The sequence below is a fragment of the Cryptomeria japonica genome, chromosome 4, assembly GCF_030272615.1.
Source record: "Cryptomeria japonica chromosome 4, Sugi_1.0, whole genome shotgun sequence".
Classification (NCBI taxonomy): Eukaryota; Viridiplantae; Streptophyta; class Pinopsida; order Cupressales; family Cupressaceae; genus Cryptomeria; species Cryptomeria japonica.
The window spans coordinates 694,221,196-694,365,374 of record NC_081408.1 but is presented as its reverse complement, the minus strand read 5'-3'; the positions used below and the strand labels follow the sequence as shown (position 1 = coordinate 694,365,374).

Sequence of the window (144,179 nt, the reverse complement as noted above, 5' to 3'; positions counted from 1 at the left end):
TGGGTGAGTTGAGTTTAACCATTAATGTCTATGTAAGAGCCATAAATGGTCATGTAAGAACCATTAATGGTTTGGAAGACTTTAGGGGTTAGCTTGTTGGAGACATAAAACATTTAATGCTTTTCAAAGACTTTGGAGGCTTTGAGAAGTGACTTCAAGTTGCTTAGGAATGTGACAATAATAAGGGGATGATTAGGATAATTAGGAATGGTTTAGAAGAATCTAGAATGGGTTTAGGATACAAGTGGGTTTGGTGGGTGAGGGAAAATGGGATTTTTAATTAAAATAAAATTACTTTATTTCAACAAAATAGGTGCAACTTGCATTTGTAGGAGAATGCAAGTGGGGGGGTAGTTTAGGGATTTAAATAAATGTTTTATTATTTACTTAAAAGAGGAAAAGGGGTTAAATTAAATAAATGTGCTTTATTCATTTGATTGATTTTTTAGTGTGGCTTAATGAATTAATTTAAATAAATTGAATAATTTATTTAATTAATAGGAGAAGAGGTTGAGGATGAATTAATTAAATATTAATTTAATTAACTAATGACTGATGGTTAAATAATCAAATAAATAGTAGATATTCATTTAATTAAATGGACAGATTTATGTGACTACAGATACGATGCAGAAAGATTTGAAATGCATCGATATACAGCTCCTGAAAGATGATGGACAGACGATCGAACTAGCAACAGATATGATCAAAACCTTTAAGGAGAGGGTGTAGCTCGTTAAAGAAACAAAGTCTCTAACTACAAATGACTTCTCCAAGGTGGCTAGGATAGAATCAATGTTAGCGGTTTGCTTTGATCATCTGGAAGTGCATGAAATTAAAGTCATGCATGTGAACATGGATAAAGAAGTTTGGAAACAACGCATTCTGCATATTGGACTCCTGCACTATCAGGTCATCCTCAATTTCTCAACGACACACTTGGAGTGGCGGAATGCATGTGGTACTGTGACAAAGCAGGACAAATCAGTAGCTTCCTCTACCACGTTGGAGTCTTGATCGATTTATGGATGAGCTGTCATTCTGTCCATGGCTCTTGGTCATTTAAGTTTTATCCAGTTTTAAACAAATAGTTTCTTTTAACTCTAGGATAGAGTTTAAGAACTTGGGTTATTTTCAAAAAACTATTAGCCTCGAGGCTATATATGTAATTAAGCAAGCTTTATTGATGGTCCAAAAAAATTTGATTTGAATTGGCAGACTTAGTTTTCTTTTGAATTCTCAATGAAGATATTTTATATATTAATGAAATGATATATTTTGCACGGCCTTCAAATCTGTGTGTTTGAATGATAGAGCAAATCTCTATTGGGATATATGTTTGTATGCAAAATATTTTACTTCATTGATTATCAACTTATTATAAGTTTGTGAATTCATTGATTAAGAAAATTAGTTGTATGTTGTCATTTAAATGATTTTGATCCCCCTTGTCCTTTGAGGCATGAGTGAGTATCAATCAACATTTATGCTACATTGAGTATACTTGGTGAAATAAGTTTTACATAAAAGTGAAATGTTCAAAGTTTAATTATGTGAGCTTTACATTTATGAATAATTATTTTGTAGCATTCATATTGTGTTGACAAATGGATGTGAAGGCCTTTCTCGCTTTCTAGTAAAAAGTGTGTTTATTTGTGATTAATTTGCATAAAAATTCATTGGATATCATACGGGGAGCTGCACTCTTATGCAGAGGGTAAACCAATACTCGATTCACCCAACTGTTGGTTTCTTTTGCTTTTTATCAGGGGTATGCATGAGTCAGCATTAGAAATATTAAAGGAAGGTAAATTTGTTAACCAACATGTATATTGACTGGTAAGTACAAATTCTATAACCTTTTGGTTACAATCTTGGTTGTTATATGATAGATTGCATTCAAATTAAGGTTAAAACTCAAGGATAAAGATTATTATTTCATATAGAAATTTATCTAAGATGCTACCATACTCTATCAACATGATATTTCACAATTATGAATGAAGGAGTGAATTTTAATGATGGTCACGAGACAAAGCAATCTAAGCCTCACCAAGAGACACAATATCAACATATATTGATGTTTTTTTTGATATCAAATCTTCTTGTTTTGTGAAGCCTTAGCTCCTCAAATAGCTCATTCAATCTTCTCACTTGCAATATGATTTCAAACTGTAAAACTTAAATATCCTCATACACTTCACACTCTATGATGAAGTGCCATTTAGTTTCAACTACCCCTTTGCTACAAAAATGTAAGTTTTCTCTTCCCTAATATTCCTTGTGGACAATCCATCTACATGAATGATAAGAACTAATCCTCAGCTACATAAATAAAATTTTAGCATTTCCCTTAATTGCAACCCTCAAATAACAGTTTTCATTATGTTCCCACATAGGGTTGAACTCTTTGAAATAGTGCATTTTTTCAATCAATTTTTTTTGTCCACACGGTAATCCTAATTTTTTCTAACACAATTTCTTTTATGTCTGCATTAGGACATTCTTACAAATTAATTTTCCATTTTCTCATAAACTTCTTATTCTACTTTAACCTTATCTTTATTCTATGGTCTAATTTCTCATAAACAACCATTTAGAGCCTATGATGCTTATCCACATTTTCAACCTTTTTTGAAGTATGACTTAGTAAACAAGTTGTCATTGACGTTTCCATTCGAAACATTCATACTGCAACCAAAAGGATCTCATAAGGATCATTTGTTTGACTTTAAGACTAATAGAGATAAGATGTTTTTGGATTTCTTTTAATTTCCCCCACTTGAGGTTTGACATGCCACTCTCTCAAACCTCGCAACTATTGAGGACTAGCCTGACCAACATATCAAAAAGAGTTTTCTAGTTTGTTGAATCTCATAAATCTTCTTTGTTATACATATTCTAAGAATTGTACGGAGCTCTCCATCCTCCTTGTATCACTTTTGTTCTATACATCTCTTAGCTAAGCCTGTTGCGAAAATCATTTCCTATCTACTTGTATCCTTCCATTATTTCCAATTAGTTTCCCTCAAAAATAATGTTAACTTATTGCTTCTTCCTTTTCCAAGTAAAAATCATCTTTTGTTTTGTTGGTGTTTATTTACTTGCATTCATTTTTTTTTGAAAAAGATTTCTAAGGCCTTCAAATGTTCTAGCAAACCATAAGCAGATTTTCCAATCATAATAGGATCCTCTATATACCAAAGTAACCTCACCACAAAACCTGCTATATGCATACCCTCTCTAATGGTTTTGATTAGCCATTCTTGTGGTTTATCAATATATAAACTGAACAACATGGGCGATGAAAGGCACCCTTTTTTACTCCAATGTCATTGTCAAAGCATTCAAACATGCCCTCTTTATTTACGATTCTAGCTCCAACCTCCTTATAAAGCTTGTGAATCTCAAATTCATCTATTCTACTTCAAAGCTTCTCCATAAGAACAATGTCAAAAGATTTTTTGAAATTGACAAAACAACATAAAGATTCTCCATCTTTTTTTTTTTTATTGGAATAAGCAACTAAAAAAAATTACAGAATAGAAGATTACAAAATACAACTCAGCTGACTTGAAGACAATAAATAACAGAGAATTTGCAACACGAGCATTGAAGTAGCAGCAAAATCAGACAAAGGCAGTGCTGGAAAAACTACAGTAGACGATGACAAATGCAGAAGACATGAAGCAGCACTGCAATATCAACCACAATACATAACCCATGTTGATCACATGATCTGAGAATGCAGCCAAAGAGACATTCTCCATCTTGGGAGTGTTCCAAACCTTTTCAATTAAATACCCAACAATGGTACAATGTTTTGACCTAAAAGTAACCTCTATAGTTATTGCTAAAAACCATAGTAGAGTTCTTCTCACGATCATTATTGACCACCCATTATTGACCGTTATACTACAAGTTTTTGATGTTGAAATATATCTTTAGTTTAATGACGTACGTTTGTGGTGTCAAGCCCGATGACGACCGATTTCATTTTCAACAGTTCTGATCCATTAAATGGAAGTAGCTGGTAGTATTATTTGGAGGTTGTCGGTAATCGTAAATCTCATTTTGTATGTTTTATAGGTTGGATTGTCATCTAACAATACCAAGTCCATCCAATCGCAAATATACTAGCTGCCATTAAATGTATACATTCAAATCTTTACAGATAATAGTTGTCATAAAGGTGCGAATAATAACTGGTAAGGTTTTCGACTGTCATGACCAATACAGATACAGCTCTATTTTTACTAATACAGACATGTAGAATTCAATGGTACAAATAATAACTGCCATCAAATAAGATTTTTCATGGTATTTTCTCATGCGGTTGAACTTCTTGACATATGTATTTTTTTAATCAATCTTCTTTGTCTACATGGTAGTCTTAAATTATTCTAACACAATTTTTTTGTCTTTACATCAGTGTTAAGAAATTATTACAAATTAATGTTCCATTTTCTCATAAACTTTTTGTTCTACTTTATCCTTCAAATTTTGTTGTGGTCTAATTCCTCATAAACAACCATTTTGAAATAGTGATGCATCTAAGTTTTCAACCTTTTTTGAAGTATGGCTTAGTAAATAAATTATCATTGATGTTTTGTCAGAAACATTCATGCTTCAACCAAAAGGATCTCATAGGAGATCACTGATTTGACTTTAAGATCACTAGTGATAAGATGTTCTTGAATTTATTTTAATTGTCTCCACTTGATGTTTGACATGCTACTACCTCAAACCTCATATCAAAAAGAGTTTTCTTGGTTTTTGAATCTCATAAATCTGCTTTCTCATACACATTCTAAAGACTGTAAGAAGCTCTCAATCCTAATTGTATCCTTTTTGTTCTATAAGTCTCTCAACAAAGCCTATTGTGAAAATCAATTCCTAAGTAAGTTTGTATTACTCCATTATCTCAAATGAATTTCCCTCAAAAATATAGTTAACTTACTAGTTCTTCATTTTCGAAGAAAAACTCATGACTTTTATTTTATTAGTATTCATTTACTTGCATCCCAGAATTTTGGAAAATGAGTTCCAAGGCCTTCAAATGTTTTATTAAACCACTAGAAGATTTTGCAATTATAATAACATCATATATATACAAAAGTAACTTCACCATGAAACCTACTATATGGATACCCTCTCCAATGGTTTGATTAACAATTCTTCTAGTTTATCAATATATAAGTTGAACAACATAGGGGAAGGACACCCTTTTTTGACTTCAATGTCACTGCCAAAGCATTCAAACCTACCCTCCTTAGTTATGATTTTAGCTCCAACCTTGTCATAATGCTTGTGAATCCCATATTCCTCTCTTCTCCTTCAAAGGTTCCCCCTAAGAACAATATCAAAGACTTTTTTGAAATTAACAAAACAACAAAAAGCTTCTCCATCTTGGATGTTCTAAACCTTTTCAATGAAGTGCCTAAAAGTGACACAATGATCAATGGGATAGTGTCTTGGCCTAAAGTCAACCTTTCTTTTTTGCTTTTCTCCCCCTTTTTCTACCCACCTATTGATTTTGTGTTCTATCATGCTACTAAAACATTTTCCAAGAAGAGGATTGATCATAATGGTAGATCTAGTTAGAAGGATTATTGATATCTCCACTTTTGTCGATTAGGATAATGACATTAGTTATCTACTTAGTTGGAAAGTCCCTTTTCCTACACATGGTAAGAGAGAAAAGGGTTATGGATAGGGGTTTATCATGGGTCAAACCGTGGTTTAGAAACCAACCTTGAATTGATTTGAAATAGGAAATGTAAATATCGAATTAAATGCTAGAAGACAAACCTTAGATCTGCAATGGTTGATAAAAAGATTGACAATGAAATACTCTTTAGATGTGATCACAAATGTTGAATGCAATAATATGACAAACATAAGAATGACCTAATCAAACATACATGCTTGGATGAAGATTGATGTGACTTTTCTCCATGATGCTTGAAGGATATGGTGGGATGAAATGTTGCCTTGAGTGCATGAGAATGCTTGATGGTGAATGCTTGACAGATGCACGAATGGTGGGGTATGAGTCTGCTATTAAAATGAATTGGTAGGATGTCCTTACATAGCGTTTTCAAGGTAAAAGTACTAATTAGGCCGACCTCCAATGGTCAAGTGGAGTCATGGGGACCAAAATCTATTGGAGAGGGAAAATACCCACCCATATTTGAAATGGGTCTTGTCCTATTTAAGGAGGACCAAGGCGATGGGGTTCCCTAGTCCAAATAGGGTTGCCCCAATACCCTTGTTCTCCAAAAATAGGACAAACAAACCAACAAATAAGGAGGCATAGCCTTGAGATGGGGTCCACTCAGCTATGTAATAAGGTGATATCAAATTTGGAGTAAAAAGGGGCCAAATGGGCTTAGGGAGGATGAAGATAGTGTATGCTAAAGTAGAAGCATAAATATGAGGTGTGAATTGTACAAGGTTATAATTTATAACACTAAATACAATAATAACAAATTAGAACCAGATGGATAGAAGAAAATATATTCTATGGCATATCAATCACACTATTTAAATGTAAGCTAAATATGACAAGGAAGAAGATAGTGATAATGAAACAAACACAACATATACAATAGTAATGATTGAATTGGAATTGTTTTTCATAAATAGCACTTGCTAAAAACGTTAATCTAGATGAACTCCAAATACTTGATAGGCGTGATTTTAATAACAACAACAAATGGGATAAAGGAGATGAGGAGGATGGAGTGGACGTTGTTGTTCCTTTCTCTTTGCCGCTACCTCTGCTTCATGGCATGGATCTTGATATTTTTTGGTGCAACAGTGCTGGTTTGCTTCAAGCTTTTGTGTTGCCCAGGTTTTGGGGAGTTTGCAGAATGTCCTTGGCCCTCGACCTAGGACTTTCTACCCCTCTCCCTCCCAAAGCGGGACTGGTGGTTGTTTCTCTGCACTTCTTGAGGCAGAGGGTTGCTTTGTCTCTTGTTGTTGGGCTTGCATGTTTGCCAGACGCCTGCCTCCTGTGAGGTAGGGTATTTGGGTTTTTGGTGTTTTTCTTGTTGATGGCGTTGACATTATCTTTTGGGCTATTTTTGAGGGGGTTCTTTGTCATTTTTTCTGGGCTAGGGTTTTCAGAGTTATGGATCCTGATTTGTGTGGTTTACTCCCTGCTTGGCTTTGTGTGGGGAGTTTTCCTCGTGATATTTTCTTGTGGCTTATGTTGCTGCAAGGGAGGTTGTTTGTGGCCTTGGCTACCCTTTCTTTCCTTATCTTTGTGTTTCACCTGCATCTTCTATTTCCTTTGTCTTTGTAGGATGTGATGTTTTTGGGTGCCTCCCTTTGGTGGTATTCATTGCATTTTGGTGGAATGTGGGTTGTGACTCCTTTGTTCTCCGCCTCTCTTGTGAGGGTTGTTAAGGGCCTTTTTGGCTTTTTTTTTTACAAGTTTGATGTTGCTAGGGATTTGCTTATCTGTCTTTGCTTCAAATAGGTTGTTCTTGGTTGGGCCCCTTCCAATAAGGCTTCTTTCAAGGTGAAGACTTCCCTTATTGAGGTGGGGTTTTTTATGGTTGTTGTGTTGGGATTTTGGCATATTTGGTTTGTGTTGATCTCTTTCCTATTCCTTATTGAGGGAGGAACATCTCCTATTGAGGTGGGGACTTGCAAATGGAGGAAGGATGGCGGTTGCTCTATATGGTTTTCTCTCAATGGGTGTTGCTCAGATGTTGGATTGTGGCTCATTTGGTTTTTCCTTCAGCATGTCTTCTTCCCTACTACTCCTATTGAGGTGGGCTCCTTTTCTATGGAGGTGGAGAGGAGATTTGTAGGTGTGGAGTTGATTTGTTGCTAGTCTGTCAAAGCTAGATATTGTTGGTTGTCTTAGGGCTCCATCTATGAACCTTGTTCGAAGGTTTGGGGAACCTCAGAAAAATCCCTCCCCTTCTATACCTAGTGTTCCGAGTGGCATGTTGAATGGTTTGGCTACCATTCTTTTCTGTCTTTTCAGATAGTTAGGCTTTGGAGTTGTAGGTTTTGGGTGCCTTTTGAAATCCCAAGAAGGTTTGGGGTCCTTTGAAAACCCTTTTAGGCCTGGGGAGCTTTGTTCTCTCCAATTACTAGAGTAAAGGTTTGTGGTCCTCTTGAAAACCGTTGAAGGTTTATGAGTCATTTGAAAACCATTTCTTGTTTTTTGTTTGTTGTTTTCCCTTGGAAGGTTGTTGCCTTCCTCTTTGTTCCAAGGGTCTAGGACCTCTCAAAACCCTCGGGTCAGGGCCCTCTCCCTGCTTATCTAATGAAAAAAAACAACAAATGGGATAAACGTAGTGTAATCCTAGATTTATAGGACACTACAATTCAATACATAAACATCAAGAAAATGTGCAACCAAGATGAACACGTAACCATTAGCTTTGATATCTCAAAATTTAAACTATCAACAAAATGCAAACAATAATTGTAAACTACAACAAAGATCATTCCAAAAATAAACCCTTGCATATGATCATTCAATGAACTACAAGAACCAAAAAAATCTACCTTATTAATTTATAAGAAATTCCCTTGAAAGTAAGCTATAACAAAAAAATAACGAAATATCAGATCTAGCTCCTATAGGAATAGATGCATTTAACACACGTGCATCAAATATACATTCAATGCTTAGGATTCCAATCAAAAAAATGAAATTTGATGTATTATACCCACTTTATAGTACATATGTCTTCAAAAATATCTTTCTCAATGAACTTATTCAATACTTTTTATTGCATAATCAAATTTATACTTGACAAAAATCAATACTTAAAATGTCAATGACCATGACATTAAAAATCAGTACAATGATGAGAATAATATAGAAACTCACAAACTACCATTGTATCAATACAAATAAATTATGAATAATGATTACTACTTACTTACAATGTTGTTTAAGTTTGTTAATTGGTACCTATAAATTCAAAATAGACCTCCACTCCCACACATATATACCATTATACCTCTCAATAGAAATTTATTGCAATTTAGAGGTGTTGGATGCTCCCCAAATAATGAATTGATGGGCACCGGTTAGAATTGAAGGCCTGGACGTCGATAATTTTTGGATTTTTCTCCCTGCTGTCTCCAATGATTGAATACCGAATATAATTGATATCAAAGCTTAACAACAATTACTTACGTGACTTTCGGTTCATTACACATTAATACCATTCTGTGCGCTCTCTTTACTAAGATCGTTTTCACCGAAAACAATCGGGTGGGCTAAATGCACATGGATGTAATGGGCGATGTCTAACCTGATATAGAATCCACCTTTGATCGTATTTAATAATTGATTGAAAATAGAAATATGTTACATTTTTTATTATTTAATCAATTATGAATCTGCTATCTAGTCAATTTTGGGTCTCTATCTAAGATAATATTTTACTTTCCAAAGAATAATTTTTTAAATATCTCATAAATAAATCAAGGTTAATAAAGTGCATTATAAAAATTTATATATAGGTTCTAATATATCTATCTAGTATGCATGGTATTTAGCATCAACAAATAATTTTTTGCATTGCTTAGTGGAATGGTGTGATTGAGAAGAAGAATATGTATTAATAAAAAAAATCAATTATATGATTCAATGTAGGTCCATTATTCCAACATTTTGGTCTAAAGTAGTCATTGATGTAAACTACATTCATAATCATATGCCTCACAAGATAGTGTGGAATATGAATCTTGAGGAGGCTCATGTAAAACTTAATATTTCCTTCTTTAGTGTATTTCTAGTAGTAAGACTTGAGAACTCATTTTAAATTGCTAATGTATGGTAATGAGGAAGAAGAGTCAAATTTTAATTTTTGTTGGTTATTGTGAGGGCGTGAAGGCTTATATGTTGTTAGATCCTATTCCTTGGGATGTCTTCTTTTATTGATATGTTTGTTTAACGAGTTGTTCACACCGAATACTACATTGCCTACTTCTCCATTGTTAACTACTCCACCTTCTTCATCCCTAGAGAATGTTTTTCTTCTTGAGGGTGATTCAAATGATTGACTTAATCCACCTCCTCATTAGTAGTAGCTAATGAGGAAGTGGATTATTTATGTGTACTGGTAACACTTACTCCACCCTAGCTACTACAGATAAAGTTACTGCAGGGACAACAACAATAGATGTTGCAAGAACAGATTCGATAATGTGGCACCATAGGCTTGGGCACATGAGTGAGAAAGGGATGAAAACCCTTCACTCCAAAAATCTATTGTCAGGACTAAAGAAGATTGATTTAGAGTCATGTGAAAACTATGTTTATGGTAAACAGAAAAGAGTCAGATTTCTCAAGGTTGGGAAAGAGAAGAAGAGTGAGAAGTTAGAGCTTGTACATTCAGATGTATGGGGACCGGCTCAGGTATCATCTCTTGGTGGCTCTTATTATTATGTTATTTTTCTTAATGACTCAACCAGAAAAACATGGGTATATTTCCTAAAACAAAAATCAGATGTTTTTGAAACTTTTAAGAAATGGAAAGCTTTGGTTGAGAATGAGACAGGAAAAAAGTTGAAGTGTCTCAGATCGGATAATGGAGGTGAGTATTGCAACAAAACATTTGAAGATTACTACTCCTTAAATGGGATTTGAAAGCAAAAGATAGTTCCAAGAAATCCACAGGAAAATGGTGTGTCAGAGAGAATGAATAGGACTATCATGGAACGTATGAGGAGCATGAGATTGCATGCTGGATTGCCCTTACATTTTTGGGCAAATGTTGTACATACTGCTGTCTATTTGATAAATAGAGGACCTTCAACCCCTTTGGATGGTGGTATTCCAGAGGAGGCATGGACTGGTAAAAAGGTAAATTATTCTTTTCTGAAAACCTTTGGTTGTGAAGCTTTTGTCCATGTTGATAAAGAAAACAGAACCAAGCTTGATGCTAAATCTCATAAATGTACCTTCATTAGATATGGGATAGATGAATATGGCTATCGGTTATGGGATTTTGAAAATAAGAAAATAATTAGAAGTAGAGATGTTATATTCAATGAGAAGGTTATGTATAAAGAACAGATGCAAGAAAAGAAGCATGAATAGGAGAAACACGAATATGTGGTGTTGGATGAGATTCCTAAAAATGAAATGCCACAGGTACCTGATGCTCAGCAACAATAGATTGTCCCACAAACTCCTGCAAGTGTTAGACATTCTACAAGGTCAAGTAGACCCCCTGAAAGGTTTTCTCCTTCTTTGTATTATATTTTATTAACTGATTATGGTGAACCAGAAGAATATGAAGAAGCAATGCAGGTGGATGCCAAACAACAATGGGATGTAGGCATGAAAGAGGAGATGGACTCCTTGATGAAAAATAAGACTTGGGACTTAGTCCCTTTACTTGCAGAAAAAGAGTTTTGCCTAACAAATAGGTTTATAGGCTGGAGGAGGAGGAAGGAAGTCAGAAAAGATATAAGGCCAAACTTGTGGTAAAAGGTTTTGCACAGAAAAAGGGTATAGATTATGATGAAATATTTTCTCCAGTTGTAAAATGACTTCAATTAGAACTGTACTTAGTCTTGTGGCTACAGATGATTTACATCTTGAACAATTAGATGTCAAAACAACTTTTCTCCATGGAGATTTGGAGGAGGAAATTTACATGTTGCAACCACAGGGATATGAAGTCAAAGGTAAGGAGAACTTGGTGTGCAGGTTGAAGAAAAGTTTGTATGGCCTAAAACAAGCACCCCGACAACGGTATTTAAAATTTGATAGTTTCATGGCCGAACACGGTTATCATAGATATCATTCTGATCATTGTGTACATTTTAAGAGATTGGATAATGGCAGTTATATTATCCTGTTGCTTTATGTTGATGACATGCTTGTTGTTGGGTCTAACATGCAACATATAAATGATCTTAAATAGAAATTAGCTAGGTCATTTGCTATGAAGGATTTGGGTGCAACAAAGCAAATTCTCGGTATGAGGATTACATAGGACAGGAAAAATAGAACCTTGAATTTGTCCCAAAGCGATTATATAAAGAAGGTGTTGAAAATATTTAACATGCATGATGCAAAAGTAGTCAGTACACCTTTGGCAAGTAATTTCAAATTGACTAAGGAGATGTGCCCAAAGGCACAGGAAGAGGCAAATAAAATGTCTAACATCCCGTATTCATCAGCTGTTGGCAGTCTGATGTATGCAGTGGTATGCACAAGGCTAGATATTGCACATGTAGTGGGAGTTGTGAGCAGGTTTAGGAATAATTCGGGTATGGAACATTGGAATGTTGTGAAATGGATTCTTCGGTATTTGAAAGGAACTACTATGAAGGCATTATGTTTCAAAGGATCTAATGTTGCTTTAAGCGGATTTGTTGACTCTGATCTAGCAAGTGATATTGATTCACGAAGGAGTACTATAGGGTATGTTTTTACTATAAGGGGAACTGCAGTTAGTTGGATTTCTAGGCTGCAAAAGGTAGTTGCACTTTCAACCACCAAAGCTGAGTATGTTGCTACTATAGAAGTCAGCAAGGAGATGATTTGGTTACAATGTTTTCTAGAGGAATTGGGTCAGACACAGGAGGATAGCCCATTGTATACTGATAGCCAGAGTGTCATTCATCTTGCGAAGAACTCTGCTTTTCATTCAAGGACAAAGCACATTCAGCTGAGGTACCACTTCATCCGAACTGTTTTGGAGGAGGGTCAGTTACGGCTTGAGAAGATTCACACAAGTGAGAATCCTATCGATATGTTCACGAAGGCAGTTCCACAGGGGAAGCTGATTTCTTCATCAGTTTCTGTTGGTCTTCTTGATTAATAATTGTGGAATTTATACCAGTCAAGTCCGAGGGTTTTATCCAGTGGATGTTGCAAGTATAGTGGTGTCATCTAGTATCAGTCTCCAAGTGGGAGATTGTTTGGTGTGGAGCCTGATCAGTCTCCAAGTGGGAGATTGTTGATATGTGGCGACTGATCAGCAAAGTACTGTACACTCAGCACGTATCCTTGTCGGGGTCCAGGGTTAGGCCGGGCCCCGACTAAGCGGGCGAAGCCCACTGCAGGGGTTCGGGGGAGGCAACCCCCAAGAAATTTTATTTTTTTGGACGTTTTTTGTTGATGAAAACCAACATTGTAATAAAACCCTAAAAAGGCTGACTTTGTTTATTGCCCCAAAAATGCACATTATAAGTGGCTGGGATGCTTAAGGCACTGTAAGGTTGATGTATTGTTTTTGTTGGATAATAAGAAAGATTGGACGGTTGTGTATGGTGGACATAACCCATTCTGGGTGAACCACGTTAAATCTTTGTGTTATCTATGTCCGGTTTTTTTCTTTATCTTTTGTATTTAGATTTGCATATAAATGTTAGTTCATATTTGCTTCGGATCTGCTTGAAACCCTAACAAATGTCATCACAGAGGAGACACTCTTCGTGAATGGATGGCATAGGTCAGTCTATGATGAGTGTCGCACTACCTTACTGACCCACCATGGATTCTCTATCAGCCCATTAGGCAGCATCACCTCGACGGTCATGGTAGGTCCCAAGGTGGTATCCTCAGTTTTTACTATCATCCCTGAGTTTGATCTCTTTTGCGTTAGACTCGGGATCCCATGGTTGATCACCATGGAGGTGGTTCCTTTCATGGTTCACAAGTTCTTAAAGTTTCCTCACAAGGGCACAGTACATGTCATCCAGGATACTGGCTATCGATCATTGATTGCCCGTGGGGGATTATCTTTGGATCACTTCTGACCTACCTCTATTGGGCCAATGCTTCTTCATGGTGACCTTTTATACCATGCATATTATAAATACAATATGGGGGAGTCGGCTTCTATGTTGATGTAACCTATTATACCTTTGTCTCCTCCCGCATCAACTTTTGCACCCGAGATCCTGATCTTGGAATAAGTTGTGCCACATTTCCCTCCATTAGAGGGGGGCATGGTTAAACCCGCTCCCGCACCGAGACCTCCTTGTCTACCTAGGACCATGCAAACCCCAGTAGTGTCCTCTTCTCAGGTACGACTACACCTAGTGTAGCCAAAGGAAAGGCACCTTCACTACCAAAGTCCATGACCCACCCACCCTTCGAACTTCCCATCATGGTCGATATCCCTAGGCCATCTCGCTATGCAAAGGGGAAGTGCTTGTCTTGAGTTCCTTCCTATCCACTTGCATCTACATCACAGACCACATTGGTGCCTCCTATCCCTCCACTCGCTTCTCAAGAAAAGCAAGGTCAGGTGCTCATCATTGTGAATGTGGTACCCATTCGGGATGTTCCTCATGTTTCATCGGTTAGGCCTTCTCCTATCCTTGATCTGATCCCGGAGGCCTCTCCTATTGAGCATGATGCTCCTAATTCATCTTAGATTGTAGTTGGTGGTCCCCACCTCTATCGAAACTAATGTGTGTGTGAGTGTAAACGCTTCCAATGGGCCCAAGCTTGAGTGCGTGATGTTTCTTTACAGTCGGTTGATGCATCCTCCAACACTACTATTTTGGAGCATGTTCCTTTGGTGGCTCTCGCTTCTGCATTAGTTTCAGTTTCACTTTCCGCTACTCTAGGGACCTTTGATGACCCTCCCCCTAAGCGGGTATAGGTCTTCGTCGCTCCTTCCTTGGAGCCTCATCTTATCACTTCTTTGTCAGGCATGTCTCCCTTGTCCCGACCCCTTAACATGTCACATACATAGGTGGTGCCTAGTGTAGCTTTGTCTACCACTTTTGCTTCACCATCACTCCAACATCCTTTTCCTAGGGTCCTTCAGCCTGTTACGGTTGATAGGAGGCCTGACACTCCTATCTCATGTAAACACAAGTTTGAGCAGGGCCCTGTTTCGGAGTTTAAACAACACAAGTCTTTAGAGGTATGTTATTCATCCCTTCCTTTTTCTGTCTCAGTGCCTACTGGTTTGCCTTTTTCTATTTGCATGATCGAGAAGGCCCCATCTTCTCCTGAGTTCATCACTGCCCCTCTTCTAGAGGTCGACAGTCCTGTTCTTGTTCCATCTTCTCCAAGTGACTCATCTACTTCCTCCATGGAGGCCTACATGTTCGGCTCCTTGGAGGACATTCCAGCCTTGTGTGAAATCTTCACATGATCGTTGACCCTCGCCCCCTCTAAGCTTGTAGATGAAGACGTTATTGTTGCTCCATCTCTTGCTCTCTCTGTTGGTGAGGCACCCAGTGTGGCCCTTGAAACAATCCCTCTCTGAGCTCGCTCCTTCTCTCCTTATGACCCAGATTGGGAGGATGAGGCTCTTCTTGAGGATGATGATCTCCTGCAGTATGATCCCCTCCTAAGGGTTGATTGTTAGGACTTTTATTTTTCATCTCCATTTGCTTGCATGTGTGTGTGGTTGTGTTCCCCCATGCTTTCTTTATCTATTTGTTCCCTCTCGAAGGACCCAGGTCACTCCATAGGCAGTTGGATATGGGAGGTTGATTGTTTTTATCCATTGAGCTCTCTTGAAGGACCCAAGTTACTCTATAGGTTCTCAAATACAGGGGATTTTCCTCCTTCTTCTATTTGTCGTATCTTGTTTTTTGACATTCAGGGACGATGCAAAGCATTTGGGGAATTCTTTGCTTTCTTCCATGTTGATCGAAATTTTTATTTTATCTTTGTTTTCTTATGTTCTAAACTTCTGTGTGGGAGAAAAAGTGACACTAAACAAACATGCCCTAATCTCACTTTCAACCACACACTTGTGGAATACGAAAGAGCCTAGAGGTATCACACAATTGGCTACTTCTTCTTGTGGAAGAGAGAGCCACGGGCTACCTATTAGGATTTCTATTCCTTTGTTGCAATTGAAAGATGAAATGATGCAAGTTCAATCCCTAACCCCAAAGTGCAAGTATGAACTAATAACAAGATTACAGAATTGAACTTAAATGATGGAAAGCTGTAAACACAAGGACAAGACAAGAATGCAAATGCGTACCCGGAGTTAAAATCTGACTGAAAATGTTCGGGACGGGGGCGCGGGCGCCACTGTCCTGATTCTGCCCCTGAAACTGCTCCGGAAACTGTTGTTTTGCACTCTAGAAAAGCTGTCAAAAATGCTGAAAATGCTGTCTGTCGGGAGGACCAGGGCACCCAGCGCCCCTGTCCCAGGGACCAGGGCGCCCAGCACCCCTGTCCTGGTAGGACCAGGGCGCCCCACGCCCCTGTCCTGGTCTTTTGCTTTGAGATTTGGGGTGTTGTTTGGTCTCCGTCTGCTTCTTCCGGATCTGTAACTTGCAGCGTCGTCCGAGTCCCGAAACCTGCGCTTATATCTGAAAAGGTGTTGTGGGCAGCTATATAGGGTTTTTCCTTAGTCAAACCCCCGCTTCGATGATTTCCACCTCCACGAATAGCCAAGTTGTATTGTAAAATGTATTGTGTGTGCAGACCTAGTGTGTGTGCAAGGTCCTTAAATGCAAGAAAGCAAACTAGAGCAACCTAGAAAGTAAACCCTAATTTCTTGTAAATGATAATGTAAATGCTCTAAATCAAGATGCAAAGTGATCTAAAGCATGAATAAAGGATATATTGAAGCTTATGCAAAGACATGAAAACAACATGAAATCATACCCAACCCTCAAGGGAGGAGTATAAGCCAATCTTCAGTCGGTAATCTCCTATTGTTCTTCAATGTCTTCCAAGCCCTAAATGGATGAATGAAATTGATAAATGCTTGATAGAAGGATGTTGAATGTTGTTGAAGTCTTCAAAGATCTGCTCTTTCACTGCATATGAGGTTCCTGAAAACAAAAATTGGATCCTTTCAAATGAAGAAAGAGAGCTCTTATATATGAAACCCTAGGTCTTAATTTCAACTTTAGGCCGACTTAGAGATTGAATCTCCCGCCAATTTCTTGGGATTAAGCTTTATTTTATGATTGGATCGCGCTCCTAAAATTTCGGGAAAAATGTCCGGGACCATGTTGCACTCCGGGCGCCATGGTCCCGACAACTTTTCACCAAATTTTCAGGACTGTCGGATATGATGATTTTAGAGAGAATCCTGAAGTTACAGGTGATTTTGAGATGTTTTGACCCCCGAAATCAAGCCCCCAAGTTCAAAGTAGGACCTAATTAGGGTTTTTGATTAAATGATGTATAGGAGGAATAAAATAAAAAGGGCACACTTTAATGAAAGGGCCCAATTTTATGATATGGGAGATGATAAAATAGAACCTTAGACCTAATTAATTTAATTAATTAAGTTCTAAAGGGGAAATGTAATGCAAAATGCAAAATGCGCCAAGGCGGGTACTAAACTAGGTGTGAAATTGTACCACCCTAGCAAGTGCGTACAATTTACGATGCTACATTTAGCCCCCACTTTAGCGGTCATATGAACACTACGTGCATATGCAAGCTAAAGTACAGAAAAGTAAACATTATTTGAAAAAGGATATATCCATAAGTCTGTCGAACGAAGCCCCCAGCAGCATCTGCAGTACACAGTTAGGAACCGCACCCTACAAAACCACATGTTAGATCACAAAATCACCTAATGCTTACTAAGGAAGGTGATGAAAATTCGAGGGTAGCTATATGCCCCCCCTGTTTTGGCTTGCTAATTTTAGTGAGTTGAAACAGGGTATCATGTTTACCACTTCGAATTGTTAAAGAAAATTGATGACAAATGCTCACAAGAAGATTTGATATGAGATCAAAAACTAATGGAGAATCATTTGGTAAGAAAGAGGACTAAATCTCAATTCCAACACAACAAAGAGTGTGAGGATTTGAGAGTTCTCTAACACAAGATGAAGGATGTAAATGGAAACAAAATGCAAAGAGAAGAAAATAAAGGAGAAAAGCATGAATACACACATTGGTGATCCATGAGAAGAATAGTGAGAGAGAAAACATGGACTTCTCACCCCTAGATCTTGTCTAGGTGATCCATGGGAAAAGGACATGGAAAACTAGCCCCTAGAGTCTGTCTAGGTGATCCATGTAAGGGAGGAGAGTGAGAAAGTCTAGCCTTATGCCGCTAGTTCCACTCAACCTCGTGCATGTGTGTGTAAGTGAGGTTGGAAGCACCTCATAGGAGTCTATGCCTGAGTATGCTACAACCTGTATATGTATAGTACAAAAGCGTGACATCTCGGTCTAAGAGTCTGTGCTCTAGTTCCGAGAATGACCCATTGCTCAAAAAGTGTAATGTTTATGTCATAAGTAAAGTAGAACAAGGATACCTACCTTTATTACAAAAGAAGATACCCAAAAAATGCAACAATGTCATAGATCCAAGCAAGAGAGTTTTGCACTCTTTAAGCAAGGATAAGATAGTTGAAAAGGGATATCTTGTAATATGTGTAAAGGAGATCCTTAGAGGAGAAGAGATCTTTGTACAAAAAGACACCTATCCCCGAGAGGACAAATATAACATCTTCTAGAATAAGATAAAGAAGAGAATAAGAATGCAATACTTCCTTCTTTTGCGAGTGAAAGTGATTCTTAATGAAGGATGACGCTCTTTTTAACCCAATCGGGAGAGTGAATGCATTATGGATGTATTTTACCAAGTGCAAAAGAGGTTGTAGTCAAGGACTTACACCTCTTGTAAGAGAGAATCCTTGAACAAACAACAACAAATGCGTACAAGGCATAACATCAAGTAATAAAGTCCACACCATCCACAAAATAGGAAAAAGTGGATCCTTAGATAAAAATAAGGAAAGATCATTGCCTCCCAAGGATAAGGACAATGAGAAGGACTTACACAATCTTCTAGGGAGAGATTTGGACATAAGCAAAAGAAGAGATGTATGAAATCACTCTTGTCCCCATAGGAACAAGAAAATTAGGCTATTATGTTGCTTCAAAAAAAAAAATATGATTGCACTTGAAATTGTACCATCATGAATGACAATGGGCCCCCAGTAAATGAGCTACCAATGTCACATAATGATGAGCAACATAATAGCCATTAATGTTATTTAAAGACATGATAGATTGAATAAGGTATTTGAATATGACATGTTAAATGCTCAACTATAAGTGAGATCAAAAACATGTATAAAATGATAAAAATTGAAGAAGAAAAGTCACATGAAATCTTAGAAGAGGAATGAGTGTAATTTATTAGAGCCTTATCCCTAGAGGAAAGGACTTTATGATGAATAGGAGATAAAGATTCATAAGTGGATTTAGAAATTTGAGGGGAGTCATACAGAGACTTGTTCATCGCCAAGATTTCCTTATGAGGGGAATGAGAGTTGATAGAAGTAGAAGATGATTTAGTTGAAGTGAGATCATCATCACTACTAAATATAGCATTCACATTGAGAGATGGTCTTTTAGATGCTTTAGTGCGTTTGCAGGGATTGTAGCCAAGTCCAAAGGCATAATTGTGAAAATTAGTCTCTAGAGGAACCTTCATCACTTGTTCATGAGCGCCACAACCATTTCCATGATACCCATGCTTAGCAAAAATGCGAAAACCATGACCATAACGATCAGCCATTTCAGGAAGAGAAGGTGGTTTTTCATAAGACAAAGAATCAAACTCTTCATAATTAGAGGTGTGAGGAGAAGAAGTTTGAGAAGCGGCCACAAAATTATTGCTCATAGGTTCAAGTAAGATTGATTGATTTTTAGTTTCTTCCTTATTTTTAACTTTAAACTCTCTAGGAGGAACCCTATACTCACCTACAAAGGTGGGAGTGAAATCAAGAGATCCCCAATTGTCTTCTGTGAGAACCTTCTCAGGATCAAAAGCCTCTTCATGTGTAGATTCAAGTTGAGAAGAATCTTCATCCAAAGAATTTTGATTATCAGAGGATGATGATTTGTCCATAGGTAAAGAGTCATCACTAGAAGAGGAAGATTTAGAAGAACTCCCTTTGGAAGTAGATGTTTGCAAACAAGCTTGAAAATTAGTATCACCTATCAAGGTATATGTCTTATTGTTATAAATGAATTTAACTTGTCTATGCAATGTAGAGGGGATAGCTTGCATACCGTGAATCCAAGGTCTCCCTAATAACAAGTTGTATGTTAGATTTCTCGACATAACATGGATAGGAGTAGGCAAAGTAACAGGTCCCACTGTGATGGGTAAGGTGATAATACCTAATGAAGACTTAGCCACATTATCAAAGCCTCGAATGGGATGAGAGTCAGGCTCAATAAGGGATGTATCCACATTCATCTTATGCAATAGATTAATGCTACACACATTAAGGCCAGAGCCATTATCTACCAGTGTTCGTCTTATAGCAGTGTCATTTATGATAACCACAATCATCAAGGGATCATATTGATGTTGAATTTCACTAGTAGGCAACTCATCTTGAGTAAACACAATTTGAGCTTTAGGATTCATCATAGAGTTAACCAAAGACACTATATTACTAGATGTATTAGGTGGAGGAACATTCAAATATTTCAAGGCATCTTGTAACATTCCATGATGAGTGGAAGAAGTTTGGATCAAATCCCAAAGGGATATCTTAGCAGGGGTATCTTTAAGTTGTTCCATGAGATCATATTCCTTACCAAGAACTTGTGAAATACGTGGAGCTTGAGGAAGAATAGGTTGGGAAGGAGGAAGTGAAGTTGGGATAAGTAGAGGAGGATTAGGTTGCCTATTGTTTCTAGTATTATAAGTATGGGAAACCGCATGATAACTCTCTCTAGTCAATTGCTTAGCATACTCATAAGGACTCTTAGAGGAATAACCTCCTTGCACAGTAATAATAGGTTTCTTAGGAGTGCAAAAAGAATCATTAGCATAACCACCTTGAACCACTAAGATAGGCTTATTTAAAGGTTGAGAATTTTGAGAAGGACAAGCACCTTGGACAGTGAAGAGAGGTTTGTTAGGTGTTTCATTCACATGTATCAAATTGATTGAGGATGGTTTAGAGGAATGAACAAAAGTGTTGGAAGAATTATTGATAGTCTTCTCTTGCACTAAAACCTTATCACAGATTAGATCAATTTTAGGAGAGAGACAAGGGATAGGCATTGATGTTCTAGTAGGAAGAGTAATACTAGGAAAGGTCATATCATCCTCTATCATCAAAGGATCTACATGGGGAATAAACTTTCTAGGAGAAGGATCAACATTACTCTCTAAAGTCTCACTTTTGAGAGAGAGATCTTTGAAAGAGATGTTAACCATCTTGCTTTGAACTAGGGTTTCCTTATGAGTAGAACCAAGTTGAGGAAAGGGAGAATAATTGAGATTCAAGGAAGGGGAGAAACTATCAAGGGAGTTTCCAATCTTGATTTCATCCCCTTTGGCTAGGGGTAGAGAATAATCTATACCTTCTTCTAATGGTTCATCCCAAATAGTGAGGTTGTTGAAAGGAATGTTTGAAGTATTGTCAATTTCGGGAGAGGAGATAACATTGTTTATTAATTCCGCATCCTTAGGAGGGAGAGCATCAATAGATGTGTTAAACTCATCCTCTTTCCTCAAAATATGTTCCATAGGGGAGAGAGAATTAAGGGAATTGCTTATTATTTCATCTTCTTTCTCTAAGGGATGCTTATGGGTAAGACAAACTTTAGGAGAAGGGTAAGCATTTATCATTAATTCATCATCTCTAGTGGGAATTTTGTTGGAAAAGGAAATGCCACCACTAGGAAATGTAGGGATAATGTCATCTTCTTGCACAAAAGGATCCTCATGAAGGGAGCATTTTTTAGGAGCCACAAAGTCATCAAGGGCATCATCCAACAAAGCCTGATCATATCCATTAAAAGGTTTATCTTTTGATTCAAAAGGAGATATCTCTTCATAGAGGGGATCATTGAACACAACCATGTTACTAGATTTAGTGGAAGAGCTGATAGGAATGTACCCTTGAAAGGAATCATTCGACTTATCTTTCTCATCACAACGAAATGGCATAGTAACAATGTTTATGAGTTTTTGGTAAAATGAAGGTTTGGTATATTTAGGTTTCAAAAATTCATCTAAAGCTTCATCTAACTCATAATCATCACAAATATGAACATCTTGCAAATAAAAATCTGACATTTTGAAATTGCATAAAATTTTAAACACACAATGCAAAGAAAAACACTTTTTTTTTTTTTTTTCTTTTTAATGAAAATGAAATGAAAACACACTAAATCTAGATCTAGATCTAACAAATGCAATGCAAGAGGAAGCAATGATAGATTCACGTCGGGTTCACCAAAATGTGTGGGAGAAAAAGTGACACTAAACAAACATGCCCTAATCTCACTTTCAACCACACACTTGTGGAATACGAAAGAGCCTAGAGGTATCACACAATTGGCTACTTCTTCTTGTGGAAGAGAGAGCCACGGGCTACCTATTAGGATTTCTATTCCTTTGTTGCAATTGAAAGATGAAATGATGCAAGTTCAATCCCTAACCCCAAAGTGCAAGTATGAACTAATAACAAGATTACAAAATTGAACTTAAATGATGGAAAGTTGTAAACACAAGGACAAGAAAAGAATGCAAATGCGTACCCGGAGTTAAAATCTGATTGAAAATGTTCGGGACGGGGGCGCGGGCGCCACTGTCCTGATTCTGCCCCTGAAACTGCTCCGGAAACTGTTGTTTTGCACTCTGGAAAAGCTGTCAAAAATGTTGAAAATGTTGTCTGTCAGGAGGACCAGGGCGCCCAGCGCCCCTGTCCTGGCAGGACCAGGGCGCCCCACGCCCCTGTCCTGGTCTTTTGCTTTGAGATTTGGGGTGTTGTTTGGTCTCCGTCTGCTTCTTCCGGATCTGTAACTTGCAGCATCGTCCGAGTCCCGAAACCTGCACTTATATCTGAAAAGGTGTTGTGGGCGGCTATATAGGGTTTTGCCTTAGTCAAACCCCCGCTTCGGTGATTTCCACCTCCATGAATAGCCAAGTTGTATTGTAAAATGTATTGTGTGTGCAGACCTAGTGTGTGTGCAAGGTCCTTAAATGCAAGAAAGCAAACTAGAGCAACCTAGAAAGTAAACCCTAATTTCTTGTAAATGATAATGTAAATGTTCTAAATCAAGATGCAAAGTGATCTAAAGCATGAATAAAGGATATATTGAAGCTTATGCAAAGACATGAAAACAACATGAAATCATACCCAACCCTCAAGGGAGGAGTACAAGCCAATCTTCAGTCAGTAATCTCCTATTGTTCTTCAATGTCTTCCAAGCCCTAAATGGATGAATGAAATTGATAAATGCTTGATAGAAGGATGTTGAATGTTGTTGAAGTCTTCAAAGATCTGCTCTTTCACTGCATATGAGGTTCCTGAAAACAAAAATTGGATCCTTTCAAATGAAGAAAGAGAGCTCTTATATATGAAACCCTAGGTCTTAATTTCAACTTTAGGCCGACTTAGAGATTGAATCTCCTGCCAATTTCTTGGGGTTAAGCTTTATTTTATGATTGGATCGCGCTCCTAAAATTTCGGGAAAAATGTCCGGGACCATGTTGCACTCCGGGCGCCATGGTCCCGACAACTTTTCACCAAATTTTCAGGACTGTCAGATATGATGATTTTAGAGAGAATCCTGAAGTTACAGGTGATTTTGAGATGTTTTGACCCCCGAAATCAAGCCCCCAAGTTCAAAGTAGGACCTAATTAGGGTTTTTGATTAAATGATGTATAGGAGGAATAAAATGAAAGGGCACACTTTAATGAAAGGGCCCAACTTTATGATATGGGAGATGATAAAATAGAACCTTAGACCTAATTAATTTAATTAATTAAGTGCTAAAGGGGAAATGTAATGCAAAATGCAAAATGCGCCAAGGCGGGTGCTAAACTAGGTGTGAAATTGTACCACCCTAGCAAGTGCGTACAATTTACGACGCTACAACTTCATATCTGAGAAATTTGGCACTATGATGATACACCCATCTCGTAGTGATACTATATGTCTTTTTGAAACTGCTATGGGTTCTGATATCAAACTATCAGATCCCCATGTCCTCTTGCATTGCATATTTTGATGTTGTGGATATTTATGTGTCACTATCTCTTGGTGGCATTCCAGGGAAACATCTTGTTATGTTGACGTGCCACAACTCTTATTCTCCTTAGAATTACATGCCTTCCATGCATATCATTCTAAGGGGGGGCCATCATATCATCATTTCTACATTTGTACCTTTATTTTTATGCTTTTTCATTCATTTTCTTTATCATGTGCGCCTAGGTGGGGGCCAAACCACTTGATCTTTTCTTTCCAAGATCACCTAGGTGGGGGAAAAACCACTTGGTCTATTCCAAAGATTGCCTACATGGGGGCTAAACCATCTTTCCAATATGCATCATCTTTCTTTCCTTGGTAGAGGCCAATCTACTATGTTCCAATTCCAATTTCCATATCGCATGGAAATCTAGCATGTCGCTACCCATGTCGGCAAACTTATCTACCCTATCGCATGGTGATCCAGTGCCTTGCTACCCATATCGGTATATCATTTTGCCCTATCATATGGTTATCCATATCAGTGTTCTAATTTTCCCTATCATACGGTTATCCATATCGACATTCTAATTTTCCCTATCATATGGTTATCCATATCGGCATTCCAATTTTTCCAATCATATGGTTATCCATATGGACATTCCAATTTTCCCTATAATATGGTTATCCATATCGGCGTTCCAATTTGCCCTATCATATGGTTATCCATATCAGCGTTCCAATTTTCCCTATCATATGGTTATCCATATCGGCGTTCCAATTTGCCCTATCATATGGTTATCCATATCGGCGTTCCAATTTGCCCTATCATATGGTTATCCATATCGGCATTCCAATTTTCCCTATCATTTGGTCATCCATACTGGCTTATCACGCCCTATCATATGGCGTTTGGAATGGAGCATCACGCTAACCATATCGGCATATATTGTACCAATGGCGGTCACCCTATCATGTATATTTTCATCATCAGGGACTTTCCTCCATGGCGGGGCTTGGTCTTGTTGTGCTTTACTCCAACTTCTTTATCATATCTTATCATCCACCAGGCTAGACTATAGCTAGCGTGTTGTTGATGTTCCAAGTACCGATTTCTATTCCAAAATTCCAACATCATATCATCAGGGGCAACTTCGTTTGATCATCGAGCATTTGCTTCCCTATCACGATATTTTCTCTTCTTCACCTTTTCTACCTTTCCTACTTTAGCTTTGCATCTCTTAACGAAGACATGCTTGCTAAAGTGGGGGAAAATATGGAGTCAAAAATATCATCCTCATCACCCTTAGTGGCAATTGTGACATGTGGTGCCTCCCCCATGCTGCTTGGAGGATAGGTTTGCCAACTTGTCCTTTTGTCCACCAAAGAAGTCCATGTCAGCTTCCCTGTAGGTGTCACCAACTCTGTCAATCTGATAGATTTGTGGATGCAGATGCGACGCGGATACATCTGCACAGGACGCTACAGTCCCACCAACCCGCTAGCCAGCAAGTGGCCATTGGAATGTTAAAACCTGCACTAGGAAGGAATTGTAATGCCTCCCTGCATGGCCACCAACATTCAAACTCATCCCTTAGCCTATGTCCTTGGTTTTGGGACACTTCTAGGGGATCTTTTGGCAAATTGGAGACTTGCTCTTGGAAATTGAAGCTCTTGGAGACACCACCACCATTGTTGCAGCATAGTTGAGCTGCCAATTTTACCAAGCATACCAACACTTGCCAAGTACTAGGGGAGTAATCTAACTCTATCTTGCATTTCCAATATCTTGTTTATTTTCCAATTACCAAATAGAATAGCATTGTCTTTGTATTTGTCTTTGCATTCTTCTTTATTAGCTTCTTCCTTCCCCGTGGCTTTTTGGGTTGTTCGTGTAGGTGGAAACACCAAACGGGAGTCTTACTTAGGCAGACTCCAAAACATAACCCCCCACATTTTCTCTCTTGCATGTTTGTAGGGATTACATTGTAGGATTGAGAGTCATATTGCGGAAGTAAACATTACAACAAGCATCTTGGTGAGTTTGTTACTAACTTCCTCTTTTGTTTAGTTATCCTTTTTCATAGTTAACATTTTGCACGTTGCATTCTACCTATTTAGTTAGCATCCATCAAGATATACATTTTTTCTATATGAACTAGACGTCTTTGTCTAGCTCTATACTCTTTCTAACTTAGACACTAGCGAGTCACGTTATAGTCCACTAACTGTGTTACAGTTTCAGACACGTGCTATCCTCTTGGCCATAGAGCCTTGCGAAGTTCACCGAAGATCTGTCTTGATTCCTCGACAGGTCCAAAACATTTTTTTATCCCCTAGCCCAGCCTTGCAACAGTTCACAGAGGTATCAGAAGGACCATTCGCTCTTCGAGGACTCATCACTCTTGGGGTGTCAAATTCTGTTAGTTACAACCCTGTCATAGGCTTTAGAGATATCCAATTTAAAAGCTATAGATGTTTTTTTTGTTTTCCATAGATTGAATAAGTTCATGAGCAACAATAAAAACATCTAGTATATGTCTCCCTTTAACAAACCCTTTTTGGTTTCCTAATATCATCTTATCCAATAGGAATTTTATCTATTAACCAACACTTTGGAGAGAACTTTATAAACAATATTACATAGACTAATAGGCTTGAAGTCTTTCATAGAGACATCATTCTCATTTTTAGGAATAAGGGCAATGAAAGTAGCATTAAATTGCTTGAGTATTTTACCTGATCTGAAGAAATCCTTCACTGCCTTGTAGATGTCCTCGCCCACAATTTCCCAACGGTCTTGGAAGAAGGCAGGGGGGAAGCCATCTAGACCCGGGGTTTTGCATGGGGAAAAGGAGAACATAGAGTCCTTAACTTCTTTCAATCAACTTTATTTTTCTGTTATATTTGAGAAAGAAGAATCATTAATTGAAACCTTAAAGTTGATCTTCACTTACAATCTATTTCATCTTCAAATGATTTATTTAATATTTGATTTTCCTAACTACTTAAAGATAAAAGAATATATTCCAAGATAAAGTTAATTGACTAATATGAATACAATAATAGTGTTATAGGCATGCAAGATATTTAATAATAACTAGTTGATTAGAGAATGGAAATTATTTGTACACCTTAAAAAATATTATCCTCTTTCAACATCTTTAGGTATCTTATGGTCTAAGACCCATTTTGTGCTTGATACTTATTCACGAGTTGAACAATAAATTAAGCGATTCGAAACTAATTTTATCATTTTCATGAGAACAACATGATGTAGGCATGAATCAAATAAATATGACATAGCTAAAACATTAAAAAAAAAAGAGAATTACAATACTACATTAGATAGATAAATAAGAACTATAAAAGATTAAAAACTCTTGTTAACTTATATTTGTTCATATTTAATAAACTTCATTTCAATTGTATCTCATTAGTGTTAAGAGGCATTCTACAATGACAACAAAAGAAGAGTGTAATGACACAAGGATGTACAAATAATTCTTACTTTTTACCTCAAATTTTATAGCCTTTTACACAAACTATTATTTTTTAATTTTTTCCAAAATAATTAACATACAACATTTATGTCTACTTAGATTAAATAAAATGATTCCAAAGTTGTAGGGATTTAATGTAGTTCTACAATTTTGTTAGGTGAAACAAAATTTCAAGAAATGTCAAGAAAAGTCAAAAGTGTCAAGGTTTTGGGTTTTTAATGAAACTTAACCATCATAAAAATTAAGCTCAGAAATCTAACAAGGTTAGGTATGATGGTGTTTCAAAATTTAAGGGAAGCATTACAATCTTGTAGTAGGCTGAGAAAATCTTATGGTAAATTGAAATTTAAGGGAAGCATTACAATCTCTAGTAGGGTGAGAAAATCTTGGGAGAAATTTATCAACATTTTTGAATTAAATTTTATTTTTGTATAATTCAAACTTGGATACAAATCCTACCATACCAAGTTTTGAAGAATTTTTATAGGGTTAAATCAATATCTAATCTTGTTACTTGTAATAGAAACACAACCCTTTATATTTTTGCTATGTTTGAGAAAGAAGAATCATTAATTGAAGCCTTAAAATTGATCTTCACTTACAATGTCATTTCTTCTTCAAATTATTTATTTTATATTTGATTTTCCTAACTACTTAGAGAGGAAATTATATATTTGAAAATAAAGTTAAATTGACTAATATGAATACAATAATAGGGAAGTGGGTATTGAAGATATTTAATAATAACTAATTGATTAGAGAATGAAAATTAATTACATGTTCAACATCTTTAGTTTAGTAGCTTATGGTCTACACCTATTTTGTGCTCGATACTTAAAAATTTTAAACTTATTTTATCATTCATGGGAACAAAATGATGTAGGTATGAATCAAATAAATATGAGAGTGAAAACATAAAAATTTGAGACTTACAATAATACATTAAAACATACTATAAATAAACAACTTCAAAGAGTCCGATTTAAACCTTAAGCAGCCCTCAAAATACAGGAATTCATCAAAAGCACCATAATACCGTAGAGTTCACCATGGTGATTTCTGCCGAATTTCATTCCAATTTACATTTCATTAATGTTGAGAGGCATTCTACAATGACAACAAAAGAGAGTATAATGACATGAACATGTTAACAAAAACTCTTACTTTTTATGCCCTGAACATGTTAAAAAAACTCTTACTTTTTACATAAATTATTATTATTTAATATTTTCCAAAATAATAAACATACAATGAAAAGATTTTGTTTGAATTACAGTTTTTTTTTCTAAATTTAGATGTTCACTGATATATTTTATCTTCCGGCATCAAATATATGCTCGCGTAGTCATTAAAGGCGCAGCACGATATAGCCGTTATCAATAACAACTCCTGATTTATTGGCCCTAATTATGTTACTATAAAACGGCGAGATTAATATATGTTCTTTTGTGGCAAGAAGTAGCTGGGAATCGAATAGTACATGCAAATTTTGCACAGATTGTTTCAAAGAAAGTTAAATTGAAGAAAATTGCATAAAAAGATTTCGTTGCATGCAGATTTTGCATAGATTGTTTCAAAGATAGTTAAATTGAAGAAAATTGGATAAAAAGATTTCCTTGCATGCAGATTTTGCACAGATTGTTTCAAAGAAAGTTAAATTGAAGAAAATTGGAAAAAAAGCTTTCCTTACAGGTAAATCAATTTATTCAGTTCAGTGCACAGGCAATTGGGGAATTCAGGAGCAGGCGATAAATAAAATACACTGCGTCCTCCAATTTGGATTTATCATCGCAAATATATTCATCAACAATTAATTATTATTACTTTCTGTTCTGGGAACATCTCAGCTGGTACTCATCTTCTTTGGCTTTATACCTTTCATTCTCTTTCTTTGGTACTGTTTGATGTTTTTTTTACGTCTTCTTTCTATTTTATTTTATCATTTATTTATTTTTATTTTTTTGTTTTTTTAGTACAGGACTTGATATTTGGTGGCTGTAGCTATTTTGGTTTCAAAACGGCATGCCATGACATGATGTGTGGTTCTAAAATTGTATGCCCTCGCATGATATCATGAGGCCCATGTTTGGGACCCACCATCGGGCTTCTGATGACATGGAGGCATATTGTCATTTTGCGATTGAATGACGGAAAGCATTTGTACGTGGCTAACATTTTCCCCTGCTCTTGCGTTTCAATAATATTTAAAATTCCTAAAAATGAATCTTCTACAGTCGGAGCCATGAAAGCAGGTGCCAAGTCTAGATTGCTAGAGTCAAGCCATGAACGCAGGTATGCTATTGACATTCGATGAAATATGATTTTTGTCAGGTTGAATTCCTTCTACGCTACAGGGATATTGTTTTAGCAAAAAGGATAATTTCTTCATCATGAAAGTGAATGGTAAAATTCACTTTTTTTTGGCATGCATTTTTTGTGGGTTTAAAAAAAAATGGTGTACAATTCAAAAATATTTGTTTTAAATTCCTCTTCTCCTACTACAACATAGTATTTTCATTTTATTGTGCTTTTCAAAAACAAATTTGCAAGATGTGGCTGAACATTTCAAAGACAATGAGTGGAGGGCAACTCGAGAGGCGATGGGCGGCCCAGGAGAAAAGAGCTACTACCATCCGCTATGGCTATTTTCACTACAAAAAGGCATGACTATTGATCCCAAGAAATCTGAAATTATAGTTTAGCTTTCCTTAATCTGTTGTTTGGTTCTAGGCTTTTGTATAATCAGCAATTTTCTTTTGGGTTTCTCTAATCTACAGTTTTCCTGGAATTTTGTTTTGATCTATGATTTGTATTTAACATTTTCCTTTGCATTAGGCTAGAAGTATGGTGACAAAGGCAAGTTGATCAAGTTGGGCATCTCTTTTTTGCAGTTTGTGAAATAGTGACAATGCCTCATGAGGAAATCCATGCCTTCAGTAAGCTGTAATGATGGCATTCCATGATAATCCATTTGTTCTTCAATGTCGTCAAAAATTTTATGAGCATCCACCAAATTCCCGCACTTGACATACATGTTGACAAGGTTATTTTGTAAAATGTGCATTTAGGAAATACAAAATGCCCTATGTTTAATTAGAGACTAGATTTGATTATCTTGTGAAAGGGCAGTGATGCAAATGTGGATGTGTAATATTTGAAGATATAATAGTGGACAGGGAAGTTGCGTGTAGTAACCAGAGTTGGTGCTTGTAGCAACAAACTCTCTCTACACAATATTAAGAAAATGAGATTCTCAATGAATGGCATTGGCATTGTATGATTTTAGTCACAGAACTGTAAATGAGCATAACAATAAAGCAAGAGAGCCACCGCCATTGTTGATCTGAATTGAGGTAGGGGTTCAAACAATATCAAAATCAAAATATCAATGTAGGAAACCTGCTATATTATTCTCAGTACAAGAAAGATGTAAACTAGAAAAGGGAGTTGTATGCAATCCAAAAAGTAACTTCTCATTTCCAAAATTCAGAATATAAACAAGTACAAGAATATCAAGAGTCAGAACAGCCATCAGAATTTGAAATGATAAGCTGGCTGTTAGTAAATATTCAAATATTTTAATATGAAATTTTTAATTTGAATTTTGAACTAATTCTGCATCTCTAGAACCTCGAGATCAATTGTTGTCTATAAAGTTTTCTTTGGTTATTATGATTTTTGTCTTGAAGGCTTTGACAACTTCATGGAAACATATTACAGAACTTTTGAGACTGTGGCATCTGTTGAACATGTTATTTTTTCATATAAGTTTTAAGGTCAATGCAAAATGTATTTATCATGAGTTGAATCATTTATGTGGATGACAATGTTTATAGGATAAAATTAGCTTACTATTCATATATCTTTGAATTTTTTATTTTTTTAATGTTGTGTAAATGCTATTGTAAATTTCATAATTAACTTATAAGAAGTATAATCAAGTTTAAATTTTTAAAGATGTAAATTTATTTTCATTTTCTTAACTAAGATATATGGAGACAAATTCAACTTATTCACTTTTCACTATTGTAAACTTAAACTTGATATATTAGTATTTTACATTTTTTTTTATTAATATAATATTTAAATATATTAGTACTTAAAATTGACTACAATATTGTCAAAGTTAAAATTTTAATTCATTAAAAAATTCATTGATTTTAATTATGCAGGCTTTGGGTTGTTTGATTTAAAGCATTTATAAAGGAGATTTTAAGCATAAAGGAATTAAGATTGGTTCTTAATTTCTAAATCTAATTATTTGGGTGAATATATCTCATCTCGTGATTTTGATTTTTAAATAAGATGATTGTTGTGAAATTTATATTTTATTAAAACCACACCAAACAATATTTCATTGGTCAGCTCATTCTCAGGCTCGACGAAACTACGATTGTGACTATAATGATGTGTTATGGGCGTTTGTAGTTTCGCCACTTGATTGGTCAGTTCATTCTCTCGCACCGTGAAACTGTGATTGTGACTAAAACGGTGTGTTATGCGCATTCGCTATTTCGACACTTCACAGGTTAGCTCATTCTCGGGCTCCGTGAAACTACGATTGTGACTAACATGATGTGTTATGGGCATTCGCAGTTTCACCACTTGACTAGTCAGTTCATTCTCTCGCACCGTGAAACTGCGATTGCGACTAACACAGTGTGTTATGCATGTTTGTAGTTTCGACACTTTACAGGTCAACTCATTATCGGGCTCCGCGAAACTGCAATTGCGACTAAAGCAATGTGTTATGGGCATTTGCAGTTTCGCCACTTGACTGGTCATTTCATTCTCTCGCACCGCGAAACTACAATTATGACTAGCACAGTGTGTTATGAGCATTCGCAGTTTCGACACTTCATAGTTTAGCTCATTCTTGGGCTCCGCGAAACTACAATGTGTTATGAGTGTTCGCAGTTTTGCCACTTGTTTGGTCAGTTCATTATCTCACACCGCGAAACTGCGATTGAGACTAACACAATGTGTTATGCACGTTCGTTGTTTCGACACTTCACAGGTCAGCTCATTCTCGGGCTCCGCAAAACTACGATTGAGACTAACATGATGTGTTGTGGGTATTTGCAGTTTCGCCACTTGACTGGTCAGTTCATTCTCTTGCATCACGAAACTGCGATTGCGACTAACACGGTGTGTTATGTGCGTTCGCAGTTTCAACACTTCACAAGTCAGCTCATTCTCAGGCTCCGTGAAACTGCGATTGCGACTAACATGATGTGTTATGGGCATTCGCAGTTTCGCCACTTGACTAGTCAGTTCACTCTCTCGCACTATGAAACTGCGATTGCAACTTACACGGTGTGTTATGCGTGTTTGCAATTTCGACACTTCACAGGTCAGCTCATTCTCGAGCTCCGTGAAACTGCGATCAATTATGTTGACAGGCTTAAATTAATTAAATATTGATTTAATTAATTTTAGGTATCTACAATTAGTTTTGTTTCTCATTCTCCTATCTTTGAATATCATTCATGAAACTTAAAATAAATCATAATCTACAAAATCATCCTAAATCATAGTCTTTATTAGTACTAAACTATGAAGTTGGTATTTTTTTAGAGTTAGACTTACAAGAATTTGTTTCTAAAGATTAAATTGACCTTATTAAAATATAACACAGAAGTTATCATACCACTAAACAACATATTATTGATCGTTCATCGAATAACAAGAAAAGTCAATAACATGAAATTTTAAAAAATTACAAATCGTTGATCTTGATCAACAAATATTGCTAAGACTTGGTTCTTTACTCTACTTCAAGGATTTTTAATATATTTGAATATTTTTAAAATTTAATCTTTAGAAACAAATTCTTTTAAGTCCAACTCTTCAAAAATACCAACTTTATAGTTTAGTACTACTAAAGACTATGATTTAGGATAATTTTGTAGATTATAATTTATTTTAAGTTTCATGAATATCCAAATATAGGACAATGACAAACAAAACTAATATCCCTCTGAGCCACATACATCAAAATATTGAGATATCATAAACAATAGAGGCATAACTGGCACACACCCCTTTTGGAGGGACTAGGGTCTTGGGCACCCCAGTCCACTCGGACTAGGGTTTTGGGCACCATAGTCCTCTCAAACATCGACAAGAGAAAGGGGTGGTATAGTATCAAAATCCAGAACATAGGATCTAGTCTCAAAAATTAGTATATGACAATAGAAGGATAGGATATGGCCCAAATATGCTTAAAGTTATCCAAGAGAAGTCATACTAAAGTAGGGGCCCAAATAGAGTTGAATCTTGTAAAGGATTACAATTTACAACACTAAAGAATGATAGTAACATAACATAAAAAAGTCTAATTAAACACCCAAATCAAGAATTCTAATGATAGTAACTTATGGATTAGCTAAGAAAGAAAACACAAACAAGAGGAGGATAATGAGGACCCAAGTCAAACTTTGTTACCACAAAACTAACGCCTTATTTCAACATAATTATGGTCTCTCCCTCCCTCTTTGTCTCCCCCTTCTTTACTGATGGGGAGGTATACTCAAAGAGAGTCAATCCTTTAACAAAAGAAAATCAAGAGTTGTCCTAGTGGGCTCCCTTCATTGTTCTTTGGTCTATCAATCAATTTAGACATATCAACTCTCTAAGATTGCTCCCAATCAGGATGTGCTCACTGGTTGCTCGGGCATGGTTGAGATTCACAAGGGTAAATCCAACCTTACACTCTCAAACTCTTAAAAAATGCTTGCAGAGGTTGTAATAGGTGTTCATGAGGTTTTCCAAGGCCAATCAACTAGTTTTGAGTTTGGGTTTGATCCATTTCCCCATCGCTCCTTCCTTTCCCTATTTTCTAGGCCTAGTAGCCCTAGAGCCTCAATTAGCCCTACTTAACCGGTTTTTGTGGATTTGCTCATAATTTCCCCAAAGACCCACACAAATGCTTTGGTGGTCTGAGTACCCTTTTTAAGTACTTCAATATTTATGGATTGATAAATCTTAGTCTGACTGTATAGGTATAGAACCCGAGAAAGGCTCGTTTTAAGGGGTTTTAGGCTCTTTTTGGTCTTCTTTCAAGGGTTTGGTGTCTTCCCTAATCTTCCACAACTCCAAACTCACACACATTCTCTTCTACACCCCACTTGTTCATGCCAAACACTCTACGACTCCAACCATGCTCATTCCTACAAGCATTTGCATAATTTCATTCATTTCCTAACCGGGCTATGATTGAGCTCGCCTAGGAAATGATCCTCATTGGCCTTTCAATGACCTCCAAATCAAAATAAAGACTATGCACACTGTACAAAGGTTCCATGTCTCGATTCCCAAGGGTTATTGAGAATAACTCAAAGGACTTCAAGCTGAAACCATGTTTGGGCCTCTTAAACCCTTACTCAAGCCGAGAGCTTACAAAATTAAGAACTCAATTCAAACTTGCACCAAAACTAATCAAAATGCTTCATGAGAACTACAAGAACATGTACAAAACAATGATCAAAGAACATAAATGCAATCAATCCATGAAGTATGAACTGTTGCTCTAATTCTTAGAAAACATAAGGTAAAAACTCAAAAATGGTCTCCAAATTGTATTCAAATCTACTCTAGGTGTTCACCAACCTCATTACATTCATGCTCAGGGAATTTATATTCCATTTGTGGCCTAACAAACTTTCCATCAATTTCCTAACAAACCCTTTGCTCAAAAATGCAAAACGTTGCTCAACGTTGCAAAAAGTTGTCAAGCAACTTTGACAAAAAGTGCATTTTTGCATTACATGCTTTTTTTCCTTCTCCAAACCATTTAGGATGATTAAAAACCACTACTTTAACATGTCCTAATTCCAAACCAGGCTATTCAAGACATTTTGCATCAAAATGCAAGATTATGTCATTGTAGGCTTACAAAGGCTTACAAGCCAAAATTGAGCAAATGCATTGTCTTATGGACATCCAACCTACCAAAGCATATCAAAAACATATGAGGACCTATGAGAAGGCTCTTATTCACCATCCAAACCAAACTATTAACAATCACACCAAAATGAAGAAATTGCACTCAAAACTAAGTGCTCCTACACCACTTACCCTCATATATATCTTCCTCCCCTACTCTCTCATACTCTCTCTCTCCCCTCTCTCCATTGTCTAGGTCATCATCTCTTCCTCCTAGCCTCTCTCTCCCTCTCTTGCCTTTCTAGGTACTTTATCATTTATTTCCCCATTCTTTCACTCCCTACTATATCTTTATCTTTATCTAGAGAGAAACCTAGAAAGGCGAGAGGAGGAGAGAGATGCTAGGAGGAAGAGGTGGCGACCTAGACAATGGACAAAGGGGATAGAGAGAGAGAGGGTATGAGAGAGTAGGGGAGGAAGATATATATGAGGGTAAGGAAGGGAGAGACCATGGTTCATGGAGAGAGAGGTGAGAGACAAGAGAGAGAGGGAGAGAGGAAGATGGATAGATAGAGGAAGGAATCAATACGACCACTACCCTCAACCCTATATTCGCTAAACTATGTACCATCAATCTTGTACCTTATATCATAAATATTATATCTTACAACCTATTATCTAAATACTATATCGGGGAGGGAGAGGTGATGACCTGGAGATGGGAGGGAGAGAGAAGAGGAGAGAGGGAAGAATAAAGAGAGATATAAGAAGAGAGGGAGAGGTGGGTAGGGAGTGACTGAGAGACCTAGAGAGAGATGAGGTAGATAGGTGAGGGAGAGAGAGAATAAAATAAGAGAGAAAAATAGGTATGGAGAGAGAGATTGGGAGGGATAGGTAGCGATCAAAAGAACAAAGAGAGAGTGGAGAGAAACAATAGGAGGAGGAGAGAGATGGAGGGAAGGACGTAGTGGTCTATGTATTGACATCAATGCCAAAGGGAGATATTATTGGCATTACGGATTTAACTCTTCCCATGTGATCCAAAGAAGCAAATTGACTAATATTATGTTGGAAACTTGCATTCTACATCTATGATATTGTAGAGCTGAGAAAGATGAACCATTATTACAATATAAAAAGTAGTGCCAATACTACTTACAAAAAATTTAGAACTCCCCCGAGACAAGCATTTATGTTCAAGGAAGAAAAATAATAAAACAGTATGCTCCCCTTGATCCATAGACATCAAAATATTGAGATTCAATCATAAATTTAATAGAGGCATAACTGGCACACATTTGAATTGAGGTTTCTTTTGGAGGGACTAGGGTCTTTGGCACCCTAGTCCACTCAGACTAGGGTTTTGGCCACCACAGTCCTCTCAAACATCGACAAGAGAAAGGGGTGGTATAGTATCAATATCAAGAACGTAGGATCGAGTCTCAAAATTAGTAAATGACAGTAGTAGGATAGGATTGTTGGTAATGAGCCAGCGTCCCTCACGAGATTTGCGACATGGTTTAATCACCTCCAGTGGATTCTACAAGCCTAGTGGTTGTATCAGACATTGAAAGGTCAATCTTTTGGTGCAACAAAAACCACACTTGTAACAAGTGGTATCAGAGCTTGGTCACAGGTTCGAATCCCCTCTATGAGTGACGTTGGGGGGATTGTTGGTAGTGAGCCAGCATCCCTCACGGGATTCATGACATGGTTTAACCGCCCCCTGTAGATTCTACAAGTCTAGTAGTTGTATCGGGCATTGAAAGGTCGACCTTTTGGTGCAATGACAACCACACTTGTAACAAGGATATGGCTCAAATATGCTTAAAATGATCCAAGAGAAGGCATACTAAAGTAGGGACCCAAATAGGTGTGAATCTTGTAAAGGACTACAGTTTACAACACTATAGAATGATAGTAACATAACATAAAAAAATTTAATTAAACACTCAAATAAAGAATTCTAATGATAGTAACTTATGGATTAGCTAAGAAATAAAACACAAACACGAGGAGGATAATGAGTACCCAAGTCAAACTTTGTTACCACAAAACTAATGCCTTATATCAAAATAATTATAAAATTTAGATCTCACAATCTAATTGACTCATCAAGAACCAAGGAAAACTAGAACATTTAAATATAAGATAACATTTGACAATAAATTTGAGTAGAAATAACTTGGGATTCATCATTCTTTTTGGAAATATGGGGTGTGTATGCAAGGAATGTCATGTTTCTAGATAGCTTTGTAAGTTATTAGTGAGGAAAATGAATAGCATAATCCCACATTATTAGGATGGTATATTATCTTTCCAATTAGGTTTAGATGTTTGTTTTGAATAGTATATGGTGAGCTTGAAAAGTGACAAGAATAACATTGTTATCCTATTAATTTTGATAAGGAAAATACTAGCTAGAGCAAGTCCACATAGAAGATTTTAAGAACTTGATGAATTCAATAAAAATTAATACTGATACTTAAAATATGTTCAATCAAGCACTTTAATGAATTATGTACTAGAAAAGCTATAATAGAAATATGGTTTGTGTATAGTGTCCTAAGGGGTCAATGGTCTCCTACAATAGGGTCAATATGGGAGGGAGAGAGGGAAAGAGAAGAGAGAGGATGGAGGGAGAGAGGGAAAGAGAGGGTGAGAGGGGGAGATAATTGAGAGAGAAAGAGAAAGGGAATAGGAGAGAAAGAAAGAGTGTTAGAGGGAAAGAGAGAGACTTGCAAGAGAAAGAGAAAGGGAGAGAGGGAGAGAGGGAAAGAATATGAGAGAGAGACACTTGAGAGAGGGAAAGAATGTGAGAGAGAGACACTTGAGAGAGGGAAAGAATGTGAGAGAGAGACACTTGAGAGAGGGGGAGGGAACTAGTGGGAAGGAGACAGGGAGAGGGAAGAGAGAGGATGGGGGAGGGAGAGAGGGAGAGATGAACATAATAGGAAAGAGAGATACCTAAGAGAGAGGGGGGGAGAGAGAGACCTAGTAGAGAGAGAGAGAGAGAGAGAGAGAAGGGTAGAGAGGGAAATAATGGGAGGGAGAGAGGGAGAGGGAAGATAGAGGATGGGGGAGGGAGAGAGGGAAAGAGGGAAAAAAAGGGAGAGAGAGAGAGAGAGAGAGAGGAAATAATGGGAGAGACACCTAAGAGAGAGGGAGTGAGAGAGGAAAGGGAGGGAGAGAGGAGAGAGAGAGAGAGATGGGGAGGGAATGGAAAGAATGGGAGAGAGACATCTAAGAGAGAGGGAGAGAGAGATAGAGAAAGGGATAGGGAGGGGTAGGGAGAGATGGAGAGAGAGATAGAGAGAGAGAGAGGGAGATAATGAGAGAGAGAGAGAGAGACAGCTAAGGGAGGGGGAGTGAGAGAGATAGAGATAGAGGGTGAGAGGGAGAAGGGGGTTGGGAGGGAGAGAGGTAAAAAGAGTTAGAGGGAAGAGATAGAGACCATATGGTATCCTAATGGGTCATATGGTATTCTATGACACCCGAGGACACCATATGGTGTCGTTATTGGTCGTATTGTGTCCTAAGGGGTCATATGGTGTTATATGATCCCTTAGTACACCATATAACCCTTTAGGTTTTGTTAGGGGTCATATTGCATCCTAAGGGGTTAGATGGTGTCTTATGACCCCTTAGGACACCAAATGGTGTTGTTATGTGTCATATGGTGTCCTAAGGGGTTATATGGGGGTCCTATGACCCCTTATGACACCATGCGATATCTTTAGGGGTTGTGTGGTGTCCTAAAGGGTCATATGGTGTCTTATGAACTCTTAGGGAATCATATAACCCCTTAGGACTCCATATGGTGTCGTTATGGGTTTTATGGTGTCCTAAGAGGTCTTATGGTGTTCTATGACCCCTTAGGACACCATTTGGTGTCATTATATGGTGTCCTTATGGGTCGTATAGTGTCGTAAGGGGTCATATGGTGTTATATGACCTCTTAGGAGACCATATGACCCCTTAGGACACCATATGGTGTTGTTATGGTTTGTATGATGTCTTAAGGGTTCATATGGTGTTCTATGACCCCTTCGGACATCATATGATCCCTTATGTGTCATTACGATCATATGGTCTCCTATGATCCCTTAGGAAAGATCCCTTAGCACACCATTTCGTGTCATTATGGGTCATATGGTGTACTAAGGGTTCATATGGTGTCTTATATCCCCTTAGGTGTTGTTATGGGTCATATGGTGTTCTATGATTCCTTAGGACACCATATGACCCCTTAGGACTCCTATGGTGTCGTTATGGGTCGTATGGTGTCCTAAAGGGTCATATGGTGTTCTATGACCCCTTAGGACACCATATGACCCCTTAAGACACCATATGACCCCTTAAGACACCATACAACCCATAACGATACCATATGGTATCCTAAGGGGTCACAGGATGCCATATGACCCCTCAAGACACCATACGACCCATAACAACACCATATGGTGTCCTAAAGGGTCATTTGGTGTTCTATGACCCCTTAGGAAACTATTTGGTGTTGTTATGGGTCCTATGGTGTTCTAAGGGATCATATAGTGTCATGTGGCCCCTTAGGACACCCTATGATCCCTTAGATGTCGTTAGGGGTCATATTGTGTCCTAAGGGTCATATGGTGTCCTATGACCCCTTAGGACACCATATGGTGTCATTATGTGTCTTATGTTGTCCTATGACCCCTTAGGACACCATATGGTGTCGTTAGGGGTCGTATGGTGTCCTAAGTGAGAGGGAGGAAGGGATGGAAGGAGAGTACAAGAGACTAGAGAGAGAGAGGTGTGAAGAGAGGGAGATAGGGAGAGAGTGAGAAAGAGAGGTAATGACAAAGGAAGAGATGGAGGGGGAGGAGAGAGGGAGAGAATAAGAGAGATACACGTGAGAGAAGGGGAGAGTGAGATAGAGATAGGATGAGAGGGAGAGACTTCAGAGATAAAGAACAGGAGAGAGAGAGAGAGAGAGAGAGAGAGAGAGAGAGAGAGAGAGAGAGAGAGAGAGACTTAAGTGAAAAAGAGAAAGGGAGGGGGGCGGTAGGGAGGTAGGGAGGTAGGGAGAGAGTGGGAAAGAGATACACTTGATAGAGGAGGAGAGTGAGATAGAGAGATAGAGGCAAAGAGGGAGAGACAAGAGAGAGAGAGAGAGAGAGAGAGAGAGAGAGAGAGAATTGTTTAGGCACCTCTCTCTATGCCCCTGTATGTATGTCTCCCCTCTCTCTCGTATCTAGGTATAGGGTATAGGATACAAGATTGATGGAACATTGTTTAGGGTAGATAGGGTTGAGGGTAGCATGATGGTATTTAGTTCAGGTTGGCTATAATTGTCTTTTCAAGTATTGGGTCCTACTCGGCAAACAAAACACTTTTCATGAAGCCTCACCAATCAAGAAAAGCACACCATGATCCTAATATAATTTCTAAATAGTGTCTACATATATTAGGTTGAAGGAGAGACTGTATACTTACTTGCAAGTTTCCACCGAATTTTGTCCCCGAATTCTGTCACTGACCCTGACTCGCAAATTTCCATCCTCGAATGAGAATTTGGAGTTGAAAATAGAGTTATCACTTATGAAATTTAAGTTGCGTTGTTGATCACTTACGAAAGGTTTGTGCTGGCTATAACATGGCGTGTTATGCGCCTTCTCTGATTCACAACCTGCATGGCCGACATTTTATTTAACCTCATGAAACCATGAATGCATCTAACATAGCGTGTTATGCGTCTTTACTGATTCATGGACTACATGTCCGCATTTTTCTTTCACCTCATGAAACGATGAATTAGACTAACATGGCGTGTTATGTGCCTTCGCTGATTCGCAGACGACCTAGCTAACATTTTGTTTCGTCTCGTGAAATGATGAATTAGACTAACATGGCGTATTATGCGCCTTCACTATTTTGCGGACTGGGTGGCCAACATTTTCTTTGGCCTCATGAAACAACGAAAGTGACTAACATGGAGTCTTATGTTTCTTCGCTGATTCACAGGCTGTGTGGCAACCTTTTTCTATGGCCTCGCGAAATGACGAAAGTGACTAACATTGCGTGTTATGTGGCTACACTGATTTGCAGGTTGCGTGGCCGCATTTTTCTTAGGCCTCACAAAACGGCGAAAAGGAACAAACACGCCATGTTAGTCTAATTCATTGATTCGCGGACTGAATGGCCGCCATTTCCTTTTGGCTTGCGAAACAGTGAATTCGACTAACATGGCATGTTAGTCGCTTTCGCTTATTTGCGGATAGCATGGCTGCCATTTCCTTTTGGATCGCGAAATGATGAATTTGACTAACATGGCGTGTTAATCGCTTTCGCTGATTTGTAGAATATGTGGTTGCCATTTACTTTTGCCCCGCGAAATGGCGAATTCAACTAACATGGCATATTAGTCACTTTCGCTGATTCGAGGACTGCATGGCTGCCATTTCTTTTTGCCCCGCGAAACAACCATTTCATTTTTGAAAGGGACACCCTCTTTTTCCTGCTAGTATGCCGTCTGAACGCGGTTTCTTAAATCGTCGGCATTTTATTTCTATTTTATGGCTTTTTTTAAAGCTCGCGCCCTCTTTTTCTCGCCGGTATGTCGTTTGAACGTGGTTTCTTCAGTCGTCGGTGCTTTTTTGTTTTTTTTTGGCTTTTAATGTGCGTGTTATGCACAAAATATCATCACTAACCACTAAGAGAGCCACAGTCATCCTCCGGCATGTCCACGTAATTTTGCATGGGGCCCGACAATTGAAATCGATGAGTCCACGACAACTCCACATCACAGATAGTGGGTCCGGCCGCTACGACAAATTGGTATGGTATGCATGTCTCGAACATGTATGTTGATGCATGTCGTTGGTACGATAGGTCCCTTTTGGATCCAGAATAGATACGTCCATATTTGGTGGGTTCATTAAGAACCTTTCAATTTCATTAGGGCACAAAAGACCTATTGACATTTTGATTTCTTTTAAAAGTGGTTATCTTTTTTGGAATAACATTTATTTTTGGAGTAGTATGAAAAGAGGTTTTGTATAATATTTCTATCATGATTTAGTGTTTGAGTTAAACTCATTAACCCATGTTTCATGTATAGGTTTTGTATCTAGGGTAAATGACCCAAAAGTTGAGCGTGTTCCAATTCTTGTGATAGAAGTTGTTGATTTAATACCCCCATACTTGTTGATTTTATGTTCAACTTTTGTACAATATTGCACCAATAGTTGTATGATAAGTACGAATAATTGAATGAAATATACCATTTGTTGTGAAAAGTAACCAATCATGTGATGCCACATCAGTTGCACAAGTATTGGAGTCCTTTTGCACACCTATTGGTCTCACTTTTTTGGGGCTATTTTGGACACCTTGGCAAAAAGCATGCTGATGTGGCATCATATTTGATGATGTGGCCTTGAAACCTTAGTTATAAGTAAGAGACTTGCCGAGTAAGCTGTTGTAAAACATTGGGAATAATTTGAAAATTCCACATAGGATTTTGAGAAGTGTGAAGTTAGGGTGCACAACTACTGGGTCCTCTCCCCTAGTTATAGATTGATGTTCCAATTGTAGAATTCTATCATAGACAATAATGAGTTTGAGTACATTTTTGTAGTATTGACAGTATTTCAAAATTTAGGCATAATCTTGCATGTATGTAAAGTTGTTGAAAAATATAAAATTTTCAATAAGGCGCTTGGAATGAGCTTCACAATTTCACAAATGCTATATTGTTGACCTACATGTGGGAGAAAAGTTCAATAATATAGGACTTGCTAGATTTTTAGGTTTTATTTGTATCATTGCATATATGTAAGTTACACCAAAAGGTTTGATAACATGAAGTACACCAAAGTTGTAGGGATTGAATATAGCTCTATAGTTTTGTTAGGTGAAACAAAATGTCAAGAAAAGTCAAAAGTTGCAAAATTTAGGTATGGTGGGGTTTCAAAATTTAAGGGAAGCATTACAATCTTGTTGTAGGGCGAGAAAATCTTATGGTAAACATATCAATTTTAGGGTTAAATTGTATCTTTGTATAATTCAAACTTGGATAAAAATCTTACCATAATAAGTTTTGAAGAATTTTTATAGGATTTTTATTTTTTGCTATATTTGAGAAAGAAGAATCATTAATTGCAACCTTAAAGTTGATCTTCACTTACAATGTTATTTCTTCTTCAAATGATTTAGTTTTTATTTGATTTTTCCTAGTTACTTAAAGAGAAAATTATACGTTCGAAAATAAAGTTAAATTGATTAATTTGAATACAATAATAGGCTAGTGTATATGCAAGATATTTAATAATAACTAATTGACTAGAGAATTAAAATTACTTACATGTTAAAAGATATTATCCTCTTTCAGCATCTTTAGTTTAGGTAGCTTATGGTCTAGACCTATTTTGTGCTTGATACTTATTTACATTTGAACAATATCAATTAAGTGAATTCCAACTTATTTTATCATTTTCATGAGAACAACATGATGTAGGTATGAATCAAACAAATATGAGATTGAAAACATAAAAAATTAAGACTTGAAATAATACATTAAACATACTATAAATAAATAACATCAAAGATTAAAAACTCTTGTTAACTTATATTTTTTCACATTTAATAAGCTTCATTCCAATTTACATCTCATTAATTTTGAGAGATATTCTACAATGACAACAATGAACATGTTAAAAAAAACTCTTACTTTTTACACAAAATATTATTATTTAATATTTCTAAAATAATTAATATGTCCACCTATATTATATTTATTCTTCCCACCACATTTTTGGCAGTGCAAAAACAAAAATGGACGAGAAGATTTTATTTGAATTACAGTGTTTTTTCTAGATTTAGGTGTTGAAGCATAATTACTGCATATATTTTATCTTCCGACCACAAATATATGCTCGCATAGTCATTAAAGGCGCAACACAATATAGCCGTTATCAATGACAACTCCTGTTTTATTGGCCCTAATTATGTTCCTATAAAATGGCGAAATTAATATATGTTTTTTTGTGGAAGAAGTAGCTGGGAATCGAATAGTACATGCAGATTTTGCACAGATTATTTCGAAGAAAGTTAAATTGAAGAAAATTGGAGAAAAAGCTTTCCTTGCATGCAGATTTCGCACAAATTGTTTCAAAGAAAGTTAAATAGGAGAAAAAGCTTTCCTTGCATGCAGATTTCGCACAAATTGTTTCAAAGAAAGTTAAATTGAAGAAAATTGGAGAAAAAGCTTTCCTTGCAGATAAATCAAATTATTCAGTTCAATGCACAGGCAATTGGGGATTTCAGCAGCAGGCGATAAATTAGATATAGTGCGTCGCTCCAGTTTGATTTTATCATCGCAAATATATTCATCAACCATTAATCTTGGGCGGACCTTTAATTATTATTCACTTTCTTTTCTGCGAACATCTCAGCTGGTACGCCATCTTCTTTGGCTTTATATCTTTCATGTTTATAATTTGAGTTCTTTTTTTATTTCTTTGGTTCCGTTTAGGTTTTTCTATTTTATTTTTCATTTATTCTTTTTTTATTTTTTAGTTTTTAGTTTTTTTTCTAAGAGTCTTTCACTCAACAAGACTTGATCATGGGTGGGCTTATTAGGAACCTTTCAACTTCACTAGAGCACGAAAAGCCTATTGATATTTTGATTTCTTTTAAAAGTGGTTGTCTTTTTTAGAATAACATTTGTTTTTGGAGTAGTATAAAAAAAGGTTTTGTATAATATTTCTATTACCATTCAAATGTGTAGTTTTTGAATCAAACTCATTGACCCATGTTTCATATGTAGGTTTTGTATAGTTATAGATTGACGCTCAAATCGTAGAATTCTATTATAGACAATTATGAGTTTGATGTGTTAGATAAATGTTTTTATAACAATGTCAAAGAAATAGCAACCATCAACTAGATTATTCTTTCCATTACCTTTCTTTTCATATTCCATTATTATGTTTTGAATTATTTTTTTTAATTTTTTGGGGTCCAATGATAGCTTTAGTAATTACATTCTATGTCATCTTTTACAATAGAGTCAGTGGCGTCTTGTTCTTGGAATATTTATTTTATTTATCCATTATTCCTTTAAAAAGATTAACTATGTTATTCTATTTTAATTATATAAAAAGAAAATTGCAATTATTAAAATCAAATTACATAAATATGAAAATTAGTAACATACCCATATTAAAAAACACTCATAAATATCATTATTAAGGTAATTATTTTATTTGTCTATTGTTTCATTAAAAAATTATTATGTTATTATATTTTAATAAAAATTAAAAGTTGCAATTGTTAAAATCAAATCACATCCAATATGAAAATTAGAGATGTGCCAATATTTTTTGCTTTATATTGTGGAAATAAAAAATAAATCAAATCTAAAACTAAATTAAATTTTCTAATAGAAACATGCTCATTTTGTGTGCTTTGTTTACTATTGGCTTTTTGTTTTTCTTACATCTTAATGTTGTCATTGTAAGTTACACCTAGACATAAAAAATCCAATACAAAATTAAATCTTCTAAACATGCCCATTTTGTTTGCTTTGTTTTCTAATAGAATTGACACTTGATATTCTAGTTGAATGATTGATCTTATCATCATCTTAAATTATAAATATAATCTCTTCTTAGCATCTTGATTCATTCAATTTTTTACTCATACACCACCAAAATCCATTTTATCAAATCTCATTTACTCATCATATTATCAATATTTTATATTTGAAAATTGCATCCACATTTCTAAAACAAGGCACACATCAATCTTTCACTAGGTATGCAATGTATTTTGTAGACTTAAGATTTGAATTTGATTCCATTTTCCCTTTTCAAAAATTTTACATTTCTAATCTTTAATTTCTGTTGTACACAATTTTTTATTTTTATTATTTTTATATTAGATTCAACTTAATGTAGATCGACAATCCACATTGATCCATAGACTTGGGTTTTATTTGCTTCTACTAGGAATTTCCCCTTCAGTATTTTGTGGATAAACACTAGTATAAATCTAAGGAGAGATACGAGACGAAAGAACATATCGTTCTCTGTGATTATCCCGACCTTTCCTGTCTGAGAAAGCAATGAAACTTCTCGTACCCTAAACCTAACATATATATAGAGAGAGACTGTATTATAGTATACCTAAAAATATGAGCTTGTATTGATTCTGTATATTTTAATGAAAGATTGTTATTACAGGGCCCTCAGGACCATAATTGCCGTCTTGGCACTTCACCAGACTAAAATATCGAACCGGGATTTATATTACATTTTACAGCTTCGCCATATTAATCGTCTCTTGGAGAGCAGATTCCTATGGCCTGCACAATTCAAGAGCGTCTACACTAGGGTTATACGGGTCGACATCAATACTGCCTTTGAGAAAACCCTAAGTATCCGCCACCAAGATATGAAACTTGGGGAGAAGGATTGTTTTGGAAACCCTAGTGTAGAGAGTTGTTGGCTAATAAAGCCAATTCATTTGTACATGAAATAATGAACAGTACTATCAAGTAGAGAAAGAATGTGAATACAACATCAGCCTTCAGCCACCACCTTTGAATCCACTGCTAATTATTAGCAAAAACAAAGTGAATACGAAATCAGCCTCCCAGCCAGTACCTTTGAACGCACTTGTGATGTGTGGGTCTCTCCAGAGTCACTACTTTAAAGACTATGAAGATTTGGTTATGTTTCATTGGAGTCTCCAATGGCAAGCTCTTTAACAAACCTGTGAACTGCGATCAAAATAATGAAGATTTGGTTATGTTTCATTGGAGTCTCTAATGGCAAGCTCTTTAATAAATCTGTGAGCTGCAATCAAAATAATCTAGTAGAACAACACCACCATTTAACAATACATTATGAAAGGAGTCTCAATTTGATTTATTCACATGTCTCTCTATCTAAAGGTAATCCATGAATAATTAGGTTGATCTTTTCTTAAGTTAATGTCTTTTTCTTAGGCATAGGATGATGATGGTAAAATCTCTTTTCATCACAATATTGTCAAGATCAATTGGAGAAGCTTCCACTATCTTGTTTGTGTCTAGTTTGAGTTTGTTTAAATCTATTTTGATCAATATGTCTGAAGAATTAGGAATTACACAACATGTCTTATCACAATAAGTGTCATCAAAATTCAATTTCTTAGGTGTCATTTGATAGATGATTTGATTTGATGTTAAAGCTATCATATTGAAGAGAAAGGAGAATTAGAAAGCCCATGAGAAAGTGGAAAGTTGTATTGTTATTAACATACACAACATGTCTTCTCACAAGAAGTGTCATCAATATTCAATTTCTTAGGTGTCATTAGATAGCAGGTTTGATTTGATGTTAAAACTATCATATTGAAGAGAAAGGAGAATTAGAAAGCCCATGAGCAAGAGGAGAGTTGTATTGTTATCAGCATATATTAGTTATCTTAGAGAGACATTTTACAATGATAGCATGTGGTGTATTGGAATGGTGTAAGTGTGTTAACAAAAACTCTTATCTTTTATCTTAAATTGGACAACAATTTACACATCAAAATACTGATATCTAATAATAAACATAATATTTCTAAAATAAACAACACATAAAATTTGTCTCCAAGCATATAGTAAATGATATAGTTCCAAAATACAACAAAATAACTCCTACTTGATATCTCTCAACATTTTTATAGACAGATTCATGTAAGCTATCTATACTAGTTGTATTTAAATTTGATGAATGCCTTGTGTTAATATTATCATATGAACAAACTAAAAATTAACAAATAAATCATTGTTTAGGTTCGATTATATATTTGTAAATAAAATAAAGATCATATAAGTTGTATCATGACAAATTAATTGTATAAATATATAATGTTAGTTTAAAATATAACAACTGATTAATATATAAAACATGTTGGTTTTAGGACTAAGTTAGAGAGAAAGAAAGAAATTATATTAATGTCCACAAATGACTAAAAGTGGGTCAATGGGATTTATGAGAACACCATTATAAAATAGAGATTTAAAGGTCTCACCAAGGGGAAGAACATAAACTAAAAAGATCATATATTTGTAAATAAAATAAAGATCATATAAGTTGTATCATGACAAATTAATTGTATAAATATATAATGTTAGTTTAAAATATAACAACTGATTAATATATAAAACATGTTGGTTTTAGGACTAAGTTAGAGAGAAAGAAAGAAATTATATTAATGTCCACAAATGACTAAAAGTGGGTCAATGGGATTTATGAGAACACCATTATAAAATAGAGATTTAAAGGTCTCACCAAGGGGAAGAACATAAACTAAAAAGATATAGAACAAGAGAGGTCCAACAAAACAAGCGATCAAGAATTAGGTACAAATAGCTAAGAAAAGGGAACAAGACCCCTGAAACCACAAAGGAAAACTACAAAATATCAAGTATTATTGTTTGGACTAGAAATAGTCAAGTTACTATTAACATCATTAGTCATTGTGAAGGGGCCAATACATTGATCTTATAATACTCTTTGGGGCATGTTGAGGTTGAGAGGGGTACTCCCACTAAGACCACACCTACCATCCATGAATGAAGTAACCCTTGTAGTATTGAATTTTTTTATTATATGCATTTGCCCCTATGATTGGAGTGGTCACTGGAGGGGAGTAGATCTATGTCAATGATTGAAAGTTGGGTCGTATGGTGGGGAAGAAATATTACAATGACATCGAGGCCCGGGAACATACTAACTACTAAGGCAAAAGTTGTGAGAACATTGTAAATCTATATTGGAGAAACTTAGCGATTTGCAAAGGATGCTTAGGGCCATCAATCTCTTTGATGTGCTAAAAAGATGTGATCAACTTGGCAATAACCACCTCATATATAGTTGGACCATCACTTGGGTTAGTTTTTTTGGAGAGAGGACACCCTTACATCTGACCCCAATATATTGCTAACAAAGGTAGAGAAAGTATGGGAGGTATGAAAATGCCTAGTGATTGTCTTATAAAGCGTCCAAGTAGCAATAATGAGAGAATTAGGAATGTCATTATCATACACGTAGTGGAAAACTAGATATCTTTGAACTTAGTCAAAGGTGTTCTTGAAGTCTATGAAACAACAAAAGATTGTGGAAGATTAGTGGAAAGCCTTCTTAATAATAGTTTGAAGTTTGAAGATGTGGTCAATGGTTTGATAATTTGAGCCCCTAAAATTGACTTGAAGATGTGCCAAGCTTTGTGGAGAGATATATCCTTCATATTTAATGATTCATAGAAATATGTTTGCCTGATTTGTAAGGGATCAGTGGGCTTTGATAGGTCACTCACTCAAAGATTCAATGCCTTAGCTTGTTGCACCCTTTTTTCATCTTTGATTTGAGTTGAACAATCATCCTAAATATAAGGGGCACCTTTTCCTTTGACGACACCAATGAATTGTATTCTTTAACTTGTTTTAAGATAGATTTTTGTTAGGCCTTTGTTTCTTTTGTAAAATATATCTTCGAATTGAACAATTATATACGCCTTATTTGTAGCATAGTTAGATACCTCAGTCTATATTATTATAAACCATTTATGACCCCCAAAACCTGTTCTCCATTTCCATAATGGGCGACGATCTCTGACTATTTATTCTGAAATTGGAAACTACGTTAAAGTAGTGCAAAATGGAGACTTGCATGTATGGAGCCTCTTCAAGATGGGTGATTCGAACTTGCAAATTGGCAATGATGTCATTTTTTTGCCTATAGCTGCTTCTGAAACAATGATAACAAACTTTCTGAGTTCATCCCAAGGCTTTCGATCCCAAAAAACCTTCTGCTAAGGCTGACATAATTATTGTGTGGGGGCAATGCCTTAGCTACATTCAGAAATCATGCACAGTGCAATGCACCAATAACTTCCTCCCGGAAAATTGCCAATGCACGTGCACTTTGCTGCGATTATGATTTATGACAGGAAATGATGTTCAATTTCGACCCTTGCTGTGAAAATCTTCCTTCCCGTACTAGCTTTCGAAACCGTTATTTCGGGAGCATAAACTTGCGATTTTCTATATTATATAATTGACATGATCTTTTAAAAAATGGCTTCTTGCTGTGTTTGTGATCTATCTCTCTATACTGCTTTTATATTGAATGCAATTTGGGTTCAGGTTTGTATCAGTGAATTGATTGTGCAGTGTTTGCATGACTTTTGCAGCCAATTGTATCAGGCTTGAGAAGGCAATTGAAAACATCAGAAATGTTAATAGGCTTTTGGCTTGACCTTTTGACAAGGCCTTGATTACCTAAGAATGATGTCTGCCAACTCAAAATCTGTCATGTCTTGTAGCATCCAAGATGGGTCAAAAAGACAAGGTCGTTGTTTATATTCTTTTAGGACAGGCAATTGTGAAAGTGGGATTTCAAAACCGACACAAAATTTACAATGGCTTAGCCTAAAATCAAAATTCCAGCGAGAACACTTATATCTATCACAGATTTCATCTTCAGAACAACTGTCCTTGCAGCCTCAAAAAGATGCCTCTCATGCAGAGTTGAGAAAAGTAATGAAGGCTGGTTTTGATGCAGCTACAGAAGTTTCATCTTTTGTGAATGTTCAAGCAAAGTCATCTTCTTCATTAGGGCCTGAGGAGCTCAAGCAAGTCAAGGCAAGTGCCAGTGATGGCTGTGCGAGAGCAAGGTGATGATTTTCTTATTGTAATGTTTTGTAAAAGCCTCTTTATAATAAGTATGTTTGCATGTTTTTGAGATTTATTCAATTGAATAGATGGTTTACTTTATAGATTTATATGTCTGCTAGCGAAACTTAATAACAAGTGGAACAATATTCTAGCCTTCTTATTTCGTAGCAGCATTCAAGCATGTTGAAGCAATTTCAAATCATGCCACAAAAATGTCTAAATTCATGTTGAAACGATTTTGTTGAGCAGGGAACGAGGGAAACTTCTGGATGAAGCTATTGCAAATCTGGATAATTTCATACATAACATAACATCAAGAAAGCAGACTCAATCAGAAACAGTGACAAGCGAGAACAGAAACAGCTCATTTGCCAAGAGAAACAAAAATGCAAAGCTGGAAAATTTCAAACATAACATATCAGGGAAGCGGATTCAATCAGAAACAGCAGCAAATGAGAACAGAAACAGCTCACTGGCCAAGACAAATGAAAATGCGAAGCTGGAAAATTTCAAACATAACATAGCAGGGAAACGGATTCAAATAGAAACAGCAAGTGAAAACAAAAACAGCTCAGTGGTCAAGAGAAACGAAAATGCAAAGCTGGAAAATTTCAGACATAACATATCAGGGAAGCGCATTCGATCAGAAATAGCAACAAGTGAGAACAAAAACAGCTCACTAGCCAAGAGAAAAGAAAATGCAAAGTTAGAAAATTTCAGACATAACATATCAGCAGGGAAGCTGATTCAATTGGAAGTATCAACAAGTGAGAACAAAAAAAGCTCACTGGCCAAGAGAAATAAAAATGTAAAACTGGAAAATTTCAGACATAACATATCAGGGAAGCAGATTCAATCAGAAGTAGCAACAAGTGAGAACAAAAACAGCTCATTGGCCAAGAGAAATGAAAATGCAAAGCTGGAAAACTTCAAACATAATGTATCAGGGAAGCAGATTCAATCAGAAATAGCAACAAGTGAGAACAGAAACAGCTCACTGGCCAAGAGAAATGAAAATGCAAAGCTGGAAAATTTCACACATAACATATCAGGGAAGCTGATTCGATCAGAAATAGCAACAAGTGAGAATAGAAACAGCTCACTGGCCAAGAGAAAAGAAAATGCAAAGGTGGAAAACTTCAGACATAACCTATCAGGGAAGCCGATTCGCTCAAAAATAGCAACAAATGAGAATAGAAACAGCTCACTGGCCAAGAGAAAAGAAAATGCAAAGTTGGAAAATTTCAGACATAACATATCAGGGAAGCGGATTAGATCAGAAATAGCAACAAGTGAGGACAGAAACAGCTCACTAGCCAAGAGAAACAAAAATGCTGGTGGTGCAGTTTTACTAAAGTCACCATATCTTTACTTAGAAAACCAAGCAGATTCAAAATTTGAAGATCTAATTTCTGATAGAGCAAACAAGAGAAGCAAAAATTTGGTTACAGATAAGCAGGTTCGCACATCAGTGGTGAGTGCATGTGTTTATATCAAGCATTTCCTTATGAAAGTTTTATTACTGCTCTTTCTTCTGGTTCTCTGTGTTTATCTCTTTGAATATGTCATTTTTCATCTATCTATCACTGCCTTCCTTTCTTTTTTCTTGTTATATACTTTTAAAACTATCCATTGGTGATCACTAATCACTCTTTTCTGAGATCATTTAATTTTGATTTTTTTCCATTTCTTAGCTATAAACTCATAGCTTATGTTACGTGTAAATGGATTCAGTTGGAAGAACATCTAAATAGTGTGAATGCGCCTAGATTATCTGGTAAGTCAGATCAAGAAATAGATGTTTCAAAGCCCTTAAACTCTCATTTGAGTCAAGTTGAAGAGAATCATTGTGCATTTGCTTTCTTGACAGGAACTTTGGAAAAGAGGAGAATGAAAAGGAAGCATCCTGAATCGAAGACAAACATAAGTTTACCTTCAGTGACTAATGGAGCTTTGGATGCAAAATGTGAGTATACATCAAGTTTTAAAGATAAGCTTGAAGTTAATAGTGACAGCCAACCAAGGCGAAATGAAATCCATCATTTCAGGTATTATATTCTAGTGCATCAAAGATATTTTACAATGAATTCTCCAACAAATTGATAATTTTAGATTGTATATTCCCTTTATGATTATTGCTAGAAGTTCATCTCTTCTTTGAGAAACAAAAAATTGTTTAAATTTTAAAACTTATTGGAAATTAATTATGATAACATGAAAGTTTGGATTTATGTTTAAGATGTTTTCATTTGTATGTCTCAGGTTCATTTAAACGTTTGTCTTCTGAGTTATGTTGTCCTATCTTTGGAGTCTTTCTTTGAAATTTTTTTGTGGATATGCATTGTCTTCAGGTCAACCATCAATGGCAAAAATCAGGCAGCAGAAGTAAGGACTTCATCGCTTCCTGTTACACAGTTGCTTGGTAAGAGGTCAGACAAGAAGGCTTGTATTGCAAAAAGAATAAATTCTGTGGCTCCAACATCAAATCAAGTTCACAATATGACAATTACAGAAGGTTCTGTTTATGTTGCTGGTAAAGGGGGTAAGCCTGATTCATCAGGACATTCATCCAAACACCACTGTGGGCATCAGAGCAAATTACAAAATGAGAAAATTTGCTCAATAAGGCTAGGTGCAACCAACGATCTGGAAAGCAAGAATGAGAATATGGATATCACCAAGAACAATGCAAGGACAGAGGTCAAACATAAGCATACCGGTTCAAGATCTGGAAAATTGATTATACCTACAAAGAAGTCCAAGTTTGCCCCCAAAGAAGGCAGTGGAGATTGCACACATCGGCAAGTTAAGACGAGGAGAGATTTGTTGGCCAGGATGACAAGTGTTTGCAAAGATAGTGATATTATGGATATAACTTCAAACACAAATCACCTAACAAATTTGGGGACTCTTTCTGATAAAGAGAAAAGGTGGAAAAATATTTCTGTTTTTATATTGGACTCCAAATTATATTGAACTGAAAAACATGGTTTACATGCCTAGAAATACAAAATTCGTGACTACAATTTTTTTTCACAATATGAGTATATATCTCAAGAAAATTGAGTCTTATTTTAATTTTTCATTTTACTGAATTACTTATCTATAAATTCTTTGAGAGAGCTAGCATGCAAAGAAACTTGAGAGCTTAAATACTGCAAGAAAGCTCTCTCCCCCCTCCCTGCCTCTCTCCAGCTCCAAATTTGTCATTCGCATTTTTTTGCTGATAATTAAACTCCCCTTGGAAGGTGTCCATCTTAGATAACATGATTGAGCAGCATCTCTTCTGTCAAAGTCATGTATGACTTGCACCCTGACCTTGTCCATTGAAATACAGCATGCCCACAGTTTTCTGTGGTAGTTTACCCAATTCAACATTTAACATGCAATACATCTAAACATGTAACATGCTTCTTGGGAAGTTGAACATGGGTCTTCACTTTGGAAACACTGGTGGTTTACTGCACAACCTCATCCCGTTTGATAATAATTATATTCTCTTTTGAAGTGGGTAAAAATTTGTCATTCTAGCTATGTGTAAACATTAGAAGAGAAAAATAATTGTGGAATTATTCTAAGAGTCCTTTTTGGTGTTTTTTCAGCAAGCCAAGCCAATTTTTGACTGAGAAAAGTTCATCTGATTGTGATCCTCTTACTCAGCCTATGGTCCCAGATAACAGTGGATCTGCAGAGCTTACTGGTAGGTACCCTTTTTCTTATCCCAGGAAATGAGTACTCTATTAGTTAAGGAAACTTGGCTATCAGGCAAAATTATGTGCCATGTTTTGATTTTTATTAGGTATGTCCTACATGATGCTTTGTTTTGTTCTTTGATAGGAAAAATGGATGATGATTATGAAGAACTTATAAGAGCCATTGAGGATGCTAATAATGCAAGAAGTATGATTTGAAACTTTTGAAGTTTATGAGACTTTCTCGATTGATATTAACACTACAATTGAATAAGCTAACTTGCAGAAAATAGTCATATAGCCCTATAAGAGATTTGTCATTATACTGCACATTAGTTCATCATGGTTAAGCAGCTGTAATACCTGATTGTTTGTTTCTTTTATTTTTAATGTTTAACTTTTGGAGTGGGTGCTTCAGGTCTAGCATGCTCAACTCCATTTTGGAAGGAAATGGAGCCTTACTTCAGGATTGTTACACAAGATGATCTTGATGACCTGAAGAAGCAAGTAAAGTATCTTCACATGTAGTAGTTGCTTATATATATTGTGTTCTAGATCATGTGTTAAATGCTTTACATATTTCTATTATCATCCTCATTCACGCAATTATTGTTAATCCATAGAAATTTTGTCATAATAGATCCTTTGGTTGATCTTTATAGGCTTCTTTTAGGATTTATTGAATTGTGGAAAATATCATGAAGATTTAATCATTTCTTCACCTCTTTCACTTTCCCTTTTTTTAAGCCTACTTAGATTGTCTGTGCTGTGTTTTTGACAGTGTTGCTTTTTATTTTCCTTGAATAAATTTATTTATATAAACATGGTACTTTTGTGTGGATGTAGAATGGGCGGCTTATGTACATTTTTCCGAATTTCTCTGCACCATAAATTTATTAAATCTGCTTTGATTTCTTTCATATTCAAGCTGAATGAACTCTTCTTTTGTAAAATATGTCAACCAAATGTGTTGCTAATTCTGGCTAGCTTTTGGTATTGTATTTGATGACCGAGATTCAACTGTGCTTGTCCTGTTTTGAATTGTTGTCATTGCATCTTTTTCATTTGTGTGTATTTACTCATATGATTTTTTGTTAGCCACTTTTCCTGCTTGGTTCTGGCTCCACGATTGTTGTCATTATCCATTTTGAGGTTCATTGTGCATATCCTTTGGGCAACGATATTGTATACATCTCAAATTGAGATTGTACGAGGTGAAGATGAACTTTTCACCTGGGCTTTTTCATTGTTTACACATTGGTTACCCAAGATTATCTTATGATTATTCCACTCATATTGTTTTCCTTTATCCTAGCTTCTATGTTTCTTGAAACAACTCAAGATAGGAGTAAGGTAAATTAAGTGCTTCTTACATGGAGAAGTGTCTGATTTGTTTTGTGGCCCTTGTTAAGATATATAATTCTATATCAGAAAACACTTGCAGTTTGTTATGGAATACCTTTTCTCTTTCCTTTGATGTTCAATATAGAGACAATTCATAGAATACATGAGGAACCAAAATCATTTATAAGGGCTGATTATGCATATTATTTCGATAAATTTATGTATCACAGTATGTTTCCATACAATGGACATCAGAGTTATAAGAGAAGTAAAAAAGATGTGATATCTTACAAGAATTTGGGATAGCTTTAAAAATAGAGAACTATTAGTCTCTAGATTGTTTACTTGCTAAATGAATATACAATTATTTAAAGTACAGTAAACTAATTTTATACATATAAATGATTCATACAGGAATAGCACCTTAATTCAAGAGATTTTTCCTATGATTACTTTCCTTGTTAACTCAATGCTCTTATGCAAAACTGGAATAAGGGAGTAGTTCTAACATATGGCCCCTTTTCTCGACTACAAAAGAACTCTATAAGACTCTCGATAGTTGCCAAGGAATTCCAACCGTTGGTAACTACCAAAACTAATTCAATTAGACAATGGGGCATAACCATGCTTATTGACTTTCCAAAGGTACAATGCAATTAATATGTAATTTATAATTATGCTATCTACATTAGCTGCCCCAAAAGAAAATTCGTCTTCCAAATGACAAAAACTTGAATAAACAATCATTACTAAGGAGCAGAGTTAGGAGACATCCTTGGAGGTAGTGTAGACACTGAAGAAGTTGGAGTTGAATGTTGGGAAATGATGCAGGGGCATCCTAAAATAGGGTATGGACATCCATCGATTAATAAAGAATTTTGTCAGATTGTGAAAGCATAGACTATTGCCGCGTATTTACTGTTTTCCCTTAATCATATCTGGAAGTTGTTGAAAACTGTTATCCCTTGGTAGCGCTTCATAAATGACAAAGATGCTTTACCACAAATAGCTAGCGGCAATTACATTAGCTGGGTGTACTATTTCAACCATGAATATTGTGGAGGCTATTTAATATCTTGAAGAGGGAGGCCCAAAATAGGGGAGAGGGTGGTAACAGCAAAGGAGGGAAGGGTTCAAATTCACATGGACGAACAGATTGGAGGGGTGGATTGGTAGTGTGTGGAATTTCATATGAGAGGGGATTTGCCCCTGAAGAAAAGAGTGGCTGCATGGTGAGTGGTAGCGGTTAGGAGAAAAAAAGTGGGCTTGTCCATCATAAATGTAGAGGCCTTGTGGATGAATGCTGACCCAGCATGTAGAGGAAGGTATTGCAGGTGGAAGCTCAGTGGAGCATCAAGAGAATGCAGAAATGCATGTTGAAAAGCAGAGGAATTGAAGAGATAAGGGAGCTACGAATGAGAGAGAACAGAGAAGGGTTGTTACAAAGTGAAGCATTTAGAGCCGATAGATTGTGTAGAAAGGCATTGTGCAAAGAGGAGGGCCAACGAAAGGCCTAATTGAAGAACATTATGTGCAGATATAATATAAATTTACAGGCTGCAAGTGATTTGTTTAGGTTCTGAATTTGAATGTCAAGTTGAATGTTAGGGTGAGAGGTGTATTCATTCAAATAATGAATAAGTAATAAAAATTGTGTTTGCAAATTTGTTGCAGTTTGAGAGTTTAATTGTAATAGAGAGACTCTGTTTGTGTTTGTGTTTTGAATTTTAAATTTTAAAGCTAGGAGCTTGTTTTTGTCTTACATCAGGAAACTACTTGTAACTTGCACAAACTTATTTTGTTCATTTCTTTAGATGATGATCAGCCAAAAGTTCTTATTCTTTGGATGTTTTGACCATCTGTACAACCTTCCTTAACTAAGTGCTGGTCTTTCATTGGCCATTCGAAATTCTAATATCTCTTGATCTTCCTTGAGCACACTTACATTCTTCTAACTTTTGTAAATTGAGCAAGCCGAACTAATTGGACTTGAAATCTAAGCATCTGATCTTCTAATTCCTCTTTTATTTTTTTAGAAATTCTCATGGATTCATCAATTTTAGTGCCAATTGTATGTTGGGCTGCCATCTCTCTCTGCAACATGAGGTAGAGGTATCTGAATTGATATTCGATAGAGTATAGAGTTTCTAAAACCTTCCCATCTAATCCTCCAAAGGATGGTGAAACTCACACTAGAATCCATTTGTGTTTCATGTAGTTCAGTAGTAGGCCATCACCCATTATAAATCTATATTTGAATGAACTCATTATGGTAGTATCCTTCCACAAATTGCCGAATGCACCTAGCTTCTTGTAAGACCAAGGGAGAATGAATGTTGTGTAACCTTTGGGCAATGTTTGCTACCTCACATATAATGTGTGCAATTGGTTCCAGATCTTGAATACATTGTTGAATAGTATGTAATGGATTAGAAAGATTTGGCTTTGAGAGCTGAATGGAGATTTATTCTTCTTCGTCACTCTACGTTGGCCTATGTGGCTTTGTTGGCCCAAGCAATACATTATCATCATGCAACTATTGAGGACTTCCTTTTGGATGAAGACTAGGGAGTAATTGAGTATTTGTTATGATTGCTGCTTTGTTTCATTCATAGGACCTTTATTATGTTTTGTTAATATGTTTGTATCTGACTATGTAGTAATTTTTTGTTGGCTTTTGGGTAGTTATAGGAGTTGGTTGATAGATGGTTGTGTTCTTGTGGCACCATCTTTAGTCTACTTTTGTAATAAATTCAAGTGTGAATAAAGATATACTTTTACTCCTTTATCTAGTGTGCATTGTTAGCTTTGTCATTCATTCGAATACTAGTTTTACGTGATAGAAGAGTAAACATTTGGCATAGTTATGTTAGTCATATTTAAGAGATTCATGCCCTTAGACCCCAATAAAAGTAGGAAAATACCACAACGTGGTCAAGATCAAGAGATTGTATAGTCCTTAAGGATTGTAGAGAAAAGAGAATAAAGGAGATGAGGATGAGAAGGAACCAAAGAAACCTTAGTCATGCAAATCCAATGTTGGAACCCATCTAAAAAATGAAGTTGAAGTTACGGTCATAGTTTAGAAAAACATTTCCACTACAAAGAAGCATACACGCATAGTGGGAGGAGATAGCATACAAGCATAATGGGAGTTGTTGATATGTTTTTTATGCACATGCGAACATAGAATAAATACCAAAGTATCTTATCCTCTCTTGAACAAAATCTTTTGGATGCTGAAGATTTGCTTAAGCTTCATCCAAGAAAGACTCCAATGTTCATAAATGTAGGGTCTCTACATGTGGATAAGCTCATTGGTTTGATGTGATTATGCTGGAATCACAAGGGGACTTACATTCGAATGCCTGAATGCTTGATTTCCTGGAACTTAAGTCCTATCTACTCAATTGAAAGATAAAAAATAGCAAAAGAGGTAGGGTTTGAGAGAGTCTATTTTAAGACCTAGAATGTAAGAAGATAGATAAATGAATAGGTGGAATCCTACCAAGCTAGGTCTCACCATCAACTTGAACAATTCGACACAAGCTCAGTGCAATCTTCTAAGGACGTTTCAAAGATGTTCGAATCATTACCGCTAAACATTGATCACCATTCAAGTTAATGCATAAACAATGAGTGTAGGATGATTCGAGGTTAAGCTCATGTTATTCCAGTTGACCACACAAGGCATGCTCACAATCAGTAAGAGGCTAGTGGTATGGACTAAGCGGATTCCACATGAATACATTCAACAACTTCTTCCATTCAATCTAATTTATTTATTATCTAATGTGAAGATCCAACAAGAAACCATGCACATTGTAATGAAAGAACACACTTCACCATAACTTCAATGAAAATGGAGTTCATTTACAACTTAGGCAACAATTTCTACCTTCTCTTCCTACTCTACTTTAACTTCTATTCTATTCTCTTAAGACTATCTACTAACTATTAACTCACTACTAGCTATTAACTATTCTCCAACTATTAACCTTTACAAATGAAGAGATTGAGCCTTTTATAGTGCTCTCAATACAATTTAATGACTCAGATCAATTTGAGATCAATGGGTAGGATTTTACAATGAAAACCCTAATTAGGGTTTGTTACAACAAACTCTCTTTAGCCAATGAGAAAATTACATTCAGGGAATGTGGACCAATAGATGTCAGGGGTAGGTACATCGGAGTTTGTGCCATCATGGACGAATCGAATACATTGTATCTAGACATGCTAATGTAGACCTTCCTTGATTGGTGAGTGGTGACTGGGACAATGACTAGGATTCCACCTCAACTTGCACTTGTAGAGTTGACTTGTCACCATGAAGGGATGCTGAGAGATATCTCTTGATACTCAACATTATCTAGCTCGCTCAAAGTAGTGGTGATGGGAAGTATTGATGTAGCTAAGTCTTTCTTCCATCCTTACTTGTGTTTCTTGGAGTGATTGCACGGTCTCTCCTAAGCCATCTTATGATCTCTCCATGCCTCCAGGGTGTGGTAAGAATACTTGAGATTCTTTCTCTTAGGCATGCTCTGGTTGTAAATGAAGCCTTCTCTTTGCGTGCTAGTGTAGATCTTGATCTTGCATTAGTAAATGTTTCTTGTGTAGTCATCTACTTGTGCTCGTTCATGAAGTCTCCTTGAGGATAATTTCCTTGCAACTTGATCTTGATATTGACATTCTCTCCTTGACGTCTTTTCTCCAATCTTCCTCCAACTTGATCCTTTTGATTTCTTTCCTTGTTTCCTGCAAAACAAACAAATGGGCATCAATCATACATGATATATAACCTTTATACACTCCCACTTTGACTTGATTTCTTATTCTACATTTGCAAGTCTTGTTGTGACCTAATCACACATCACCCCATCCTAGATAGGGACCCCCTAACTTGTAGGCCCTTTTGGTCATTTGGTCTTGGTTTTTTGTGGGTTTTGGTGGTAGTCTCGTCAGTCTCTCCACTTTGCAAGTGTTCGAGGGTCATTTTGATTTAGTCTGCTTTTCATTTGAGCGAGTTTGGTGAAGTCTAGGGCTTGTTTTGTCTTTTTTTAGGGTTTCAGCCTTTTGTCCTAGATTTTAGGGGTTTTTGTTAGGGTTTTGAAGAAACTAAACATACGACTAGAATCAGGACCCTTCAAGGAACCTCCCAATAAAATTTGAGCCAAAACGGAGCAACTTTCTATTTTTGGAAAGTTCCTATTTTTTAGGGATTTTATTGAGTCCCAGAATGTTGTCATTTTGCCAAAAATCAAACTTACTATTTTTAGTAATTTCTATTTTTAGTAAGTTTTTATTTATAGTAAGTCATTCCCGTGTCCTGTCTAGGGATCTAACGCTGACACTTTAAAGGTTTCTATTTTTGGAAAGTTTGTTCTAACACGACCATTCAAGCAAGGTGACAAAGATCAGGCATTTACAACTACTTCTAATTCCAGAAAGTCAGAAAGAAGATAGGGGGAGTCAGAAAATGGTTATGTGCTAGAAGCCCATTCCTGAAATGGAGAGCTTGAGAAATTTGTCTGTCTGGGAAATCGCCTCAAGTTTTTATATGGTGGCCTGACCCAGAAGAGGCTCAAAATCCATCCAAGTTCAGAAGAAGCATGAAAAGACGAATTCCTCCTTCAAAGTGAAATTCTGCCCAAACACTCAATAGGGCGCCAAAATGGAGGGGTCATGAAGGATTCACAATTTGATGAAATTCCTCCTCTACAGTGAAATTCCGCCCAAACACTTAGCAAGGCGCCAAAATGGAGGGGTCATGGAGGATTCACAATTTGATAAAATTCCTCCTCCACAGTGATATTCCACCCAAACACTTAGCAGGGCACAAAAATAGAGGGGTCATGGAGGATTCACAATTGGATGAAATTCCTCCTTCATAGTCAAATTCCGCCCAAATCCTGTGGAGGGTGCCAAAATGGAAGTCTCATGGAGGATTCAACATTCAATGAAATTCCTCCTTTAGTGCAAGTTAGCACCCAAGATGAAAAGAAGGCGCCAAATTGAAGAATGCTTGGAAAGATGGACAACGAGTGGAATACCTTCCACAAAGAGAATTAGTGCCCAGGAGGAGGTCATGGCCCCAAACCCAGAGAGTCAAGGAAAAACTCCAAAATGAGAAATTCCTCCATACTCTGCCCTACTCCTTAGAAGGGCACCAAAACAAGGAGGTGATGGAAGATTAAAAAAAGTGTGAATTCCTCCTTCATCAAGTTTAGTGCCCAAGCCATGATCAAAGCTCCAAAAGAGAGGGGTCATGGAGAAATCAAAACTTGATGGATTCCTCTGCACATGGAAATAGCGCCCTAGACTAATGGAAAGCACCAAATTGAGGGGTGCTTGGAGGCATGGAAAATGATCAAATTCCAAGACATGGTGAATTCCATGTTTAAGCTTGAAAATTGAAAATTTGTCTGAGGCATGAAAGTGAAAGGGTCAAGGAGGAATCCAAAGTAAAATCCCCTCGGGAAATTTTTGGAATTTTCTATTTTTAGACACTGAATCTTATTAGAATGTGGAAAATTTTATAGATTCAAAATCGTGGGGAATTTCTCTATCCAATGAACCTGGCTCCTAAATTTTAGGAGGATCCCTAAAAAATAGGAGATGTTGAAAAGGGCGTGAAAATTCCTTCAAAAGCAGAAGGCAACAAGTTAGAATGAAATCAAGCGAATCTTAAAAAATCTTTCAATTTCCCTCCAAAAGATGAAAGAGTGGGAGTTAATGAGTTGGCGAAGGGAATCTTCCAAGTATGACACATAACTTAGTGCATTAAATGAAATTTCTAAATTTGAACTCACTCACAAGAAAAGTTCCTTTGCATGGCATAGTGATTGGGAAAGTATGATGCATCATAAATTCAATTGCTAAAATGATGCCTCCTAACTTAGCAGTACGATTTGAAGGTTTCTATAAGCATGGAGAGGCATTTCATTTCTCACGTGTAGGATTCAAGAAACAAGAATTGGAGAAGTGAAGAGTGGTCATACTTAGTCTTTGTTTTCATGATTTCCAAGGTGCTTTTCAGGATAGTGGAATCAAGCAAGGCAACTACCCTCTCCAGGCAAGCATTGATAAGGGCAGAGATGAAAGGTTTCCTTCCGTGTTCCCAAATGAATTCCAAATGGGAGGAAAGCAGCGATACAAATTTGGGCACATTCAATCTGGTTGCATTCAAGATTAGAATGTTTGGGACAACAGGGCATAGTCCATCACCAACAGCTGTCAAAATTGTCAAGAGCGGAATTGTTGCGGCAGTTGGTTTTCCTCCTACTATTTAGTGTCCAGACTTGATTCTGGAGTGTGCAGAACATTATAATTTGGAGCGAAAGACAATTTCAACATCAAATGGCAAGTTGCTAGCAACATTGACTCCGGAGTCAATTGGTGAGGATTTCAGAATTCCTTCGCACTATTCCATGACATACAGGACCAACTGCAGAGCTAAGGCAGTATATGAAGCAGGTTCTGCCAGGTGTGCTGATTTGATTAATAAACAGTGGTTGTTGAAGCTTAGGATGCATGCCTCCAAGATGCCAAAGACTCACTATCTTTGAGTTCAAGCAGGAGTATGTGGACCTAATAAAGATGTTGAGTAGAGTAATGGGGTGTTCACATTCTGTGAACTTTGAAGCCTGGATGTTCTTCTACATAGGCGAGATCATAAATGCAAATGGGCTAGTTGACTGGGCCAGATTGATTAGTCATTACTTGCACGAACAACTAAAAAACTTAAATGAAAAAAGCTCCCAGTCCTTCTTCATAAGCTCCTACCTAATCTATATGCTTGCATGAAGGGGAGGATTTGATGGTCTGCCAGCAAGTGGAATAATGGGTTGTGGACCAACACAGCTAAAACTACATGAGTGTTATCCCCAGCTACATCTTCACAATGTTAGTTCTTACAGGTTGGTGAATGACACCTTCACTATGTACTTGACACGGCTTATGCAGAAGAAGTTGCACGTAAGGGTGTCGCCGCAAGAAAGTGCCTTGGTCCAGAAGTATGGAGCTACATTCTTGCAATTTCCTAAATTCACCTACATCAAGACGCAAGGATTCTCATTCCAGTCATACAAGTTGCCAACGTATCCATCAGACAAGCTCATATTGCTAGAGCTCATGAGACAGTTAATAGCCTATGATCAATTACAAAAGAAGAAGAAGCAATCAATTGAATTCCCAGTTGTCCTAGGTGACTTCATGGAAATATGCCCAGGCTTGAAGGCCGCTGAAAGTGTAGCAGGGGAATTGGCATTCTATCGCCTGCTATTTTATACATCCAGGGCCTAGTATGATCCTTATCGCCAAATCAAGAAGGTTGCTGGCATCAAATTCATACACAAATTCATACGAAATCAGGTAGGACGACTATTTTTTTAGACACATTGATCTTGGCCATGCTTCTATAGGTCAAGTAATGGCAGACTTTGAAGAATTTTCCTTAGCCGTGAAGGAAAAGATGCTGAAATCAAAGGAGAAATGTAAGTAGCCAAGGGAAGAAAATAGAGCCCTATGCGAGTACATCAAAAGTTTCAAAAGGCCCCTCAGGGAGGCAGGTCCTTCATTCACTCCTCCTTCCCTTCCTAAGGAAGTTGTTGATGATGCAAAAGTTATTAGAGCAATGGCACACCAGGGAATGGATAGAAGATGTTTACACAGAAGCGGGAAAATTCATCGAGGACCTGGCTCAACTTCATTCAAAGTTCATGGCCCTCCTAAGCAGATTGGAGACAGTGGAAGGATTGTGGGAAGATGTACACGTATACTAGGAATTAACCATTCCGCGACTCAGGGCTCTAACAAAGATTCCAAGGCAAATTCTGATTGATGGGAAAGTAATTCAAGAGAATGAAGCTTATGACTTTCCCCGATGGTTCTACATCATTTGCTCAGGAAAGAACACCTTTGATAAATTCAACATAGAGTCGTTAACTTTTAAAGATTCCATCAGAGGGGTGCAGGAGGAAATCATCAATGCAATTGAGGCATTGTTCGTAAGGAAACTCAATGACGGTGGAATAACAGTGAACTCCCTGAAATCGTAGTTGCACGAGTTCTTCGTAGGTTCATTCCCTAAGGAACATTTTGCAAATGTTTCTTCATTTTCTAGTATAATGAAGAAGACACAAGAAATCATGATGGAGTGGGAAAGCTTCTTTTCCAAGAGCGAGGAAGAAATTGCCTTGATGGAATTTGACATTGAAAATGTGCCAAGTGTCTCCATCGGAGAGCTGGAAGCGATTGTCAATAAATGCATTGCATATGCCATAAATGAACGGGATAATGGTCGTCCATTCTTGGACGAGAATATTTTAGTTGAATAGTGGTGGCATATTTACTGCTGGGGGTATTTTGACTAAGTGGTGGTCCAGTCAATGCATGTTGTTATCGCATGAAGAATCTTCTTGCATGCAGCCGCCTTATTTATGATTCTATGACAGATTCTCCATGCATGTCGTCATCGCATGAAGAATGATGGGCATTTATTCCTTGCATGGAGATGTTTATTGTATTTTAAGCATGATCGGTATAGTGGGGTGCATTTAATGCACTAGTGGACGCCATTTTGGTTTCATAAAATAATTGTATATGGGCTTTATGGGGTATTCATTGCTGATTCCCACCTTGGTCCATCTTGAGTGGGGAATCTTCTAGGGTGAAACCCTAATTAGGGTTTGCATGGCCTGAGGCCTATATAAAGGGGTGACCCCCCTCATTTGTAAAGGAGGAGAGATTATTATCTGATTTTGTTGCATCAGGATTGTTGAAGTAGCCAACTTAATACATTGTTCGATTTTGATAGTGTATTCGTGTTCTATTTTAGCAATCTGCATGGTCTTTCTCTCTTCAGTTAGATTAGATTTACTTACATGTTGTTAGGAGAACTGGATTTGATAGGATTACTTGTTGCAGAATCCGAGCTCATACTTTTGGTGTGTAGCTGATTGTTGCATACCGTGCAAAGTTAGCCTGAGTCTTTTGTTATGTGTGTACGCTTAACTTCGATCATTAGTGAAGATTGTTCAATTCGATGGTCCACATTGGTAATCTGAAAAACTTCTACACACCCTTTGAATATTGCACCGCCTTCGCGTAGTTGTGCTCTGTTGGTGAAGTGTGGTTTGATTCTACATGAGTGATCTAGTCTTTTGTTCTTAGGATTAGATTAGCTTTAACATAGTTCTCTCTACCCTACTCTCATTTGCTTTCAGCATATTTCGAAAATCCAAAAAATCTAAAACTAGGGCTTTCATTGCAAATCATCCATATAGAAATCCTTGAGCTTGCATGAGTTTATCATCTTTTGCAATTGAACACACGTAAGGCCCCTTGGGTTAACAACAAACCCATCAAACAACTGAGTCACACCCACGCACTGGAGGAACCTTGGAATTAGTCATTTGAACTTTTGTGCAATCTTAGCATACAGACTAATCTTGATCAAGAGAGGGTAAGGTGATTGTTGGTAACTTTATTCTGTGTTTGACACTGTCAAAAAAACACGTCAACAAAATTGGCGCTAGGAGGGCAGAATTTCATTGAAGGAGAAACTTTATTGCTCAAGGAAGAAGTTATGACTCAAGATGGTGTTGCCTGGCACTAGAAGTTTAGCACCTGTTTTGCAGCCTAGTTTGGGATTTCATGATCATCAGGAGGATATCATTGCTGACATAGCTGATTTTGCTCAGAAAATAAGCACAAGCGAAGAATAGTACAACAAAATTCAACTGGTGTTACGAGAATGAGAGAAGGTTGTTGAGATTGTTGTTGAGATTGAAAGAGATTTGCTCAACCAAAGGTTTCCACTTGCTCCACGTGCCCCGTCCTCTGGTGATCCAAGAAGCTAGAGCGTATTAATTCATTCTCACCAAAAAGACATCAAAGGATTTTACGATCTACTCCAGGAGCAAAGGAATTCCAAGAGCTTATATTCAAGCCAAAACGTGGGAAGAAGGAAACCGCCTCCACAAGTCAAGGTTCGCCAAGTGTTGAAGATCTTACTCGTTTGTTTTAGAGTCCACCGCAGCGGCCGATACCGAGAGTAGCTGGTGCGAGTATTCAGAAAGTACTCATTCAAGCACCAACACCACCAGTTGTTCAGCAACAGCCGACACCTGCGATGGCACACCAGCCACAGCAGCAGCAACAAAAAAAACAACAACAAGAAGCCTCGGGAGTGGCTTGGTATCCCATAAATGCTTCACCGCTCGCATCTTTTACTGCATATCATGACATGCCAACGAATCTAGAGCATTTCTGCACCAAGTTCTACATTAATGATGTCAATCGTACTGCTGAGGAGCATATTAAATTATTTGAGGATACTCTCTAGAATAGAGATATCAAACACGAGGATGTCGCCTGTTGGCTATTTCCATATTCATTGGGTGAAGAGGCATTCTAGTACATTAATCTGCAGTTGGATTCCATTGGAACTTGGCAACAGATGAAAGATGCATTCTTGGCAAAATTTAGGTTGCATGTTTCCCTAGCAAAAGTATATCGGCAATTCATTGAAGTAAGAAGACAAGAGCGGGAGTTGATTGGCGCCTTTAACAACAGATTCCAAAGAGCTTATTCTAGGCTACGCTCGCCATACAATGTGAATGATGAAGCAGCTAGAAATATATACTATGCAGCCTTGGACTTTTTAACCTCTATGTTTGTCCAACAAACTAACCCAAATGATCTGAAGACAGCCTATGATGAAGCTTTCAAGATTAGCCTATGATCACCTGCGACTGTTGCAGGAACAATGCCTTATAATCCACAAGTTGGCATAACGACTTATCTCCCTGTTGTCAATCTAGTTCCTACTCCGGCGAATCAATTAGTGCCTCATCTAGGGACCCCGATGTCACAAGCTCTGCCATCACAACTAGTTTACCTACAGAGCACAACTACTCCATCTAGAACTCAAGAAGAAAGGGACGAGATGAAGGAGCCGATAAAACAAGTGAAAAGGCTGTCTACTAAGGTGACTTACCTTAGAAATCAGAATAACTAGATGTAACGCATGCAGAGAAATTATCAGGCATACCAAGGAGGCAATAGAGGGTATCATAATAACCCTCCAAATCATCATGAAAACCATCAAGGACATGGTACTGGGCATCAAAATAACAATCATGGTTTTCAAAATAACAATAATAACCAAGGGTTCCATAAGAAAGCATGGAACACAACACCAAATAATGGGGACGTGCCTTCACCGCTAGACAATCTACCACCCTCCGACAATAGGCCGACAGACAAAGTATTCCTTGCAGAGGCCGCCCATTCAACTTGGTGTAGGCTTCATAATACAAGTCAGCATTCTGAGCTACAATGTCATGGATTCCAAGTAGCTGCTGATATTTTCAGGCAAGAAATGAAGAATTTTGAGGGTCCTGAAAACTCTCCGGCGACGGGATACGAGATAGTTCTGACACAAAGATATGACCAGGCCTTGATTCTGGAGGATTTTAAATTCCCGCCTAAATTTGAGGAGTATATGCCATCACAGGGATCTTACAAATTCCCACCAACATTAGCGAATGGCCATGTGGAGGCGCCAATATATCAAGAATCATCAAAAGTTTTGCCCAAAAAACCTCTGGTCAAAGATGGATACGTTTTCCCTCCGCTGAATAATAGTGTTCTAGTGGAAGCGGTTGGCGAGGTTCAAGCATTTCAACAATCAAATGGAAATGCCGCTCCAAGGGCATATCAGAGAAATTATCCCAATCCCAATGCCAACAATGTTCCTAGTCCTCTGAGGGATTCACTAGAGTACAGGCAAGCAACTGCTCCTCGGAGTGAATGAGTCCAACCATCCACACAACTTGTAGAAAGGAGACAACAAGATAATCCTCCCAGGGAGGAGTTGAAAAGATTGAGCTCTTATGTTCTAGAAGAATTCAAGAAAATCAAGATAAGCTTGCCTCTGTTTGAACTAATGAAAATTCCTAAAGTAAGAGATTCTTTGTTGGGAAGCCTAAGAGATGCTTCTGTATCGAGAAGTGCCCTGCAAGCCATGGCAAATGTTTGTTGGGAAGCCTAAGAGATGCTCCTGTATCGAGAAGTGCCCTGCAAGCCATGGCAAATGTTCAAAGGAACGCTCCCAGCAATCTGAACCTGGCATCAAACACAAACGTTGTTCAGGATGTGCCACAAGTCTTTTCTGATGCATTCGACGCTCCGCAGCAGCCCTCGAGCTTTATCGGAATGGTGCAGAATTCTCCCTATGCTCCACAAGAATAGAATCCTGCAACAATTCAACTGGCTCTGCAAAGTACCCCTGCAATAAAGAAAGAAGAAACAATTTAGGGGGTTAGTGAACCTGTGAAGCCAGCTTTTACTAAAATCATTCAAGCACTGGCTACAGGTCAAGCTTCACAACAGGAAGTGAGAAGTCGGGAAATTAACAATAATGGTGAACAGAGAAGGAAGCCCACAATTTGTTATCAAGGAAGGGATGAACTTGCTCCTTTCTTGGTCTCTGTTAGGATTTTTGGCAAGCTCTTACACAATGTACGAACCCAACTTGGCTCTCCTCTGCTAACTGTTTCTTTTGAATGCAGATGATTTGAATTTGTTTTGGTTTTTGAATGTTTATGGATTTTTTTGTGTTTTTTGGTAATAATGAGCAATGATACAATACTGAAATAAACTCCTATGCTTAAAATAATTCTGAAACAATAATATTATTGCTGGAATTAATTTATGAGACTATCAAGGGAATGTTTGTTTTGTTCTATGGCCAATATGCCTGAAAAACAAATTCATTACAATGTAAGATAAAAACTTGATTTTTGCTGTCCCAGTAGATGAAAATCTGCAAACTACAAACTTTAATCTTAATTTTTTTACTGTTCACACGGTACTGTAGCAATCCGTATGGCGGCATTGTTCATGCGGCACTGCAGCAGTCCATACGGCAGTACTGTAGCAATCTGTACCGTACTTGTTAATCACCAAAATTTCTTCAATAAATCTGCAATAATTTCCCATGAATTTATTCTTCAATTCTGCACAATTAGATGCAAATAAGACCTCTGAATGAAGTCTTCCTGAAACCAAATATCACTGAATATTTCATCAGCTCAGATGGTGAACATTGAAGCAACTACGTCCTCCAATGGTGGCTGAAAACCCTAGTCTCCAGAGCAAAACCCTTTCAATTTCACAATGTCAAAATAGCAAAATAGCAATCCATCCCCTTCTTTCCAAACTCAATGCTATATATCCTTTTTGCAAATCGTATCCTAATCCTCTTAATTACAATTTTGCTTGTAGTTTCATTTAATTTCACTTTGGGTGTCAAAATGATTTTAATCATTAAATGGGCATTTAATTTTAATAATTCAATAGTCTGGCTCAGATAATTTAATTAAAAACATGGCCCCGTCTAATGATGAGTTGACCCTCAAGTTAAGTAATTATAATATAAAGTCACTTTATAACTTTATTATTAAATCACTTAATAATAAATGCTAAGTTATTCAAACTTGTCTAACTCCATGAATACTTTGAATTTAGCTATGTCGTCTGAAACTGGAGCTCACCAGTTGACCACCGATATGACCATGATGTCTGCTAAAAATAGCAGGGGTCCATCTCCAACTACTAAAAATAACCTGACCAAGCAAAACTCAAAGCAAAACTCATCATAAACAAACTCTAGCAACCCAGAAGTGTGCTCTGCTCTATCCCTGGAAGATCTCCACACCAAGGTGACCCTCTATCCAATCCTACTAGCCTACGAGTGTCTTTGATAGGCTAATCACAAGCTAGAGTGATGTCTCTAGCTAGAAGGGGACATCACACACAATTGCCTGATAGACTCTGGCACTTCAAGCAACGTAATGCCATTTGCGGTGTGTCAGAAACTGGGATTAATGCCTCTACATACAAACAAGAAAGTCACCCAACTTGACAAGATTGAAGTACTCGTTGTCAGAGAACTCAATAACATTCACATGCAATTGGCTGCCGACCCAAGGGTGCAGAGTTGTATTGATATTTCGGTTGTGGGCATTCCAGATATGTATGGCATGTTGCTAAGTAGAGATTGGTCAAGGAAGTTGAATGGATATATCTCTACTGACTTTTCCCACATGTGGCTTCCATGGAAGGGTGTTCCCAATCAGATTAGAATTGATAGAATGCCCAAATTGTGCCTGACAATCACTGAATATGGAGAAGACAATGAGATCCTATTTCTGGAGACTGATTTGGGTACCTATATGCCCAAGGTTGAGGAAGTTTTGATGCTGCATGGCTCAACAGAGATTGAGTAGAAGGAAGAGATGCCTAACTCCACAAAGATTCTTATTGAAGATGATCCTAAGGAACAACTGGGTGGAGGCAAGGATATGTTTGATAGTTTTAGAGATTTCATCTTGAGGAGTGTAGAGCAAGAGACTTAGTTGGGTAGAGGCATTGGCACTCGTGATCTGTTGCTACCCAATTGGTGCAGAATTCACAATGCTTTTCACTCGGAGTTTACCTATGAAATGTGCAAACTTGCTATTGAGCAAGTAATGAAGGTGGTCCCGTCAAACCCAACAATGGCAAGTACTGCAGAAACCAGTAATGCTGGAGCTATTGATGTGTTTTTTTGACAGCATCGAACACAGAATAAAGTTACCAATGGTCACCTTATCCTCTCTTGATCAAGATTAGTCTATATGCTAAGATTGCATAAAGTTCAAATGGCTAATTCCAAGGTTCCTCCAGTGTGTGGACGTGACTCATTTGTTTATGGGTTTGCTGTTAACCCAAGGGGCCTTACGTGTGTTCAATTGAAGAAGATGATAAACTCATGCAAGCTCAAGGATTTCTATATGGATGATTTGCAATGAAAGCCCTAGTTTTGGACTTTTGATTTTTGAATTATGCAAAAAGTAAATGAGAGTAGGGTAGAGAGAACTATGCTAAAGCTAATCTAATCCTAAGAACATGAGACAGGATCACTCATGCAAAATCAAACCACGCTTCACTTTGCCAGGAGAGCACAACTAAGTGAAGGTGGTGCAATCTTCAAAGGGTGTGTAGAGGTTTTTCAGATCACCAATATGGACCATTGGATCGAACAATCTTCACTGATGATCAAAGTTAAGCGTACACACATAACAAAAGGCTTAGGCTAACTTTGCACGGTATACAACAATTAGTTGCACACCAAAAGTATGAGCTCGGATTCTGCAACAAGTACTCCTATCAAATCTGGTTCTCCTAACAACATGTAAGCAAATCTAATCTAACTGAAGAGAGCAAGACCATGTAGATTGCTAAAATAGAACAACAATACACCATCAAAATCGAACAATGTATTAAGTTGGCTACTTCAACAATCCTGAGACAACAATCTCAGATAATAATCTCTCCTCCTTTACAAATTACGGGGGTCACCCTTTTATATAGGCCTCAGGCCATGCAAACCCTAATTAGGGTTTCACCCTAGAAGTTTCCCCACTCAAGATGCAACAAGGTGGGAATCAACAATGAATACCCCTTAAAGCCCATATACAATTATTTCAAGAACCCAAAATGGCATCCACTAGTGCATTAAATGCACCCCACTATACCGATCATGCCCAAAATACAATAATCATCTCCATGCAAGGAATAAATGCCCATCATTCTTCATGTGACGCGACATGCACAAAGAATCTATCATAGAATCATAAATAAGGCAGTTGTATGTAAGAAGACTCCTCATGCGACGATGATATGCATTGACCAGACCACCACTTAGTCAAAATACCCCCAGCAGTAAATATGCCACCACTATTCAACTAAAAGATTATCATCCAAGAATGGACGACCATTATTCTGTTCATTTAAATCTTCTGTATGAATTTGTTGATGACCACTTCCATCTCTCCGATGGAGACACCTGGCACATTTTCAATGTCGAATTCCATCAAGGCAATTTCTTCCTCGCTCTTGGAAAAGAATCTTTCCCACTCCATCATGATTTCCTGTGTCTTCTTCATTATATTGGAAAATGAAGAAACGTTTGCAAAATGTTCCTTAGGGAATGAACCTACGAAGAAGTACTCGTGCAACTGAGATTTAAGGGAGTTCACTATTATTCCGCCGTCATTGAGTTTCCTTACAAATAATGCCTCAATTGCACCGATGATTTCCTCTTGCACCCCTCTGATGGAATCTTTCAAAGTTAAGGACTCTACGCTGAATTTATTGAAGGTGTTCTTCTTGAGCAAATGACATAGAACCATCGGGGAAAGTCATAAGCTTCATTCTCCTGAATTACTTTCCCATCAATCAGAATTTGTCTTGGAATCTTTGTCAGAGCCTTGAGCCGCAGAATGATTAAGTCTTGGTATATGTGCACATCTTCCCACAATCCTTCCGCTATCTCCAATCTACTCAGGAGGGCCACAAACTTTGAATGAAGTTGAGCTAGGTCCTCGATGAATTTTCCTGCTTCAGTGTAAACATCTTCTATCCATTCCCTGAAATTTTGTTGCATTGCTCTAATAACTTCCTTTACAACAACTTCGTTAGGAAGGGAGGAAGGAGGAGTGAATGAATGGCCTGCCTCCCTGAGTGGCCTTTTAAAACTTTTGATGTACTCGCATAGGGCTCTATTTTCTTCCCTCAACCTCTTACACTTTGCCTTTGATTTTAGCATCTTTTCCTTCACGGCTAAGGAAGATTCTTCAAAGTCTCCCATTACTTGACTTGTGGAAGCATGGCCAAGATCAATCTGTTTGATAGCATAATCTTCTTGCCTGATTTCATTCCTGTCTTTATCTACTGTAGGTTCAACAATGTGCAGGGTCCGGGATCCAGACTCCTCCCTTACAATCTTAGAGAGTTTCCAGGGATCCTTCCTTTCTGCTGGTTGATCTATCTTTTTCAACAATTCTTCTAACTCCCAGGCTGGATCAGTTTCTTTTTCTGGTTCCTTTCTCAGCCTTCCTATCAACCAATCTGGAGCGGGGATGGAGTGACTGTGAACTTCTATGTGCTCTTGCTCTTGTGACTCCTCTTCCATTTCGCCAAGGATAACTTCCACGAAGCTATCCTGACGAGCCTCTTCCTGGTGTGAGGGACTTTTTGGTCTTTGACTTCTTGGCTGATTATGTCCTTGTGAAGCGTTAATGTTGAGTATATCTGGTGTCGGAATGTTCTCTGGAGGTGGACCTACTGGATGTGAAAACATCTCTACTTCCTGTACACTCGAGGAACTCGTCAGTGAATGCTCCCTCTCTATCCTTGCTCTCTTTTGTGGAGGTTCTTCTTGTAGGACTTCTTGTTGAACCTCCTCTGGAACTTCCTAAGAGCCTTCGGTCGCCTCACTATGGGAATTTAGACTTCCCATTAGCTGATATGTCAAATGAACATTTCCTTCCGCCAACTTCCTTACATGTCGGTCAATCTAGTGCCTAGCGAATTTCAGCACTGGTCTAGCCAAGACATTCAAATCATCAATTTCCGGGCTCTGACCAGTCTGGCAACTAAATGGGCTAATCTTTTACTTTCTCAAATTCAAGTTGTACCAAATCTGAATCCTCCTTCACCTGATCCGACACTTGATAAATTTCACTTAACCTAATGGTATCAAGGGGCAATCTGGAATGCATTTTCTTTCGGACCTCAAGGTCATCCTCGACACCTACCCAATAATCTTCTAAGTGAAACTTGTGTATGAATTTGACACCAGCAACCTTCCTGATTTGGCAGTAAGGATCATACTGGGCCCTAGATGTATAAAATGGTAGGCGATAGAATGCCAATTCCCCCGCTACACTCTTAGCGGTCTCCAAGCCTGGGCATATTTCCATGAAGTCACCTAAGACAACTGGGAATTCAATTGATTGCTTCTTTTTCTTCTTCTATAATCGATCATACGCAGTTAACTGTCTCATGAGCTCCAACAATATGAGCCTGTCTGATGGATATCTTGGCAACTTGTATGACTGGAATGAGAATCCTTGCGTCCTGATGTAGGTGAATTTAGGAAATTGTAAGAATGTAGCTCCATACTTCTGGACCAGGGCACCTTCTTACGGTGACACCCTTACGTGCAACTTCTTCTGCATAAGCCATGTCAAGTACATAGTGAAGGTGTCATTCGCCAACCTGTAAGAACTAACATTGTGAAGATGAAGTCGGGGATAACACTCATGTACTTTCAGCTGTGCTGGTCCGCAACCCATGGTTCCTCTTGCTGGCAGACCATCAAATCCTCCCCTTCGTGCAAGCATATAGAACAGGTAGGAGCTCATGAAGGAGGACTGGGACCTTTTTTCTTTTAAGCTTTTCAATTGTTTGTGCAAGTAATGACTGATCAATCTAGCCTAGGCAACTAGCCCATTTGCATTCATGATCTCACAGCTCGCCTATGTAGAAGAACATCCAGGTTTAAAGTTCATAGAATGTGAACATCCCATTACTCTGCTCAACATGTTTATCAGATCCACATACTCCTGTGTGAACTCAAAGATAGTGAGAGTCTTTGGCATCTTGGAGGCATGCATCCTAGGCTTCAGCAACCATTGTTTATTAATCAAACTAGCACACCTAGCAGGACCTGCTTCATATACTGCCTTAGCTCCGTTGTTGGTCCTGTATGTCATGGAATAGTGTGAAGGAATTTCGAAAGCCTCACCAATTGACTCTGGAGTCAATGTTGCCAGCGACTTGCCATCTGATGTTGAAATTGTCTTCCGCTCCAAATTATAATGTTCTGCACACTCCAGAATCAAGTCTAGACACTGAATAGCAAGAGGAAACCCAGCTGTCGCAACAATTCCGCTCTTGACAATTTTGACAGCTGTTGGTGATGGACTATGCCCTGCTGTCCCAAACATTTAGATCTTGAATGCAGCCAGATTGAATGTGCCCAAATTTGTATCGCTAATTTCTTCCCATTTGGAATTCATCTAGGAATGAGGAAGAAAACCTTTCATCTTTGCCTTGATCAATGCCTGCCTAGAGAGGGTAGCTGCCTTGCTTGATTCCGCCATCCTGAAAAGCACCTTGGAAATGATGAAAACAAAGACTAAGTACGACCACCCTTCACTTTTCCAATTCTTCTTTCCTGAATCTTGCACGTGAGAAATGAAATGCCTCTCCATGCTTATATAGAAACCTTCAAATTGTCCTACTAAGTTAGGAGGCATCAAATTGGCAATTGAATTTATGATGCGTCATACTTTCCCAATCACTGCGCCATGCAAAAGAAACTTCCCTTGTGAGTGAGTTTGAAATTAGAAGTTTCATTAAATGCACTAAGCCATGCGTCATACTTGGAAGATTCTCTTCGACAACTGATTAACTTCCACTCTTTCAAATTTCGGAGGGAAATTGAAGGATTTTGCAAGATTTGCTTGATTTCATTCTAACTTGTTGCCTTTTGCTTCTAAAGGAATTTTCACATCCTTTTCAACATCCCCTATTTTTTAGGGATCCCCCTAAAATTTAGGAGCCAGGTTCATTGGATAGAGAAATTCACCAAGATTCTGAATCTATAAAATTTTCCACATTCTGATAAGATTCGGTGTCTAAAAATAGAAAATTCAAAAAATTTGCCCGAGGGGATTTTTACTTTTGATTCCTCCTTGACCCTTTGACTTTCATGCCTTAGACAAATTTTCAATCTTCAAGCTTAAGTATGGAATTCACCATGCCTTGTAATTTGATCATTTTCCATGCCTCCAAGCACCCCTCAATTTGGCGCTTTCCATTAGTCTAAGACGCCATTTTGCACTACAGGAGGAATTTTATCAAATTGTGAATCCTCCATGAGACCTCCATTTGGGCGCCCAGCTTAGGATTTGGACAGAATTTTACCGTGGAGGAGGAATTCCATTGAATTGTGAATCCTCCATGAGACCTCCATTTTGGTGCCCAGCTTAGGATTTGGGTGGAATTTTACTGTGGAAGAGGAATTCCATTGAATTGTGAATCCTCCATGAGACCTCCATTTTTGCGCCCAACTTAGGAGTTGGGCGGAATTTTACTGTGGAGCAGGAATTCCATTGAATTGTGAATCCTCCATGAGACCTCCATTTTGGCACCCAGCTTAGGATTTGGGCGGAATTTTACTATGGAGGAGGAATTCCATTGAATTGTGAATCCTCCATGAGACATCCGTTTTGGCGCCCAACTTAGGATTTGGGCAGAATTTTACTGTGGAGGAGGAATTCCATTGAATTGTGAATCCTCCATGAGACCTCCATTTTGGTGCCCAGCTTAGGATTTGGGCGGAATTTTATTGAAGGCAAGGAATCCACCATTTTGTGCTTCTTCCAGACTTGGATGGATCTTGAGCTTCTCTCGGACCAGGCCACCATATAAGAACTTGGGGTGACTTTCCATACAGACAAATTTCTCGAGCTTTCCATTTCAGGAATGGGCTTCCAGCACCTAACCATTTTTTGGCTCTCTCTGTCTGCTTTCTGACTTTTCCAGAATTAGAAGTAGTTGCAAATGCCTGATCTTTGTCACCTTGCCCAAATGGTCTTGTCAGAACAAACTTTCCAAAAATAGACACCTTTAAAGTGTCAGCGTTAGATCCATAGACAAGACACAGGAATGACTTACTATAAATAGACAATTACTAAAAATAGAAATTACTAAAAATAGTAAGTTTTATTTTTGGCAAAATGATGACATTTCGAGACTCAGTAAAATCCCTAAAAAATAGGAACTTTCTAAAAATAGAAAGTGCTTCGTTTTGGCTCAAAATTTATTGGGAGGTTCCTTGAAGGGTCTTGATTCCAGTCATATGTTTAGTTTCTTCAAAACCCTCACACAAACCCCTAAAATCTAGGACAAAAAGCAGAAGCCCTAAAAAAAGACAAAACAGACCCTAGACTTCACCAAACTCGCTCAAACGAAGAGCAGACTAAATCCAAAAGACCTTCGAACACCTACAAAGCAGAGAGACTGGCGAGATTGCCACCAAAACCCACAAAAAACCAAGACCAAATGACCAAAAGGGCCTACAAGTTAGGGGGTCCCTATCTGGGATGAGGTGATGCATGATTCGGTCACAACAAGAGCCTGTTCCAAGGTAGTTTTGGAACTCAAGGATAAAAAAATGAAAATTTCTCAAGAAGAAAAGAAGAAAGAGGTCGTCCAGTCGCTCCAAGTTCAAAATGCTGATCAAATATGGACCTTAAGGTTCGATGGGTCCAAATCCAAGAATGGGAGTGGTGCTGCAATTGATTAGCTCAACTGGAGAGGCTTATCTAGCTGCATACAGACTGCAATTTCCCTGCACTAACAATGTGGCTGAATATGAATCATTGGTCCATGGATTGCTCCTTGCAATCCAGAAAGGTGCAAAGACCCTGCATGTGCTGGGAGATTCACAAATTATGGTGCGGCAAATAAGGAAATTATATGCTTGTCATGACAAAAGGTTGTGCCACTACCATAACAGAGTATGGGACTTGATTGAGAGTTTTGATGCATTCAACATCAAGACGATACACAAAGGTGATAATGAGGCCACAAATGCATTAGCTGAAGCAGCCTTTTCCTTGGAGCCCCTTGCCATGGAAGGCTTGAAGAAATTTACAGTTGAATTAACTTCAATTCCCTCTGTGCTAGACAATGTTACAAATTTCCAAGTGTTCGAAGACGATAAACACATTTTAGACTTTCTTACGAACTCAGATGTGTTTACGGCACAAATAATTGATGAAGAGGAACTTGAAGAAGTAGAGTTTGATGCTGATGGGATAATGAACTTGAAAAAAAATACTATCCCTTGTGGAATGATTGAGTTGGAAAGACTCTTTGACCCTGATAGATTGAGCAGGAATCAAACTACAGAAGGTAGTGAGTGTGAAGCTCTAAACTTGGGAAAAATGGACAAATAAAGAATGCGTTCATTGGGAAAGTTTGTACCCCGGAAGAAAGGGAAGGAATTTTGAAAAACCTGAAAGAATTCTTTGATATTATCGCATGGGGATACGAGGATTTGAAAACCTATGATACCTCTCTTTTCACACACACAATTCCACTGAAGCTAGGAAGCAAGCCTTTCTGGCGGAGATAGAGGCCTGTGAATCCATTGCTAGAGCCACTGATTTATCAAGAAGTAAAGAAACTACTCTCACCAAGGATAATATTTCCAGTCAGGCACTTGACGTGGGTCGCCAATCTGGTCCCGGTAAGGAAGAAAAACGGAGAAATAAGGTTATGTATAGACTTCCAAAATTTGAATAGGGCTTCTGAGAAGGATAATTATCCTTTGCCATCTTTGGATGAGGTGTTGCAAATTGTTAATGGTTCTCAAATGATGTCGTTCTTGGATGGATACTCTGGATATAACCAAGTTCTGATAGAGGAGGAAGATAGATTGAAGACAAATTTTACCACCAAGTGGGGCACCTTCACCTACAGGAGAATGCCATTTGGCTTTATTAATGCAGGAGCCACCTTCCAGAGGGTGATGGACATTGCATTTCGTGATTTAGTGGGAAAATGCATAATAATCAATATGGATGATCTCACAGTGTTTTCCAAAAGAAGGGAAGATCATGTTGATGATCTAAGGAAAATCGTCCAATACTATAGAAGGTACGGGATATCTTTGAATCCCAAGAAATGCATGTTTGGCATAACTGAGGGGAAGCTTCTTCGACACGTTATTTCTAAGAAAGGAATTTCTATTGATCCAGAGCGCATCGAGGCTATTTCAAGGATTAGCCTGCCTACCAGTCAAATAGAATTGAAATCATTCTTTGGTAAGATTAACTTTGTTAGGAAGTTTATTACTAGATTCGTCGAGATCGTGAAGCCACTGAATGACATGTTGAAGAAAGGAGCAAAGATAGAATGGACAGCTCCGACAAAGCAAGCGTTTGAAGAAATAAAGCAAGAAATTGTTAATGCTCCAATCCTTGTCAGCCCCGATTACACCAAGTCTTTCTATTTGTTCTCCTTTGCTTCAGAGCATACTTGCGCAACAATTCTCACTTAGAGAATTGAAGAGAAATACGAACATCCAATTGCTTTCATGAGTGCTTCATTAAAGGATACAGAGCTGAGGTACCCGAACGTGGAAAAACAGGCCTATGCATTGGTCAAGGGCATTAAGAAATTCAGGCATTATTTATTAAGAAGCAAGGTGTTCACTATTGTTCCTAATGCCGCTGTGAAGACTTTATTGATGCAAAATGAATTGGGTGAAAGAAGAGGCAAGTGGGTCGCCACGATCCAAGAATATGACATTGAAATACAACTGATGAAGATAGTCCGAGGTCAAGCATTAGCATAGACAATTGCCACAACAGGACCAAGACTAGTGCAACAGACTTATGTTCTTGAGGAAGTATCTCCCAGAGAATGGTACGATGATGTTGTTTACTATTTCCTGAACCACAGATGCCCTTCGTATTTGAATCTTGATCAGAACAGGGTGTTAAGGATGAAGAGCCAGAGATACATGTTACAAGGAGCTGTGCTATACAAGAAAAATCATGAGGGGATATACTTAAGATGTGTAGGAAAGTAAGAAGCCAAACAAATTATGGAGCATTTTCATGGTAGATTTGGGACTAGTCACAAGGGTGATTTGGCTACAGCACATCGGATTGCCAGAGCAGGATATTATTGGCCCACCTTGTTTAAAGATGCATGTGAACATGTGAAAGCATGTCACATGTGTTAGGTGGCCACTGTTCAAGAAAAGAATCCTGCTATGCCACTTCAGCCAGTTGTTGCAGTGAGGCCGTTTGCTCAATGGGGATTGGATTTTATTGGAGCAATCAATCCCCCTTCTTCAGCTCAGCATAAATACATCCTTACTTCTACAGACTATTGCACAAGGTGCTCTGAAGCTCAAGCCCTAAAACTATGCACCACTGATGTAATAATCAAATTTCTTGAGGAGAACATTATTACAAGATTTGGATGTCCACATGCCTTGGTGTACGACAATGGCCCTGCATTCTCATCATTGAAGTTTTCTAATTGGGCCTTCGAGTATGGGATCACATTGAAATTCTCTTCTAATTATTATCCCCTGGGAAATGAGCTGGCAGAGGCAACGAATAAGAATTTGTTGAGTGCTATCAAGAAGCTATTGGATAAGAATCCCAAGGATTGGCATACATAGCTGAGGTTTGCTCTTTGGGCAGACAGGACACGGATGAAGAACTCCTTGGGAACATCTCCCTATCATCTAGTCTATAGACAGGATCCGGTGTTCCCCATCGAGCTGAGAATCCCAACTCTGCAATTATGTTGATGTGTCTTTTATGCACATGCGAACATAGAATAAAATACCAAGGTATCTTATCCTCTCTTGAACAAAGCTATTCGTATGCTGAAGATTTGCCTAAGGATCAATCGAAATAACTCCAAGGTTCTAGTATGTAGGGTCTCCACATGTGGATAAGCTTTGTTGGTGTGATGTGATGTGATTATGCTGGAATCACAAGGGGACTTACGTTTGAATGCCTGAGCATTTGATTTGCTGGAACTCAAGTCCTATCCACCGAGATAATAAAGAAATAACCAAAAGGTGCAGGGTTTAGAGAGTCTAATCTAAGACCTAGAATGTAAGAAGGTAGATGAACGACTAGGTGGAGTCCTACTGGATTGGGTCTCACCATCAGGTTGAACAATCCGACACCAACTCAATGCAATCTTTTAAGGGATGCTTTGAATATGTTCAAATCGTTACACCATCAAACACTGATCACCATTCAGGTTAATGTATGAACAATAGACGCATAACAATTCGAGATTAATCTCATTCAGTTTCAGTTGACCACACAGGGCGCACTTACAATCAGTAAGAGGCTAGTGGTTTGGACTAGGCGAATTCCACGCAAGTGCATTCAGTAACTTCCTTCATTCAATCTAATCAATTACAATCTAAAATGAAGATTCAACAAGAAACCATGCATATTGCAAAGAAACAACATACTTCACCATAACTTCAATGAAAATGGAGTTCATTTACAATCAAGGCAACAATCTCTTGCCTTCTCTTCCTACTTTACTCTAGTTTCTATTCTATTCACTATTTCTTTGCTACTAACTATTCCACTGACTATTCATCAACTATTAACCTTTACAAATAAAGAGCCAGAGCTTTATATAGAGAGCTCTTTTTACTTCAATGGCTCAGATTGATTTACAATGAATGGCTAGGATTTCAGGATGAAAACCCTAATTAGGGTTTGTCGCAACAAACTTCCCTTAGCCAATGAGAAAATTACATTTCATGAGTGTGGACCAATAGGAAATCGAGGTAGGTGCCTTGAAGTTTGTGCCATCACTGGTGAGTCAGGTACATTGAATCTGGACATGCTGATGTGGACCTATCTGACTGGAGGAATAGTAACTGGGATGCCACCTTGTCTTGCTTTTGTGCTTGGTCAGGGAACTTTGAATCTCTTGATCTTCGATGAGACGCTTAACTTTGATTAACTCTTATGAAACTATCTGCTTCTTCAACGCACCCTTGCATTGACTTTGGTTGATCCTCCTTCGTCCTTGATGTGCTTGATGAATGATGTACCTTTCCTTGGCTCTCTTGTGTTTGATGAAGCCTCTTTACGGTCAAGTCATTCTTTCTTCTCTATCATCGTATCTCCCTTTGATGTATTTGTAAGATCCTTCTTCTGATATCTTGTGATCTTCTTGGGGATAGTTCTAATACCTAAAGTCCTTTGATTTTAGCAACACCCTGGGTACCTTCTCATGCATCTAAGTGTCCTTGATGATGATGAAACTTGAAGAGGTTGCCCTTGTCCTAGCCTGATCTTCCTCCAACTTGATTTGATTGACCTGCAAAACAAACAAAAGGTGATTAAGAATACATGATATATTCATTCTAATATAGCATTTCTTACCTTAAATCATCAACAAGAAGGCATTAGGATTAATTTCACTCTGGACCCTCTCCAAGGACAGGACCTATAATGAAATTTGCTCTGGACCCTTTGGAAGGGTCAGGAGTGAAATTAGCAATATCACTTAATTCCCTATTCATAACTCATTCCTCAAGGCATTAGACTTCATAATTGTGCTCCTTCTAGGTATAGACAAGTCATTTGCTCTCAAAAATTGTTTAGGAATGGGGTCATTCAAGTGCTAAGGTGAGGTACAAGGTCCATTAAAGAAGTTCGCTCTAGACCCTTTGGAAGGGTCAGGAGCAAAATTTGGTATTTTGCCCAATTTACCTCACATAGACTTCATTTTTCAACCTTACCTTACCAAGATCAAACCATTTTCCTCCAAAAATGCTTAAGAATAGGTTTTTCTCAAGGGCCTAAGCAAAACAAAAGACCTCCTAGGAATTTCACTCTAGACCCTTTGAGAGGTACAAGAGCAAAATTGGCATTTTTGGATAGTTTTTTTACACTTTGTGACCGCAAATCACTCATATGCATGCCTAAGGATGCCTCTAAGTTCAATCAACCTCAATCAATGTTAGGATTGATACAAAATTGAGAGAAAAAGGAGGTTTCAAGAGAATTCGCTCTAGACCCTTTGGAAGGGTTAGGAGCGAAATTTGTCATTTAGTCTCAATTCCATCATTTCCTTTGCTCCAATCCACTTCTCAAGGAAAGTATACATCAATCCCCTCTCAACCATGCCTTAGAAACCAAGATTTCAACCCCAAACAAGGAGCAAATAGAGGTTTAGGAAATTTCGCTCTGGACCCTCTGGAAGGGTCAGGAGCAAAATTTGCTCCTTTAGGCTCAATTCACACTTCTTTCTCATAACTTTGTCTTAGACTTGAACTTTTGAATCCTTTCCTTTCCATGCATGACCACCATTCAATGCTTCTAATGAGGAATTAGGTCCTTCGGAAAATTTTGCTTTGGACCCTTTGAAAGGGTCAGGAGCTCAGATGAAATTCGCTCTGGACCCTTTGGAAGGGTCAAGAGCGAATTTTGCATTCTTGGTCAAATTCCTAACTCTTTCAAGGTCCAAGGGCATTCTTCTAGGTCCCAAATCACTTTAAGTCATTAATATTCCCTTAATCACACCATAGGAACAAAGAGTTCAGCCCAAACAAGGAGTAAATAAGTGTTTTAAGAAAATTCGCTCATGTCCCTTTGGAAGGGTCAGGAGCGAATTTGGTGTTTTTGCCCAAATTATCCATTTCTTCATGTTCCAAGTGTATTTATCTTCTTCAAAGACGCCACGGGAGCAAGGTTTGTGATGCAAATTAGGAATACCTTTGGAAGGACAGGACCTAAAGAGGAATTTCGCTATGGACCCTTTGGAAAGGTCAAGACCAAAATTTGCTTCTTAGCTCAAATTTTCCAATTCTCCTTATCTCACTTGGTTGCAACTCACCTCCAAAGGAATGGATAGATCATTTTTCATTCACTCAAGGCGTGGAATCAAGGATTTTAACCCATGTTAGAAGCAAGAGAGGGTTTTAGTTGAAATTCGCTCCTGTACCCTTGGAAGGGTTAGGAGCGAATTTAACTCTTGAGCTCAAATTCTTACCTTTTCCTCCAACTTTCTAAGTCCAAACTCATGGTCATGCTCCTCCATAGTGGGAATGAGTGAATTTTGAATCAAACAAGGCCTAGCAATGAAGTATTCTAGCCAAATTTAGGGAAGAAGCTCTCATTTGAAGAATTCGCTTCTGTACCTTTGAAAGGGTCAGGAGCGAATTTGGTGTTTTACTCAAATTCCTCATGGTTTATGATCAAAATTTGCCCAACTTAATGCCCAAGGTTAGGACTAAGTTATTTTTTCTTTAGTTGATGCTTTGAAGCAGGAGTTTATCTTGATTGAAAGGCAAGAGGGGAAGTCCTGACAACACTGTGACTCAAACGACTTGACTCAATGGCATAGGTCTCAAAAGGCAAGGATAGACACCTAGCATGATACAAAGACCTCCTCAAACTCAATCAAGATTCAACCCTAGAAACAAGACCTAGGCCTAACCAAGGGGAAGGTTTCAACAAAGACCCTGGCCTAGACCACCTACTGACCCACTTCAATTCAAGAAGACCCTGCTATCCTAATGATCTCTTTGGAAACTCCCTAATGCAAAGATTAATAATCAAGAACCTAAAAGACTAAGACAAGAAAACCAACCCTAGAAAGCAAAATTTAGGGGTCCCCATTTGCAATGGGGCGATGTGTGAATACGTCACAACAAGTTCCTGGAAGAATATTTGGATGGTGAAGATGCGGTTCAGACACGTCTTTCACAGCTGCTACACCTTGAGGAGAAAAGGGATCAAGCATTGGATAACTTTGTGAAGCATCAGGAAGTGGTTAAACGGTGGTTTGACAAACAGGCCAAGGTCAAGTGTTTCAGGATTTCTGACTTGGTTTTGTATTGGGATAAGGCTCACGAAAGAAGAGGTGACCATGACAAGGTCGACAAGTTATGGATAGGTCCTTATCAATTTTCCAAAATTCTCGGAGATAATGCATTCAGATTAAAGGCTTTAACAAGGGAGGATGTTCCATTGCCTATCAACGGGCAATTCCTTAAGCATTATTTCCAATCATAGGTCTCCCTATGAGGCTTGCTTTGTACTATATTAGATTAAGTTTTGTTTCCCCCTGTGGGTTTTGGGTTTCCTCTTTTGGTTTGTTGTGCTTTGTTTGCTTTGGTTTTGGTTTGCGGCCTTTGGTGCCAGTTTTCCTCAAGCTTGTTCCCTCATGTGGTTTTGCTTAGGTCGAGGGTTTTTGGGTGGCCTTAAAGTGTTTAGAGTCTTTCTCTATAGGTGGGGTGGTGAAATTGTTTTGCCTATGTTTTCCACGGTACCTAGACCTTTGCTCTAAGCCATTCAGATCTTTTAGAGGAAGTTATGGTTGGTGAAAACTTTACATCTTGCTTTAGCGCCACTAGAATCTCCAAACCCATAGTAGGCTTCTTTGCTTACGAGCCAAAAGGAATTGACGGAAACAAAATGAAATATCAAAAGAGAAAAAGAAAAGAAAGATGAAAAATAAAAGAATTATCAAAATATTGGCTTTGGGAATGTGCGGATAACTCCACCGGGGCTATGGACGCTCGACCAACAGTGGAGCAATATTCGTGGAATTCCAGAGAAAACCTCGTTGGGCCTATGGACGCCTGACTGGCAGCGAGGCAATGTCCCAGATGCTTTTGAAGTATAGATACCATTAACCTGCCGTATCTGATTTTAAGAGTTTTGGATGATCTCCTGGAACAAAGTAGATATCCATGCACTTCAATTTTACTTTGGATTCAAACCATGAAGTGTTTCTCAATACTTGAAGTGTTTTCAACACTTCACCTATGGAGTCGTCAGATGTTGTGACCTAATCACACATCACCCCATCCTAGATAGGGACCCCCTAACTTGTAGGCCATTTTGGTCATTTGGTCTTGGTTTTTTGTGGGTTTTGGTGGCAGTCTCGTTAGTCTCTTCGCTTTGAGAGTGTTTGAGGGTCATTTTGATTTAGTTTGCTTTTCGTTTGAGCGATTTTGGTGAAGTCTAGGGTCTGTTTTGTCTTTTTTAAGGGTTTCAGCCTTTTGTCCTAGATTTTAGGGGTTTTTGTTAGGGTTTTGAAGAAACTAAACATATGACTGGAATCAGGACCCTTCAAGGAACCTCCCAGTAAAATTTCAGCCAAAATGGAGCAACTTTCTATTTTTAGAAAGTTCCTATTTTTTAGGGATTTTACTGAGTCTTGGAATGTTGTCATTTTGCCAAAAATCAAACTTACTATTTTTAGTAATTTCTATTTTTAGTAAGTTTCTATTTATAGTAAGTCATTCCTGTGTCCTGTCTAGGGATCTAACGCTAACACTTTAAAGGTTTCTATTTTTGAGAAGTTTGTTCTAACAGGACCATTTAGGCAAGGTGACAAAGATCAGGCATTTGCAACTACTTCTAATTCCGGAAAGTCAGAAAGAAGGCAGGGAGAGTCAGAAAATGGTTAAGTGCTGGAAGCCCATTCCTGAAATGGAGAGCTCGAGAAATTTGTCTGTCTGGGTAATCGCCTCAAGTATGGTGGCCCGACCCAGAAGAGGATCAAAATCCATCCAAGTCCAGAAGAAGCATGAAAAGATGAATTCCTCCTTCAAAGTGAAATTCCGCCCAAACACTCAGTAGGGCACCAAAATGGAGGGGTCATGAAGGATTCACAATTTGATGAAATTCCTCCTCCATAGTGAAATTTTGTCCAAACACTCAGCAGGGCACCAAAATGGAGGGGTCATGGAGGATTCACAATTTGATGAAATTCCTCCTCCACAGTGAAATTCCGCCCAAACACTCAGCAGGGCGCCAAAATAGAGGGGTCATGGAGGATTCACAATTGGATGAAATTCCTCCTTCATAGCCAAATTCCGCCCAAATCCTGTGGAGGGCGCCAAAATGGAAGTCTCATGGAGGATTCAACATTCAATGAAATTCCTCCTTCAATGCAAGTCAGTGCCCAAGATGAAAGGAAGGCGCCAAACCCAGGAAGTCAAGGAAGAACTCCAAAATGAGAAATTCCTCCTGCAAGGCAAAATTCCACCCTACTCCTTAGGAGGGCGCCAAAACAAGGAGGTGATGGAAAATTAAAAAAAAGTGTGAATTCCTCCATCAAGTTTAGTGCCCAAGCCATGATCAAAGCGCCAAAAGAGAGGGGTCATGGAAAAATCAACAGTTGATGAATTCCTTTGCACATGGAAATAGCGCCCTAGACTAAGGGAAAGTGCCAAATTCAGGGGTGCTTGGAGGCATGGAAAATGATCAAATTCCAAGACATGGTGAATTCTATGCTTAAGCTTGAAAATTGAAAATTTGTCTAAGCCATGAAGGTCAAAGGGTCGAGGAATCAAAAGTAAAATCCCCTCGGGACAAATTTTGAATTTTCTATTTTTAGACACTGAATTTCTCTATCCAATGAACCTGGCTCCTAAATTTTAGGAGGATCCCTAAAAAATAGGGAATGTTGAAAAGGGCGTGAAAATTCCTTCAGAAGCAGAAGGCAACAAGTTAGAATGAAACCAAGCGAATCTTAAAGAATCTTTTAATTTCCCTTCGAAAGTTGAAAGAGTGGGAGTTAATGAGTTGGCGAAGGGAATCTTCCAAGTATGATGCATAACTTAGTGCATTAAATGAAACTTCTAAATTTGAACTCACTCACAAAGAAAGTTCCGTTGCATGGCGTAGTGATTGGGAAAGTATGATGCATCATAAATTCAATTGCTAAATTGATGCCTCCTAACTTAGTGGTATGATTTGAAGGTTTCTATATAAGAATGGAGAGGCATTTCATTTCTCACGTGCAGGATTCAAGAAAGAAGAATTGGAGAAGTGAAGAGTGGTCGTACTTGGTCTTTGTTTTCATGATATCCAAGGTGCTTTTTCGGATGGCGGAATCAAGCCAGGCAACTACCCTCTCTAGGCAGGCATTGATCAAGGCAGAGATGAAAGGTTTCCTTCCTCATTCCTAGATGAATTCCAGATGGGAGGAAAGAAGCGATACAAATTTGGGCACATTCAATCTGGCTGCATTCAAGATCAGAATGTTCGGGACAGCAGGGCATAGTCCATCATCAACAGCTGTCAAAATTGTCAAGAGCAGAATTGTTGTGGCAACTGGTTTTCCTCCTACTATTCAGTGTCTAGACTTGATTCTGGAGTGTGCAAAACATTATAATTTGGAGCAGAAGACAATTTCAACGTCAGATGGCAAATAGTTGGCAACATTGATTCTGGAGTCAAGGGATGCATAATAGTTGAAGTTAAGCTTACTCAAATTTCTAGTTGACCACACAAGGCACACTTACCAGCTGTAAGAGGCTAGCGATATGGATTAAGGATTCCACAAAAATAAATTCAACAAATCTTTCACTCAATCTAACATACATGAAAATAAATTCTAATCTAACTTGGAGGAATTGAGAACCATGAATGCAAATACAACACTTGAAGAACAAAATCACCAACAATTGAACAATGATTATGATTCAAATAGTTGCAACATATACCAACAATTCTACAAAAACTCTCCCTTACAAATGAGAGACAAGAAGGCATATATAGAGTCTCTTACAAAAATGGATGGCCCAGATTGATACAAAATCAACGGTCGAGATCATGCCAACAAAACACTAGAATTTCCCTAATTAGGGTTTACATAAAAAATGGAGCCACCAACATATGGCCCAATAAAAAGATACCTAGTCATCAAATAGGGAATCTTCTCGAAGATTCCTCCCTACATCTCTCTCTCCTAGCATACTCCAAGAATCTAGCCAATATTGAATCTAACTGCTCCATGGAAATGCTAGGCAAGGTATCCTGTTGTAAATCAATCACATCTAGTGAATCCAAGCAAGCATCCAAAGTGTTCTCCCAATCCGGCATGAGCTTCTGCGAACTATGAACATGAATCAAAAAAGAGACCAAGTCGTCTATCTGACTCTTCTTCAAAGAGTCCAACTAGAAAAAATACATAAATTTCATCTTGTCTCTTAATTTGGCTAAGTGTAAACCACTAGCATCACTAACATCAACACCCAATAATTCCTCAATTGAGGCAAGGATCTTCATCTGAATGTCCTGAATCAATCCCTCCATCTCCATACAACTCAATTGGGTGTTCTCATAAGTTGTTTTCTTCATGGCTAATGAACAATACTAGCCATGGAAATCATATCTGTCTCCACTGTGCACAATGTTCTCGCTGACCAAGGTGAAATTAGGAATCTTCTTCAAAGCCTAGAGGCGTGGAATAGTCTTCTCTTGAATAGGTCAGAATTCTTCCCAAACTCCCTCCAAATACTGGATTCTAAATGCGAGCCCTTTTGTCCTATCATATGCATGGACAAACTGAGTAAGGAAATCATCTGCTTGCTTTCTTGTACTCTCAATCCTCTTTTCCACCTCCGAGAGTGTATCTCTCGTCGCCTCATAGTGTAAATGTATTCCATGGTCAACTGCAATAGGGGAAATAAGGGTGGGATTTTCACGCCTTATCCCTGCAATATACTCTCTAAGTCTGATATTCTCTTCTTTGTACCTTTCTTTCTCCGCAATCTCTTTGTCTAACCTTGCATCGATTGCCTTGAGGTTTTCACCAACCTCTTGAAATTCTTGCTTTCTGGATGTACGACCAAGGGCAACTGAAGTGATCTGGAAATCCATAGGAGTAGCAATGTCCGCTGTCACACCTACAATAGGAACAACAATCTGCGCAATCCACATTCCTGTCTCATTTCTAGCTATGTGTGACAAAATCTCTGGTTTCTTGGGCTCTTTCTCCTTAGCACTCCTAGCTAGGTAGTCATCAATGTCGTCAATAGGCTGTACCTCTATCATTTGTTTACTTTTCTCCATACTTCTCATCAGCCATTCAGGAATAGCGGCCATCTCCATGCCATCATCGAGACACATTTCTCAATCAAGTCCTTTCAATGCCGAGATAACATCATCATCATTAGGATTTTTCCTGGTCCAATCATATGCCTCCTTTCCCAAACTAACTTCCAAAAGGATAGTAGGGGATCCCGACTGATCATCATTCTCATTTGGAGGTGCAGATGTCACGGTGGCATGTAACTCCTGAATATTCCCTGGTAGTATCACTGTGTTGGAACATTGTTGAGTCTCCTTGTTCTGCTCTATTACTTTAATCACTTTGATTGATGAGATAGTGAGAGGGGGTGAAGGAATGATAGGTGGAGGAATGATAGTCTTTTGTTTCTTCTTCACCTCCTCAATCTTCTTCCCTCTAGCCTTGACTTCTCCTGGCGTGTTCTTCCTTCTCTTGGGAGCTTGACTCTCTTTGTCTGCACGAATCCTGACATCATTGATAGTCCTCTGATCATCCTCAAAAGTAGACTCTTTCAGCTTCATCCTTTCATAAGTGAAGGGAACACCCATATCAACTAACTTATTCATCTGTATATCTACCCATGCATGGGAGAAACTCAAGACCTCTCTCATCAATACATTCTGGTCAATCTCTTATGACTCTGACCAATTAGGCAATAGGATTGCCTTCTTCATTTCATTCTCATACCGTGGATGTGTATGATCTTTGTTATCTAACACTTGATCAGGAATGAGGAAAAGTCCACACTTCCTCATGAAATCCATAGACTTTTTGGACCACATTCTTCTCTTCACTGCTTGCTTGTCGATCAGGTTGGCCCAATAATCTTCTATATCAACTTTGTGAATGAACTTCTCTCCCCTAATCCTTCCTACTTTCTTATCTAGATCAAATCTCTCTCTTCTTATATGTAGCAAATCGATAGAATGCAAGCTCCTCACTCGCAGTGCTGGCGGCTATGGCAGACTGGAAAACTTCTGATGTCTTCCCAACTGAAATAGGGAATGTCATGCCTATCCTATGCTTCTCTCTTTGAATGACATCGAACTCTAGAAGTTGTCTCACCACTTCCAACAAGATCATGAATCCTAAGGTATGTGAAAGTGGGAAACTGAATATACCACGATCCATATTTCTCTATTAACTCTATTGCCTCCTTAGACAATCTTCTGTGGATTCCGCCTTGAAGCATCCATGTGATGTACATAGTGAATGCATCATTCACTCTCTTATAGTCTTCAATTTTGTACATGCTCAGTTGAGGGTAGCATTCATGACTCTTGAATTGTCCTTGCCCATTCCCGACTTCACCTTTGCATATCAATCCTCTGTATTAAACAAACCGTGCAAGCAGGTCTACCACGTAAGAAGTCATGGTGAATGACTTGGACCACTCTACATCCCTCAGTTGAAAGTCTAGATTGTGACTTATAATCTTAGACCAATTTACCAATGTTCCTCTAAGACAATCTTGGATGAAATAGAACATCCATCCATCGAATATTCCTCCCAGCAGCATCCCCATCACTCTGTTGAGTAGGAATATCAAGTCGCTATACTCCTCTTTGAAGTCTACGCACATGAGTATCTTGGGAGCCTTGGAATGATGAGACCTAGGCTTAATCATCCACTCTTTGTTTATCATATTCTTGCAGGCACCCATCTTCTTCGTGTATCTTTCTGTATATTCATCCTTGGTCACATCCTTCATATCTATTTTGCATGGAATTCCGAACACCTTAGCAATAGCATTCTCATCAAGGTAGGCAATAACAGAGCCTTTAGGAGTTTTGATCATTCGCGTGAGCAGATCATAACATTGTGCACACTCTAGGATAAGCTCACTGCACTGTATGGACTATGGAAATCTAGTGGCATGAAAAATACCACTCTTCATAATGTTCACATATGCTGGGGAAGGAACCCAATTTCCGACTCCGAACATCCACTGTCGCATCTGATCCAAGTCTAGGAAATGTATGCTTGTATCTTTGATCTCCTTCCATCTTGATGAAATCTTGAGCTCTGGATAGAATCCAGTCTCCAACATCTTTAGTAGTTCTTTCCTTTCCTTAAAGCCGGACTTTGACACCGTACTTGTATGAAGCTTGAAGTTAGACTTAGGAAAATAAATAATGCTCTTGATAAAATTCTTGACTTTCTAAAGATTTTAGCTAATTAGAGCATGAAGTCAGGAAAATAATCCATACTCTTGGTAGATTTTGACAATTAGATTCAAAGTGTGACAACGCTAGGGCATGGAAACCCTCTATAAAATTCATTAATACCTCCTTATGCTTAGAAATTATGCAAACTAAAATGCAAAGGAGTATACCGGATCAACAATGACTAAGGAAAGGTGTCAAAGATTGTGTTTTCACACAAGGTATGTCTGAAGACACCTTCCGCAGTCAACAATGGAGGTCACAAATCTGAAGACAACCTGCAACTAATAAATTAACTTCAAAAAACATGTTGCAATCCTTTAAAAATATGCACAAACTTGATAAAAATCAGTCTTGATGATGAAAATAATTAATTCTGGAAACATAGTTATGGCTGGTAAAAGATAAATTTCTAAGGACAAGCAGCCACTAACCCAGTTGCAGACCTTAAGACAGCCTTCTAATGGTCTGAAAATGATTCCAAAATGTCTCCAAAATGTCTCCAAATGTAAATCGCTAAAGTTGCGGTTGGCTGGGCAATAAAAGTTAAGTCTGAAAATTGAATGTACAGCCAACAATGGAGGTCTAAATCTGAAGCAAACTCAGATCTGAAGCAAATGACAGCAAGTAGGGGGGCAAAGGTGGCATCAAACATGCATGGAATCCACCAAAGTAAGCTCCAAGTAAAAATCGAACTTTTCCAGCCGTGGCACCATTTCTTAAAATCTTGAAAATGTCTTCAATGTAGCTTGAATCTGCAACAATGGAGGTTTGGAACAACAAGCAGCAATGGAGAATAAAATCCCCAAAGCTCTCAAACACTAAAAATCGCCATCCTCAACAAAAATCACCAAACTTGGAAAAATTGAAAATCTGGAAATGATCTTCAATGGCAGCAATGGAGAGGATTGCTAAGTTGGAAAAAATGGAGGAAAGAAATCCTCAATCCAACACTTCACTTCAACACTTCGCCAAAATTCGCCAATAAGAGAGAAAAATCGCCTTTCATGGAGACACCTGGCAGATTTAATAATAAAATATTGCTAGAGACTCCTCTCTTATACTTGCTTTTGCCTCTCACTTTCACCACACAAGCAATGTGGGATAAAACACTTGCTTATATACTTGTTTGGCAAAACTAACTTGCTTCTAGAAGGGTAAAAACATTAAATGCTTATTGCAAATTATTTAATTTTTGCTTTTAAAATTTTAAATAATCATTAATCATCATTTAAAAACAATTAAAATGGGGCTCACTTATTAAATATTTCAATTTTAAGTCAAAATTGAGCCTCCAAGGGAAAATCGACTTTAGTTGGGATTAAAAAAATCTCATTAAAATCACTTAAAATGTCAAAATAATCCCCACAAGGGAAAATCGATCTTAGCTTGGCTAAAAATCTATGCAAAATTTCATCAAAATGCATACAAAACAAGCCAGGGGAAAATCGATGGCAGTCTGGACAAGAAATCCACACTCCAAATTCACTTTGTTTGCAAAAAACACTCCCTAGTGGAATATTGACCTCAGTTTGGATGAAAATCCAGACTCAAAACTCATCAAAATGCTCTCAGTGGAAAATCGACTTGGGTATTGACTGAGAGTCTGCACAAAAATCCGCACTAACTTGTCACAAAACAGCCTGGTGGAAAATCAATCCAGGCATGGAATCATCCTCAACGTTGTCCGCACTCTAGTCCGCACTCCTGGTGGAAAATCTATGGTAGTCTGGAAAAATCCTGACACAGCCAAATTTTAACACTTCTAGAGGAAAATCGACCCAAGCATGGATAAACAGTGGTGGAAAATCATAGCCAATATGGATTTCAGGGGAAATCCATGTGGTGTGGATTTTGAGTGGGGAAATGGGTGGGTAGTCTGGAATATGAGGGGAAAAGAACCTCTAGCATGGAATTTGACCTTCTAACCCTTGAAATATGGATTTCTCATAGGAATTTGACATTTTAACCACTCGAAATTGCTTAGAAACTTCAAAATTAGACTAAACTTAGGCAAATTTTCCAAAAAATTGAGCGAAATGCTAGGAAATTATTGGGATAAAGTGTGAAATCAACTTAAATAATATCTAGGAGTGAGAAAACAACTCCAAAAGGTCTGGGAATACCTTGGCACTTTAAAATTACTAATGCGCGTGTTTAAAAACACGTTAACGCTCAAAAAGGTCAACACTTAGACAAAATTTAGGATCATTAAAATATCAACGTTTCCAACTTGATCCTATAACTTCAAAACCCTAAATGGCACTAGGCATGATCAAAACTCTGAGACTCAAGCACGGGAAACACAAAATTGCCCACCAAGCAACCAAAACCCTAACCTAACAACGTAGCAAGCTGGAAAAGAGGGGGTCCCCGTTAGCAATGGGGCGATGTGTGAAAAGGTCACAACAAGTGGGAAAGCTTCTTTTCCAAGAGCGAGGAAGAAATTGCCTTGATGGAATTCGACATTGAAAATGTGCCAAATGTCTCCATCGGAGCTAGAAGCGGTCATCAACAAATTCATTACATATGCCATAAATGAACGGGATAATGGTCGTCCATTCTTGGACAAGAATAATCTTTTAGTTGAATAGTGGTGGTGTATTTATTGCTAGGGGTCTTTTGACTAAGTGATGGTCCGGTCAATGCATGTCGTCATCGCATGAGGAATCTTCTTGCATGCAGCAGTCTTATTTATGATTCTATGACAGATTCTCCATGCATGCCGTCGTCGCATGAAGAATGATGGGCATTTGTTCCTTGCATGGAGATGTTTATTGTATTTGGGCATGATCAGTATAGTGGGGTGCATTTAATGCACTAGTGGACGCCATTTTGGGTTCATAAAATAATTGTATATGGGCTTTATGGGGTATTCATTGCTGATTCCCACCTTGGTGCATCTTGAGTGGGGAATCTTCTAGGGTGAAACCCTAATTAGGGTTTGCATGGCCTAAGGCCTATATAAAGGGGTTACCCCCATCATTTGTAAAGGAGGAGAGATTATTATCTGAGATTGTTGCATCAGGATTGTTGAAGTAGCCTACTTAATACATTGTTAGATTTCGATGGTGTATTCTTGTTCTATTTTAGCAATCTGTATGGTCTTTCTCTCTTCAGTTAGATTAGATTTGCTTACATGTTGTTAGGAGAACCGGATTTGATAGGATTACTTGTTGCAGAATCCGAGCTCATACTTTTGGTGTGCAGCTGATTATTGCATACCGTGCAAAGTTAGCATGAGCCTTTTGTTATGTGTGTGTGCTTAATTTCGATCATTAGTGAAGATTGTTCAATTCGATGGTCCACATTGGTGATCTGAAAAACCTCTACACACCCTTTGAAGATTGCACTGCTTTCACATAGTTGTGCTCTGCTGGCAAAGTGAAGCGTGGTTTGATTCTACATGAGTGATCCAGTCTCTTGTTCTTAGGATTATATTAGCTTTAGCCTAGTTCTCTCTACCCTACTCATTTACTTTCAGCATATTTCAAAAATCCAAAAAATCTAAAACTAGGGCTTTCATTGTAAATCATCCATATAGAAATCCTTGAGCTTGCATGAGTTTATCATCTTCTTCAATTGAACACACGTAAGGCCCCTTGGGTTAACAACAAACCCATCAAACAATTGAGTCACGTCCATGCACTGGAGGAACCTTGGAATTAGCCGTTTGAACCTTTTTGCAATCTTAGCATACAGACTAATCTTGATCAAGAGAGGGTAAGGTGACTGTTGGTAACTTTATTCTGTGTTTTGACGCTGTCAAAAAAACACGTCAATAGGTCTGATATGTGTTTCTATAGGGGAGATTCCTCCTTTTGATAAGTGAATTCACTGTCTAGGAAGTATCCTTATTGTCTAAGGGTGAATATGAGTTGTCTAATGATGAGATCTGTCTTAGTCGATCATCAAGTCTGCACCCTCAAAGTCTGATTTCGCCTTTGTGAGAATAATATTATTGCTTCTTTGGTAAATTTGCCTTGCTAATGATTGAATTCGCCTTCTTTGAATGTACTCCGTTGTCTTGAAAGTTTGAAACTGAATTTTTCTAACTGTTGGATAAATTCGCTCAAGCTGCTTATAAAATCTGCTGATGGAAGAGGTGATATTTTGTTTTGATGTTAGAATGATCTAATGAACTCCTTTATATATGCGGCCTAAGGTAGAGACATGCCTTTTAGGATACAAGGCCGACTTAATCTATTGTAAACGAAAAATGTAAATTATCCCTCTTAGTGTTGGCTGACTTGGTAGCTCTCCCTTCCATCAATTCAAAATTTTGAATTATCTTTGGGTGCCAAAATGTTTGTTTTGAGCAATCTTGCTTTGTGTCTCATACAAGGTACATGTGATTTGCTTGATGTAGTGATTTCGCTCTATGTCCTTGCTAAGGACAAGCCCTATATAATCAAGCTTGCTCCATGTCCTTCCCAAGGATAGGACCTATACCATGAATTCGCCCACTGTCCTTCCCAAGGACAGGACCTATAAGAAAGTTCGCTCTAAGACATTCCTAAGGCAGTTCGCTCATTTTCTTTTCCAAGGACAAGCCTCCTAAGGCAGTTTTCTCTATGTCCTTAGAAAGCACAGGACTCATATCATATTTTTGCTCTGTGTCCTTGATGAGGACAAGACCTATGTTGAAAATTTTGTTGGCTAACCTTGCTAGGGACAAGTTTCAAAAGATGAATTCGCTCTAAAACTCTTGCAAGGTTGAAATTCGCTCTAGAAGGCCAACAAGGTACATGGACTTGGAAATTCGCTCTAAGAGGCTTGCAAGGTCCATGCACTTGGAAATTTGTTGACTGTCCTTGGTGAGGACAAGGTCAAGACATGAAGTTCACTTTGTCCTTTCTATGGGCAGGTCCTATATTTATTTTGCTAGCTGACCTTTCTAAGGACAGCTCCAAATTCGCCCTTTGACCCTTCTAGGACAAGGCAAAGACATATCCAAATTCTCTTTCTGACCCTTCTAAGGACATGGCAAAGACATATTCAAATTCGCTCAATGACTGGTGAGGACAAGGCATGATTATAAACCAAGTTCACTCTAAGAATAAGCCTCCTAAAGAAGTTCGCTCTATGTCCTTAGCAAGGACAGGCCCCATAATAATCAAGTTCACTTGGTGACCAGCCTAAGGACAGGTTCAAGATATGAATTCCCTCTAAGTCCTCTCTAAGGACAAGCCCTAGATGACAAATTCGCTCATTGTCCTTCTCAAGGACAAGACAAATAATACATTTCACTCAGTGTCCTTCCTAAGGACGGGACCTATAACAAAACTTCGCTCTCCGACCTTACTAAGAACAAGTTCAAATCGCTCTTGGACCCTTCTAAGGACATAATCAAATGCTTAATTTCGTTCCAAAGCCAAGACAAGGCATAACAAACTCGCTCCAAATCTTCTAAGTTCAGTCAACCATCGGCAAGGAGAACAACTTCGCCCAATGTCCCTTCCAAGGAAAAGAGCTATACATCATTTTCTCTCAAAGACCTTCTTAAGGACAAAGTCAAGAGGTGAATTCGCTCTAAGACCAGGGTAAGGACAAGGTTTTAAAGTGTAGTTCACTCTTTAGACCAAGGTAAGGCACGCTTCAAAACATAATTTGCTCCATGACCTTGACGAGGACGAGGTCTGAAACAAATCACTCCAAGACTTCTACAGGAACAAGGCTTGAAAGATATGTTCATTCCAAGCTAATGCAAAATTCATGATCAAATGAAGAGGCTCGTTCCATGCCCTTTATGAAAATTTCACTCCATAACCTTGCTAGGAACAAGACCCAAAGATAAAATTCGCTCAAGGACCTTGCTAAGGACAGGACCTTTATGACAAGAGTTTGGCAAATCATCCTAAGAACATGAAATTCACCCCTTCCTTTTGCATCAATTCAAATCCTCAACCTCTTCATATGAAAACATCAGGAATTCGGCCTCTCAAGAATACCTATATAGGAAATTTGCTCTGTGACCTCCGGAAGGACGGGACCTAAATCAAAATCTCACTCCAAGGCCTGAGCAAGGACAAGACTTAGATGTTTCTCTCTAGGACCTTGATGAGGTATACAACCTTAGTAAAATTCTCGCCCTAAGACCTTGGCAAGGACATGAATTAGATGGGAAATTGGCTCAATGACCTTTGGAAGGTACATGGGTCTCATGTCCTTAAGAAACACTCTTGACTTAGTCCTTTCACCTGACTTGACGAACCTTCTGGCTACTTAAGAAACTTTAGCCCTTCATTGCAAAGACTAATAGCAAAGACTCTAAGACCACCTAGAAATAAAAAAGTGGGGGTCCCCATTTGCAATGGGGCGATGTGTGAATACCTCACAACAGGAGTGACCTTCAACATGTTGAAGAATTAGTGATTGAAAGAATTGAGGCAAAAAATTCTTGGGTCAAGGATGTATACGAGAACCTAAAGGTAATATGATTGCGTGGAACATTGAAGTCAAATAAGTTTAGGAATCTCATCTAGCCAATAGTGCTTGAGAGAGCCACTGAAACAACAAGTCAAGACTCTTGCTTGAGCAGGTTCTAAGCACTAGGGTTGCATTAGAACAAGAAAGGACAACACCATCAAGCCCTAACATTGAGAGGTAGAAACTGCCCAAATTCATAGGTAATGGATCAAAGGATTTAGTGAGTAATTGCACGACTTGTGAAACAATTTGGAGAATGAATGGCAAAGATGGTAGAGCTTATTGTCTATAGTCTTTTCCATCCACCTTGTGGGGTGTAGCCATTGTTTGATATACTCAAAAATCTGATCAACTTGAAGAACTACTTGGGCAAGACTGAATAAATATTTTGAAGAGTTCAAGATACTACAAGATGATAGTGAGATTGTCACTTAAATTTATTACACAAAGCAAACACAAGAAAACTAGATCTTATAATCATAGGCTCAAGGAAGTCTTAGTAAAATTAGAAAAGGAACCAATCAACAATCTCCAGGAAATATGGTTCATTGAAGGTCTGATTCCTACTTTAAGGAAAATGATGAAGGAAGTACCACCCTCTTCCTATATAGAAGCTTATAATTGGGCAATGGATATAGAAAAATAAGACAAAATATCCTTTCATGGTAAAAGAAAAACAATTGAAGATGAGGGTTCAGATTATAGAAGCAACAATTAATGTAGAAGAGTACAAGACTTGAGAAGCAATATGATATAGATGATGAAGAAACCAAAGGAAAAAAAGAAAAAAATAAAGAAAGCAAATAAATTTGGTGCATGGAATGTAAAGGTGAAGGTCACATCAAAAATAATTATCTTAGAAAAATGCATTGTGATATTGTTAGGCTATGTTTCATTTGATCAAAGGGTTCCCATACAATCTATGTAGGAGCATGCAAATGTTCTTCACACAAAGAGAGAAGTCCATTCCACCCAAGACTCCCCTAAAGTTGTAGAATAATAATACATCTCTAGGCTCCTACCAAAATCAAATAGAGGGAGGTTGGAATCGAATATAGTAACACTAAAGGTTGTCCCATTGTGCAATCATGACAATGTGATGAATGGGGACACTTGCATACTTCTATGGAAACTAGAGCATAATGAGATTACTATGCAAATGGTGTGGACTTGGAGAACATGAAGATGTTGGATGTTTGAAGCAAAAAGATAATACCAAATTTATTTATGTGGAAAGGCATAACGAAGTATTGGTTGTGTACTTGGACCCATGGACAAAAAAAGAAAGACTTGATAAAGATAAAACTGAAGTGGAGCATGCTATTCCTAACAAACATCGCTACTGAAATGCCATTGCAAGCACATTAAAAAACCAATTATAATCTAATAAAATATTTCAAGTTCAAACTAGTGTTCAGTTGAAGTAGTGGATTTATGAAAAAGTGTTCTTGATCTTCAAAATGTTATGACCAATATTGTATTTGGGAAGAATGAAATGACCCATTTAGAATCTAGAGAAGAAGAAGAGCCAATGACCAAACCTCCCTTGTTAGGAGAGCAAGTGATCCATCTTATGTCATTGATATTTAACATAGAAACGAAACTAGTGAATGTGCACATGGAGATCCTTAGAAACACTCTCACTAATACAATTGTTGAGGATGGATTTGGTGTGAATGTACTTCTAGAAGACACTTGAAGAAGTTTGGATAAGCCAACCATTTGACTCCTAACTTTTCAATTGGTGGGTGTAGACTGGCAAGGGATCAAGGTGCTTGGAGTTTTGATGGTGCAAAATGTCCTTATTAGAACTCATTTTTTAATAAAATTTTGTGGTCATCTCATTACAAAACAAAAGTGTATGATGAAATATTGCATTAGGGTTGGTTGGTATTAGCTAGAGCTGATCACAATTGAAAAAAGATCAAACTATCCATTGAAAACAAGGGTTAGAAATACATAATAGATTTGAAGAATCAAGAAATAAATAAGATGGCAGCTTCCTCAAATAATACATAATAGATTTGAAGAAACAACCTACTAGCTCTATAATTCTTTTCATTGCACGTTGTAACTTGCATGACATTATGGGGTTTCACTTTATCAATGAATGCAATGAGAATATCAGCAATAAATTGGCCATATTTCACCTTCCCCTCACAATCCATGACTCTCAAAAACATTGCCTCTTTAGGGGAAATTGATATGGCATTGATCAAGGGCTGATTTTAAACATCTTTCCACTCATCTAAAACAATGGACACCCCTATCTCAACTCATTAATATCTTATGGGCTTCAATGAATCTTCTATGAGCTTGGCTTCATTTTCCAATAATGTGCCACACATCTTCTCCAAACTTAGGACCTTGTACTCTTTTGGAACCTCATTAATTTTTTCATCATTCCTTGCCAATGTCATGAGCGAACAATATTGAAAGCCAACCCATTTACATAAATACATCTTGCTATGTGTTGATCGACGATTTCTCAAGTCTCATTTTGAATCATAGTTTCCAAAGGTCGCTTTGATCTTTTGTTTGTAGTAGATTCTTCGCTTTTAGGAATGGACAAAAATGGTAGCTCTCTACCACGACATTGTGATTAAATGGGGGCATTGGGGGATTCATCCATTTTGATCTTCCTTTTGTTAAGGGGTGATTTTATCTATGTTTTGTTGGTTCATCTTCTCAATCTTGCTCCATAATATATGCTATCACTCACTTTCATGGCACAAATACACCATTATTTCCAAGGCAATGTTCAATTCCTTGTTTAGGTGTTCCACACAAAAGTGCTTTCACCCAACTATATGAACTTGAGTATCTAACATCACGTCCCTAGAAAATCCAAATATAACCTCCATCACCTCGAGCTAGTTTTATCATATCAACTTACTTCCATAGAGGAGGAATCGGATTTCTTTTGAAATTAGTTTGAGCTATGGAGCTAAAACGTTACCATTGTGATTCCTGTGGCAAGGAATTGTAGAAGCAACACATTCAAGACAAAAAATAAATATGTAAAACCTATCTCTTTTATTACATTCGTAGGAGAGTGAAAGAAATCTAGAAAAACAAAGCAAAGAGTTTGTTTGATATTTGTAAAACAAAACTTTAGGAAAAAAATGACCTCTTTTCAAAAATATTCTTCTATGATCTTCTTGGCAGCCAATAAAGACTTGTAAGTAAATAGAAATGACAAGGCACTCATTGTAGAACCTTCAAAGCTCAATCTTCAACTCCTTTTGTTGATTTGAGAAGAAAAAATGAATGTTTAGCCTCTGGGAATGATGTTTATTTTTGCCATTGAAATGAGCTAAAATGAACTTGTTTGGGCGATTGATATGTTCTAGAAGTGACTTTTAGGGTTTAAAATCTGTTTTAGGGTGCCTAGGTAAAAGTCAAAGAAAACAAATCATGTCGAGATAGACGAGTTCACCTAAATTCATACCAAAATTTGCTTGAGCTTATCCCAGCTGAACTGGATGTCATTGCTATGGATCCTACCAGACCAAATCACGAATCTGATTCAAACTGGACTTGGATCCAACTAGGTTGTAGGAAAATCCCACAACATAAGCTTTATATATTATCATATATATTATACTAAGTTTATTAATAGTATTTTCATTTGGTATTATAAATCAGTTTAGGATCCAAGAACCTCAAAAAACTGTACATTGTTCATATAACTGACAATACAAGCTATTGGATCACACATATCACTAACATTATAAAATCTATATAAAAAACACAACTACTTAAACTAACACTAAATATTTATCCTGAGTCCATAAAAAACCAAGACACTAGAGTAATGGAGCAAAGGCAAATTACATAGGCCTTCTAGCTGCCTCAAACATAAATTTTACATTTTTCAAAACCATTAAAACCGTAGTATCTAGCACCTCCTAACAATACTACCGGCACTACGCCCTTCCTTTCATTCTCCACAATTAGGACCTCATCATCATTGCAACAATATGAAACCGTTGGAATCAAACTCTTGGAAATTTCCTCAACAACCCTTTGCAAACATAGCTGGCAATTATCAATAGAGTGCAGATGTCCCAAAAAATAGTTAAAGTGAACGTCCACCTAATGAAGCACTATACCAATCTCATCCAGCACCAGAAAAGAATCTTCTGCCATAGACAAAATCATTGAACAAGCCAAAGATTGAGTCACATTGAACATATTCCATCACCATCGCATATAGCTAGGATCCTAGAAAAGATTTTCCATAGAAATGCAAATACAAATCTCTGAAGCCCCATCCACATTTCTTTGCTAACATCAACATTTTCACCATCTAGAACCTCAACCTAGGATTAACAATTTCTTCATCCAACATAGACATAAATCTTGCCACCAACTCCTCTGTAGAAACCCTTCTCTTTTGCTTCTTCAACTCCTCCACCATAATACCTTTCCCCTTTGAATTATTTACCCCCTTCCTACTCTTGCCACATGCCCTTAGCTTTACAATCATGACTAGATAAAACACCATGCCACACCATAGAGACTTCAACAAACCTGCAAACCCACAACTATAATTTAATAGATGGGGCCACCACCTTACACCCCATAATGACACTTGTACCCACTTATTAATGATTCATAGATCATCCTTCACCGTTGAATCTGCCCTTCATTATAATATTTAACATTCACATATATTATAACATTTTAATTTTATTTATAGATATTAAATATTTCAAATACATTAGTATGTTATAGTTTAAACTTAACTTTTCTTTTCATATTGTGTATATACATAGTAGTTTTGTTTACTAGATCTATGATATGTGGATACACATACACATACACATACATTGCTGGGCTGTGTGCTTGTAGGCATGTGGTAAAGTGATTTTGATGTGAAATTTTGGGTTATTATAATCTCCTTGCTGCATTGGTAATTTGCAATGTGAATTCTAATTTTTGAGGTGCTGTTAATTGTTGCATTTGTTAATTGTGAATCTATGAAGTTCCTTGGGTTACCTACCTTTCATTGGGCTTGTGATACTTACTTGTATTGCACAAGACAATGATTGACAAGGAAGAGGGTTACTATGAACCTTTCAAAAGCATTATCATATTTAATGGTGCGTTCTACATTGCAAAATCAGAAATAGGGATGAGCATGAGTACGTGGGTATAGTATCTTGTACAACAAAAATAATTTGCGGGTGGGCACATTTTGGGTATGTCCATATGTATGTATGTATGTATGTATGATTTTTAATTTTTTTATATTTTATTGTGTGGACATACCCATAATGTACCCAAACCCAAATTCTTTTGTTGTATGACATATCGTACCCATGTACTCATACTTACCCCCATTTCCAATTTGGAAATGAAGTACTCATACTTGCGAAAGGTTCATAAGAAAACCTCTTCCTCGTAGATCACTTTCTTGTACAGTGCCAAAAAGAATTGTGGGCCCAATGAAAGTTAGCCAATCCAAGCAGCTTCATGCACTAAAACAATTCAAAAATGCAATAATTAACACCTCAGAATTAGAATTCGCATTACAATTACCAATATAGCAAGGAGATGATAATAAATTAGAATTTCACATCATAACTCATTTTACCATTTGCCTACTCTTAAGAACACAGTCCAGCAATAAAGGAATTTCAGAAACTCAGAGGTTCTCTAAGATGGCTGTCTGGTTGCAATGCTCCAGCGAGAGCCAGCAAAACCATAACTTTCTGCAAAAGGTATGCAACCCAACATGAGATTAAAATAATGAAAAATTTAGTCAACACCTCTGCTTGGTAGTCCCATGTAGGCTAGCAAAAGCTATCTTTAACTTAAATTCCCACAATGCCTTTGCCATTTTCTTGCATTTCTTACGATCTTCTCACCTGCCATCCTTCACACATATTGTGGTTTCTTTTAGAAATGACATCAGTTCCCAATGGTGTGACAGTCATTGCTAATAATAGATTCTGCCCATTATCTCATAAAAAAAAATGCCCAGCAAAAAGATGCCACTAGGACTACAACAAATGTAACCAAAAGTCAAAGTTCAGGACACCAATTATCCATGACCCCATAATTAAAACCTCCAACCTAAGAAGAGGAGGAATATTTGCCTAGATGTGGGCATAGAAAACAAGTAACTACCAGTTAGAAAGAGTTCCATGAGTGGAAACTGGCACCCACATTCTGCAGGAGCTGAATTTCCACAACTTTTCTAGGTTCACCTAGAACTAGAAGTTTTTATGCAGCACTTAGGGACTGGGAGAACAATGGATCCTAAGGTAACCGCCCAGCAAGAGTATGACATTTTAGTTTCTTTGTCCTTACGTCCAATATCAATGATGAGTTAAGGGCTATGTCTCTAAAACAGAGAACATAAAAAAACAGAGATAAATAAAATATTAACCTGAAAATGATATGAAATCATATTTATTTCATAAACATACAATATCTGATCATATATGTGTACTTACACAAAGTTACTGCTCTTTCATCATATTTTGAATAATAAAAACAATCCCCTGTTCTCTTGACTATTCCTGCTGTTGCTACAGCAATACCTTCTCTAACCCTATATTTTTTTACACAGTAACATACACACTAATCATAAAAACTACTCTATTCTATTTGTATACCTAGCAAAAGGAGGGTTAAAACTAAAGCATTTAATGTGTGTATTTTCAACCACCGTTATAGTATCCTATAGAGATTATAATTAAAGGATTTGATTCATGATTGCCATGTCATGTTAACAAGGGAGATGGAGAGGACAACAAATGGTGGGGAAAAGAGAAAAGTATACAGAGAAGTAAATGGGAAGTTGAAGATTAATTACAACGCTCCCCATTAATCACAATTGCCATCTATGATACCTAATTGATCTCTTTGATACACAAATTTTTCCTTTCCTAATGCCTTGGTGAAAATATTTGCACACTGATCTTCAAACCTACAAAGTTCCAAAAATATTTCACCATTACTAATAAGCTCCCTAATGAAATGATATCTTGTGTCAATATGTTTACTCCTTTTGTGGAAATCTGGATTCTTTGACAATGCTAGCTGAATTGTTGTCACAATATATTTTTGTTGCCTCTTCTTGTTCATGCCTCAATTCTTTCAACATTCTTCTCATCCAAACTGCTTGACACACAGCCCCGGTAGCTACTACATACTCTACTTTAGCAGATGAAAGAGTGACAATTAGTTGTTTCTTTGATGCCCATTATACTACTCTTGATCCAAAATGAACAACATAGCCAAAAGTGCTCTTCCTATCATCTATACTACTTGCACAATCATTGTGCGTGTATCTTATCAGCTTGAAATCATTTGACCTTGAGTAGAGAATTCCATAGTCCCTTGTTCCACTAACATACTTCAAAATTCTTTTCCCTGCTTGCCAATGGCAGACTTTTGGAGTCTCCATGAACCTTGAAATGACACTAATTGCGCACATTATGTCCTGCCTTGTGGCTGTTAAATTAATAAGAATACCAACAAGTTTTTCATACAAAGTTGGATTTATATTAGACTCTTTGTCATCCTTACTCAAGTTCAAACCAGTCACAATAGGTGTTGGGGCTGTTTTGCAATTCATCATGTTAAACCTCTTTAAATATCAATTGCATAGTTAGATTGTGAAATGAATATACCTTTTTCATTTTGATTCACTTCAATGCCAAGAAAGCACTTCATTAAACCCAAACCAATCATCTCAAATTCCTTTTTCATAATTGATTTGAACATATCAATTGACAAATCACCCATGAATATCAAGCCATCAACATATTAACACAATTATAATCTCATCTTGCTCATCCATCTTGGTGTACAAAGTAGGCTCACTACTGCACCTATTGAAGCCATTTCGCAAAAGATAGCTTTATGTTTTATGTTTTGCACATCACCATTTGTATTCAGCTTGGTTATGTAAACCCAGTTCAATCCTAACATCTCTTTTCCTTGTGGAAGATTCACTAACTCCCATGTTTGATTCTTTTCTATAGCATCTACTTCTTCATCCATTGCATTTACCCATTTTTCTTCTTTAATTGCTTCTTCAAAATGAATTGGATCATTTACATGTGAATATAAAGAAAAAAGAGAAGTCGGAGTTGCATTATTTTCACCTTCATTTTGCTCTTAAATGTCTTTAAACTTGTGATTTTTTTGTCTCCTTAAGCTTGGACTTGATGGTCCAACACCAAGTGTACCAAAATGAGATGGTGCTTTTTGCACATTTGATGGAATATTTTCTTGAATGTATGGGGTTGTGCTTACACTTGATGAAGGTGTCATTTGACCACTTGGTTGAGCTTGAATGGGTGTGGAAGGAGTAAGAATTGGAGTACCTGCTGTTATAAATTCTTCTTTTTCTTCTTGTAGTAAGTTGGCTGCAATATTGATTGTTTTTTCCAAACTTGCATCCCATGCTTCATCTTCTATGAACTGCACATCTCTACTGATTATGACTTTTTGGGTTATTGTATTGTACAATTTTTATACTTTTGATTCATCACTATATCCCACAAATATGCGTTTTTCTCCTTTGTTATCTATTTTTCTTCTCAATTCATTTGAGACATGTGCATATGTCACACATCCAAATACTCTCAGATGAGAAACATTATGTTTTCTTCCACTCCACCCTTCTTCTAGAATCATTTTGATGACTCTCTTAGTGGGATATCTATTCATTATATATGTTGCACATGCTACAGCTTCTGCCCAATACTCATTTGACAAATGTTTTGCCTTCAACATGCTCCTTGCCATGTCCATGATAGCTCTATTTTTCCTTTCAACTACACCATTTTGTTAAGGGAATACCTTATAGTAAATTGTTTGTGGATACAATAGTCCTTGCAAAATCTTATGAACTCATTTGAAATGTATTCACCACCTCTATCCATTCTTAATGCTTTGATGTAACACCCACTTTGCTTTTCAACAAGAGTCTTGAATTGAAGAAAACAATCAAACACTTGTTGCTTATGTTTTAGAAAGTAGACCCAAGTCTTTCTTGTGAAATCATCAATGAATGTTAAGAAGTAGTAGCTTCCACCAATCGAGGGTGCATGGATCCACACAAATCTGAATGAACAATTTCCAATGATTTGTGTGCCTTGATTAACTTTCTTGCTTGAAATGAATCTCTATGTTGTTTACCCAATATACAACCTTCACATACTCTATTTGGTTTTTCTATTAGTGGCAATCTTTTTACCATTCTTTTATTAGACAATGGGTTTAAACCTCCAAAGTGTAGATGTCCAAATCTTAGATGCCATAACCAATTTTCATCATTTATTTATTTTTGAAAGATTACTTGAGCGAGTGTTGTAGTTTTCTCTTCATCCTCTTGTGAATTTATTGAAGGTTGTTCTTGAGCAAATTCTACCTTTAAATCTGGTGTTACTCTTAGGGGAAGCATTCTATTGTTGCTCATTTGGACCTTGGCTATAAGCTAGTTACTTGGAAATTTATCTAAAAGTGTGATTTCTTTGTTTTTGAAAAATATTCTATACCACTTTTGAGCAAGTTGTCCGATTCTCATCAAGTTATGCTTCAAGAAAAGAACAAAATACACATTTAAAATAAACCTTTTCTCCCCATTTTTGGTTAGAATATTGATGTTTCCTTTACCCATAACTGAAACTTTGTTATCATTCCCCAATGTGACACCTGATTTTTCACTCTCATCCAAACTAGAAAACATTTTTAAGTTCCTTGTCATGTGATTTTCTGCAACTTGAGTTCAAAAACCATACACCTTTCTAACTTTCTTGTGCACCATTGCAAGCCAAGAACATACTACCTTGATTTTGGTTTTCTTTGGTAAAGTTTGTATATTGTTGCCTAGAATCATATGTTTTTTTTTCACATTCTTTTAAGTAATACCCATATTTCTTGCATTAATGACATTGAATTGAAGATTTATCATACATTTGGCCTTGAGGCTGATTTTGAGTTGAGATTTGATTATTGCATCTTCCACTTGAGTTTGATGGGCTAGTTCTTCCACCTCTATATGAGATTCTTCCTCTACCTCTGAAATTTGATCTTCCCCTGCCTCTACCATGGCTGATTGAAACTTATGTCTTGAAAGCATGCTACAAACTTGAGTTTGCTAACCTTCTTAGTCTATGCTCATGAGAAATAAGCAATAAATGTAATTCTTCAATTGAAAATTGTTAAAGATTCTTTGTCTCTTCTATGGCCACCACAATTGATTCAAACCTTGTAGGAAAACTTGTTAAAATCTTTTCTTGTATAAATCAAGATTTACAGATTGAGTCAATCAGATTTATTTATTGTAGAATGTTTTGCCTCTTTAATCATCGAGTCAGCTTTGATGCAGTACAGTGCAATTTGGTCTAGATTTATTGACATACTACTGATTTGCATGCCACTTATCTGTCTTCTAGTTTTGGATCAAGGAAAAATGTAATGATTTTGCATAGTTATATCATTAGTAATGATATCTGTGTACAGCATTTATGAGACCTTGGGATATGCAATGAACTGGTTTCGCTAGCTATTATATTGACTAGATCAATATGTTTTTGTTGCTCACATAAAAAAATACATGTAACTCTATTACACCATGCCCACGCAACATCAATTCAATCTCAATTTGAAGTTGTTTAAACGATGGTATTTCTGATTTCAAAGAATATTGAAGGCAACATCTCAGACCTACCAAAATGTTGACTTTATTTGAATTTTTGTTGGTCTGTAATTGACTTTCTTGCAGACATGGCCTTTATTCCAAGTTATTTGCAGAGTTTGTTCTTGAATTAGAGATAGTGTATTAACTCTTTTGGAAGGTTTCCATAAAGGCTTCATTCTATTATTTTTTCAGAACTTGGTTTTCTAATGGCAGCATTATGTAGTTTATTTTCCTTTTAATGGCAGGTCAAATTTGCTTGTAATGAAATACAAGGACACCCAAGTCAAAACTTTTCAAGCCACAGGAAATCCTTATCAATTGCAAATGTTGAAGATAATGATTTAAGTTCTTTCAAAAATGAAGGGGATATGCAGGCTACAAGATTATCACCTGAAATAGAAGGCATGTGGCTTGAGAAGACAATGCCATTATCAGAAAGGCTTCTTTCTGCTCTAATAGTTGTGGATGAAAACGAGCAAGGAACAATGATAGGCAATGACAATGGGCATAAGAATTTTAATCACACAAGTGAAGTGTCAACCCATAAAAATCATTGTGAGAATTACAGCGTGGATAAAACTTTCAGTAGAGTGGAACAAGAGATGGCAGGACTACTACAAATAGATAATAGTGAGAGGCTAAACAGTTCCAATGAATCCACTTCTTTAAATGGATATATAAATTATCCATCTGGAGTTTATATCCACAGTGATAAAAGTGGAGTAGAATGTGATATTTTAGAAGGCTCAGACATTGACATTTCCAAGGCAGACTCAGGAAATTTGAAGGAGAGGCACATAGTAGGATGGCAGAGATATCTATTTGGATTGCAATCTGGCCACCAAACTAATCGTCTGCCCTCTGGAATTGCTACCCATGAGATTGAGTATCAACAAATGTCGCTGGATGACAAGATTATGCTGGAACTTAACAGCATTGGACTGTTTCCAGAATCTGTGGTAATTATACCTGCCAGACCTTAATCGTTTTTTAACCTCCTTCAATGCTTATATCAAGCACAATCTTCAGTAAAAGTACCCATGCTTGTAATGCACAGAAGCATACTAAGATATGATCTTTTCAATTTATCTAGTAAAATACAAATAGTTGCCTTGAATTTGTCTGTTTCTTGTTTTTTGCTGCAGCCTGATCTAGATTCCGAAGATGGCGGCGAAATAGAAGAGGAACTTGAAAAACTCAAAAAAGAACTTCAAGAACAGGTGCTTCTATTTCAGATCCTCTGTCAATAGCCTTATGTCATTATCGTCCCTCTTCTCTTCGTAGTTAGGTGCCCTATGCTGTCTTACCTGCAACTAGGAGAGCAAAAGTAAATTTGATGCAACTCTCTGATTAATAAAATATATTTCCTACAGGATATTATTGACAGTTGATCAAACTAGTTTATTTATTCATCACTTATTTTGCTGAGCACTTATAATTACAAGAAACAGTCATTTTTTTATTGTAGTTTTCTTATGGAAGTTGTTGAAGTTTATGTAGACTAATCATGCACTCTGTTCCATTCCATAGGTTTGCAAAACAGAAGGTCAAATAACTCATCTAGAACAGGCTGTTTCTGAGAGCTGGAAGTTGGAAGAAAGGTAATTACATCTGGTAAAAGAAGCTGTGAAATGATTGATTTGTTGGACCATTAAGTTTTCAACTAGCTATATAAATGTTGTTTTACATTGTTTGACAAGTTTCTTATATGTTTCTAGTTATTTGCAAACATATTGTTTTGCCGATGCAGCTTCATTTCTATAAAATTTAAAAGACTATCTTAACTTATCTTACCTTCTAAAAGACTATTTTACCTCATCTTACCTTTTATTGCTTTATTATGAAAGGTGAACTCATAAATGCATTGTGCTCAGTGATTTATTATTTAATTTTAACTGAATGGTTTTGTTGAGGATTTTCAGGGAACGTGAACGCATTGCTATGAACAAGCTTGTATTGAGAGCATCTAAACGATATCTAGTGAGGATATATTCCTTAGCCTTATACCAATTTGAATTCATTACTGTTCTTTAATAATGTTGAGGTCTTTTCTATGTTACATTTCAGCCTTGTTCATATCCGTATTCAGATTGTTTCCTCTCAATTCATGTGTCCTATGTTATTCACATTCTGCTCTCAATGCCGATACTTAGTCACATATCTATACCGATGTGATTTATTGTTTCGATTTTGTTCTTTACTTGGACAAACATCTCATGCTTATGTTTTCAAAGAACTAATTTGGCTTTCTAAGAACATTTGTTTGCTTTCTCTTGAGTACGGTTGGTAATGGATGGATGCTTCAGTTTCTGTTTATCATTATTAGTTGTATTGAATTTTTAGTAGATTTACTTTGTTAAACTTGTTCAATTTCCTATCGTAATGCTTGTTTTTTAATCTTTGTGTGCAAAGGTTCCTCTAAACCTGTATTAAGGTGAGCTAAATTCAGCTCTATGTATGCAATATTCCTGTTCACATGGTTTTTACTTAGATTGCCCCTGACTTCTTTCCATATTTTGGAACTGTACCCTGATTTGACATTATAGACAAACAAACCTCAATTTATTTTCGCTTTATGTAAATTGATTGCAGTAATATTTTATAATTTGATGTCCTTGTTTGATATGCACTTGGTATGCACTTATAACAGTTTTTATTGAATTTTGAAAAACTTGTTTGATAAGCACTTGGTATGCACTTATAACAGTTTTTATTGAATTTTGAAAAACTTGGTGATGGGAGAATGCTGGATAAACACCTTGCACTAAAAGGGCATCATCTGATAGGGTTTTTTGGTAATTTAGGGACCAAGAGGCAGAGGCTTTCGTAGGAGGAGTACAAAAATGAAGGTTGAACAGCAGGCTAACTTGGATTTTGTTAAGCGGACACTGCATAGGTGTAAAACCTTTGATGAAACAGGCAGAAGCTGCTTTAATGAAGATCCGTTGAAGCAGAAATTTTTCAGAGAAGTTTCTAAAGAGACCACCAGAAAATCTTTAGAAAATGCAATTGACGGTAAAAGTCTTCTTGAAGGGGAAAAGGAAAAGAGCTTTGAGAACAAAAAGATGAGAACAGGGATGAATGATGTTAAGGATGGTCTCCAAGGTTTTGGCAGTGTCAAAGGAAGGACAAAAGGTAAAACCAAACCAAACGGGAGAGTTGCCCAGTTGTGGATGGAGTCTAATCGGCTTCTGGGTAAGTCTGGAGAGTTGAGTAAATCCGCAACAACATTGATAAATATTGAGGAAAAGACCAGCAATAAAATTGTTAAAGAAACGAACGATTTTACCATGGGAGATGTTCCGGTTATCACTCAAGATATTGAATGCGAATCTTTCGTTATTGATTTATCGCATTTGGAACTCCCTTCTGTGGACTATCTGGAGAAATATGATATGTATGACAATATTGAGAACTTAGAGTTGTTTTTTGAGGATGATGCATTGCAAGATGCTGCTGCTGAAATTCCTGTTGAAGCTGTCATGACACATCAGCAGAATGGGAATTAGGTGTTTGTACATTACTTTGTATTCATTTAGTTGGTATTCTGTACTTCAAATAGATCCCAATGCTTTGTTGCATTTCAGCCAAAAGATTGCCAATGCACAGGGTTTTCTTTTGCTTGCAAATACAACTTGTACCATAGTAGGACAGATCCATTCTTTTAAACAGTCGTGTATGAGATAATCACAGTCTGTGACATTTCTCTTGAGCTTATTGTTGGAATACAACCTTAATTGTTTTCTCAATTCTAATCAGGTGCAGGTTAAGTGGTGAATTATTTCTGTGCCATACTTTTTCTGTAGTCAGTTGTCATTGATCTGATGCTATAGTAGATGCATGCTTTTATATGTTTTAACTCGCACTGTTGAATCTTCTGAAGCAACTGTCTAGAATACTACTCTAATAAGATTTGGAGCAGATAAGGACTTAATTCAAACAATGTTACAGATAGTAGTGATATCCACCGTTAGAAATAATATCCCAATATACCCATGTGTTTCAAAAGAGTAGACAACGTTTGTTGGAGGCATTACAAATTTAATGTTAATATGTAGACAAATGCACAAAGAACAATATGTAGACAAATGCACAAAGAACTTCCTTCTATTGGATTTTTTCAAACTATTATGAAAAATAGAATTCTTGAAGATCTTTAACTTGAGGGCAAAATAAATTTTTAATAACATTAAAAATGAAATAACTTGTAGGTGCTGCATCATCCTTCTGTCTATAAATTTTGAGCCTTAATTTTGATGTTGTACAAGTAGCAATCGAGCTGAATTGTTGTCCATAAAGATTAAACTATTTCTGAATCAATGAAGAGATGTGGAGCTTGCTGAAATTGTGACCTAGTTCTTCTAGAATTTGATGGATCACCAAGCCAATCTTCTGTTGACTCAAAAGTTTGTCGAGCCCAAAGAGGCACTGAAGCTGGAGAGTTTGGGGGAGAATCATCAACCTCTGAAGGATGACTATGAGAAGAATGTGAATCCTCAACATCACTGTCACATTCTGAAGTAGAGGAAGAAGACTCCTCAACAGGATTAGGAGGATTAAGATCCTTAGAAGAACTGTCATCATCATGCAATGTCTCTAATGTGATAGTGGATGGAGAAGTGGTATGAGAAGAAATAGAAGAACTCTCCTCAAAACAAACACTCTCAATGAACAACTCATGTGTAGAGGGATGGAGAAGTCTATACCCTTTGACATCATCTGGGTACCCAACAAATATGCAAGGCTTGCTCTGCAGATCCATAGCCTTGCGTTTCTCTACTGGAATGTGGGCCCATGCAAGAGAACCAAACACTTTGAAATGCTTAACTGTAGGTTTATGACCGGTCCAAGCTTGAAAAGGAGCTACCCCCTTCACAGCTTTATGAGGAACTCAATTCTGGATGTAACATGCGCAATTGATGGCCTCTGCCCAATACTGAGGTGCCAAAGACTTGGAGTGAATCATACAATTTGCCATCTCCTTCAAGGACCTATTCTTCCATTCTGCGACACCATTTTGTTGAGGACTGTATGGAACTGTGTGCTGCATGTTGATAACTTCTGAAGCACAAAATTGTTCAAACTGATTATTAACATATTCACCTCCATTATCTGTACGCAGAATCTTGGTGAACTTCCCAGATTGTTTCTCTGCAAAAACTTTGAAATCTAGAAAATTCTCAAATACCTTAGACTTTTGTTTGAGAAAGTAAACCCATGTAAATCTGGAAAAGTCATCAATAAATGTTAAGACATATCTAGCTCTACTGAAAGATGGTTGTGGAAATGGTCCTGCCAAGTCACTATGTACCAACTCCAATAGTTGTGGAGCTCTCCATGCTTTGCCTTTATCATACTTCTCCTCAAGATGCTTACCAAGAATACATCCCTGGCAAACTCCATCATAAAATCGAATAGAAGGCAACCCTGAAACCATGTCTTGTTTACTAAGTTGTTGCAAGTAACGATAGTTCAAGTGGTTAAATTGTTGATGCCACAAACAACTAATCTCATCTGCATGAGTGAGTAAAACTGTCTAAGGAGAGTCCGGAACAAAGTGAGAAAACTGATATAATCTGGATTGATGATCTACTTTTCCCACAGCAATAGTAGACCCATTATGCATTTCACTTATTACCACTGTATTTGGTGTGAACTCAACTCACTTGCTAGAACCAGTGTGAGTGATCTGATAAACAAATAGGAGATTAGTTGATAAAGATGGAACACAAAGGACATCCTTAAATGTTCCTTTGCCCACATCAACAGACCCTCTCCCATGTACTTCAACAGGAGTGTCATCACCCATTAGTATGGAAGGCATAGAACATGGCTCTAAAGAGGTGAAATCATCTTTTGAAGAAGCCATGTGGTGCGAAGCACCCGAGTCAATTATCCAAGAATTGGGTTGTGAAGCAACAACAACTAGGGCCTTACCCTTTCCTTTCCCTTTACTCTTATCTGTATCCTCAGAAGATCCTTTTGATGAACACTATTTGACTGAATCAGGCACCTTGATATTATTCTTTTCAAGAAGATTTGAAAGGTGATCAATTTTTTTCTTTAAACACTTATGTTCATCATGACCAGGCCTCTTACAATAAGAACACTTGATCTTCTCCTTCTTAGGTTGTTCACCTCTTGATGAAGAGGTCTGATTATCTGCTTTTGAAGTAGCATATTTCTGATCTTTTTTCTTCTCTCCTTGGTTCTTTTGTTTCTTATCTTGCTTACTAGACCTTTTTTGTTCTTTTGTGTCTTGATTTACAACTAAGGCATGTGACTTAGAGGGTTTTATTGTACCCATTTGAACCAATTTGTCTTGCTCCCTAGTGAGTTCTATAGAAAATTCATCCAGAGAAGGCATTTTGAATGTGGTACCTAGGGCACATTTTGTAGCATAGAATGTAGAAACAAACACTGAATAGTTAGGACCAAGCTTAGAAAGAATACTCAAGATCAATTGCTTATCATCTTTCTTAGTTCCACACTGTTCCAACTGCAATCTTACAGACTTAAGTTTAGTGAAGAAGTCTTGTATAGTATCAAAATTGGTTGGATTCAACCCTATGAGTTCATTCTCTAACTGATGACCTCTTAGCTCATCCTGCTTACCAAAGAGGTTTTCCAAAGTGGTCCACACTGCATTTGGTGTAGTGGCAGATTCAATGTGAAAAAGAAGGTCTGGAGAGACTGACATACATAGAGTACCAAAAGCTTCATCACATTTATTAAACCATTTAATCTTTTCTGCAACATCCTGAGGTTCAATTTCAAGTCTCATAGTAACACGATGATATCCATGTCTTTTCAGATATATTATCATCTTAGATTTCCATTCAAAATAATTATATGGTGTTAAAAGTGGAACTATAGATGCATCCATGATAGTAGAAAATAAGATTGCAAAGAATTAGAAAAAGTGCAAAAAAGAAAGCACAAGAGACACCCCCCCCTTTTCACTAGTCTCATAAATCACCCCCCCCAAATATTACAAGGTTGACACTTTATAATTAGTGCATTTACAAGGCTTTTTATCAGATTACAATTCTTTTAATAAACCAATAGAGATTTTAAATACAAATAATTTGAGACAATATCTAAAACAAATTATCCTTATAACTGCTTAATTTATCTCAATACATTTCCAACAACTATTAGTTTTTGAAAAACAGAGTTGTGAGGAGAAAGATATGACCAGTTGAAGAGAAAAAAAAGTAGCTGATACAACCTTTAATATCTGATAGAAAAAGGCAAAAAAATTCAATTAGACTTGCAATAATGGAGAGTGCTCATTTCCAGCTTTCCATCAAGTATTTGTTTGCAAAAATCTGACACTTGAGGCAAAAGTTGTGCAACTTTTAAGAAATGTTGCTGAATTTCCCTGATAGAAAAACGGCTTAGGCCCTATTCAAGTTCAATTTCTGCAAAATTTATTTATTTTTTGGAAATACCATCTAAAACCCAGAATTTTTTCGATGCTAGGAAGAAAATCCAGAAATCGTTTTTTGTGAAAGTGAACAGAAGTTGGAACACTAAAGCCGAAATGAAAACAGCTCCAGTAAAAAAAATTTACTCTGATTTTTTACTGTGTCCTCCAACCTCTGATTTTGGTGAAGTAAAAGTCACTTTTGACTTTGTCAAGCCTTATGGACACTCTGGAAATTCTTATTAAGATTCAAATATTACCACAAAACTGCAATCACTCAGATCTTACAAGAACACATACATGTAAACCAGATTTAACTAGAAGTTATTTTCCTTTAAACTGTTCTGATTCTCCAGATCACACGAGAATGCAGGAGAAGAGCATACTTAGTTTTTAAAGAAAATATTAGCTATATAAAAGTCTCAAATCCCTCAAATAAATCAAAAAAAAGCAATGAGCTATATCAAACAATAAGCTTTGATACCATGTGAGATTCTGCAAAAAGCGAGAATCGAGCCAAGTTTTGATGTCGGTCGTAGATCACATGCAACTCCTCACACAACGGATGATCGAAGATCAAAATAGCTGAATGAAGATAATTTCAATATGAGAGAGAAATAAAGACAGAGGAGAATTTGGAGAAGACCCTCACCGAGCTATCACTTCACTTGCTTGACTAGTGAAGGTGAGAGTATAGTATTATATAGAAAAATATAAGCATATACATCCAAGGGGTGCATTAACTCCCATTCCCCATAAAAAGTGGGAGGTTTTACCTTCTTGGTAAATACCAAAACATGTGGCATAACCTCCTTACATGAAGACAAAAAAGGAGTTGAGAAAGTTGGCACATAAAGCCAAAAGAGGGTGTGAAACCCAACTACCCCATAACCCACTTAGGAAATGACAAAATAGTGGTTATAAGAGGTGGCACAACAACTCAACTACCCATGTGAGGTGGAGAGTTACACATGTAGTTGAAGTATTTCGCCATGTGTCCTCATATAAACCACTCCTATTAACCTAAGCAAGCTTAAATAATATATGTGTAGGAAAAATAAATACCCCCTAACATAAGGAAAATAAAAAACCTACACTAACACATTGAGTAGAACTCAATTTTGGGTGCACATTTTTGTTTGCAGTGGAAGAGGTAGTCGAGTTGTTGATTGGAATTGTTTAGTCCATGATCCTAGCATTTCGGTATTGATTCTTGTGCAAGTTTAATGATCCAAAATCCAGTACTTCTGAAAGAACAAGGTTATGTGTGAATAGTGGTGTTGCGTGTTATGCAGAATCTTAGGGATGATTTTGGTGATTGGTGTTGTGTTCAAAGTTGTTGTGTTGACTTATGTGAAGCATATAAACAATTTGTTTTGGTCCATAGGTGTATTTGTAATTAGATTGAGCCAACTCCTTGTTACATGTTTCATCTTTTTGGAGCCGACATGTTGGTGACCTAATCAAGTGGCATAAATATATAAGGCCAATCTATATAAGAATTTTGGTATGCGATTTTGGTGTGGTATGCAATCTGGTATGCAATTTTGATGTGTGAAGATTGTATGAGCATCTGTGTGCAGTTTCACGTGTGCTATCTTTGGATTTCTGATCCGGTATTTGACTAAGCAGAGTAGAATAGAGCAGTGTACCTGATCAATGGAAGAAAACTATTTGTATTTAACCAAAACTGCATTTTGGCATTTGTAGATGCTATTCATCAATTCAAACAATCAGTTATCATTTGTAGTCATTTGTAGGACAGTAAGTCCTCTGAGGTTTGTAGCCCTCTATTTTGTAATTAAGCAGTGAGCTCTAGGCAATGTGCCTAAATGCATGTGCATTCCCCTCTGTAATATTATTATACTCATAATCATAGTATTATAATATTGTGGGTCTCAATCCCACCGTGGTTCTTCCCTTTCCGGGTTTCCACGTAAAAATTTCAGTGTTATGGTTTTGTGCTTGTATGTGTTGAGTTTTTGCACTTTACCTTTATTCATTTGCATCCGGTGGTACAAGTACTAGTTAAAGAAAGTTATAAATTGCACAACACTAATTCACCCCCCCTCTCATTATTGATTGATTCTAGAACAATTGGTATCTGAGCCTAGTTCGTTTGAGGAAGCCTAACAACTTGAGGAAGATTTGGGATAGTGAAGCGATTGATTCCAGTTTGTAGAAACAACTCACAGTGGCACTTGAAGATCTAGATGTTGCAAGAGAGAAAGCAAGTAGCTTGAGAAGAAATCTGAGAGAAGCTGAAGACTTCATTGAATCTTTGAAGGAGAAAGTGAACACATCTAGAGAAAAGAGAAAGGAGCTTATGGACAAACTTAAGGAGAAAGAAAACCAAAGCACTAATGACCAAGCCTTAAAAGATGATAGATTCAGTTTGAAAAACTTGCTAGAGATAATGCACTCTTGAAGAGTGAAATGTAATCCATTGTGATGAAGATGACAAAGGAGATTGAAGATAGGAAGAAGAATGAGGAAAGCTTGACTCAATCACTAAAGGATAGATCTGATGAATGTTGTAGACTTAATCATAGAAATGACCCGCTGAAGCTTGAATTGATACAATCCAGGAATAATGAGCAAGAGATTGAAAGACAAATTATAATTTTGAGAAATGAACTTACCACTGCTAATGAGTACAAAGAAAAATTCAATGCTAGATCAACTAAGCTAGATGAGATGCTACAAGATCAAAAGAATAAAGGTGATTTGGGAGGACTTGGATTTGAGAAAGGAGAAAGCTCTAGATCTGGACAAAGCAATCATTAGAAGAACAAGAGATCTTCGGTAAGGCAACCTAATGTTTATAAATTAAATGGTAAATTCTTTGTGTGCAAAGAAATTGGTCATATATGGCAAGTCAATGCAGAAATAGGGCAAATCAAAATAATTCATCATTCTCCAGACAATGTTTCAATTGCAATAAATATGGTCATAAGTCAAATGAATGAAAGAGTATGGTAAATAGGAGAAATATAAGATGCTATGCTTGTGGAATATTTGGACATATTGCTAATCAATGCAGATCAAAGGGAAATCAAGGTAATTCCAGGCCTAATCAGAGAAACAATATTGTTTTCTATGCTTGCAACAAATCTAGTCACATTGCTAAATTTTGTAGAATAAATAATATGAAAAAGAATGCTTCAATAGATAAGAACAAATCCGATGATAAGGGCAAAGCGAAGGTTGAAAAGATTAGAGAGTAGTACAAGAAGAAATGAGTTAAGAAGGGTGATTCAAATGTAGTGAATGAATTCGCACCTGATTCCGGAGCTGGATCCTCATCTTGTAACTAAGGCACTTGGCCTTAGGGGGAATCTTTTCGTGCAAATCCTGAAAAAACCCCTGTCTGAGATCTATAACTAGTTGTGGCAAGTTGCAAATGGTTGCGAATGATTGTGCAATCAATCCTGAAGGATCTCCAGAAGACTTCATGTTGATCTGTGATTCCAGAATAATATTCATGAGATACAGAGAATCCAAAAGAGTTAGGGTTGAGCATTTATTACATCTAAAATTTAAGTATGAGGTGGATAAAAAGGCGATTTAACTTTCATTTCTCATGTTGCGATCGAAGCGAAAGAGAAGGAGAGCTTGGAGAAAGAGATTGTCTAGTGAACCCTAAGTTTTGAAGATTCGGCGAAGATTTCTTGTATCTGATTGGAGACTAAAAGGTACTTTTTAGAGTTTGATATCTTTTTGTGTTCATAACCTAAAATTCGAAAATGGTATCATCTAGTGTGACGAATTCGTTGGTTGTTGACATAACTGATAGGGAAATACCTAAGTTTAAGAAACATCCATATAAATTGATGGAAAATCCACAGGGGGCATTTTCGTTCATTTTGTATGGTGTTTTGCATGTTGAAGACATTAGGGCTTATATCCATTGCAATTTTGAAGAGCTTGGGAACACTGAAATGTTGAAGCTTTACTCAAAGCACATGATAGATGGTATGGGAACCTAAAACCCGAATTCAAATCTCTCTAGGATAAGGGTTTCTTTCAGTTTATGAATTTTTTGGTCTTTGACGAACCTGGATGGGTTAGATACATTCTGAGAAGAGTTCAAGGTGAGTTCATATGGCTTGAGAGGCCGCATAAGATCACAAAGAAAGCAATCAAAGTCGTTACATGCTTGAATTCAACCGATGGAGTTGCTGGTCTAAGGAATGTAAAGAACGCGACCGTAACGGAGGTGACTGGTTCCGAGCATGATGGGAGATTGATGACAATCAGTGACATTATTGAACATGATGTTAGATTTGCATCCATGGTGATGGGTTACAATGTCTATCAGTCCAACAAATATAACTCAGTATCCACTACAGTTATTTACGTTGCATATCAAATTCTCAAGGAAGACAAGCTATATGATCTATGTGAGGTGCTCCAGAGTGAGCTTCTGAATAATCTGAAGAAGATAAAGCAGGACAAAAAGCATGTATTCAAGTTTGGTACCCTAATTATCTATCTATACTTCTATTTCACGAATGAGGTCCCTGGTGTAGGTAAAGTTTAGTGGGCTTATGACAGGCCAGTGGCGATGCAGATAAAGGAAACTCTAGATGGTCTAGGTGATGCACAAGCTCAGAAAGCTATTCTGTGGGGTTAATTCAAAACTTTGCAAGGCATGATGCAAAGCAGGGAAAGGATCCCTAAGGAAATTGTGGAGAAGTATGAAGACTCCATATGCTTCATGGTGGACACCGATCAATGCTTGATGGAGGTTGTTGAACCTAGGATAGTTTGGATCATGGCCAGGGGGTATGAAGTTAGTGCTAATATTCCTAATGCATATGCTTAGCACCTCTTGAGAAAACCGGTAGACCAGTCAGAGGAAAGGTTTGGAACTTATAAGGAGAAAAGCTTGAGCCTACACTCTCAATTCACCAAACCCAAAATGAAGAGAAGAGTAAGGAAGTGAAGCAGTTGGTGGAGGACATGGGAATTACAAAGGAGGCAGTTCAGAGAGCTTGAGAGAAGAACATCCTGAAAGAAGAGGATACGGTGAAACCAAAGAAGACCAAGTCAGAAATTCCTTCCCCGAAGTTGAAGCAAGCAAAGAAGTCAGCACCCTCCTCTGGTGCTTAAAAGCCTATCCCTCCACCTAAGCCTCAATCAAAACAATCTGGTGGAGCTAAGAAGAGGAAGAAAGGGAATCTTGAAAGAGTTTATGTAGTAGCCACTATGGAAGAGGAGACTGAATCATATGAAGCACTGAGAGATATCAAGAAGAATGCTACTGCTGCTAAGGTTGTGAATATGCAACCTTCCGATGAAATTCAGCCCAACAAGAAATCCAAAGTTGAAGCTGATTCATCTGGCATAACCCTTAAGCAAGTCAAGGAAGCAATAACAGAACAAGGTAATCTTAAAATACAATCTCAATTTTATGATTGATTGGATGCAAAAGGGAAGAGATCACTAGAAGAAGCTACAATTGTATATTTGAATAAGTATAGCAAGGTGCTTATAGATATTACTTCTAAAGTTCCTAAAAGTTTGTATGATATTTTGGATATGAGAAAATAAAATGCTATATTAGAAGAAGAGAGAATTAGGGAATATGAGCTAGTGCAACTCTGTCTAGTGATTACTAAGACTAAGTTGACAGAATTCTTGGTGAAAATAAGGAAAGATTTAGAAGCAAAATAAGGGTAAAGAAAATAATGATTGGCAAGCATGAGGATGTATATAAGGAGACTAGAGAAATTTTGAAGGAAATAATCAAGAAGTATGAGTATGATGTAGTTCCCAAGAGATCTTAGGAAAATTTTCAGAAATCTGTTCTGGAAGTCCTTGGGATACCATCCTTAGGAGTTGAACCGAAGATTGCACAATAGGATGAATAGGCAACTAAATATGTTGTTGTAGATGATATTAATGATAGTCAGCAGATTATAGACTCCGATGAAGTCGACTGGGATCCTCTGGTAATACCAGTTGAGTCAGAGAAGGATGCCGAGGAGGTTGATGATGAAAAGGCTAAGGATACAGAGAAGGACAAAGATGATGGCAAGATTGAACAGGTTCCAATGGAAAGAGACACTGCAAAATCTGACAAGGGCAAGCAGATAATAAGTGACATTGATCTCATTCGGGGGCCTATCAATCTAAATTCATTCTCTCATGTGGAAGCACTCAAGTTTGCAACCTTAGCTCAAGCAAAAGCTAGTGAAGACTTGTTGAAGTCTCACTTTGAGGATAGAGAGCTTATATCTTTGGCTACCGGTGTTCTTGAGAAAATTATGCCATCCTTCAAACAAGACACACTTGACTCACCCTTTTGTAAGTTGCGTAGTATGCTTAAGGCAATAGACTCTCATTTTGAAACTCTTGAGAAAGTTGCAGATGTAAAAGTTTTGAATCATTTCAATGCTATGAGGTTGAGAACAATTTTGAGAATGGTTGAAGGTGATAGGGTAAGTCTAATAACTAGTATTGAGGGCATTCAGGAGGCATTGAACAGAGGCAGAAAAATCTACAAGTCATGTCTTCTATTGTCGAAGTTCACTTTAGAGCTTGATAAGCAGATCAGAGAATGTGAAGGCCAACTAGCCGGTTTATCTCAGTTCTATGCCCCCGGGGCTATTTTTGCAAGTAATTATGAGGCTCAAGTGATGGCTTTGCTAGACAAAATCAAGAGCCCGAATCAAGAGAAAGATATAGTAATTGGTAGAGTGGGAGAGTTGAGGAACCTGGTCACTCCTTGGTTGGATACTCTACTGAGCAGTCAACAGGATGCAATGAATGCACTAAAGAAGCCTATTCCTTCAGATCTCAGATGGGCAAAAATGCATGCATATCTTTTTAGTGCTCTGATCAACATTTTGGAGAACTTAAAGAAAGGTTGGGATGATCACTTGTAGTCCTTGAAGACTATTTTTGCAAACATCTTCAAATTTTTGTAAGTTGTTGTGTATACCCTTGTACCTAGAATTTTGAGTGGATACCTACCTTTGCCATTAATGTCAAAGGGGGATAGAGTGGAGTGAAAAATGATGCATATTCTCAAGGGAATCTACGCTTGTTGCATTTTTGGAGTGTATGACATTTTTGGTTTGGAACTTAGTCATTTTTCACTAAGTGTTGCCATCAATGCCAAAGGCAAAGATTTTTGGCAAGAGACATTGTTCCGGAAGAGATAAGTGCTTGAGGATTGTTTAGGGGTTGTCATTGATGACAACTTAGATTAGATGTGTCATCTAGTATATGCAAATTTATTCTACTAGAAGTTTTGCTTAAGTCTGGAAGGTGAAACACAGTGTTCGGCAAAGTATGAGTACATTGAGTAGAACTCAGTTTTGGGTGCATATTTTTGTTTGTGGTGGAAGATGTAGTCAAGTTGTTGATTGGAATTACTTAGTCTGCAATCCTAGAATTTTGGTATTGATTCTTGTGCAAGTTTGATGATCTGGTATCCGGTATTCTCTGGAAGAACAAGGTTATTTGTGTGAATAGTGGTGTTGCGTGTTATGCAGAATCTCCGAGATGATTTTGGTGATTGGTGTCATGTACAAATTTGTTGTGCCGACTTATGTGAAGCATATAAACAATTTGTTTTGGTCTGCAGGTGTATTTGTAATCGGATTGAGCTGACTCCTTGTTACACATTTCATCTTTTTGGAACCGACATGTTGGTGACCTAATCAAGTGATGGGAATATATAAGGACGATCTATATAAGCATTTTGGTATGCGATTTTGGTGTGGTATGCGATTTTGATGTGCAAATATTGTATGAGTGTCTATGTGTAGTTTCATGTGTGCTATCTTTGTATTTTTGATCCGATATTTTACAGAGCAGAGCAAAACAGAGCAGTGTACTTGATCAATGGAAGAAGACTATTTGTGCTTAACCGGAATTTCATTTTGGCATTTGTAGATGCTATTCATCAGTTCAGACAATCAGTTATTATTTGTAATTATTGTAGGACAATGAGTCCTCCAGGGATTGTAGCCCTCTCTTTTGTAATTGATTAGTGAGCTCTAGGCAGTGTGCCTAAATGCATGCATATTCCCCTTTGTAATATTATTATACTCCTAATCATAATATTATAATATTGTGGGTCTCAATCCCACTGTGGTTTTTCCCTTTCTGGGTTTCCATGTAAAAATTTCGGTGTTATGGTTTTGTGCTTGTATGTGTTGAGTTTCTACACTTTACTTTTATTCATTTGCATCTGTTGGTTTAAGTATCAGTTAAAGAAAGTTATAAATTTCATAACACTAATTCACCCCCCCTCCCAGTGTTGATTGATTCCAACACAACTATTGTCTTAGGTATTAGATTGTGAATGGATAAAATGAAAACTTATTTTTCCCATTTATCATATTTGTTACTATAGGATCTAGTACATGTATTCTAATTTTGTTTCCATCATGAGAAAACCTATATCCCTTCTTAATTTCCTTGAAAGATTTTGAGGGATATCTGACCTTTGTTGTATAAGTTTTCTCATGCTTAATGTGATTATATTTAATTAACCAAGCTTCATTATCCAATATAGACTTACAAAATTGTTCAAAGGCTTGTTGAAGAGCAGTAGGATTAAGTTTTACAATTTACTTCTTGGAATTTTTAAAAGAAGTATAAGTAGAAGGGATCTACTTTCAATAATAGTAATGCTATTAAGGATAGGGGCAAAAATAAGGGAAGCCTATTCCTTCCACCAAACACCTAAGACACACTCATAAGAGTTCAATAATTCTTATATTGTCATGTGCAACGTTTTGGACTCGTGTTAACTCCAAGATTTTTAGCAACAAATCTTATTAGAAATTTGTTTAAGATGAATCAATTTTGTTTTCACCATTCTTTATATTTCTTATCTTAAGATCTATTGCACTTATTCCTAGGATCTATTAGAAATCATAATGAAAGTTAGGAAGTTCCCAGGAATTTTTAAATTCACTCCTAATATTCACTGCACATAATATTAATATACAAGAAACTAAGAAATGTGAAGTCATTGGAATCCACTTCTTTGAGTAAAAAATAAACAAATCATGTGATCAATAGATAGAATGTCAACTTAATTTACATTAGAAATAAAAATTACTTTGTGAATTATTATCTTAGATCAGAAGTTAAACATGGGAAATGTCATTTGAGATTTAGTTAGACTTGATGATTATAGTTCTAGTTAAAAAGGAAATATAATCATCATTTTTTTCACTATTAGTCAAAAGTTTTAAATATAATATTCATTATGGGTATACAAATATGTCAACAGGATGTTCAACAAAGGATGTCTAGTGGAGTCAAATCTTCAGCCTCGATTTGCCAATGCCTCAAAAGACTCCTTAGGTGAATATGTTAGACCTATTAGGATTGAATAGTGGTGAAATTAGACACTAAAACTAGAAGACAATTTTTTTTTTAGTCTAAGCCTAGAATTTTGTAATGAAAAGAAAATGTAAAATTGGTTTATGAAATAATGACCAAGATAAAGAAAAGAGTAACCTTAACTCTTACCATCTCGGTTGGTCTTGGATGACATAGAAAATTATATTATAATTGTTATAACTAACCTATATGAGTATTATAGATATTCATTGAAATATATGTGAAGAGGCTATAAAAATATATGTACATGATATTTAATAACTGGAATTAATAAATTTATGATCTTTTAATGTTATAGTTGTTAATGACAAGATGATTGATCCTTGTTCAATGATAGGTGTTTCATCTCATAAATCATTTATGGAAGACCACGAGTCACTACTTAAAAATCCACTTTTAATTAGAAAGCACCTCTTATTAGAAATCAACTATGAAAGATCAAGAGTCACAACTTAGAATTCCACTTTAGATTGTCTTATGAGGAATTGAACTTGGATCTCCACAATGAAAACCTCAACATTCTAATCAATAAAGCTCAACTCCTTGGACATTTTTGCTTAAATTGGACTCTCATATTTTGTTATGTTACTTAGATTTATAGATGTCTATTGTGTGTTGATACATCCATTTAGACTATTTTGAATTAATAAGTGAGATTTAGGTAATATGGAAAACACATGGTTGAAAGATGAACCATAGGAAGTAAGTTCTGATGTCATGAAAACACATGTTTTCATTTATTAATTGATAATGGAAAAATGTTGAAATATAGTATTAGTTTGAGCAATTTTGATAAAATCTACATCTATTTGCGAGTCGCTATTTAGAGTTTAATTTATTATATTGGTGTTTTTAATGATTTTTTCATTATATTTGATTAAATTTGGTATATAATTCTCTTTACCCTGCAAGATTTAGATATGCAAGTAGCCACCCAAGATTTGGGAGCTTCATTTAAAGCATAAAAGAGACCAATATGAGAGAATAATTATATCCTATCAAAGGATGTAAATGCATAATAAGTGTACACGAATATGATTGATTATGATGGAATAAGATACAATGAGAGCATCTTGGTTGTATAAAACAAGGTGAGGCATATGATGATGTAATATTATGATACATGTCTTAATCTTATGACTTGAGAAATAAAGTGATAATTCCTTAAGAATTATCTAAGTAAACTAGTGTGAATAAGAATTAAGAAGTAAACCAATTACGCAAAAGAACCCAAATATGCCAACAATTCTTCAAAATGTGTTAGCTATATTTCATTATATTACTAATAATAATGAGTTACACAATTGAGTATATGTATAATTCTTTACCATATAATAAAGCAAGGTTTGTGTTGTAATTGTTAAATATAATTCAGATATAAGATCTTACTTTAAATGCTATCATTGGAATCCCAAATGATGCTTAATTTATCCTAGGGAGGATCTTTTGCACTTCCCTTAGCATAGAGTTTATAATTGAGGTGGGAAGTGTATGAGTATATTATCATGAAAAGATAAGGCCTCAACATAATATATCACACACATACACACCTTATTTAGCACAAGCATTGAACAAGTTTCAATAATCAATAGGCTCCTATCTTCTTGTAGCTGTCTAAGGTTAAATGTAAGTATTCAAAATCATCATCAATCCTCTCCTTAGAAGTAGGGCCTATTCTTATGCAAGAGGTCCCCAAAAATGGGTGGGAAAAGAACCCTACACCCCTTGTCAAGAACTAAGATCCAAATATAGATTTAAAAAAACCTTTGAATCAAAAATATAATTTGGCTCCATTACCAACACTATCTCTCTCTCTCTCTCTCTCTCTCTCTCTCTCTCTCTCTCTCTCTCTCTCTCTCTCTCTCAACTTTTCTCTATTTCTCTCCCCTTGTTGCTATCTTTATCTCTACCTATAACTTCCACTCTTCATATGTATATAGATACCTAGATACCTCTTTCTATGCATCCCTCTCTTGAGCCTTCTACTTCCTAGACCTCTATATTTATATCTATATTTACCTCTCTCTGTCTCTCTCCCCTATCACTATTACTCAATATCTGCCCCCCCCCCTCTCTCTCTACTTATCCCTCTCACTTTCTCTTCCCCCTCTATCTTTCAAATTTTTTATCTATCTCTAGATATCTATGATGTCCTCAACCCAAAAAATCATAAATATTTCAAATCTAAAAGTTTGACTTACAATTACTATGCCAATGTAATAAAAAAGCACCAAATTAGTCAACTAGCCTTGCACCCAAACAACAACAAATTAATGAAATATTCAAATACCACCATTAAATTGATTTTTTTTATATGGGGCAATAGATAACAGATCTAGAAACTTGATTTACAATAGCAAATCAAGCTATCGCTTCACACACCAAAGATCTATACAAATTCCAAATAATGTTAAAACTAGATAACCTGATTTAATCCAAGCTTCACCAAATAAAAATGACCAAAATACAACTAATTTAAAACTAAAAAATATTAGCATACTAATGGGTAAGGGCACCAAGATGGTGTGTAAAAAAGGGGTATAAGTGGAAACCTTTTTTTTGAAATCAGCTAAACCTAAACTTGGAGGAGCATTTTGAGACTCATCCATTCAAAATATGAAGATGCTCAAAGAACAAAGATTGTAGTACTCTGAATATAGTTTCTAAACTACTAATTTTTTTTTTCAAAATTGGATAAGATTAAGGGGGTCAAATCCTTCACGCACGAAAAAAAAATTCCTGATTTTTTCTGAAAAACCTAACATAGTGTCTGACGTGCGCATCATAAAAGTCATAATTATATTTAGTATTTTGAGAAATCTTTTGGTAGAAAGATAGCTAAGAGTGAGCACTAGACATTGTGTATTTTTTTGTGATTTTCTATTGATTATTTTTTTAATGATTTTTCAAAATGGGTACATCCTGAAAATTAGGTACCTGTTCATGTGTGAAGCATAACTTGCACCAAAATAATTGAAAATGCAATTTTTTTTTAAAGTGTAATCAAGTGCACTACAATACTATACATTTTAAAATTTTTATGGATAAGTAGATCAAAAGTTATTTAAAAAATGGTACACGTATGTCTCTAAGAACTATGGAGACACTGGTAAAATAAATTCAAAATTAATATGTTAATGTTGTTCAAATTTTTTAAAAATTATATGGTTAGAAAGCTCAGAAGATGGGTGAAATTATGGTGGCAAATTTAGAAATACCTACTTGATAATGTGTAAACCTGATGATGATGAATTTGAGAAACTAGATTGGAAGAAGAAAACACATAAAAAGGAGGGAAAAAAGGCTCCCAAGCCTAAGTACAAGGAAAAACATGTATGGGTTCTTTAAATTAAAAATACATATAGGTTTTTTAAAACAAAAAACGTGATCATGTTTAAAAATAAATAAAAACACGTACAGGTTTTTGAAAATAAAAAACATGCACGTGTTATATTTAGTAAGGAGAACACGTACATGTTTTGCTTACATAAAATTAAACTAGTAACATGGACTTGTATGCAATGCATTTAGAATTCCCTTAGTTTTTCAGTAGGATATATACATAAAATATAACATTAAGTTATATTTTCTCTTTGTCTTTTATCTTTCTTAAACTTTAAGTTATGTTTTATGTATATATTGTCAGGATGTTTGAGTGTGGTTTCAGCTCTAGAGGAGTTATAATGTAGTTTCTAGTTTTTAGAGGATCATATAAAATTTCAGACTTAGTCAAATTTCAATAATCAGCATGTCAAATTTCAGTAATCAGCATGGTCCTATTAACATTCTTTAGCTCTATATCTCATTCTCTTTATCTTTTCCAAACTCTAGACCTATCTCTCTCCCTCTCTTATCTCTCTTAATTCTCTCTCCCCTCTCTAGTATATCCCACCCTCTCTACCTTTCATTCCTTAACCCCATTTCTATTCTTGACTCCTTCCCTTTGTCTTCTTCTCTGTCATTCTCTTATTATTTATTTCCCCTCCCTCTTCATTCTATTGGTTACTACCTATCCCTTCTATCATCTCTCTCCCCATATCTAGGTCTCTCCCTCCCTCCCTATTCAACTCAATACCTCTCCCTCCCTCTATTATTACCCACCTCTCTCTCCTCCTCTAGGTTTCTCACCTATCTAATTATCCACCCTCTAGTTATCTCCCTCTATCTCCACCTTTCTCCCTTCCCCCTTACCCATATCCATTTATGAACTCTCTCCTTCCTTTCTCTCTCTCTCCAAATCTATATATCTCCTCGTTCCCTAGGTCTTTGACTCCCTCCATGTCTACCTCTTCATCCATCCCCTCTTACTCATCTCTTTTCTCTTTTATCCATTCCCTCTCTCCATTGTTTAGGTCATCACCTCTCCCTCATTTTTTATCTCCCCCCTTTCTCAAATTTGTAGGTTTCTCCCTCATTTACTATCCTCCTCTATGCCTCTCTATCCATGTCTCATTAGGAACCTATCTCTATGTCATCTATCTATCTCTCCCCTCTCTCTCCCATCTAGGTAATTAACCTCTCTCTCACCCTCTAGATTTCTCATCTCTCTATCTATCCCCTCTCTAGTTATCTCCTTTAGTCTCCACCCCTCTCTCTCCATCACATCTTACCCATCTCCCTTTATGAACTCTCCCCTCTTATCTCTCTCATCACCTCTTTATCTCCCATAAAATATAGAGCTATTACTCTCTCTCTCTCTCTCTCTCCATATCTACCCTTCCCTCCATCCATATCTCTTCTCCACCTATTGTTTCTCTCCACTCTCTCTTTGTTCTCTTGATCACTACCTGCACCTCCCAACCTCTCTCCATACATATTTTTCTCCTTCCCTCCATCTTTACCTCTCTACCACTCCCTCTTTATCTCATTACCCACCTCTCTCTCCCCCTCTATCTTTCCACCCTTGGTCTCTCACCTCTCTCTTCCTGGGCTCTAGATCACTCACCTCTATATCTCTCTCTCCTATCTAGTTCTTTCCTCTCCACCTCCTTACCCCTCTTTCTCTCTTTGTGAACTTATCTATCTTTTTTTTTTTTTTCTTTCTCTTCCTCACTTACCTACCTCTTCTATCTCTCTATCTCAATCACTTCTTGTCCACCTCTCCCTCTCTTCTTAGCTCTCTCTTTCTCTTTATTCTTCCCTTTCTCCTATTCTCTCTCCCTCCCCTCTCCCTCCCCTTAGGACCCCATATGATCCCTAATTAAACCATATGACTCCTTAGGACACCATATAACCCCCCAGGACACCATATGATCACTTTTAATATCCTAGGACATGACATGACCCCTTAGGACACCATATCACCCCTTTTGGTATTTTGTGCAACCCTTTGTATCTTTCTCTAAGTTTCTGCACCTTAGTCTTGCAAGTCCTTTTTAGGAGTAGTGAGTTCCTTGGCCTTGAGCCTAAACATTATTATTATTTATTCATATTGTGAGTGTAATTCTTGCCATGGTTTTTCCCTATTTAGGTTTTTCCATGCCAATCTGGTGTTCATGTGCTTTCATGTTTCATAATTGCATTAATAAACTAATTGTGGTTTAAAGTTTGATAAATGAGAAGTGAAGTGTTTTGAGGTCTAGACTGATTCATCCCCCCTCTTAGTCCTATAGTGTGTTCAACAATTTGTATTAGAGTTTGGATCCTCTTAGATAAGCCTAACTACTTGCCGAAGATCCAGAATGGTGCAACAAGTTTATTTCAAAGCACCAAGGTTTGATGACAAAAGTTACTCTTATTGGAAGGACCAAATGGAATGTCATTCGTAATCCCTACCAACTAAAATTTGGGAAAGTGTTAAGAATGGATATAGTATTCTAAAAAATGGTCCTCAAACTTTGGACAAGCTCAAGGCACATGAGAAGAATGTGAAGGATAAAGTTTCTATAGTCAGCCATCTAAGTGATTAGTATTTTCAAAATTTATTGGGTTGAAGTTTGCTAAATAAGTATGGGAAACCTAAGCAATGTATATGAAGGGGATGAAAAGACAAAGCAAGCCAAGTAGACAAATTTGAAGCACAAATTTGAAACCTAAGAATGTTTGATAATGAGAATATTGAAAGCTAGATATACACTGAGTAAATGAGATTGTAAGTTCTATTAAGGGTATTGGTGGTAAACTAGAGTAAAGTGTAGTTGTGAGAAAAGTGATGTTGACATTTCCTAAATACTACAAGCCTAAGAATTATTCTATTGGAGAAACCAATGATATGGACAAGTATACTTTGGAGATGCTATATGGCTCACTCTCTGCTTTTGAGATTGTTGAGCTAGATGATTTGCAGAGAGAGAAGAATGATGCTTCATGCAAAGCTAGTAGGAAGATTGCATGGGGGCTTCACTTAATGAACCCAGGTTATTACACATGCATTCTTGGCATACTAAAGAATCCCCCTATTTCCAAAAAATATTGCCCTTAACTTATTTCTTGTCAACCCCTCCCAATACATAGCCCGAATTAAAAAGCCCCCTTTATTTCACCAACTATTGTATGTATCAATTTTTTCTTTAATATTTTCCATGCCCCTTTATATTTCTATCTGATGTTATGATAAAGAGTTGGTTGGGTTTTAAGTATAATGCTAGATTTGGTAGAAGGTACTAATATTAATTGATGGGTTGCATAAAATGTTTTGGGTTAAACTTTTGAAATAACTTTAGGCAAGCTTTTGTTTTAATTTTCAGTTGATCAACTCAACCAGTAACATCTCCTCTTAAGTTATCTCTAAGGGTTTTATCTCATTGCGTTAACTAGCCCCGTGCTTAGGATTTTTTTATTTTATCGATTGGTACATTTTTTCCTTAGTCTTCACACATCTGTTTTTATTTGCCTAAGTCATGTGTTAGTTCTTGTAAGTCCCCGCAAATGTCTTGGTAACTTCAAATTTAATGCACATTCTTGAAGTCACTCTTAAGTGATGGTCCCACCTAGGAGTCATTGGGATGTCATTGAAGTCTATATTGCATTCAATAGATCCATCGAGCTAATGTGGAATTCCACAATATAGTCTATCTAGCACCCAAACTATACCATTGACACACCATTGATCGTACTTAATAATTAATTGAAAAATAAAAACTTGTTATATTTGATTTTTTTTTTGGTCAGTAATATTTTGATTTTATTAATAGAAATAATTGACTTATAGGGCTTCCCAAAACATCATCATGAAACCAAAAATTTCCCATACATCTAATCAATATCACAGAGAACCCACCCAAAAAACTAGACACTCCAAAATGAGCTCATCTACGCTTAGATACAGACACCAAAAAAAAATCCGAGAGCATTACAATTGTAGTTTTAAAATAACTTAGAACAATTTATTGCCAAATCGAGACACAAACAAAACAAACTAAAAAAGGCATTAATAATTCAAGCGGATCCACCACATAACCTGGCATGACCATCTTCTTCTGCAATCTTCCACTTCATTGGCCGCATCTTGTGCCCTACCTCCCTCATGTCTGCCTCCACTGCTTCTCTTAGGTCCTCTTCCACTCCCATCAACTCCATGAAGGTCTTCAAAGCTTCCCACCCATGCCACGCTTGTGCTCAAAACCTCTCCTTCAAGTCCCTCTCTTGCCATCTTACAAATGACACTTTCTCATCAAAATCACCATCAATAATCCCTTCAGACACATCAAACCCATCTCCAAGTGCCGCCCACTTAAAGATGGAGTTCATCCCTCTTGAAAACTCCTTTGGTACCAGAGCCCTCATCACCCCTTTTAGAACGTCCACAAAGGCTTCAAATTCCAAGCCCCATGCCAACATTAACGAATATATTTCCATATTTGTCTGATATCTATGGCTAATATAATTAGTATCCTCCCCAAAATCAGCTTCATTGCATTAATGAGCCTCTTGTTATTGAAGCGAAAGAGGCCTTTCAACCTTCTAACTGTAACTCTCTTGACAAAAGGAACTAATCGCTTCTCAGTTTTAAATGTGAAGGTAGCCTCCATGTCCTACACTTCTACAATACCACCACCTTTGTGCCCAAACTCATTCCACTCCTCCAATAGGCTCTATAAAACACACAATTAAAATGCAGAAAGAAAGGCACACTGCAAACCACAGAGAAGCCATTTTAAGGAAGCCACGACACTCAACACACCGCCACCTTTTCAAAGGCCATTCACTAACCCACACCACCAAAACTCTTCTCATAATTATAGTTTCATAAAATCTTTGTCCTTGTCAGTTTAAAACATTCCATCCCTATTGATCTGACATTCACTCCACAACACACCAAGCCAGTAAGCACGTCCTCCACCTTCCTATTTTGTACTTGCCATTAGCTAGGGAGTACAACCACATTAAAGCTTTTCAGTGATGCCCTTCTTGAAGCTTCAATGACTTGATGGTGTCCACGTGTCCATCCACATGTCCACATGTTGGTAAAATTTTGTGTCCCAGAAACGTAAAAAGTTCATCTTGCCTACTTACCGATGCACGTGGATGTACACATCAGAATGAATGACCATCGACATGATTTTTTTTCAATCAACCAATCATTGTAGACAATTTTTCCATTAATTTAGCATTCCTATAGTTTCCTTTGGGTGCATACAGTCACACATTTGTGCACAAAGAGAAATTAACAAGGAATTGCCCCACTTATGAAGCCATTGTGGAAAGGGTTAAAGCATGGATAAGAATCTGACAAGCTGAGAAAGAAAGAAAGATGGCTGACCCTACATACAAGGGTGCATTTGTAGATGTCCATGATAAAGTCAAAAGAATGGAGTTGTTACTCCAACATGAATCTAGGTTGACATCAAATGTGCCAATCATTTCCCTATCTTCATGCACTTTCTCATCCATCATGGTGCAAGGACATAGGGATGTTTCTCCTTTAGCTCAAATGTCTCCCACTCCATTAGTAGGATTGGAAGTGTCAGAAGATGTGGGAGAAAGTGCAACACCCCATGAGGAAGAGGAAGAGGTTATGCACAAATGCAAGTGCATGTGCCAACTTACGAGACCCCAAATGATAAAGATGAAGACATTGCTGAAATTGTTGATTTCTTAACAGATGAAGTCAGAGATCTGGCTTCCAAGAAGTGTTCACAACAATGCAAAAAATTGAGAGGGGGGGGGGGATCAGTTTTTACCAGAAACTCAAAACCTTACTGCAACTTAAACCACAACTCAGATCTAACGATGAACAATTAAAGCATAAAACAACACCACATCAATAACACACATAACACCAAGATTTTTGACATGGAAAACCCAACTAGGGAAAAACCACGGTGGGAACACAACCACAATCAAATAATACCCTATTAGGAGTAAGCGAAATATTACAATGGGGAATGCACATGCATCCAGACACACTGCCTAGAGCTCACTACTCAAAATAACAAACCTAGAAAGGCTACAACCTTTAGGGAAGGTTCAATACCTTACAAGAAGTCTCACTGACTTACAAGAATATTCAGATTACATCCGAAGAATCATGAACTGATGAAATAGAATCTCAACATGCCTGAGTATAGTTCTGTTTAAGCAGACTTCGTGGTCTTCACTACAAAAATTCTCTTAAAAAATTAACACAACTTCACACAGTATCCCTACTATAGAATGATTGATACAATAATTGCACATAGCATGATCATCTCTCATAATGATTACAACATGTATTTATTCAAGACATCAACCTCTATTTTAAGGTCGGCTCACACACGCTACATATTACAAAAATTAATCACACACGCTACAATAATGCATGCAGACCAAAACAATCTCTGCTAAGACATAATTTGGACCTAAACAAGCATCACAAATATGAAACACCTCCAGGAATTATGCCTTGATCAACCACAACATGTTACAATCATCATTTCGGCCAAGAACATGTAGAACATCACTGGATCAAGAAAATATTTAATAATGTACACAAGGATCAATGCAAACCACCAATACGCATAGCACACAATCTAGAAACATCCACAAGCAATGAAAATCACACTGCAACAATGGAAACAACTTGCATTACAAGAATCATCGTCATCATCATATTGGAGCACAAGATCACTAACATAACATACTGACAAACTGAAAGATTATTATATGGATCTCCAAATCATGAACCACTCAAATTGAGGACACACATAAATGTCCAAAGCACATCCCACACATTCGCAACCAAAGATATTATAATTCTGGAGCACAACATATAGATTCACCAAAACTGCCAATATAGAACAACTGAATAACTAGCCTCAATACTAGATCTCATAAATTGATCAAATAAACATGCAGACCTCTAAAACTATAGATGAATCAACTAGAGATAAGTATTTGGAAACCCATTAAATCCCATCATCTCATCTGCAACATAAAGGCTCAACCAACTCAACCAATTTGACTGCAATACAAAAACACATATTGACTTCACATATGTTGACATCAATGACAACATATCAACCAATATCCAAAAATATTCCCCTTTGGTATTGATGGCAACATATGAAATGTGAAAAACAATCAATGTAAAGGATCAACCCCCGCTAAGATAAATAACTCAAATCTCTTCTCAACCCCAAAATGCTTCAGGGTTTTTCACATGCTCTTCTCCCCCTTTGACATCAATGACAAAGGCATAAAAATCAGAATTCTCTCCCCCAAAGGACTACCTGAACACTCGAATCATACAAAAATGACTACTCCCTCTAAGTAGCAACCACCAATCATCAATCTAAATCACAAAATATCTCTATGAAGCTCACTGGACTAATGCAAATCCATGCATCTTAGTTCTCATCAGGGGGGGAAATCACCTCTAACTTCTCCCATCTCGAAGATACTCAAAAGTAGCTTTAGGCAAAGGCTTCATGAAAATATCTGCAATATATTCCTTTGTAGATACATATTTCAATCTGACTTCTTCCTCATTCACCTTCTCCCTCAAAAAATGATACTTGATAGATATATGCTTTGTCTTAGAATGTAGTACCGAATTCTTAGAGATATTGATAGCACTTGAATTATCACAATAAATAGCAATAGGTTCATCATAAGTAACTTCTATATCCTTTAATAGTTGCTTCATCCAAATTATCTGAGTACAATTGCTAGCAGAAATAATGTATTTAGCTTTTGCAGTAGATAAAGATATAGCATTATGCTTCTTACTTGCCCAAGAGACTAACTTCTTTCCCAAACAAAATGCACCACCTATAGTACTCTTTCTGTCATCAACATCACCAACCCAATCAACATCTATAAAAGAACTCAAAGTAAATTCATCATTCTTAGAATACCACAAACCAAAATCAAGTGTCCCTTTCAAATATTTGAATATCCTTTTAACTATAGTAACATGAGATTCCTTAGGATCATCTTGAAATCTAGCAACAAGACATACAACATTCATAATATCAGGTCTAGTCTATGTCAAATACAACAAACCATGAATCATAGATCTATATCTAGTTTGATTAGCTTTCAAAGAATCATCTTCTTTTCTCAGCTTACATCCAGTCACCATAGGTGTACCAATAGGATTTATGTCATCCAAACCAAATTTCTTCAATAATTCATTTATATACTTGCTCTGAGATATGAAAATACATTTGTCCAACTGAGTAATTTTCAATCCCAAAAATAATTTCATTTCACCAATCATAGACATCTCAAATTCATTATGCATATCTTTAGCAAACTTCTTATACAAGCAATCATTCCCTCCAAAAATAATATCATCAACAAATACTTCAACAATCAAAATGTTATTTTGATCAATCTTGAAATACAAATTACTGTCAGTAGTACCTTTATTGAATTTAAGCTTCATCAAATACTTATCCAATCTGGCATACTAGGCTCTAGGGGCTTGTTTCAATCCATGCAATGCTTTCTTCAATCTGCAAACCATGCCATTTTCATTTGTCAACTGAAATCCATCTGGTTGCTCGATGTAGACTTATTCTTCCAACTCACCATTAAGAAAGGCACACTTGACATCCATATGATAAACCTTGAAATCTGTATGAGCAACATGTGTAATAAATAGTCTAATAGCTTCAATTCTAGCAAATGGAGCAAAAGTCTCCTCAAAGTCAATTCCTTCTTCTTGATAATATCCCTTATATACAAGTCTAGCTTTATTTATAACAACTTCACCCTATTCATTCAGCTTATTCCAAAAAACCCATTTAGTACCAATTACATTTATATCCTTAGGTCTAGGAACAAGTTCACATGTCTCGTTCTTTTCAATCTGATTAAGTTCTTCTTCCATGGCTTTAATCCAATTTTCATCTTTACATGCTTCATCAACATTTTTAGGCTCAATCTTAGATATCAAACAAATTTCTTCTGCGAGTCTTCTCCTAGTCATCACACCTCTATTCTTATCACCAATAATTCAATTCTCTGAATGATTTAATCTAACATACCTCGAAGTCTTAGGATTAGCTTGATTTTTTGGTTCCTGGACTCTTTCATCAGTATTTGCAACTTCTCCTTGATTCTTAGTCTTTTCTGGATCAATCTGGATTTGATTCTAGTTCTTCACTTGATTTCCTTTATCTACACTGACATCCCCATCATCTAAATCATATCCACAAGGTCTAATCTATCTCATATTCCCTTCATAAACCTTCACATTAGCACTTTCAACAATTTTTATTAGTCTCTTGTTATAACATCGGCAGGCTTTACTTCTAGTGGAATAACCAAGACAAATTCATTCATCACATCTATTATTAAAATTTCCAAGGTATTCATCTCTTTTAATGTAACAGTTACTTCCAAAAATTCTAAAATATCTAATAGTAGGAGCATGACCAAACCATAACTCATAAGGAGTCTTACCAGTATCACCTTTGATATTTACCTGGTTAAGAGTGTATACTGCAGTACTCACTGCTTCTCTCCAATACACATGTGACACATTTCCCTCAATCATCATGGTTCTAGCAACTTCTTGAACTATTCTATTCTTCCTCTCCACAACTCTATTCTGTTGTGGTGTCCTATGAGCAGATAATTGTTTCCTAACTCCATGCTCTTCACAATATGCATTAAACTCACTAGAAGTGAATTCTCCACCTCTGTCAAATCTCAGACATTTCATCTTCAGACCAGTCTTAGTCTCAACCATAGCTTTAAAAATCTTGAACTTCTCCAATGCTTCATATTTCTCCCTTAGAAAGGTAACCCACATCATTCTTGAATAGTCATCAATTAGCAACATGAAATATTTGTCACCCTACAAGCTTCTCACTCTAGAAGGACCACACAGATCAGTATGCACAAGATCCAATAATCCATTAGAATTATATTGTTTGCTTGAAATATGTAACTCTTGTCTTCTTCCTTAATTGACATTCCTTACATACTAGATTAGAGGGCTTTATCAACTTAGGCAGATCTTTCACTGCTTGAGTGGAACTTATCTTAACCATGTAATTAAAATTTACATGACAAATCCTTTTATACCATAACTAACTTTCATCAATCTAAGCAATCAAACAACTTTTACTACAAGTATTCAAGTGAAAGATATTACCTTTAGTCTTTGTACCTAATGCAATGTCAATTCCAGAACTACTCAAGATCTTACACTTACCATTCTTGAATTACAAATCATATCCCTTATCAACCATTTGAGCAACACTCAAAAGATTATGCTTTAAACCTTCAACATATAGAGCATCATCAATTTTATGCTTACCATTAAGAGAAATATAACCTCTACCACGGATGACACAAGATTTTTTATCACCAAACCTTAGTACACCACCATCATACTTTTCCATATTCACAAACTTACTCTTTTCACCTATCATATAATGAGAGCAACCATTGTCAATAACCCATTCATCTTTCTCATCAAATTTCACATCTAGGGCTTTCTCCTCATTAGTATAGCTTGTAAAATCTATAGTAACCAGATCAAGTTCCTTGATAGAAATAACCACAAATTCATCTCTAGAATTTCCTTTATCAGACTCATCATCTGTCACACCTTCATCAACAACATAATAACATTTCTTCTGATATTTAGGTTCATAGGGATTATATGGCTTCTTAGGATTCCTATCTCTTTCCGGAAACCTTGATGCAAAATGTCCTATCTTATTACATGAAAAACATTTAAGAGGTAACTTTCCTTCATACTTACCAACACCTTTAGGAAATCTCTTGGAAATAGGTGCTTCGACATCCTCAAGATCCTTCTCTTCATTTTCCATCTCTTTCATCTCCTTCTCATATCTAGACACTCTTGCAGATATTTCTCCTGGATCATATCTCTTCTTCCCAGATACAGTAGCTTTGAATGCAGACTCGGTCTTAGGAAGAGAGTCACCAAACTCACTCAACTCAAAAGCAACAATTTTACTAGCCAACATGTCTCTTGTCACATTTTCATAGTCTGAATCTCATCTATAACAGTAGCCTTATGTTTGTAAGTAGGAGGCAAGTATCTCAACACTTTAGCAACAATCTCAGATTCTTCAAGGACTCCACCAACACATCTGATTCCACACATAAGCTCATTCACTTTCTACATAAAAGAAGTAATATTTTCATCTTCACTCGTCTTTAGGTTATGATACTTTCCTTTCAAGCTCTGCAACTTAGAAACTTTCACTTGACTGTCACCTTCATGCAAGGTTTCCAATTTTACCCAAATCTCATGATCAGACTCAAGATCCATCACATTAGTCATTTAAGAATATATCAAGGCACTCTACAATGCTTCCTTAGCTCTAATATTATATTTTGCTTCCTTTAATTCATTCAGCGTATTAGGACCATTATGAGGAATATTATAGACATTTTTAGTGATCTTCCAATACTCTTCTCTAATGCATTTCAAATGAACTTGCATCTGGCTCTTCCGGAGAGTGTAGTTTGTTACATCAAATCTCAGACTATCTTTCTTAAAATAAAAGGTTGCCATCCTGAATCTCCTCAAGCGATCAAGCTTCTTCTGGAGGATCTAGCTCTGATACCAATTGTTGGCAACAATGCAACAAACTGAGGGGGGGGGGGAATCAATTTGCACCAAAAACTCAAAACTTGACTGCAACTTAAACCACAACTCAGATTTGATAATCAACAATTAATGCATAAAGTAACACCACATCAATAACACACATAACACCAAGATTTTTGACATGGAAAACATGGTTAAGGGAAAAGCCATGGTGGGAACACAACCACAATCAGATAATACCCTGTTAGGAGTACATGAAATATTACAATGGGGAATGCACATGCATTCAGGCACATTACCTAGAGATCACTACTCAAAATAACAAACCCATAAACGCTACAACCTTTAAGGAAGGTTCACTACCTTAGAAGAAGTCTCATTGACTTACAAGAACATTCATATTACATCCAAAGAATCATGAACTTATGAAATAGCATATCAACATGCCTGAGTACAGTTCTGGTTAAGCACACTTCCTGATCTGCTTTGTAACACTTCTCTTCACAAATTTGCACAACTTGACACACTATCCTTGCTACTGAATGATTGATACAATAATCACACATAGCATGATCATCTCTCAAAATGATTACAATATGTATTTATACAAGACATCAACCTTTGTTTTAAGGTTGAGTCACCACACACTACATATTACAAAAAATAATCACACACGCTACAATACTACATGCAGACCAAAACAATGTTGGATAAGACATAGTTTGGGCCTAAACAACCATTGAAAATATGAAACACCTCCAAGAAGTATGCCTTGATTATCCACAACATGCTACAATCATCATGTCGGCCAAGAACGTAAAGAACATGACCGGATCAAGAAAATCATTAATAACACACATAAGGATCAATGCAGACCACCAATACACACAACACACGATCTAAAAACATCCATAGGTAAAGTGAATCACACTGCAACAACCACAACAACTCGTATTACAAGAATCATCATTATCATCATACCGGAGCACAAGAACACTAACATAACATACTAACAAATTGAAAGATTAGCATATGGATCTCTAAATCATGAATTACTCAAACTTAGGACACACATCAATGTCCAAAGCACATCCCACACATCTGTAACCAAATATATTACAATTCCGGAGAACAACATATGGATTCACCAAAAATGCCAATATAGAACAACTGAATAACCAACCTCAATACCAGATCTCATAGCTCAATCAAATCAACACGCAAACTTCTAAAACTACAACTAAATCAACTAGAGATAAGCATCTCCAAACCCATTAAACCGCATCAGCTCATTTGCAACATATAGACCTAACCAACTCAACCAATCTAACTGCAATACAAAAACACATATTGACTTCACATATGTTGACATCAATGACAACATATTGACCAATATCCAATAAGAAGTTTGTATCTAATGATGATTTCATCAATACAAGTGAATTCAAAGTGTTTATTAATAAATCCATGGGAAGAAAATTGAATGAAAAAACTTGTGATACACTCGTAGAAAAAATAGATAAGGTTGTCAAACAAATTTTGGGCAGAGGTCCATGAAGAAACCAAGGACTTTACCCCAAAGAAGGGAAAATAATTGCTAATAGAAGTGAGATGCATGCTCCTTCCAAGGATACATATGTCCTCTTCCATTGCCTTTGACAATTGTAGGAGATATGAAGGTTTGGATCTAAAGTTAAGTGATGAAGAAATAGATAAGTTGTGCTATGGTTCAGATTTTAGGCCTAGTGACAAAGTGTTGGATATATGATGTTTGTATCCACCTGACAAGAGGCCTATCACCATTTTAGATCTACAACATATTTTGGGAAAATTTATGGTTTACAGGTTGCAAGATGTCATTGCAAAACAAGAATGTAAAAACTGCATTATTTATCAAGGCTGCATATTTGAATTTAAATACTGCATTATTTACTAGGGCTGCAGTTTAGAAGCTCATAGCTAAGAATGAGGAGCTGGATTAGAAGAATTGTGAGCTAAATGAGAGATTAAGCACCTCTACACAAGAAGGTCTTCTATTATATGTAGAGTATCATGCTACTCAATTGAGGATTGATGGGTTAAGGCTCAAGAGGAAACTCAAAGGCTTAGTAACGATCTCAAAATTTATAAGTTCAAAATGGCTTAGAAGTTGATCGAAGCTAAATTCGCACAGATGCTATTTCATTTCCAAAGAATGTGGAACAAGTACCAAGATATTGCTAGTCTTGTCAAAAGACAGAGGAAGGTAGAGTTTGGGATTGAAATTGATTGAAAGGTACATAAAGATAAAGCAAGAATTGTTACAAATTTTTGAGCAAAATGGAAGTCATTTTGATAATGATGTTCAATTGCAATTAGTAACTATAATGGATGATACAAAGCCTATATTTTCATAAAGAAATCTATTGTTGAATGGGAATCATAAATATCATGGGCAGCTAGGGTAAGATTTGAAAAATTTCAATAAACTACAAGGAACACAACCACCAACATTTTTCAAGGACACAAGAGAAGATAAAAATGAAGCTGAGTGGAAAGAAGATCTTGGGAAAGTATTTCTCCACAACACAATGAATGAAGTGTTTGATGATGCTAACAAAGTAAAAGAAAACCTTCATAAGTAGCTAGAAGGAATGTCACAAATGGAGTTTAGTGTGAGGTTCTTGAATAGAAAAATTGCTTCAGTGGCTACTGAAGATTATCAAAAGCATATAAAGATCTACACTAAATTCTTGCAAAAAGAGAAATGATTTCTCATGAAGATCATATTCTGGTTGAGGCTAATGAGTTTTTGAAACATGTGCAGATGGCTCGAAGCTTGTTTGGATCCTTTGCTAT

At 37.0% G+C, this 144,179-nt stretch overlaps 1 protein-coding gene across 1 annotated transcript; it reads left to right on the top strand.

Moving 5' to 3' along the window:
* Window positions 1-53,231: 53,231 nt before the first annotated feature.
* LOC131041776 (uncharacterized) lies at window positions 53,232-113,283 on the top strand. Its single transcript, XM_057974982.2, has 10 exons — window positions 53,232-53,254; window positions 53,344-53,922; window positions 54,595-54,692; window positions 54,830-54,892; window positions 55,103-55,191; window positions 109,824-110,537; window positions 110,724-110,798; window positions 111,109-111,179; window positions 111,501-111,558; window positions 112,383-113,283. Exons 1-10 carry the CDS (start codon window positions 53,232-53,234, stop codon window positions 113,085-113,087), a joined length of 2,475 nt encoding a protein of 824 aa, XP_057830965.2. The 3' UTR covers window positions 113,088-113,283.
* Window positions 113,284-144,179: the final 30,896 nt, after the last annotated feature.

Excerpts from the sequence above, each read along its gene's own strand:
- LOC131041776 (XM_057974982.2), top strand. The coding sequence starts at position 53,232 with ATGTTTTCATTTGTATGTCTCAG. Across the intron at positions 110,538-110,723 it reads GACTGTTTCCAGAATCTGTG|CCTGATCTAGATTCCGAAGA; the intron begins GTAATTATACCT and ends TTTTTGCTGCAG. Across the intron at positions 111,559-112,382 it reads GAGCATCTAAACGATATCTA|GGACCAAGAGGCAGAGGCTT; the intron begins GTGAGGATATAT and ends TTGGTAATTTAG.